This window comes from Stomoxys calcitrans, chromosome 4 (assembly GCF_963082655.1).
Source record: "Stomoxys calcitrans chromosome 4, idStoCalc2.1, whole genome shotgun sequence".
Lineage (NCBI taxonomy): Eukaryota > Metazoa > Arthropoda > Insecta > Diptera > Muscidae > Stomoxys > Stomoxys calcitrans.
The window spans coordinates 18427280-18571458 of NC_081555.1; the positions used below are offsets into that span (position 1 = coordinate 18427280).

At 36.3% G+C, this 144179-nt stretch overlaps 5 protein-coding genes across 8 annotated transcripts; 3 read left to right on the plus strand and 2 right to left on the minus strand.

Moving 5' to 3' along the window:
* The first annotated feature begins 19168 nt into the window (after positions 1–19168).
* On the plus strand, positions 19169–21704 carry LOC131997113 (E3 SUMO-protein ligase ZBED1-like). Of its 3 annotated transcripts, XM_059367465.1 has the most exons (3): positions 19169–19506; positions 19568–20488; positions 20561–21703. In XM_059367465.1, the coding sequence occupies exons 2-3, from the start codon at positions 19568–19570 to the stop codon at positions 21443–21445; spliced, it is 1806 nt and encodes a 601-aa protein (XP_059223448.1). In that variant the 5' UTR covers positions 19169–19506; the 3' UTR covers positions 21446–21703. The 3 variants fall into 3 exon arrangements, with proteins under 3 accessions (XP_059223448.1, XP_059223447.1, XP_059223446.1); XM_059367464.1 differs by having other exon boundaries at positions 19565–21704; XM_059367463.1 differs by having other exon boundaries at positions 19568–21703.
* A 14474-nt stretch (positions 21705–36178) lies between these two features.
* On the plus strand, positions 36179–85133 carry LOC106093119 (vinculin). The gene is made up of 7 exons (XM_013260113.2): positions 36179–36240; positions 58168–58411; positions 77536–79605; positions 82686–82803; positions 82904–83034; positions 83101–83499; positions 84410–85133. The coding sequence occupies exons 2-7, from the start codon at positions 58355–58357 to the stop codon at positions 84512–84514; spliced, it is 2880 nt and encodes a 959-aa protein (XP_013115567.1). The 5' UTR covers positions 36179–36240; positions 58168–58354; the 3' UTR covers positions 84515–85133.
* A 1269-nt stretch (positions 85134–86402) lies between these two features.
* Positions 86403–87658, minus strand: LOC106093116 (serine/threonine-protein phosphatase Pgam5, mitochondrial). Of its 2 annotated transcripts, none has more exons than XM_013260109.2 (2): positions 86995–87658; positions 86403–86918 (listed from the first exon to the last, which is right to left on the minus strand). In XM_013260109.2, exons 1-2 carry the CDS (start codon positions 87568–87570, stop codon positions 86610–86612), a joined length of 885 nt encoding a protein of 294 aa, XP_013115563.2. In that variant the 5' UTR covers positions 87571–87658; the 3' UTR covers positions 86403–86609. The 2 variants fall into 2 exon arrangements, with proteins under 2 accessions (XP_013115563.2, XP_013115561.2); XM_013260107.2 differs by having other exon boundaries at positions 86403–86921.
* A 755-nt stretch (positions 87659–88413) lies between these two features.
* On the plus strand, positions 88414–117279 carry LOC106093117 (myb-binding protein 1A). The gene is made up of 4 exons (XM_013260110.2): positions 88414–88759; positions 88821–89198; positions 113808–115404; positions 115464–117279. The coding sequence occupies exons 1-4, from the start codon at positions 88454–88456 to the stop codon at positions 117068–117070; spliced, it is 3888 nt and encodes a 1295-aa protein (XP_013115564.2). The 5' UTR covers positions 88414–88453; the 3' UTR covers positions 117071–117279.
* LOC106093118 (putative glycerol kinase 5) lies at positions 93635–100824 on the minus strand. The gene is made up of 6 exons (XM_013260111.2): positions 98946–100824; positions 98722–98815; positions 98112–98611; positions 94335–94772; positions 94105–94268; positions 93635–94034 (listed from the first exon to the last, which is right to left on the minus strand). The coding sequence occupies exons 1-6, from the start codon at positions 99039–99041 to the stop codon at positions 93758–93760; spliced, it is 1569 nt and encodes a 522-aa protein (XP_013115565.2). The 5' UTR covers positions 99042–100824; the 3' UTR covers positions 93635–93757.
* Positions 117280–144179: the final 26900 nt, after the last annotated feature.

The window sequence follows — 144179 nt, forward strand, 5'->3', positions numbered from 1 at the left end:
ACCGATCTGGGATCTTGATTTCTTGAGCCTCTAGAAGGCGCAATTCTTATCTGATTTGGCACAAATTTTGTACAAAGGCTTCTCTCATGACCTTCAACATAGGTGTATCATATGGTCTGAATCGATCAATAGCTTGATACAGCTCCCATATAAACCGAACTCCCGATTTTGCTTATTGATCCCCTACAAGGCGCAATTCTTATCCGAATGGACTGCAATATTACACAATGACTTCTGTAATGTTCAGCATTAAATTTCTTTATGATCCAAATTAGACTATAACTTGATATAGCTCCACCAACATAACAGTTCTTATTCATTATTCTTTGTTTGCCTTAAAAGAGTTACCGCGCAAAGAACTCGACAAATGCGATCCATGGTGGAGGGTATATAAGATTCGGCCCGGCCGAACTTAGCACGCTTTTTTTTATATTGATATAACCTAATGTCTCAGGGCGTTGGATGCTCATTTGACTGCCCTGTAGATACCGCTTAGATATCAAAGATGCAGGGGCAGCATTTTGTCTGCGGAATATTAAGTGGTCCACAAGTGAACTCAGAGCATATCACTAATTGTACACTAGCATTCTGGCAGATCTGAATCTTACTCACTATGTGTTTATCATGTCTTGATATCACATCATGTCATATTTACTAGTAATTGTACTAATACATATACTTACTCTTACTTATGTATAAGTCAGTATATGTATGTGTACACACTGTGTGCAATTTACGTGCCCATATAACTAGGATTTGTGGCTTTGAATATTTAGATCCTTGACACCGATTGTGTGGGAAATGCAATAAAAATACGCGTGTATTATAACACCATTACTACCACCATTACCACTACCATCACAATGAAAACACAAGTTCTTTTTCATACCCACCCTCGAAGGATAAAAGAGATATATTCATTTTGTCATTCCTTTTGTAACATATCGAAATAACCATTTTCGACCCTACAATGTGTATATATATATTAGGTTGCCCAAAAAGTACTTGCGGATTTTTCATATAGTCGGCGTTAACAAATTTTTTCACAGCTTGTGACTCTGTAATTGCATTCTTTCTTCTGTCAGTTATCAGCTGTTACTTGCTTTAGAAAAAAAGTGTAAAAAATTATATTTGATTAAACTTCATTCTAAGTTTTATTAAAAATGCATTAACTTTCTTTTAAAAAATCCGCAATTAATTTTTGGGCAACCCAATACATTGTTATACCCTTCACCATAGGATGGGGGTATAGTAATTTCGTCATTCTGTTTGTAACACCTCGAAATATGCGTCTAAGACCCCATAAAGTATAGATGTACTTGATCGTCATGTAATTTTAAGTCGATCTAGCCATATCCGTCCGACTGTCCGTCCGTCCGTCTGTTTGTCGAAAGCACGCTAACTTTCGAAGGAGTAAAGCTACCCGCTTGAAATGCGCAACCCAATATATATATTGTTGATCATCGTAAAATTCTAAGACGATCTAGCTATGTCCGTCTGTCTATAGTAATCACGCTACAGTCTTTAAAATTAAATTTATGGATGTGAAACTTTACACAGATAATCTCTGATGGTAACATAGGCAGTTTAAATTCGAAGATAGGCTATACCTTTATTTAGCCCCCATATGGAACTATTGTATGTCCTGATTTAAGTTCTGCGGCCTATAGATAACACATTCATTATCCGATTTCGCTGAAATTTTGAGAAGTAAGTTTTTCTAGGATCCTTAATATTCGTGTCAAATAAGGCCTAGATTGTACTTTACTTGGATATGCAAATTTGCCAATGAACATTCAATCGAGGAACAGTGGCAAACTCTCACATATCCATGAGTGCTGTTCGATTCAAATTTAACTTAAGGCCTTTTTACTTGTTTTCAAGTTTCATCATCAAATTTGCCAATGAACATTCAATCGAGGAACAGTGGCAAACTCTCACATATCCATAAGTGCTGTTCGATTCAAATTTAACTTAAGGCCTTTTTAATTGTTTTCAAGTTTCATCATCAAGTTTTCAAATCCAATTTAAAATTGAAAAAAAAAAAAACTTAAAATTCCTTTTACAATAATGGCGCCATCCATTGGAGTGTAAAGGTGAACAATATTAACAATTCTTACCTCTTTTGGGATTTACCTTTTTATTGAAATTAAAGAAAAATTGGTCAAATTTGTAATATTTTCATGATTCATGTCGCATTTCCCTCAAATGTACAGTTAAAAAAAAAAACAGGAGGAAAATATATGCCTGCTGTTTATTTCAACCACTGCACTATGGGCTCAAATCGTAAAACAGTGTCAAAAAGTCAATTTTTCAAAATGAGATTTTCTCTATTACTATTTTCTAATTCAATTTGCTTTAGAACACCCTGGAGAGTAAGAATCACAAATAATTAGAAAATTTGGCAACCCTGATTAGTAACAAACAGCTGATAATGTTTACAAAATCTAAACAAACGGTAAGCAGCAAACAGAGCTGAAATGTCAAGTATTTCGTTGCTTATATATTCTTTTAAGGAGTTTGAATTTCAAAAATTTTTTATATGAACTCTAATGGTAGAGGTGAGTACTTTGAATACGTGCTATACATTCTCAATATATTGGGTTGCCCAAAAAGTAATTGCCGATTTTTCATATAGTCGGCGTTTATAAATTTTTTCACAGCTTGTGACTCTGTAATTGCATTCTTTCTTCTGTCAGTTATCAGCTGTTACTTTTAGCAAGAAAGTGTAAAAAAAGTATATTTGATTAAAGTTCATTCAAAGTTTTATTAAAAATGCATTTACTTTCTTTTAAAAAATCCGCAATTACTTTTTGGGCAACCCAATATGTTTAGATAGTTGTGTTTGGGGTTTATACTGTGATGTTTTTTGATGAAAATTTTAACATTTTTTCCATTTTATTTGGAGTAAAACTAGAAATGTTAACATTTGTTACCGATAATTCCCACTGTTTATTGTGGTGTCAAATTTGCCGTCACATATTTGCATATTTTTAAATTACTTTATGTTATCTAATGGCCAAAAAGGGGCATATTGGAGGAAAGATATATATGGGAGCTATATCATAATCTGAACCGATTTTTATAAAATTTGACACACGTATCAAAAAAAATGTCATCGTAGCAAAGTTTGTAATGATCGGACCAAAATTGTGGCTACCACAGCCAAAAAAGTGCAAACCGGACAAAAGACAAATATGTGGCAGCTATATCTAAATCTGATCCGATTTGGATGAAATTTTGCACAAGTTTTTCGCTATTAAATAGAATATCTTGTGCAAAATTTGCAACAGATCTGAGCAAAATTATGGCTTCTAGAGCCATAATAGTAAATATGGGGTAAAAAACATATATGGGAGCTATATCTAAATCTGATCCGATTTGGATGAAATTTTGAACAGTTGTTTCGTTATCAAAAGGGATATCTCGTAAAAAATGTGTAACAGATTGGAAAAAAATTTTATGGCTTTTAGAGCCATAATAATAAATATCGGGTGAAAGATATATGTGGAAGCTATATCTAAATCTGATCCGATTTGGATGAAATTTTGCACAAGTGTTTCGTTTTTATATACAATATCTCGTGCAAAATTTGCAACAGATCGCAGAAAAATTATGGCTTCTACAGTCATAATAGTAAATATCTGGTAGAAGATATATATGGGAGCTATATCTAAACCTAAACCGATTTTTTCCAAAATTATTTGTAACCCTTTTTTTTTGATAAAAAGAAACTAGTTTACAAAGTTTGGAAACGCAAACTTGATTGTATATAATTTTTGCCGCAAATTTTGGATTTTAGCCCATAGTGCATCGCGGCAAGTTGTAGTATTGATATCATCAGTATTTGAAATTTTCAAAAATAATGGCCGAAGAAAGGTAAATTCCCTTTATTTCAATGCGACAATAAAAAACTAAAAATCAAAGGCTAAAGGCAGGCGGTGCCAACTTTGTTATACACTGCACCTACCCCATAAGTACAAAGTGGGAGCTAATTCTAATTCTGAACCAATTATGATGGACCTCGGCGGATGTTTTCAGATGGGTTTCGAGCAATTTCGAGCAAATATGCTCAAACTGTAATAAATACCGTTGACAAATGACAACATTATTGCAAATTACCCAAAATCTGACAAAACTATATATATATATAGAAGCTATATCTAAATCTGAACTGATTTCGACTAAAATCTATAGACATTGTGGTAGTCATCGAAGAAAGCGTTGTACAAAATGTTGACAAGATTGGTCAATAAATACGATTGCAATAGCTCTAGAAGTGAAAATCGAGGCGATATACATATATGGCAGCTATATCTAAAACTGAACCGATTTCTATGAAATTCCCCATAATAAGAGTCATTAAAAAATCATTTCTGCCAAATTTCGAGAGAATCGGTTAACAAATGAGCACATTTATTGCAATATTCCACAAAATCGCACCTGTGGTATCACAATGGACGAAAACGTCTAAGTGAGTGTGATGGCAGACTGCCACTTAAACCTAACCTTACCTAAATATAGTTCCCATACATATATATCGTCCGATTTTCACCTCCAGAGCCACTGCAAGCGCATTTATTAACCAATCATCCAAAAATTTTGTACAACACTTTCCTTGACGACTACCACAATATCTAAGAAGTGTGCTCGAAATCAGGTTAATTTTGAACTCTTCAGCCATCTCGTTGAAAGATTTGCGACAGTCGATGACGGTTTTTGTGTTCAGAAATACGTTCTCCAGAGATTTAATATCTCCCGTCGTAATGACATTATATCTTAGTCATTTCGCCACTTCCTTAATTGCAAGGATCTCCGCTTGATACACACTGCAGTGGTCGGTTACAGTTTTCGATATGACCAGTTCTAGATCTTTAGAGTACACCTCAAGGCCCAACGGATCGTCAAGTTTGGAACCATCTGTATAGAAGTCTATGCAACTTCTGTTACCAGGGATATCGTAGTTCCAATCGGTTCTATCAGGAATAGTGGTACAGTACTTTTTATCAAAATGCGGCTCAGGTAGGGTGTAATCCACACCGCCTGGAATATGGGATAATGTACCAAGGATAACACAGTGTCCGTAGCTGCCACATGAAAAAGAAAGCTCCCTTAACCTCACGGCAGTGGTGGCTTCTATTTGTCTAGCCACAATGTCCAGAGGTATTAGATGTAGCATTAAATTCAGTGCATCAGATGGTGTCGTCCTCAGTGCGGCAAAAAAGACATACTTTGGATCCGGTTAAGTATTGAGAAGTAGGTGGTCTTTTGAAGCACTGTCCACCAGACCACAACAACATATAGCATTATGGGTCTGACAACTGCAGTATATACCCAATGCATGACACTCGGTATAGACCCCAACTCTTGCCAATGGCTCTCTTGCAGGTATATAGGTCAAGAGTTGCCTCTCTTGCCCTTTCCAAAATGTTGGATTTGAAATTAAATTTCCTGTCCAGCAAAATACCCAGGTATTTTGTGCTTTCTGTAAATGGAATATTCTCTATTTGGAGAAGGAGACAGGTGCCATTGTAGGCAACTTGTACCTCCTGCTAAAATGAACTACTTCTTTCTTGCACGGATTTATACTAAGACCACTTTCGGTAGTCCCCTTCGCTGTTGCACGTAGAGCTTTCTGGAGTGTATCTCTTAGAGTGCTGGGAAACTTTCCTCTAAACGCAATTGCCACGTCATCAGCATACACGACCAATTTTACACCTTTTTCTTGTTAATGCCTATATTCCGAAGTAGAGGAGGAGACACCTCCTTGCGGTGTTCCTGCCGTAATGCATATTTTAGTAAGTAAGTTATTAATAAACTTTCTTACGGTAGAGTTGATGGCTAGAAACTCCAACTCCTTCATGATTGAAAGCAACTCCAATGTTAAGAAATGCCTACCATTGTATATTCCTTGAACCCTCTATGTAGCCGATTAGGTCGTGAAGGGCAGTTTCAGTGGATTTGCCTTTACTACATGCATGCTGCTGCCACAACGGGCGATCTCCAGGGATCATTGCACAAAGGTATATTTCTATCAACCTCTTAGGAATATTCAGCATATATCTAAATCTGAACCGATTTCTAGAAAATCCTTCCTGCCAAATTCCAAGGGAATCGCTTAACCAATGAGCATTTTATTGCAATATCTCAAAAATCGGACGAACATATACATGGGAGCTATATCTAAATCTGAACCGATTTCGACGAAACTTTTAAGATGTTGTGGTAGTCTTCTAGGAAAGCATATTGGCAAGAATGGAGGAGGTGTAGCAACTCGCCAGACATTTCCATTGCATCCCCTAATCTTCTGAGTGACGCATTCTGGCAAGCACTCATTTCTTTGGGACGCGCCAGACGTCTATTAATCAGAAAAAGGCCGATTGGGCTGGCTTCAGAAAGTACAACAATCGCCGCTTCAGTGAACTGACACCCCCCTCGATTGTGTTGAGAGGAAATTTTAAGAGAAAATTTCGAGACATCATTAATGCAGCAGCCGCTCGCTTTATACCAGGCGGTCGAATATCCCAAATGCGGCCCAATTTCCCGGCAAAGGCAGTGGCGTGATGGAATTTGTTGTACGAACCCTACTAACCCCAGAATCAGCGAGCTGAATCTGCAAATAAACAGGGTAGTCAACGAACATAAGCGGAATTTTTGGCTGGAACACCTGAAGCAATGTTACTTAGGCAACGGTTTAGGCAAGCTATGGTCTACTGTTAAGTCACTCTCGAACTCCGGCAGACGGGATGACAGGACCTTGGTCACTTTTAGCGACGTAACCGTGACTGTTATGCATCCCGAGAGTGACAAGACAAGCAGGGGATCCATTTGTCGCATCCATGGTCTCCGAGCCGATGGACAGCGATCACAAGTTGCCATGGGCGAAGTTATGAATGTCATCCGTGGCGCCAAATCGTACAAGGCGATGGGCCCTAACGCAATCTCTACACTGATGCTGAAGAATCTGGATCTATCTGGAGTTGAATATCTTACTACTGTCCTCAACCTGTCTTTGAACACTCTTTTGGTTCCCGATGTCTGGAAAATGGGCAGAGTGATCCCGCTTTCCGGAAGCCTGGAAAGGACCCGAGTTTGGGGGAGTCATACAGACCGATCTTCTTTCTCTCACCAGTAGCCAAGATGCTTGAGGCATTACTCTTCCCGAGCCTCGTAGATTTCGAAGACTGCATAGCACAACAACTGCCTTGCAAGCCAACACCACACACATTTCCCGTGGTTTCAATCAGCCCAGGCCATGTGATAGGGCTGTCCTCGTGGCACTGGACCTATCGAAGGCATTTGACACGGTAAGCCATGCCAAACTTTTTGAGAACATTGGACACGTCCCTTCGGCCAGGCCTAAAACGCTGGGTCGCGAATTATCTGTGTGGTCGCCAGTCAGTTGTGGAGTTTTGGGATAAGAAGTCGAAGCACCGTAGAGTGAAGCAGGAAGTTCCCCAAGGAGGAGTGATATCTCCGGCACTATTTAACCTCTTTATATCCTCCATGCGCAGAGTTCCTGGATCTGGACACTCAACAGAATTAAGCAGACGAAAGATAGAACACAACAACAAAGTTGAATAATTTATATCATTGGTACTTGCAATTTTCTAAAACTAAGGCCTGAAGAAAGGTAAATTCCCTTTATTTGAATGTCGAAAATCGATATGTGACAAACCACCTCATAAGGTGGTGGGTATAAACAATCAAAAGCAAGTTAGTAATAAGGTAATGTCATACCGTATGATTATCAAAAAAAAATTGATGACTAAAAGTGAACATAACACCAGCCTTTAAAACGTAAAAAAACCCTCAGCACGGGTTTTGTTAATAAAACAGGCGACATGATACGTAAAACAAGTTAAAACGTACTAAATTCCATTCCAGGCCGAACTTACCACCACTAGGGTTTCTGCGTAAAATTATTTGAAAGGCATAATTTTACTCTACGTACCAAATTTCGGCCAAACTAGGCAAAATTGAAAGCTTCTAGAAACCGAATAAGGATAACCGAGAGATCGGTTTATATGGGAGATACATGAGGTTAAAGACCGATTTGGACTGTACTTGGCACCCTTTTTGGATGTCGTAACAGAACACCACGTGCAAAATTTTAGCCAAATCGAAAATAAATTACGGCTTCTAAGGTCTTAAGATCTATATATGGTCCGATCTGAACCATACTCATGCCGGCTAACGGGAGGGTTAAAGTAACTCACATTTTCAAATTTCGGCGAAATCGGTCCACAAATGCGTCTTTTACGGTCTTAAGACCTTAACTCTGAAGATCGGTCTATATGACACCATTATCTAAATATAGTCCGATCTGAATCATATTCATGTCGGATGTTGGGAGGCTTAAAGCAACTCACTGTTTCAAATTTCGGCGAAATCGGAAAACAAATGCGGTTTTTGTGGGCTCAAGACCCTTACTCGACAGATCGGTCTGTATGGCAGCTATATTTAAATATGTTCCGATCTGCATCATGTTAAGGTCGAATGACAGTAGGTTTCAATCAACTCACTGTTTCAAATTTCAGTAAAGTCGGGAAATAAATACAGTTTTTGTGGGCTCAAGACCCTAAATTGACATATCAGTCTATATGGCAGCTATATCCAAATATGACCCAATTCAAAAACTTAAGTTGCATATGAACAAAAATAATGTGACAAATTTCAACTCTTAGAATTTTTCGACGATAAATTATACACCTGTGAAAATGTGACAAACCTTATAACTCGAGTTATCATATTGCCACAAATACACCTAAAATAGCATACAAAACTTTTTGTTTATAAATTTAGCTGTTTGTTCAAAGGAAATTAGTAATCTTATCTCTCTATATTATTTTGCCTAAATTTGTAAACAAAAAGTTTTGTAGGCCACTTTTAAGTGTTCTTGTGGAAATATGACAACTCGAGTTATGGGCTTTTGTCATACAAACACAGATATATAATTTGTGGTTTCGCAAATGGATATTTCGTTGTGTTGCAAACGCAATGGCTAAATGAATATACCCACTATCCTATGGTGGTGGGAATGAGAATATCTATATCAAAATATTATTATGTCTGTCCGTCCCGCCGCCCGTCCGTCTGTGGAAATAATGATAGCGGTCGAACTCATAAAGCTAGCCCTTCTTTAAGGAGCCCTATAGGTTCAAATCTGTATATACATATATATCGCCCGATTTTCACTTCTAGAGCCATTGCAAGCACATTTGTTGACCAATCTTGTCATAATTTAGCACAGCGCTTCCTCGACAATTATCGCAATATCTAAAAAATTGCTCGAAATCGGTTGGGATTTAGATGTAACTTCCACATATATATTCTTCCGATTTTTAGAAAAATTGCTAGAATGTGCCCATTTGATTCTATTCGAAATTAGGCAGAAAGAATTTTTTCTTGACTCTTGACATTACTCGTGAATTTCATAGAAATCGGTTCAGATAAAAATATAGCTTCCATATATATGTTCATCCTATTGGCAGTAATAATGCAGTAAAGTGCTCATTTATTAACCAATTCTCTCGAAATATGGCAGGAAGGATTTTCTCTAGACTATCGACATTACTGGGAAGTTTGATAAAAATCGGTGCAGATTTAGATATAGCTGCTATATAAATATTGGATTGCCCAAAAAGTAATTGCGGATTTTTTAAAAGAAAGTAAATGCATTTTTAATAAAACTTAGAATGAACTTTAATCAAATATACTTTTTTTACACTTTATTTCTAAAGCAAGCTAAAAGTAACAGCTGATAACTGACAGAAGAAAGAATGCAATTACAGAGTCACAAGCTGTGAAAAAATTTGTCAACGCCGACTATATGAAAAATCCGCAATTACTTTTTGGGCAACCCAATATTTTTCACATCAAGAGCCACTGCAAGCGCATTTATTAACCAACATTGCCAACATTTTCGGCAAATCGGTTCAGATTTAGATATAGCTCCCATATATATATGGTCGTCAGATTTCGGGTAATTTTCAATAAAGTTGCCATTTGTCAAAAGTTATTATTATAATTTGAACATATTTGCTTTGCTCGAAATTGTATACGGCTTGTTTAAAAACCCATCTGAAAACATACGGCTAGATCCATCAACATTGGTTCAGAATAGGATATAGCTCCCACTTTGTACTTATAGGGTGGGTGTAGGGTATTATACAGTCGGCACCGCCTGACTTTTGCCTCTCCTTACTGGTTTTAACATAGTTTATTTCCCCTTATAGCAGTTCCTTTTGTTTGAAAACTCTCGTTATATTTAAGCCACAAGTTGTGAAAGACAAGGCAATGTTCATGAGGGAGTGGCCATAAAGAAATGCGAGAGTTTTATACAGAGTTTACAAAAAAACCAAGTGAAAACCTCAAGGAAGTAAAAGGAAAAGAATTTCGAATGCTTTTCTGTTAAAATATATAGCAAAAAGGAACAACGGAAATGTGTATAAGGAAACTCTAAGACATAACTCAAAAGCGGAACTCAAACCTTGGCCAAGGGATCGCATAACTAATTTAAATTAATTAATGTAACGTATACGCATTGTTGGAAAACTAATGAACCTGGTTGTTATTCCCTCATGACCTATGCATGAGGGAGGCCACCGTAGCGCAGAGATTAGCATGTTCGCCCATGTCGCTGAACGTCTGGGTTCGAATCCTGGCGAGACCATCAGAAAATTATTCAGCGGTGATTTTCTCCACCTAATGCTGGCAACATTTGTGAGATACTATATCATGTAAAACTTCTCTCCACGGAGGTGTCGCACTGCAACACGCCGTTTGGACTCGGCTAAAAAAGGAGGCCCCTTATCATTGAGCTTAAACTTGAATCGGACAGCACTCATTGATATATGAGAAGTTTGCCCCTGTTCCTTAGTGGAATGTTCATGGCCAAAATTTTCAATAGGGATGGGGGTATACTTAGAAGCACATCGTCATTCCGTCTTTAAATCATCAAAATAAAAATCTGAGACCCTACAAAGTATCGCCTTGATTCCAAGTCAATTTAGTCTTGCCGAAGGAGTCAACCAAGCCGCTTGAGATTTTGCACAAATACTTCCTATTAGTGTAGGTCGATTTAAGAAACCTAAAGTCAATGATTTGGCTGAAATTTTGTACAACAACTCTAATGACCCTCAATATACATGCCAAATATAGTCCTAATCGAAGCCTCTTGAAGAAAATGTCCTTAATCGGTTCATAACCTGATATAGCTCCCATATAAACCAAAATTGTTTATGAAGAAATTCCAACTAAACTGTCGCATTCATCTTTAACCTAAGAAACATGAAAATTGCAGTAAAAGTAACTTCTACGTTCTTGAAAGGAATAATGCATTTGTGTTTAATGTACATACATATGTTATGATGTGTATGTGTACCAAGATATGTGCGAAATGTTTGAAAATATGATAACCTTATACATTAGGGCTGAATTTCAGTTTTCCAATAGGAAAACCTTCAATTCAGCCTGGCTGAATATGGTTTTTTATAGGAAACCTTCAATTCGGCCTGGCTGAATATGGTTTTTTATAGGAAACCTTCAATTCGGCCTGGCTGAATAAGGTTTTCTATAGGAAACCTTCAATTCGGCCTGGCTGAATAAGGCTGAATAAGGTTTTCTGTAGGAAACCTTCAATTCAGCCAGGCTGAATAAGGTTTTCTATAGGAAACCTTCAATTCAGCCTGGCTGAATAAGGTTTTCTATAGGAAACCTTCAATTCAGCCTGGCTGAATAAGGTTTTCTATAGGAAACCTTCAATTCAGCCTGGCTGAATAAGGTTTTTTATAGGAAACCTTCAATTCAGCCTGGCTGAATAAGGTTTTCTATAGGAAACCTTCAATTCAGCCTGGCTGAATAACGTTTTCTATAGGAAACCTTCAATTCAGCCTGGCTGAATAAGGTTTTCTATAGGAAACCTTCAATTCAGCCTGGCTGAATAAGGTTTTCTATAGGAAACCTTCAATTCAGCCTGGCTGAATAAGGTTTTCTATAGGAAACCTTCAATTCAGCCTGGCTGAATAAGGTTTTCTATAGGAAACCTTCAATTCAGCCTGGCTGAATAAGGTTTTCTATAAGAAACCTTCAATTCAGCCTGGCTGAATAAGGTTTTCTATAGGAAACCTTCAATTCAGCCTGGCTGAATAAGGTTTTCTATAGGAAACCTTCAATTCAGCCTGGCTGAATAAGGTTTTCTATAGGAAACCTCCAATTCAGCCTGGCTGAATAAGGTAGGAAACCTTCAATTGGCTATACAAAGTTTTTTTAATCTTTTTTATCCACCCTTATGTCTACATTCCATTTCTTTCTTCTAAATGTCTAAAATCCCTTCTTGGTTATGTTTCTTTATGCTGCTAGCATTGTCATCGGGATTAGGTTTGTGGGCGAGTGTGCATGTATGCATGTGCGTATAAATGAATAAATATATTTGGATGCTTGGCTATGTACGTATGTTTGCATAGAGGGGATGCGTATGCGTGTGTTGTGTATGGCAATGTTTCTCGTTTACCCCGCAGTCACTGTGTTGTAAGCACAATTGAGAACGCCTGTGTATTGTGGCTAAAATGCATTTCCAATTGCGCATCCTGTGTGGGTGTGTATTATGTAGGTATGCATTTATCTACAAATGTTTACATTTCATGGTATGTGTATTTGTATGTTTGTGGTGAAAGTGTAGGTGTGTGTGTGTGTTGTTGCTGTCATACTAGCATGCCATATGTATTCATTTTATGTGGCACTTTAAAGCTTTGCCATCTATACGGGCTTAGTGGATTAGAATCTTTGAAGGTGGCAGCTTGCATGTGGTTGGCAGTTTGTATGTGGCATCCGCTTTATGTGCTGACTTTATTGAAGAAATCTATAAAAGTAAGTTAGAATTATTAAATAGAAAGTTTAGAAGGACAGGAAAGTAGAAAAAATATTAAAAAAAAAGACTGCAAAACTCAAAATGAAAGGCCACTTATAAATGAACCATACGTCAGCACTATTCTTACCTAATACAAAATCCTTCATTTATTGAAAATTTCTTGACTTTGAATATTTATTAAGAATTGTCACAGCATTCTTAATAAATAATTCATAGAAAATCTCTTAAAAGGGAACTTAAGCTTTTGACAACTTTTGCTGGCAATTTTGTAATAGTTGCCAATTTTCCAATACTTTATGGACACCTTTTGCAGATTTTCTATTCATTGCATTTTAAAGAGTTCTTAAACTTCAAAGAGAACAAAAACAAACTTTTCGAACATTGAGGGAAAAAGTACATCAAGGTAGCTCAATAGCCAGAGGGAAAAGTGACCTCTACTACATCCCACCTAGGAAAAACCCTTTCCCTAGGTTCGTCTTTGACTTTACTTTTTCTTTTCTTTACACCAGAGCATTACAGTCCCCACTACAAAGATTCGCCTTTGCTTTAAGGCAGTCTCAGTGTTCGTCCGCTCTTTTCAATCAAAAGTGTTTTGCAAAAGAAATGTTTAAGGTTTATGTAGTTCTCGCTGTTGTTGATTGTTGTAAAAGGAAATTGGATTCCAAGCAACAACAAAAGTGGCATCCTTGCATATTTGAAAAATTATTTCATGGCTTCTTTGTGGAAGTTGAGGTAAACAACAGACAAGCGTTTGGAGATTTTGCAAATTAAAATTTTTCAAAGTTTTCCCCTGTTGTGTGTTGTAATGCAATGAAAATTTTGGGGAAGAAAACAGTCCAAGGATAACTGAGGTAATATAGCAATTAAAATAAAAAAAATGAAAAGAAACACTTAATACAGCAATTATAATGGCTATTTCATATTGACCGATATAGACCACACTCGGTACCATACCATGCCAAAGGAAAAGGGTATTTTTATTACCCTTACCAATGGGAAAGGGTAGTATTATAAACCTTGCCAAAGGGAAAGGGTAGTTTTATTATCCTTATTTAAGGGAATGGGCAGTTTTATTATCCTTACTCAAGGGAAAGGGCAGTTTTATTACCTTTTTCTCAAGGGAAGTATTATTACCCTTTCTCAAGGGATAGGGTGGTTTTATTACCCTTTCTCTAGGGAAAGGGTAATGTTATTACCCTTTCTCGAGGGAAAAGGTAGTTTTATTAACCTTATTCAACGGAAAGGACAGTTTTATTACCCTTGCCCAAGCGAAAGGGTAGTTTTATTACCCTTTTTCAAGGGAAAGGCTAGTTTTATCACCCTTTCACAAGGGAAAGGGTGGTTCTATCACATTTTTTAAGGGAAGGGGTAGTTTTATTACCCTTTATCAAGGGAAAGGGTAGTTTCATTACACTTGTTCAGGGGAAAGGATAGTTTCATTAATTTTCACAAGGGAAAGAATGGTTTTATTACATTTCTCAAGAGAAAGGGTATTTTTATTAACCTTTTCAAGAAAAGGGTAGTTTTGTTACCCTTTCTCAAGAGAAAGGGTTGATTTATAACCTTATATCTAGAAAAGGGTAATGTCATTTCCCTTTCTCAAGGTAAAGGGTAGTTTAATTACTCTTTCTCAAGGGAAAGAGTAGTCTCATTTACCCGTTCTCAAGGGGAAGTGTGGTTTTGTTACCCTTTCTCAAGGAAAAGAGTAGTTTCATTACACTTTCTCAAGCAAAAAGGTGGTTTGATTACCCTTACTCAAGGGAAGGGGTAGTTTTATTACCTTTCTCGAGGGAAAGGGTAGTATAATTACCCTTTCTCAAGAGAAAAGTTAGTTTTATTACCCTTTCTTAAGTGAAACGGTAGTTTTATTACCCTTTCTCAAGGGAAACGGTATTTTTATTACACTTTCTCAAGGGAAACAGTATCTGTATTACCCTTTTACAAGGAAAAGTGTAGTTTTTTACCCTTTCTCTAGTGAAAGATAAGATTTATTATTTTAGTTTTATTGCCATTTTTCGTTTCTCTACCCTTCTCAAAGAAAATGGTAGTTTTATTACCCTTTCTCAAGGGAAAGGGTAGCCTAATTACCCTTTCTCAAGGGAAAGGGTAGTTTTTTACTCATTCTCAAGGGAAAGGGTTGTTTTATTACCCTTTCTCAAGTGAATGGGTGGTTTTGTTACCCTATCTCAAAGAAAAGGGTATTTTTTTTAACCTTTCTCAAGAAAAACGGTAGTTTTTTTACCCCTTATCAAGGGAACTGGTAGATTTATAACCCTTTCTCTAGAAAAAGGGTAATGTAATTTCCCTTTCTCAAGGTACAGGGAAGTTTTATTACCCTTTTCAATGAATAGGGTAGCTTTATTACCCTTTCTCTTTTCTCGACCTCTCTCAAGGGAAAGGGTAGATCTATTACACTTTCTCAAGGGAAAGGGTGGTTTTATTACTCTTTCTCAAGGGAAAGGGTGGTTTTATTACTCTTTCTCAAAGAAAAGAGTAGTTTTATTGCACTTTACCCTTTGTCAAGGGAAAGGGTAGTTTTATTACCCTGCCCCCTTGGAAAAGCGTAGTTTTATTATCCTTCCCCTTGGGAAAGTTAGTTTTATTAACCTATCCCTTGGGAAAGAGTATTTTTATTGCCCTGTCCCTGGGGAAAGGGTAGTTTTATTACCCTGTCCCTTGGAAAAGGGTAGTTTTATTATCCAGCCCCCTTGGGAAAGGGTTGTTTTACTTACTTTTCCACCTTTGTTTATTACCTATTTCCCGTGGAAAAGTGTGTATACTATGCACACTGTATAAGCTTTGTTCTGGTCTAGCGAAAGGTGTTTTCACTTGTTACTTTTATGATATTTTAAACACCAACCCCATTTATGAGTTGCGTTTAAACTTTTTTAAACGCAAATGGTTCCTTAAAAATTTCCTTAATATTACCCACTGCATTTCTTATGCCTTGAGGTATTTGTAAAATGCACGTCATTTGAAAATTATTTACTTTTTTGTACAGCTTGACGCAAAATTCTACTGCCAACTCAACTTAATTTTAAAGTTGGATAGTCATCTCAATGTTTTGTTGTGTGTGTTTGGCTGGCTGGCTAACCAAAGTTACTATCTCCTTTATGAAGCAAAAGGCTTGGTACATGTAAAGTAGTTTAGGGGTAGGTTGATGTAAATTTTAGTTGGTTTTATCTGTCTTGTCTGTATGAAGAACAAAAGACAAATAATAACAATTCTTGGTTTTGTTTATTTGAAAGCATAAGATGTGGAAAAGTTCAACATTTACCAAAGAATAATTAAATTTTAGAATGCAACTGTATGCTGTATGTATATGCTTGGCTAGCGTTAAATTGTGGCAACAAAGCAAAGGTTTGGGTTATCATAATTTCTAACCCTGAATGATAGTGGTATAAATATAGCGGTGTCTCTGTTTGAGTTTGAAAAATTATAAGGCTAATAGATGCCTTACAATCTTATAAATGGCTTGGTTCTTGGAGGAAAGCACAACAATTATGTCTTTTAGGTTTTGTATGGGAGGCCTTACTCACATAAAAACCATTACGATTATTTGAAACTTCCGAAGACCTACAGCAATATGAGCAACTGTGCAAAATTTCAAGCATATAGCTTTGAATTTATTGTCGGCTACCTTTCATTAACCTCTAATCTCATTTACTTGTTAGCGTATCCATTTCATCTTTCATACAAATGTTAATTTCCAATCCACATTCCTTTCATTTATTGTACTTACTACCACTTTGCCCCCTGTACCAAGTAAATTTCTTTTAAGCATTACCTTGCCAGTTACTTTGTAGACGATTTTAATTCACAGAGAATTATATAAAAAACCTACTGCTCCCTTTTGTAGCTTCGTTTTATCCAATTTGAATAACAAATTTTTAGTAGCTAACGTTAAATTAAATTATACTTTATATTCAGAGAAGTTGCCAGTAAGGCCAAGCACTAACTTTGCACATTGCCAACGATTGCCCTCAATCCTTACAACGTTCAAGAATTGAGAATATTTTCGGTATCTATTTCAGCAGTGCTTGGCAATACAACACCAACGAATTTTTAATTTATGCAACAACAGAATGTAACATGAGAAGGGACATGATCGGGAGAAAACAAGTTTGTAATAAAACAAATAAATGTTTTTTATACGATACTTTAAAATGCTAAAAATTTACAATAATTCGTCAGTCCTTAAATGTACAACAATTTTAAGAAAATGTGGTCTTAAACCAAAACTTTTGATGAAATACCAATAAAAACTCTAAAATTTTACCCAAAACTTTTATATGGGAGCTATACCATATTTTAACATGTTTAAAAATCATATGGAAACAGTACCTGCAAAATTTTATCAAAATCGTGTTATAATAGCGCCCTCTATAGGCTCGAGAAACCAAACTAGGATATAGGTTTGTATGGAAATTGTATCAGGTGATGGCCGAAATAAAACCATATTCGACATGCTTGTTAAAGTTCTTATAGAATAACCACCTGCATAATTTCATCCAAATCGGATAATAATTGCACCTTCTAGACACTCAAGAAATCAAAATTGGGAGATCGATTTATATGACAGCTACATCAGCTCATGATCCTATTTAGATAATACTTACCAGGATTGTTTGAAGTTGTAACAAAACAAAACGTGCGAAATTTCATTCAAATCGAACAATAAATGCGCCCTCTAGAGGCTCGAGAAGTCAAACTGGGTGTTAGGTTTAAAAGGCACCTGAGATCATATATAACAGGTTTGTTAGAAACACTACAATCCGGGAATAAATGCGCCCTGTAGAGGCCCAAAAAGTCAAACTGGGGGATCGGTTTATTTAGGAGTTGTATCTGGTGATGGTTTTTATTTACTCTGGAGACTCAAGTAATCAAGCTGGGAGATTGGTTTATATGGCAGATACACCAGGTTATGGTCCTTATTGGATCGTATTGACAAGAATCGTTGGAAATTGTAACGAAACAAAACATGCGAAATTTAAATCAAATCGGGTAATAAACACGCCCTCTAAAGGCTCAAGAAGTCAAACTGGAAGATCGGTTTATATGGGGGCTATATCAGGTGATGTACCGATCTGAACCATATTCGACACACTTGTTGGAGGTCATACAGAAACACCACCTACGAAATTTCATGCAAGACGAATAATAAATGCGCCCTCTAGAGGCTCAAGAAGTATATTCGGTTTATTGGTTTATATGGGACCCATATTTAAGGCTGGACCGATTTCACTCATTTAGAATCTCTCAACGAACTACGCTGATAAAAAGTATTTATGGAAAATTTTGAGCGGCTAGCTTTACACGTTCGTAGGTTAGCGTGCTTTCGACAGAAGGACGGACGGACATGGCTAGATCGTACAATGTCATGACGATCAAGAATTCATTTACTTTATGGTATCTTAGGTGGACGCGATGAAGGGGAATTAACTCCCAAAATAAATTGATCTCCCATTTTTACTTCTTAAGCTAAGATAGGGTCCTATTTATATCTAATTTGGCTGAAATTTTGTAATTTTTGAAAATTAAACCGCTAAATCTGGTTAAACACAAACTTGAATAGAGCGATCCATAGTGGAGGGTATATAAGATTTGACCTTGCCCAACATAAGACACCTTTGATTGTTTCATGTAAAACTTGTATATATATTGTATTTCAATAAATAAGAATTAAATGAGTTCGTATTAATACCAACCATATTGTTTGCAGCGTTCGCAATCATCGATGGTTATGAGCAATATGCCTAAAAGTATGCTATGGTTCTCAACATGTGTGTACCATAAGTTGATTATTAAGGGAGTATTGCAATGGCACGAAATAGAAACAAAAACAACCATAATCCAAAAAAAAAAAATAAAACAATTATAAATGTATTAAGTTCGGCCGTGCCGAATCCAAGTTCAAAACAATTGCACGATTTGACGCAAAACAATGTTTTCGAGTAGTTAAAATCCCTGTTGGAACCTCAGAAAAAAATTGTTTGTACTGGATTTCCCTACATTCAGAAGTGGGTTTTCTCTCATAAGTGTTGTATTCAGCAATTTAAGACAAGGTGTCGTTAAACAACATACCGTTCGGACTCAGTAAAAAGTGGTCCCTGATCATTAACTAAAACTTTAACCGGGCTGCACTCATCGATTTGAGAGAAGTCTCCCCCATTTCTTACTGATATGTTATGGAAAGTTTATGCTTAATACAACAGGCTAGTACGCATAATATTTCCAATGACAAAAATCGAAAGCAGAAATCTCAACTGTACAAAAAGGGTAAAAAGTAGTCTTGTGTCGTTCCGGTCCGAACTAGTACCAATGAACGACTCACAACATGGAACGACCGGTACTAGTTCCATCTCTTTCGCTCTCATAGTTCCATAGTTCCATTTCTATTTTCATTTCATTTCCAATTTGGTTCCATCGGTTCTACTCAACTCTTTCATTTCAACATTAGTATATCGACAGCTGTTCGATAGCGATGATTTTTATTTTCTTGTCAGTCATTCGGTTAAACTTGTCTTCGTAAGTCGTGTTGGTCTTGGTAATGAAAGAAGAAAAAAAAACGAAAAAACGGCTTTCTTCAAAGAAAATAAAGTGAAAATTCAAAATTCGTGAAAGAATTCCAAAAAGTGAGTTCAAGAAGTGATTTTAAGTATTTTTTAAATTAATTTTTGTTTTTGTTCCTAGCAGATGGCTGAAAAAAGAAAATCCAGTGCTATTTGGGCTCATTTTGAAGAAATTGCCACGGAAAAGGCAAAATGCAAATATTGCAAAAACATTCTCAGCATTGCCTCGGGTTCAATTGGGAACCTTAGTCGGCATATGAAAAGGAAACATCCTCTAATACCAATAAAAGTGGAAAGGCAAACCCAATCTATTATCCACGATTTGGAGAGTAACATTATAGACCAGCAACAATCAACTAATATTGCCAAAACTGCGTCAAGTGTTGATATCGTTGATATTACTAACAATTCTGGCAGCATAGCTTCAAATGCAAGAACTCAATCAAACATAACTCAATTCCTCCAAAAGCCACCGCCAGCTCGCAAAGTGGAGAAGATAGACCTACAACTTCTAAAAATGATAGTTAAAGGGCACCACGCATTCAGACTTGTTGAAGAGCCTGAATTCAAAATCCTTTTGGAATTGGTTTCCCGTTGTCCAAATTATACATTGCCGTCTAGAAAAAAAGTTTCGAATGTGTTGTTGTTAAGCACCTACAATGATGTCTTAGATGATGTTAAAATTCAAATTCAATCTGCGTCTGCTGTATGCCTCACTACTGATGGATGGACATCCAGATCCCATTGTAGCTACTTGGCTGTAACAGCACATTATATTAACAACAATACCGAAATGAGAGCACATTTGCTATCGTGTGTAGAATTCAATGAAAGGCATACTGCTGAGAATCTGGCTGCTTGCATAAAGGAACTTTGTATAGAGTTCGGTATTTTGAATAAAGTGTCTGCAGTTGTGACTGACAATGCATCAAATATAGTGGCTGCAATCCGAGCAGGAAATTGGCGTTGGGTTGGGTGTTTTGCACATTCACTTAATTTGGTAGTTCAAAACTCATTACATCCAATAGACAGCATATTGAAAAAAGTAAGAAAAATTGTTACTTTTTTTCATAAAAGTTCCAATGCACTAAAAAAGTTATATGAAAATCAACGACAGGGCACACAAACACCACTCAAGTTAAAACATGATGTTGAAACCAGGTGGAACTCCACATACGAAATGCTGCAAAGGATTTTTAATCTAAAAGATGCAGTAATTACAACGCTATCATTGATTAGACCTGATCTCTTGTTTCCACTGGAAGAATGGGACTTAATAGAGGAAATTTTGCCCATACTGAAACCTTTCTATCAAATGACAATGGACATTTCAGCAGAAAAAAGTGTTACTTTGTCAAAAGTTTTGGTATTATGTAACATTTTGGAGCAGACCATTTCAAAAATTACTTCTACTAATTCTATTATTTCTAACATGTTGACAATACTGAGGAATGACTTAAACACAAGATTTGGAAGCTATGAGAGAAACTACCTCTATGCTGAGAGCGCGCTACTTGATCCCCGCTTCAAGCGCAGAGCATTTAAAAGCGAAGGTTCTTACGATTTTGCTGTACAACAATTGAGGGAAAGGATAATCCGCATAAGATTGCCAGACGTTGATATAAATAACAATTCTGAAAGCGCAAAGCTTTCACCTCAAAACGATGACCTTGATGAGCCGGATTACTGGAAATTCTTTGACGAACAATATAAAAACAATACTAAGACTGAAAACAACACGGCAGCGGCCATAAAAGAATTGGATAAATACTTAAAGGAGGACTATATAGGACGAAAATTGGATCCTTTAAAATGGTGGAACTTGATGAAAAATGTGTATCCACGACTATATATCCATGTCTTGAAAAGATTATGCATTACTGCAACATCGGTACCATGTGAGCGAATCTTTTCCGCAACGGGACAGATAATTAGTGAAAGAAGAACCCATCTAAAACCATCGAAGGTAGAAAAAGTTGTATTTCTACATAACAATATGTAAAAAAATTATCGAAAATTGTTTTTTTTTTTTCATTTAGTCTACATGTGTAAAGACATATTTTATACTTTGCAAAGTATTTACAAGATCTCAATTATTTTTACTAAAAATTGTCTAAGAGGCTAAAGTGCTGATTAAAAATTGGACACAAGACTGTATAGCTTTTGAAAAATGTTTACTGGCATTAAAAATGAAATATTAAACTTAAAAATACATAAAAGATATGAATATGCAATTTAATTTCTAAAATTTAAGTCTTAAAATGTTTTATGTATAAGTGTATAATATATACGTATATTATATATACAAAGAAATGTACAAAATGCTATGTTTAACAAATAAAACCATTTAAACCATAAGACAATTCTTATTAATGTTAGATCATAGTTAATATCCAGATGGTTCACTGATAAATCTCCGGCGCTCAAAGGTTATGAGGTCGGTCGGTTGATCGATGGTGAGTATTTATGGGAGGTGGTCTAATCCCAAAGAAATTACGGCTTGACAGTGTACGCCACTCAGGAGATCAGGGAATGCAATGTAAATGTCTGACGAGCAGCTGGACCTCCTTCCAAACCTAGTGGGGGCATCCTCCCTGCAGTTCGTGGAGTCTTCAATATGCTCTGCCAAAGTTATGCCCGGCTGGTCATTACCTAGCAGAGATTGCGATGGAGTGATATGCATTAAACGCCCCTAGAACCAGGCGATTGTGGCCTAATGTCGGGCCTGCAAATTTGGCCATTGACGGGGTCACAACCACCAATCTGCGGTATGCAAACGTTGTATAGCCATATCTCGGCAGTACCGGACATGTCTGACATCCCAATGCTTTCCATGTAGAGATCACTACCGCCAGGCGCAGGGGAGATGGGTCTATACTGTACGGAATGGTGTATCACCAAGGCCAATCCCCCAATTCTATTCCATTCTACTATATCGTCTATTTTAATACGGAGACGATTGCAATTCAGTTGCAAAAAAGATACACTTCATGGCAATATAGGGACTGGGATGCTGCTGTTGCGTATACTGCCGCACAAGGGATGTCGGAAGGGTCACATAGTCCGACGACGACGACGCCTGTGACCCACTGCTGCCTATGTTCGTACAGCACCTTGCAACATATTCGGTGTGACTATACTCCCGTAGTGAAGTAAGGCCAGAGCAAGATCGGAAATGTAGCCACTCCATGCGCCGGTTACACCTCACCGACCGATGTTGCAGACGTACAACATCGGTACGTATAACCGGCTGCCATGGGATATCATATTCGTACTTTTGATACCCATATTGCCCATATTATTCGCCACCCATATTATTCTAAAGCGATTGGCCGACCGAACTAAAGGTTGAGAAAGAGTCTGTTAAGTCGGCCCAAAACTTTGAACCTTTAGACCCAAAAAATACAGACAATCAATGACAAGTGGCACATATAGCTAATAGTTTTTTGTGGAGCAAAACGATATCGAAAATGATGAAATCATAAACTGATTTCACAGGCTATTAGTTTTTATTTTTATTATTTCCATTTCAAATTCAACTAAATTAGTGATCATTGCAAGATATGTTAATATGCACACAGCTAAATTAAAAGCCTTGTATTTAAAAGGCAGTCTGTAAAGCATAACTTAAAACAAATTATTATTGACATTTTCAAAATAAATCATAATCTCCTTTTTTGCCGAAAACAATTTGATAAATTTAAATGTTTTTCTAGATTGGGTTTGTGATTATGATTTGCTTTGATTCTAATTATTGATTTTTTTGTTTTTAAATTAAAATATAATCATACAGTACAATTTAAGTTAACAAAATTACTGGCAGCTTTTTGTGTTTCAAGCAGTAAACGAGTTTCCTTTAACCAATCGCTAGCTATTTTCCGAGGATCGCCTTGCTGAAGGTTTATCTATTTCAACGCCTTCATTAAATCTAATATAATTTCCTAAAGTCAAATATCTTATTTTGTATTTCATCCTGTGAAATAGTATCGTCAGCGGTAAGGATAAAGAAGGATTGTAAATAGCACAAAAAGTACTAAGTGCGTGCCACACGTTCCACATTCAAGAAGCGTTCGCGCAAAGCATTTCCGGGGAAAACACCGCTTTCCTGGGCTTCTACTCGTAGATATTTGATAACTACAGCCACCAACTAGTCGCCCTCCTAAAAGTTAAAAAAAAACACATTAAAAACTTTTTATCAAACATCTAAGTAAATCTTACCTGCTACTTTAGTAACCGCCTTGATTTCCTTTTTCAATGGGCGCAACTTGGACTTCAAATCTTTCTCATGTTCTCCAGTCCTCACGGTAGGCCACAAAGCTTGACAAGTTGCCCACAATGCTGAGACAACTAAATAACTAAATGTTCTTGTTGTCAATTGTGTTGTGTGGACTTTTTTTGCATGCCTGGCTTCTTTGGCATAGGAACTAAATGGAACGATGGAACGATAAATTGGTACTAGTTCCTTTATCGGAACGGACCGAAAAGGATCGATCACTTTGATGAACGATTTTGCCCAAGACTAGTAAAAAGCAATAACTAGAAATGCAAAAAGCGTCCACTTAGTGTTTTTTCGGCACTAGGTGGTACCTTTTCGCATTTTTGGGGACCTAAAAAGCACTAAATCTAGTGCTAAAAGCTCTAAGTTGGCATCCCGGACTCACTATATTTGTAGCGTTTGCAATCATACTCGTTGATTATAAGCAATATGCCTAAAAGTTTGCTATGATTAAAGTAGGTATGTATTTAAGAATTTACAAATCCAATGGCAAAGTTTTCGTACATACATACTCGTTGATTATTAGTAATATGCCTAAATTCTCATATGATTTAACAGGCGAACATTGGTTGGTCTAATACTCAGCATTTATCTCTCTTGGGAAATATTAACGAGCCTGAGTCGGGAATATTCACTTTTTACGAGAAGGCACTACCGTGGCCGTACCTCCGGCACCCAACGTGGGTAGCTACATCCTAACCAACTTTTTTAATTTTTATTGTTTTTTTTATTAGTTATTTACTCTGGAGGCTCAAGTAACCATTTATGCTAAAGGAAGGTGCTGAAATAACTTTCTATGTTTGTTTAGCCGAGAAATTAGAGAAACGACCGTGTTGATTGGTGTCTTGAACAGAACTACTCTTTATTTCTTACAAAAACTATCTTAACACCTAATACATACTTAAACTTCTGTAAACTGTACAATCTTAAATATCTAAGGACAACAAATACAACACACATTGATCCTATTTCCATCCACAGGATATTTACATAGTGAACTAGCTACCTGCCTTAGTTGAAACACATGTACTCTTAATGATTAGAAAATCACTTACTGATAAACGATACACTTAATGATAAACAATACAAATGCTTACTTCTACATAAGTGTTCCAACATGTGCTCATTTTATGATCTAAGGTTTTATCATAGAAATTCCCTATCTCTGGGTATATATACTATGCACACATGTCTGTTATTTGTTGGCCTATCCTCAACCAAACATACTGAACTGTACATTCTCCCCGCCTTAAAAGATCCTAGTCTTTTTATGAGTATTATATCTATTGAACATTGAATTGTTACATACAGAAAAATTACTTATAATTACAGTCTAAGTTGAATAAAGTTGAGCAAAGTAATATATATCTGTACATTTATATAGCAATTATTTTGTTTTATCTTAAACGAGGTAGTACAATGGATGCTGGCAGGTATCTTGATGACATGTTGCATACCTTCTTCAAAATCCATATCACGGCAATAATGATGACAATGATGATAATGCATGTAGTAACGCTGAAGCCATAATGTGCCAGATGATGAATATTTAAATGCGTGGGCCAGCCAAGAATTGAAGTTGCCTTAGGGATGTCTGAGAGTTTATAAATTGCAATCTCGTTATCCAACTTCAAATGTGACAATGGAGGTAAAAATGACGTCAAATTGATGTTTGGAATCATAAAATCAGCATCGCTGCTGTACCTGTCGTACGCCCATAAAGTGGTCTCTTCAGTTTCGAGATGACAATTTGGCTGTAGTTTTATCAGCCCTTGACCTTCTATAATAACAGCATGCCTTTTGTTGTCGCAAACAGCTTCAGCTCCCATTTGTGTCGAAATCGAAAATATCCAAGTATTTGGCGCTTGAACTTGTTTCCAATAATTTGCCCAAGCCTTGATCTCAACCTTGCAACTAGTTGGTACTCGTCTAGTCTTCAGAAACAATTGCACCTCGCAACTTTGCGTATTTCGTGTGTTGTATAAGGGATGAGTTTGAGGACAGATCATCATATCCTCAGTCTTCTGACAATGTGCCCAATTCTCTTCGCTGATGTAATAAAACATTGTTTTCCTCTCGTCAATTAACATATAACTGTTACTAGGTTGTATTCGTACAGATAAACCATCATGCATCTCCGGATATGCATGAATTGCATATGAAGTAAACAAATCAGCATTAATTAGCGGTAATCGTACGTTGAACAGAATAAACCCAATTGTTGTTCTTGTTGTAACATGTGCCAGTTTTGAAAGCTCCATTGGCCTCTCAGTAGGCAATCGCAACCTCTTGTTGACTGTGGACCTTATCCGCAGAATTTCGTCCTTCAATTTCTTAACAGAAATTAATTCATGCAGTAAGCTTCCTTTCGTGTTCGTCATCACAGTGATTAAATTCTTCTGAATTTCTCCAAACGCTTCTAATGTTGCTAATAGGCTTGTTGCTTTCCTCACAATAGCTTCTCGGTCGGCTAGATTATTCACCCGTGCATTCAAGGAATCGAAAGAGCCTTTGAACTTCTGGATGTTGTCGAATATTACCTCATTTTGCTTTTTAATGACTTCAGAGGTAATGTCTTGAATAGAAGTATAATTCCTCTCCAAACTCAATAGATACTCTTGATTTTCCGCAGCATTCCGTATCTTCTCAGAAAGAACTTCAGCGTGTTCTTCGTCCATCAATCCAAACAGTGAATGAAAAATACCTCCAACAAACGCAAGTGCCGCTCGTTTCGACCTTCTATCAGGCATTGATGACATTATAAGCTCGTTCCTATTTTGCACTTGATGATATGCTTCTTCCAGCTCGTTCCGCAGAAAGACTTGCTGCTTTTCCAACACCTTATCCACAAAAACTCCATAATCCGACATCGCATTATTTATAGTTGTCATTGAAGCTGCATATTTTGATATGTTGATATGCACCACAATATCCCACGATGATTTCGTTAGCCCCACTGTACTAACCTCTTCGAAGAATATGCTAGATTTCTCCGTGAATTTAATAATATCAATTTTAGCTCTAATTGGGCTTATTAGACACAATAAATTTATAATACAAACTATGAAATTCTTATTTTTTATCCTCTCTCTTCTTAAGGTCGGTGAGACCGAACCTTTTCGTTTGCATATAGTCGGCTTTTTGTTTTCATTGTAAGCTGCATTCAATATCGTAGCTTCATCTTCTCCGACTATTTCCTCATTGTTCTCAGTGGGAAAAGGACAAACATTTTGGATCGATCTTTTTGTTTCTCCCGTGCTGGTCCTTACGTCCACCATTCTACACAACCCATCCGAACCTATGATCGTTCGGATGACCCTGCCCCGCCTCCAGCTCAGAGGTGGCAGATTATCCTCTTTCAAAAGAACCAAAGTACCCGGTTGCATATTCGATTGAGGTTTATTCCACTTGTACCTCTTATTTAATTCGGACAGATATTCCATCGACCAACGTTCCCAAAACGCATTTGCATTTTCTTGTACTGCCCTCCAATGGTCTCGCAGCCCTTTATAGCATTTGTTCTCCGACGAATCAACTATTGTCGTAAAGGCCTCTCCTATTAGAAAATGCCCCGGAGTCAATACACTATTGTCATTTGGATCTTCAGACAATGGTGTTAACGGCCTGGAATTTAAAACGGCCTCAATTTGAGCGATTAATGTACATAACTCTTCGTATGTCATTATTCCCTCTACCGCCTTATGAAAATGCTTCTTCACTGATTTCACGCATGCCTCCCATAGTCCTCCAACATGCGGTGATCGTGCAGGAATATTAATCCACTCTATGTCCCGTTGCAGACAAAACTCATCAATCTTCTCCTTATGTTGTTTTTCTGCAAACAATTTGTAGATTTCGTGCAAACTGTTTGAGGCCCCTACAAAGTTAGTCCCATTATCACAATAAATCCTAGTTGGACATCCGCGCCTTGCTACAAACCTTTTTAATGCACCAATAAACGCCGCTGACGTCAAATCTGATGCCACTTCCAAATGCGCTGCTTTCGTGGCAAAACAGACAAAAACGCACACATACGATTTGTCTATTCTCTTTCCTCTAACTTTATGGTGTATTTCTATTGGACCAAGATAATCAATGCCCACATTCAAGAACGGGCGAGTTCTTATAACTCTGTCTCCTGGCAAATTCCCCATCATTTGATGAATTTTCCTTGGCTCTACCCTGAAGCATCTATAACACCTATTTACTATCTTTTTCGCCAATAATCTTCCACGAAGAGGCCAAAATTGCTGTCTTACTATTGCTAACAACCCTTGCGGACCGACATGCAAATGCTCCCTATGTAATTGTTCCACTATCATCTCTGTAACTTTGCATTTGTATGGCAACAACATAGGATGCTTTGCCTCATACAGCAATGCGCTATTTTCCAACCGGCCTCCTACTCTTAAAATTCCCGAACTGTCCAGTATAGGACATAATGTGCGAATATGAGATGCTTCATGTACCTTACCTTTTGCCAGCATCTTCTCCAATTCGGCCGAAAAATATTCCTGTTGAACATCCCGTATTATTAGCCTGAGTGCTTCCTTTCTGTAATGTACAATAGACTTATGACCATTTTTCTTCGCAATATTAACAAATTTCAAGACCATCGCCACTACGTTTTGCAGCACAGAAAACTTGTTTCTGTGATTAATGGTCTTCCACCAAACAATTCCTTCTTGAATAACGAGAATCTTCGCCGCTTTCTTAACATCAGGTACGTCCACAATCTGCTCAAACGTTGTCTCTTTCTCAACCAATTCCTTCAAAAAAACCGGACCTTCAAACCATAGTTCATTTTCCACGATCTGTCGTCCCAACAGCCCTCGAGATAACAAGTCCGCAGGATTTTCTTGAGACTTTACATGCCTCCATTGTGACAATTCTGTCATAGACTGTATAAAAGACACCCTATTTGATACAAATATTTGCAATACTGCCGGATCCAATCTTAGCCAGTTCAAAACAATTGTCGAATCTGTGTAATAATAAACATCAGCAGATCCCACCATTACCTTTAAACTTTCCAGCACCGCCTTCATGAGCTCAACTAATAACACACCAGCACACAATTCCAAACGTGGCAGTGTTATCACCTTTATTGGTGCTACTCTTGACTTCGATGTCGCCAACTTACTACTTACATTGCCCTCGCTATCAATAGTTCGGACGTAGATAGCTGCACCATACGCTTTCATTGACGCATCGCTAAACCCGCATAGTTGAATTTTCATTGGTTTCACACAACATACATGCCTCGGCACCCTTACTTCATTAAGACATATCAAATTCTCCTTTATCCTTACCCATCTTGCACATACATCGTTATCAATCACATCATCCCAATCGACTTTCAATTTCCACAAATCCTGCAGCAGTATTTTTGTCAACACCACAACAGGACCAATCAGCCCCAATGGATCAAACAATCTTGAAATTTCACCCAAAATCGTCCTTTTCGTTACAGTTGTCATTTCTTCACGGTGATAGTTGAAGCTAAATACATCTCTTGATGGGCTCCAACTTATACCTAAAGCCTTTACACAATTAACCAGGCCCGATTCAAGTTTAAATGTTTTTTCCACATCCTTTTCATCGACACTTTCCAATATTAGCTCGTGATTTGCGCACCACTTCCTCAAAGGCATTCCATACCGTTGTAAAATGAGTGCAATGTTGTCTCGAAATGCCTTAACAGACTCAAGACAGTCTCCTCCTGTCATCAAGTCGTCTACATAAAAATCACATCCAATTGCTTCAGACTCCATCGGATATTCATCCTTATTCCACTTGGCAATTGTCTCCAAACATTTTACTGCCAAATATGGAGCTGCCGCAGTGCCATACGTAACCGTCTTGAGGACATATGTTCCAATAGGCTCGTTATCGTTCCAACGCCAAAATATCCGCTGAAACTTTGTATCACAGCCTTCTACCCAAATCTGTCGATACATTTTCTCAATATCAGCAGAGAACACATACCTATGCCTCCTAAATCTGAGCAAAATATTAAATAAATTCTCCTGCACCTTCGGACCTGTGTATAATACGTCATTCAGCGACACATTTGAAGTGGTTTTGCACGACGCATCAAATACCACTCTCAACTTTGTAGTCGAACTTTCCGGGCGTAATACACAATGATGTGGCAAATAATATCCATCCTCCAATCTGGGCACCTCTGTCAACTTTTTCATATGTCCCATGTCTAGATATGTCCGAAGAAACTCGTGGTACTGCGCTTTCAACGATTCTTGTTTCTCAAGCTTTCTCTCGAGAGCAAAAAATCGTCGCCTTGCAATTCCCGCCGAGCTTCCTAATTCACTACATCCCTTTTTCAATGGCAACTTCACTTGAAATTTTCCATCCGCTGCCAATTTAACGCTGTTGTCAAAAATTTCCTCACACTCCTTCTCGTCCACTGTTAACCTCCTCATTTGTGGAACCTCTTCTATCTCCCAAAACCTCCTCAGCACTTCATCACCTTTGTGAATCGTTGCCACAATTTTAGGGCTTGAATCTGAATGGTCCATTATTGCAGGGCCACTTACTACCCATCCTAACAAAGTTTCCTGCACTCTTATCCCACGCTTTTCACTGCGCAATTGACCACTTGCCAAAACATCAAAAAATATTTCCGCCCCTACTAACATATCAACACCCCTTGGAACATTATACTGGGGATCTGCCAGTAACACTTTCTGCGAAAATCTCTCCGTCCTAACCCTCGACTCCGGAACATTTGATAAAATATTCTTTATTACTAACGCATCCACACTAGCGCTATAATCTGACGTTCGCGATCGAAGATTGACTCCTACCTTTTCATCAATCACGGATTTATGACTCGCCAACCCTTCTATTTCCTTTCTGGTGCTTTCACCAGATAACTTCAATTTGTTCCTAAATTCTTTGGTCATAAGACACACTTGTGACCCACTATCCAGCAGGATACGACAGTCTATCCACTGTCCATCTCCATTCTTCACCTGAACAACCGCCGTGGCCAATAATACACATGTATCATCTTTAACAATCTTGTCACTTACCACTGCGCTTTTCTGTCCAGTCTTCGCCCTATGAAGAAGTGAATGATGCTCACCGTTGCAACTTTTGCAATTGAACTTGGTGGTACATAACCTTTTGGTATGACCACTGCCCAAACATCTGGAACAAGCACCACTATCCATTACCCTGTCCCATCTCTCCTTGATTTCAAGGTTCCTAAATCTCGAGCATCTGTAGAGTGGATGCCACGTCAGACAACCAAGAACACATTTGTGTCCTTTAGTCGTCTGCTCCTTAGCATTCGGTATCTCTTCCCCTTGGAAATCACCCTTCCTCTGGGCACCATCCGATACCTTTATTCCCGAAGGATTTACCAACCCTTCTTCATTCCTTTGAATGAATTGTTGGCTTGCCTCCAAGGAATACTGCATCTGATTCAAAAATTCCATGAGACTATCCACTTTTGGAATCTCACGGGATTTTCCTAAGTGCTGCTCAAACTGGATCCTCAAATTCTCATCCAGTTTTCTCTGCAACACATAACACAAGAAAGCTTGATACATCTCTTGTGCATCAAGCTTTAGTGCGTTTAAACCCTGTAAACTTTCGTTTACAACCTCTACAAATCTCCTCACACTTTGTGAGTTAAAAAATACGCCAGGAGCATCCAATATGGACTTAAAATAGAGTGATGTCGTCGCTCTATTATTTGAGTAGTGTTCACTCAACAAATTCCATGCCGTCTCAAAATTCTCATCCCTAACCGGCAATTTCGCAATTTTCCGCGCCGCTTCTCCCTTTATCTTCGACTTCAATACACACATCTTCTGTGTATTGGAGATCGGTTGCTCCATCACCAATTGTTCGAACAACTCCCTAAACGTCTCCCACTCTACAAACTTTCCGGTAAATACAGGAATTTCTATAGAGGGCAACGTAAATGGAAGAGTTGTAGCCTTATTCTCTATTCCAGGAATGTCCGAGTAGGAATCCCTCAAGCCATAGAAAACTTCCGTCAAGTCATCGTCCGGAAACTCTTCCATGTATTGCAAAAATACAGTCTCAGCTAGCCTGTACTTCTCCTTCACCACATCAGCAGAAACCCTTTTACTTTTCAACCCCTCAATCTTGGCCTCTAGCTCGTCCAAGACATATTGGAATTTCCGAATAAGACCAGTGCTCTTCCTTACATCAGCAGGCCGTCCTAGTCGCATTTGGCTGATATGCCCAAATATATCATCCCGCCTTTCCTGGGTCTGTCTAGCACCCACGCCAAATGTGGGCAAGGAGAACGCTCCAGCACCATCTGAGTCTTTCCTGGGTTCCATCATTCGAGTTTGCTCAGATGTGGGACTCAGGGACGCATCTTCTCCAACTTCCACCCCCTTCTGGCCCTTAGAATTGGATGGTTTACCGTCTCCTACCGCTTTCGGAGCGTTTGTCGCAAGCCTATTATCGATTCCCATGCCATCTCTGACCTGATAATATAAAACCTCAAATTTCTTCATCGAATCCCGCACTCCGTCTACGAAATTTCCTGTGAAGTATGCGTCATTTTGCATCGTATGCGACGGCGGCCTGATTTCGTCATCAGTGTTCTCAAACTCTTCGACTAACTGTTTGAAACACGCCCACATCGCCACCAACTCCGATTCTCTTATACCTGCACCCGCCTGACTCAATTTCGTGTACAAGCCAGCAATATTTTGCCCTACAACACCCTGTCGCTCTATTCTGGCGCTAACACTCATCTTATGTTTTCTTCTTTTTCTTTTGAATATTTCTCTTTGAAATATTTTTTTTATTATTATCACTCTTGCTTTTTTTTCACTAAGTACCAACACAAAAAAAAATTTTCACGCTCCAAAACAAAACACTAAGATTTTTTTTTTTTTTTTTTAAGAATTTTTCATTTAAAAGCACTTTCTTTTTTTTCCGCGCGTTCGTAAAACTTGGGGTCACCAAATGTTTAGCCGAGAAATTAGAGAAACGACCGTGTTGATTGGTGTCTTGAACAGAACTACTCTTTATTTCTTACAAAAACTATCTTAACACCTAATACATACTTAAACTTCTGTAAACTGTACAATCTTAAATATCTAAGGACAACAAATACAACACACATTGATCCTATTTCCATCCACAGGATATTTACATAGTGAACTAGCTACCTGCCTTAGTTGAAACACATGTACTCTTAATGATTAGAAAATCACTTACTGATAAACGATACACTTAATGATAAACAATACAAATGCTTACTTCTACATAAGTGTTCCAACATGTGCTCATTTTATGATCTAAGGTTTTATCATAGAAATTCCCTATCTCTGGGTATATATACTATGCACACATGTCTGTTATTTGTTGGCCTATCCTCAACCAAACATACTGAACTGTACAATGTTATTACGATAAGTCATAAGTTTTCTTTGTAGTGTTTCTAATGTTCCTTCATTGTTATAAAGATCAATAAATGTAAACTTTCCTTAAGTATAGTAATATGCCTTAAAATATGCTATGATTTTCTATATGCTATGATTTTGATACATATTAAGGAGTGCTGCAACGATGTGAAATAAATACAGGAAAAACTCGGCAAGTAAATACTAGAAAAATATTAAAAATATATTAAAATTAAACCACAAAATAAATATTAAATTTAATCAAAATTAAGTAAGAATGTAATCATTTAAAAGTTTTTACAAATCCAATGGCAACATTTTTATACATTCCATCCATTAAGATTCCAAACACAGTGGCAAATAACTAACTCGTCAGATTCTCACCAACACACAATTTGCAGGATAAAGTTTTCATTGCAATTTAATAAGAATTATTTCTTATTCAAAATTAATAAGTAATCCTTTATAGAATTATATAGAAAATTGTTGTGTGTTTAATAAAACATCTAACTTTTTAATTTTCCTCTAAGGCCACGCTATCCTTTGCAGTTCCCACACATTGTCAACATCTGGTGAAGCCACAGCTACATTGTAATTTAAAGTTTGTAGCAACAATGAATTATATCCTTTTTTTGGTTGATTACAAAGTTGCTAACATTTGCATGCACTTCTGTAATCAGTGGTAGGTTGATGGTGGCTCCAATAGGGATGGGAAACATGGAAATCAACCTTCATGAATATAAATCAAATATTGGGTTGCCCAAAAAGTAATTGCGGATTTTTCATATAGTCGGCATTGACAAATTTTTTCACAGCTTTTGACTCTGTAATTGCATTCTTTCTTCTGTCAGTTATCAGCTGTTACTTTTAGCTTGCTTTACAAAAAAAGTGTAAAAAAAGTGTATTTGATTAAAGTTCATTCTAAGTTTTATTAAAAATGCATTTACTTTCTTTTAAAAAATCCGCAATTACTTTTTGGGCAACCCAATACTATGAAAATAGAAGTAAACTAAACAAACCTTTGACTTGTTCAGCCATGTAGCTCACTTGTATGCGGGTAAACAAAGAAGTGCTAACAAAGGTTAATACATTAAAAATTTAACTCTATGTAAAATTAAAAAATTTATTAATTTTTATACCATTCCCTTTGTAACACCCGAAATATTGGCCTAAAGCCACATAAGTATATATATTCTTAATCATCTTGACATGCTGAGGCGATCTAGCTGTGTCCGTCTGTTCAAATCGCGATAGCTCTAAAACGAATGAAGATATCCACCTGCATTTTTTCAAAGATAGACATTATTGATATAGGTCGTTGGGGATTGCAAATTGGTCAGAGTTGGATATAGCCCACCCATAAACCGATCCCGAAATTTGACTTCTCCAGACCCTAGAAGACGCAATTCTTATTCAAATTGACTGAAATTTCGCACGTTGTGTTCGGTTGCGACTTCCTACAATCGTGCTTAGTACGGTTTAAATTAGTCTGCTTCCTGATATAGCTCCAATATTAACCGATCTCCCGATTCGACGTTTTTAACCCCTGGAAGTCAAAACTGTTATCCGAATTGGATGAAATTTTACACGTTGTGGTCTGTGGTCAATTTCCGACAATTATGCTTAGTACGGCCCAAATCTGTCTACTACTTGGTGTAACTCCTATATTAACTGATCTCTCGATATGACATCGTTTTACTCCATAAAGCCGAAATTGTTACCCGATTTTTTGAAATTTTACGCGTAGTGTTTTATTATAGCTTTCAACTTCTACGATTAGTATTATTGAAATTGGGCTATAACTTCATGTAGTTCACAGTAACATATCAAAATATCCATTTCCGACCCAACTTAGTATACATTTTCTTGGTCATTCTAAGACTATCGGGCCACGCCCGTTCGTTCGTCTGTCTGTGGTAATAATGCTAGTTTTTAAATATGAAGATATTGTTAAGTTAAGTTCGAAGAAGGACCTTCATATAGACCGATCTCTCAATTTAAGATCTAAGGCTCATAGCCAGATTAATTACCTGATTTCGCTTAAATTTGGGGCAGTGTCTTGAAACCTCCGTATCGAATATGCTCCAGATCAGAGAATTTCTTAATATAACCCCCTTAAAGACCCATCTCCTAATTTAATTTATTGCTTAATTTCACTGAAATAGGTACCATATATAACAGTCTCCCTTATTACGGTACTTCATACATAAATTGCTTATTTAGTACCCGATTCCGTAAAATATTGGAACAGTTAGCTGCGTTAGACCCTCGGCTAGATAGGACCATATATAAATATAACTGTAATAGGTTCAAAATAGTGCATTGTGGCATTTCAATAGGTGCTTAGTTTTTTTTTTATTCTATATTATTTCATTTCATGTTTTATGATATGTTATGTTATGCTATAAAATCATCCACGGTTGTCAACTTATAAATAAGTTGGTAGTTTGGTAGTTACTCCTTCCACCCTTAAATTACTGATCTTGAACTCATAGGCATCAAAAATAAATATTTTATTTTATTTTATATTATACTTATTATTTTTTTTTTCACTTTTTTGTACTAACATACTATGTGCACATGGAAATGGTGTAACAAGCAACAGGTTAATGTACTTTTTAATCTCAACCATAGAAATATATAATTATCCTTTGCTGCTCAATTCTTTCAATTTACTCTTGACTAAAATAAACAGTTTTATTTTTATACCACATATGTATGTACCTACCTACTACACTTCAGAGAGAATTTAATTCCTACAACGGCAACAACAACAACAAAAATAATTGTTGATCTTTAGGTGGAAACATTTAGTTAAATAACAACAACAACAACAACGAGATAGATAATCTTTATTTGTAAGAGAGCATTTCAAAAACGATATTTAACGAATTCATATGAGAGAAGAGGCACAATAAAAATAATCCCATACCGCATACAGCTAAACTCCCTTGTGGGGTGAACGAGTGGCGTAAGCTCCAAGCAAACACACACACATTGGTATTGTGTAGGGGAAGGGGGCCTACATTTGCTGAGCTGCCGTTATGGGCAAAAGCCAAAATGTTCATTTACTCATTTAGTTGGCAAAGAATTCTCGGGCGAGTAAGTTGTATTAAGAAACAGGCGGTGAAATAAATTTAAAAATTTTTTTGTATTGTGGTTGTTGTTATTGGTGATGTTGTTGTTGCTGCAATAATATTTCATGTGATTGTTTAAATAAAAAGCAATGAAAGCACAAAAAATATAGAAAATATTACGAAAACAAAAAAAATATTGACAAAAAAATAAATTATGTATATTTAAAATTGTTGACATTTCTGTACTACTAGCTTGGCGTTTAAAATTAAAAGTCATTCTCATCAATCAATAAGAAATCATATTTAATTAAAATCAATTAAATCCTTAACCAAAAAAACACCGTGTGCTAAATTTGGAAACCCAATTAAAATGTGAACCAATTTCTTTAACAAAAATTGTAAAACACACTGTGAGTGAGTGAGTGTTCTGTGTTGTATCGAAATGAAATGAAGCGAAAATTGTGTCTATACATATCTAAATAATGGTATTTAAAACGAAAAGAATACCCCAAAAAGATTCTACAAGAAAAAACCAAAAAGTAAAAAGTAGCAGCAGTAGCAAAAACAAAAAGAACAAGAAGAAACGATTTTCTCTATGTATGTCAAAATTTGATCTTGCCCAACGGGAGGGGGCCAACAACACCACATAGAAAGAAGTAGCAAGAAACCAAGCAATAGTGTTGTTGTTATTATTGCTGTGGCTGCTATGGTGATCAGTCTGGCCAGCCAGCCAGCCAGTGTACAAAATTATATGACTCACTGCTAAAAAGAATCGAAAATATACTCCCGCTCTCTTTTTCAATGAATTTAAGGGGGCTGAGTATTACTCTCTTGCCCTCCTTAGCTATGCTCACCAAACAAATGTTTGTGCTGGAATCTTTTCTTTACAATGGTGTTTTAGTGAAGGGGGGTTTTTAAAGGGAGTGGGCGAAAAGCAATGACAACAAAGTTAAAAAAAAAATTGTATGTGTGCGTGTATGCAAGCCTGGGGAAACTTGTTGATACGTAGCATGGAATATTCCCCAAATGAAATGAAATTAAATGAAAAAAAAAAAAACAACGGTGCGGGGAACATTTATGAATTTTATATAGGCTTCCTTTTCAGTAGCGTCTTCTCTTCATTGTCTGCGAAAAAAAAAAATACAAAACAAGGGAGAAGAGTACATCAAATACAAAATTATCAATTAAAACTGGCAACACATTCTTGTTCATTGTCTTTAGCAGTTGTTTTGTGGTTTTTGTATTTTTTTTTTCGCCCATGCACTTCTATAGCTTCCCTCAAAAAAACAAAAACAACGGCCTCATAATTTTATTGCGGTTAATGGGTTTTTACCATTGTTGTTGGAATTGTTATTATTCTATTTATCATTGCCACATGTGATGCTAGGCTTTGGCGGTTGGTTATTTACTTGATTATTCCAAATCTTTCACCTCCCTTGGGTTTGCTATACTGGTGGTGATAGCATTTCAAATGCTGAGATATTTATGGTGATCATGAATGACGTTGGCAGAGAGACCAGTAGCAATGAAACCAGCATCAGCAGTAGCTACGTCCTCTATCTTCTCTTGATGAAATTTAATTGATTATTCCCATAATGTTTGTGTTGTTGCTCAATTAAAAATTCTGTTGTCGTTTCTGACTGACGGTAACTTTATTGTGCTAATTTTGAATTTATCTGTTGAAATCTGTTTCTCAATTGATTTAATTACACAAAAAAAATTATCAAACTGAAAAGGATGGTAAATGTGAGCATGCGCTTACGTGTTTGTTGCGAAGCAATAAAAAACAAACAGTACAATTCGAAATGGGTGAAGCAATTGACGCAAAGCCTCATAACTTTTATGGCATTTTAGATAATAAATTAATTGATATACACTGAGAGAAAACTACTCTGTTGATATTTCGATGTCTAAATTATACCTTGCAGGTCATAGGAGAAATAATAGTGAAAAATTTCAACCAAATCGAACACAAATTGCACTCTTTAGAGGCTCAGGAGAAGAAGATTGAGGGATCGGTTCATATAGGAGATAAATCAGGCTATAAAATAATTTGTACCATACTTGAAAAAATTGTTGGAGGTTACAGGAGAAATCATCGTGCAAAATTTCAGAGAAATCGTAAAGAAATTGTGCTCTGTGGAGGCTTAAGATGTATAAACGGGAGTTCGGCTTGTATACGAGCTACTTATCAGGTTATGGAACGATTCGGAATATACTTGAGACAGCCGTTGAATGCCATAGGAAAAATCATGTCGCAAAATGTCAGCCAAATGGAATCAGAATTGTGCTCTCTAGAATTTTGCTGGCAAAATATCGATGGGGCTATCGATATTTTATTTTCTATTGTATATGAATATCGATTGATATTTTTCTATCGATACTATCGAAAGGTTTAATATTTTGTAAAATTGAACACAAATAAGCGATCTGGAACTGAATATATCCTATAAGATCCGATTGGGCTTAAATTTTGTACAATGATTTCTCTAATGAATTCGAACTAAATTTGGTTTTATTCGGTCTGTGCATTGATATTGCTTCTTTAAAATCGATCTCCTTATATTTACTTTTAATTTTCGTTTGAAATATAGGTGATTGAAAATTAACAATAGTATCGATACTGTCCATATTTATCATTAGAAATATCGAATGTTGCGAATATCGATAGTTTGCCAGCTCAACTCTAGAGACAAAATGTACGAGAGGCTTGTATGGGAGCTATGTCAGACTTTGGACCAATTCGGACCAAACTTGGTATAGCTGTTTGATATGACACGAAATAATAATCTCGCAAAATATCAGCCGAATGGGATGAAAATTACGCCCCCTAGAATCTCCAGAATAATAATCGGTCGTTTGGTTTATATAGGAGCCATATCAGGTTATAAACCGATTCGGAATAAACTTGAGGCAGCTGTTGGTGGTTATAGAAGAAACCATTAACAAAATTTCAGCCAATTTGAATACTATTTGCGCTCTCTAGAGTATTAACAAGTATAATAGGTAGATCGGTTTATATGGGAGCTATATCAGGTTGTACACCGATTCGAACCGTACTTGGAATAATTGTTGGAGGTCGTAGGAGAAATCATTGCGTCCTCTAGGGGCTATATCCTGTGGGAGCTATATCTAGTTTTGGACCGATTCGGTCATGAGACAGCTGTTGAAGGTCATAGGAGAAATCATCCCTCAAAATTTTAACCGAATGGGATAAGAATCGCACCCTCTACGGGTTCGAGAAGTACAATCGGCAGATACGTTTATATGGGAGCTATATCTAAATAAGGACCGATTTGCATCAGCAGATCGGTGTATATGGCAGCTATAACTAAATATGGTCCGATCTGGACCATATTCGAAACAGATGACGGGAGGCTTAAAACAACTCGCTATTTCTAATTTCATCGAAATCGAGTAAAAAATACGACAATTAGGGACTTAATACCATAAATCGGCAGATCGGTCCATTTGAGAGCTATATCCAAATATGGTCCGATCCATATTCATATTCGAAATAGATGACGGTAGGCTTAAAACAACTCATTGTGGCTTAAAACAACTCACGATTTGGGCCGTTTAAGAACTTTGTATTAAGGTGTTAACAAAGTTGAAGTTCACTACCTCGAAGGCCACCATGGGGCACAGTTGGCTAACTTCCAGTCCGCCTATAAAGCAGAATGCTTGAGTTCGAATCCTAGAGATTCCATTAAAAAAAAACTTTCATTTGTGGTTATACCCTCATTACTACTGCCGACATTTATAATGTTGTAAGAACACAAGGAATCGATTTATCTCTTATCAATAAAAGCTGTTTGATTGAAATGTGTAGGGATAACCAAAACTAAAAGTTATTCTGTTGTTTTTATCGAGACTGCTAACCCAATTTATAAAAATTAAAACTTAAAATGCTTGTAACTCCCAACAGATCCACTTCTTAGTCGGTTGATAAGAGGTCACCTCTTCTTTATCGAACTGTGATGTACTTAACTACTTAAATAGCTTTAGGTCCCTTAAATGCCACCAGCATAAGTGCGGGAATGATCATCGCCGAAAATTCTTATTTTTTCGCCAGGCAGGAAACAAAATTAATGAAATTATAACTTAAAATGATTGTAACTCCCACCAGTTTCTAAAAAAAACATAGCTGGTTGTACGTAATGATTTTTGTAGTATCTGGTTCTTCAAAAAACAGTACTTTCTCCGACATTTGCGGTATGTGGTCCAAATAGTCTTAGTTGAATTGATTGCAAACCTGAATATCCTGCAGATATGGTGTCTATTTACTCTTAATGGCTTTAAGCAGCTTCCGCCATTGTGTATTCTTTGAAATTTTTTCTGTAGATTTTATGGGCCTTATTTTCTGTGGTATATTCTGGTTTACACTTAATATAATTTCTTTACAATGTATATCTTGAAATCTTTCTGCAAATTCTTTTGTATTCAACTTTTAAGACTAAATATTTACATTTCCCACCAAAAATCTTACAAACACCACATAAATTCAAAGTAAATCCATTGTGTAGCTGTATAAGACAATTCTTATCGCAGAATCTTTTAATCTAACCAAAACCACAAAACAATTTCCGACGATTAGGCTACAGTTTATTACATCTTACCCGCCCAAAACGAAGCAGTACAGCATTAAATTTATTAGCCCGAATAAATTTGTTTGTCTTCCCACACTTCTGTTCACCTTGGCTAGGCTAGTTGTGTAGTAAAAACCATTTTGGTTATAACTTACATTTTAATCTAGTTAAAGACGAAAATAACTTGCCTGTTATCTGAAAAGATAAACAGGGCAAACACTCACATACCTCTTAAATGGATGTTTGAAAAAAGTTCCACAAATCTGGTGGGAAAAAAACAACGTAATAATGGTATTTTAGAGAGTGGAATGTAGGCAACACAGTATAAATTACCTGGTTATAAGAAGTGAGACGTCACAAGAATGACTGAGGCATCGAAATAGTTGTACATAAACAGGGAATTCTTTTTATCATCTTTAAAGCCCACTTGTATATTCATTCTGTATGGCTAAGGTTTAGATTCCATTTAAAGGAAAAATGGTGATATATGGTCGTACTGGCTCAGCTGGCTTAGATAAGAGTGATCAAATGTTAGTATGCAGACTAATATGTGACATAGTTATACGTAAAACCATTATGTAAGCAAAATCTAGATGAAAGCAATTATTTGGTTAGACAAGAAACAAGTTAATGCTTAGAAATTAGATAAGAAAAATGGTCTTAAATTTTCCTTTAACAATTTTCGTTCATAGCTGTCTCCCAAATGTTTCTAAGCTGAATTTCCAACGTAATACTGGCGATTGACAACATGACCTATACCTCTGTTTCAGAAACTACAAAAAAAAATCTATGAAATGATAACTTAAAATGCTTATAACTCCCTAATGTATACACTTCAAAATGATCTAAACTAAGTTCTGCCTCAAATTTTCTTATCCAATTTTTTTCGAAGGAACTTTTCACTAAGGAAGAAGGATTAAAGAGTTTTAAAATTTTCTTCAGATACTTTTCTATATGGAATTTATTCTACTCTAGTATCTGCTGCAGAGATATATTGCTCGGATATTGGAAATGGCCAGATCATATACAATAAAAAAGCTTTTTACTTGAACTGATGACTGAATATTTGTTCCACTAGCCAAGCTCAGAATATATTTCCATGCGCTTCGATTTTCTGCTCTTCTTCTCCATTTTCTGACAAATAAAAACCCAACAAATCTTAATTTCAGTTCACGCCCTTGAACGCTAGAGAAACCCCCAAACTAATAAGATAAGGCCCAGCCAAACTTCCCAATTCTAAATTTATAAAATGGAACACCCAAAAGTGGCATGGCATAACAAAGACATCAATTTTAATGAAGAAATACCAATCCAATCAAAATATTTGTAAAAAAAAGATTGCGACATGGTTAAGCCTTTGTTAACCCTCGTTCCCCCAATAAGGAGCGTAAACGAAGGGATTGAGATAAGATTGTACCCTCGTAAACAATCAATGTTACTCGTGCTGTCTCGCATAAATATTAATAACTAGTTTTTTTTTTGCTTACATTTGTGTTTTGTTGTTTCTATCCAATTTTGGTTTTGTTTTTCTATTTCTCACCACTCCCATAAATGCTTTTACTTTCTTCTACTACGAGTTAGGGGGTTCCTACATTGCTTTGTAGCAGTCATCCATTGTCGCTTTTTCTAGACTTTGTATTTTACTCGTATCTTTTTATGGGTTTTCTTAGATTTTTCATTTGTTTTGTAAACAAACAATGAAAAGTGAATCTTTACTTGGCTGAAAAAGGAAATTCTAATGTTACCCACTTCGGGGGACTGGACTGACACTGGTCGCCGCCATGGCCTAAATTGTAAAATGGAATTCATTCATAAATCAATGTGCCCACAGCACAGTGGTTTAAAGGCAAAGATTTAAAAATGCATTACAAACATCAAAAAAAATCTATACAACCTCGTAACACACCAACAGCATAATAATTTTAAATAGTGTTTTAGAAAAGAATATAAAATATGGCGAAATATTAACTTAAAATGCTTGTAGCTCGCCAGTGGTTTTAAGAGAAATATTCCAATTTTTCCACAATATAATGATCTTTTCGTAGTTCATGCTACACGAATGGATCAAAGTCAGAGGACAGATTGGGTCAGGGGGGTCTACATTGGGTCAGGAGGTCTTAACTGGGGAGAGAGTGAAATCTGCTTCAGATTAAATGCAAATTTGCGCATGAACATTCCATTAGGGGACAGGGGGAATCTTCTGTCATATCAATGTGTGCTGTCCGACATAAGTTTAAGTCCAATGATAAGGGATCCCTTTTTTTCGTCCGAAAAGGGTTTGCCGCAAAGCGACACCACTTTAATAGAGAAGTTTACAAGGCTATTTGACTATGTTAAATACCTCACAAAAGTCGCCAGACCTAGGAGCAGGAAATCACCGCTGAACAATTTTTTTTAAGTTTCCCGCCACGATTTGAGCCCTTGCTTTCAGTGTCAAAGGCGGGCATGCAAATCTCTGAGCTACGGTGGTCCATGTGTTTCCAACTGCCTGATATGATACTGCCGGCGGAAATCCGGGCGATCATGGAATGCGTGTCGATTTTACGTCATTTCCACCATTTTTAGACCAAAATTTGGCGCTTTGACGCTTGAAGATTTTGGACCTTTTTACTTTGAAGGTCCCATAGTTATTAATGTCAAATTACAAAATTTCCCACGAATATTACATTAAGGAGCAGGTGGCAAACTTCTAACATATCAATGATTGCAGTCTGATACAAGTTTGAGCTCAATGATAAAGGATCTCCTTATTATAGCCGAGTCTTAACGCCGCTTATCGTTCAGATAAAAAACAGCCAAAAAATCTAAATTGCAATATAATTTTATATTTAAAGTTTTGTTAACCTACCATTCTGAAAGCTTGCATGAAGTCAACATTTTATTGAAATTTTGTCTAACTAACAATCTAAGTTAGGAATTCGGTGCTACTTACAAAATCCTTAATTGTTTTCCTTGCACGCCCCTAAGTTGGTTCATATCTGGTATTATGTCCCCACCTAAGTACTGGTGACTTTTAGCCGCGAAAGCCCGACAATGACAAAGGAAATGATCCAACGTTGCATCATCTCCCCCACATGCCATAACTTGCCGCACCGATTTTGCATGAGTGGGCTTGAAGTCCTTTGTGTTCTGTTATGATACCAAAAGCTATACTGACCTCCTTCTTACTTATTTCCCATAATAGCCTCGTCCTCTCACGATTTGAATCTCCCCATAGGATTTTCGCCGTCCTAGCGACTGTTTCGCTGTTCCACAGTGTTGCATGCGTTCGTCGCCCACGCCCTTAATTCGAACTGCGTCCTCCCGAAAGGCTTCGGGTTACCCAAGTTTATTGGGCAAATCGTCTGCCCTTTCTTTACCCCTTACTCCGTTATGGCCCGGCACCCAAACGATGCGGGTTGTGCTATCCTCAGAGACGGCGTTAATATCCTTCTTACACTCCAAGATTGTTCGTGATCTTACCGTCCTGGCTGTTATTGCCATTTTACCACACCACCTTATATGGTCAGGCAGTCTAAAATAGATCTCAGTCCCTATGTTCTCAATGTAGACCCCCAGGCAAGGCTGAAAGGAATTTTAATGAGGTTATAAAGAATAGGTGCGGGCATTTGAGAAAGATGACGCCACGTTAGAAAATTTCCTTTGTTAAAGCTCGGCTTTCGATGCTAACAGACTCAGGTACATTGAGGCTAATATGATATCAGACTTAAATCATCCTAGGGGCATAGAATGGAGGGCGATTAAAGATTTTGTTAGCCGGACGGAATTCCTGAGATTGAGTTTTTGGGGTTAATTTTCGAATTTAAACCGCAGAAGCCAATCGGATTCAAAAGGCAGGAACCGATTACCTTGGCATGGGAGATATCAAAACCCGCCTTTTCGTCCTAACCTTACCCAGCGTCATCTCATGTTGGGGACCGAACTAGATGTCATTGTGCAAAATTTCAACCAAATCGGATAAGAATTGAACACTATAGGAACTCAAGAAGTAAAATCTGGAGATCTGTTTAAAAGCGAGATATATCAGATTATGATCCAATTCAGACCATATTTGACACGTGTAAGGTCATGGTAGAAGTATCAAATCATACAAGAACTGCGCCCTATTGAGGCTCAAGAAATATAATCGGGCGATCAATTTATCTGAGAGCTATATCAGGCTTTAAACCGATGCAAGCCATACTTGGCACGCATGTTAGAAGTCATAAGGAAGCCATTGTGCAGAATTTCAACCAAATCGGATAAGAATTACGTCCTCTAGAGGCTCAAGAAGTCGAGAGATCGGTTTATGTGGGTGCTATATCTAAATATAATACGATATAGCCTATTTACAATCCAACAGACCTATACTAATAGGAAATATTTGTGTAAAATTTCAAGCACCTAGCTATGTTCATTCGAATTTTAGCATGCTTTCCACAGACAGGCGGACGGACATAGCTAGATCGACTTAAAATGTCAGGCGTTCAAGAATACATATTTTTTATGGGGTCTAAGACCATACCAAGACTATACCCCCATCCTATAGTGGAGAATACAATAATTTAAAATGCTTATAAACCCTTAAAACAGCACAGTGATTTTAAGGAATTTATTAAAATTTGCATATCTTTGCAGGATAATAAATCATTGCAAATGTAACTTAAAATGCTTGTAGCTCCTAAAGTTTTTTAAACGGTCTAGAAATTTTCCCAGAACAAGAAAAGCTGAACTTACAAGTTAAAATGCTGTAACTCCTAAAAAATCCCGAAGCACTTTGTACCACTGTGTGTTAGCCGTAAGCACCAGAATACAAGCATACCACACCATTTACAAATAAATACCTCCAACAACAAACCATATAAGGCTATGAATTGTGCCATCACTCGATTGCCCTTAAATGGTGTCTCAACACATAGTGGAATGACAAAGAATAGGCTCTAGTCGTCATTGGTGTTAACATAAGCATATGAGTAACTGTTCAATTTGTAGTCTTCCAAGAAAACAAAATACTAATAACATTTTTCCCATCACGTGAGACCCCACCGGCTATTGTAGTTTAAAAGGAATGGCGTTTTGCGTGAGAGTTTGAGTGGGATCTTTCCGTGTGATTCATAATCTTCAGACATTAGACTTTGTTGGTATATTGCATTTTGTTTTGTTTTTTTTTTTTTTTTTTGTTTTCAATGTCAAAAAAAGGAAGGAGAATACAAGATTTTCACTTTTCATAATGAATTTTTCTGGGTTGCATGCAGCACGGAATTTATTAATAGTCATTTGTCTTGAAAAACAAGCAAAAGTTGATGCAACAGTCATTTACATGACAAACTGAGAAGAAAAAGAACAATAACTTATGGTATCTTCATTCGTTGTAACCATGGCTTTAGTAATTCAAGGCGTATAGAATATCATCTCTCGGTTCATAGATTCTTAGAATGATAGAAAACTACCTCATGAAAATGTCTGTTGTAGACATTTTTATATGGAGGAGCCATAAGACTTTGCGATATATTATATCACACAGAGTTTGAATGTAGTTTATGTATGCAGAGGCACAAAACTTATATAGCGACGCCCAAAGATTCATTTTAAAGGGTGATTTTTTTGAGGTTAGGATTTTCATGCATTAGTATTTGAGAGATCACGTGGGATTTCAGACATGGTGTCAAAGAGAAAGATGCTCAGTATGCTTTGACATTTCATCATGAATAGACTTACTAACGAGCAACGCTTGCAAATCATTGAATTTTATTACCAAAATCAGTGTTCGGTTCGAAATGTGTTCAAATTTTGACAAATTTTGTTCAGCGATGAGGCTCATTTCTGGTTAAATGGCTACGTAAATAAGCAAAATTGCCGCATTTGGAGTGAAGAGCAACCAGAAGCCGTTCAAGAACTGCCCATGCATCCCGAAAAATGCACTGTTTGGTGTGGTTTGTACGCTGGTGGAATCATTGGACCGTATTTTTTCAAAGATGCTGTTGGACGCAACGTTACGGTGAATGAACACATTTCGAACCGAACACTGATTTTGGTAATAAAATTCAATGATTTGCAAGCGTTGCTCGTTAGTAAGTCTATTCATGATGAAATGTCAAAGCATACTGAGCATCTTTCTCTTTGACACCATGTCTGAAATCCCACGTGATCTGTCAAATACTAATGCATGAAAATCCTAACCTCAAAAAAATCACCCTTTATAAGTGCGACTGAAATCAAAATAGAGACTTTAGTTAACTATTCCTCTACCAAAATCCTGCTTAAGCATAACATACTGGTCTCATCTTTACTTTCCAGCTCTATAGGAACCATGAATCGTTATTTTTAAGCAAGTTAGGGTTCTTTATTCCATTAGCCTGAAATTAACAGATTTTTTATAAGAATCTTCCTTTACTGATGTGTATTGTAAAAAAGAAGCAGGCAATTTTTAAATATTTTAGGGATGTGCGAGTTGTTGAACAAATTAGAGGTGTTTCCAATTGCTGTTTGAAATTTTTCACCTTAACCCTAGTACTTCATTCACTGCGAAAATGCCTATAAAATTATTGCGAAATCTGACGGACTCTTTTCTTTATCAGAACACAAACAAAAATCAAAGAACAACACACAACAAAGACAACAATATTTAACCAGAGTTGATTCGACCCATTTCGTGAGCATTTAATTACATTTCCAATTAAAATTATGCGAAATTTGTCCTGATGCAGCGACATGTCGCTACTATTTTGCTCATAAAACCACCATTCACCGTCACCATTTTTTTTTGTAATGCGTTTTGAAACTTATTCGTGGGAAAAGTCGAAGTCAGTACTAGGCTTCAAGCGTAATAGGTAGTAATACCAGTACCATCTGCACTAAATGTATTCATTGCTGGCGTCTACTCTGCAGAAGTGACAAATTCCCGTAATAGGTAGTTATTACAAACTACCGGTAGTTACCAATAGCGTCTGACACATTGTGTTTGTTTTCTGCGTCTACCCTACAATATTCAAGAAAAAAGAAAAATTAATTTCGAAGACCCAAAAAAAGCTGGTGATTTATTTATTACTGTCCGAAATATGTTTTCCAATAAGGATACTTTAACTAAGGGGCAGGTTTTGGAAATTTAATTGAAATAACTTAAAATTATTGCATCTCCCTAAAAATTAGTTCGAATTTAGTTAATATGGTTGGCCATTATAAAGTTTCAACTCACTTGAGATTGGTTTTAGTTTTCCTTGTAATAGTGTTCTCATGTATCTTGACATTTACCAAGACAACATCAGCCACTATGAATCGTCTTCCAATCTTTCTTCATCGAATTCCAGCAGATATTTTGAATGAAACCTTTTTATAAGACTTGACCCTATTCAGACAGATAGGACACCCTCCACCGGTGTCCGACATTTATATGATCCAAAATTTTTGCAAAAATAAAGTTGGAAAAGCAGTACATATTCAAGAAAATAAAAAATTACCAATTACGAATTTGGAAACTAAATTTTAATGATTCCATCTCCCTAAAAACATGTTAGTAAAGTCGAATAGACTTAATTGAACTAGGGTCGACTTTCGACTTATCGATCAATCGACTTTTTGTGTAAAAAAAGTCGAAATCGACTTTCAATGATCGAAAATTCGAAGAATCGACTTTGAAGTTGAATAGTCGAAACGAAAGCTGCACAGAGATACGAGTTTTGCTTTGCTTATGTTACTACTAAGTAAGAATTGTTTCCAAATTTTACTATTTTCTCTAGTACTATGATTCATTGATCTTTGGGTTATTCTTGTTGCCATAAATATTTTTTAAATTGAATAGCTGTTTAAACATTTAAATAATACCATTACATGGTTGAATCGATTTGATGATCTTCAGCAGCGGTATTCAGGTGGTAATAAAAATATGTGCCATATCCAAGCAAAATTGTAGGGATAATGTCCTTATAAGTGTATATTTCAGCGTAATAGTTTTGTGGAATATGGAATTTTGGCCAAAATGTATATTTTATCTATTAGGCGTTTATGATCGAGGATGGGCTGTATAGGACTATATATTTTCATTGCAACCGTAAAGACTGGACTTCAGATTTAAAATCTTAAGCCTGTTAAATGCGAATGTGGTCCATATTGGTCCAACATAACGTGTAGGTCCCATACTATCGCACTCACAATTTTCGGTATTTTGGCTCTGAAAACCACATTTTTGTTCTAATTTGTCTAAAATTAAACAAGCGACACTTTCTTGGCAAAAGTATATTTCAATCCATAAACGAATCAAACAATATTTTATAAACGTCTACAAAGGCTTATAGGAAATAGAAAATTATTTGGAACATTTTGGAAATTTTTGACAAAAAGTCTAAACGTCTATTTTTGTAAAAGTCGACTTTGATAAAATTCGAAAGGTCGAATTTTCGTCCCAACTTGGGATCCTTTAATTGAAAAATTCGGTTAAATGAAAAAAATCTCTTAAACTAATTGATGTTAAGGAATTATCAACATGAAATGTGTTAATTGAATCCGCTTAAATGAAATACAAATTTATGCCCAAAAGTCACAAATAAAAGATATCAACTCCGCTTAATTGAGAACATAAATTATACAATTTTTGCGTTTGGTCAATGTTACGATTTAACTGATTGCACTAGTTACTAACTAGCTCCCAGCATCTATTCTTCATAATTTTTACAATTCCAGATCTTCTCATTACAAAGCCTAAACTTACTGAAATTCTGCTAAATTCTTTTAATGGAAACGTATTTCAACTATCCGAACTTCGCATAATTGAAACAAATTTTATGTATTTTATCAGGCGGATACGACTGCATATAGCTCATTTGACGGCAGTCATAAATAGTCAGCTTACTCAGGTTTCAAAGAAGATGTTTCTTGTACAACCTTTTTCTTAAAAATATTCCAACAAGCAAAAAGTTGGCCGGGCCGAACTTTGGGTACCCACCACCTCGGCAATATATGTAAACTGCCTTTCGTCACAATCCAGTGAAAATTGTATAACTTATGAACCCAAATACGGAACGGACATTGAGTGGTCTAATAAATAAAATGGTTTTTTTGGAAGCTATATCAAAATATAAACCGATCTGAACCATATAAGACACGGATACCGAGAAGCCTAACATAAGTCATTGCGTCAAATTTCATTGAAATTGGATAATAAATGCGCTTTTTATATTGCTAAGATTTTAAATCGAGTGTCGTTCTATGTGGCACCTATAACCAAATCTGGACCAAATTAAACAAGGATATAATAATCATCCTATTTTATTACGACTTCACTACTATATCCGTAGACATATCTTAATAGGGACTGATCTCGATCATATTTTATTCAGGTCCCAAAAACTCATACAAGTAACATTTTCAGACAATTTATCGACTTTTCAAATTTCAGCGAATTCGGGTAAAAAATAAAGCTTTTATAAGCATCAGACCCTTTATCGGGAGATCAGTCTACATGGCAGTTATATCCAAATATAATTCGATCTAAACCATATTTATGTCAGATGTCGGGAGGCTTAAAATAACTCACTGTTTCAACGAAATCGGGTAATAAATAAGTTTTTATGGGCTTTAGACCCTTTATCGGCAGATCGGTCTATAAAGCTGCTATATACAAATGTGGTCCTATTTGGCCCGTTCAAGAACTTAACCAGCGTGCATCAAAAAGACGTACCTGTCGCAAATTTCAGCTCAATATATCAATTTTTAAAGGCTGTAGTGTTATTACAACAGACGGACGGACACCTTAAATCGTCTTAGAATTTTACGACGATCCGAAATACTTTGTAGGGTCGGAAATTGATATTTCGATGTGTTGCAAACGGAATAACCAAATAAATATACCCCCTATCCTACGGTGGTGGGTATAAAAAGCAGGTAGCATTGGAAAGATTAAACAAATATTTTATATTAAACTTAAAAACTTAACTTAAAATGATTGCATCTCCTTAAAAATACATATGGATCTACTTACTATGGTTGAATACTCATATAAAAGCCAAGTAGAATGGCGAATTAACAAATCTCCCAATTTTTCTTGTAAAAAAAGAATTTTAAAATGTAAGCATTAAAATCGCATATATTTTGTTCGTTCTCTTAAGTTCAACATTTTGTTTCAGCTATTTGAAAGAATAGTTTGCGCACTATGCCAGCTGTTTTATTTTGAAATATTCCAGTAATGCTTTTTAGATATGATTCCGAAAAAAAAGAGTGAGTCATTCTACTTCACAGAAAAATATGCTCATATGTTTCTAATACCCCCCATAGCGATCATAAATTGAATAAATTGTAGACATCAGTCAGTCAAAGCAGAGTTCGAATTGCTCATTGGTATGCATTGCACAAACATTCTCAAAAAATTTAATTACCATAAGTCTCTTTTGTTCAAGCTTATTTCGTATGCGGCTTTAACTATATGTATGTGACGTCAATGATGATTTGTCATTAAACATTTCCAATTATTATCTCTATTTGCGGACTAAACACCCGGACAAAATGAATTATTTGAAATTATGAATGGACATATTTAAAGTGAATTTGTGTGTGTGGGAGAAAAGAATGGTTTACGATAGTATGATATGTTAGTTGAAAATAGTAAACAACCAAATTCTTATAAATGGGCAATGAAAATATATATTAAGTCAATATGAGAGAAATACAGAACCAGCTATTAAAGTTTTATTTAAAAGTTGCTGTGAAGAACACTATTACCCAGTAGGACTTGTTTAATTTGAAATACCTTAATGGTAAGACCTTTTTGAAAAGAAGAAAGTAATCATCGTATACTTGCAATCTTACATCAACTTTGTCGTCCACACTTCTTTGTTTTCGTATGGTCTTTGATGCTTATAATTATTCACTTTCTCCAAGTTGATATTACCATTAATTCTTGATATTTTGCACCATTTCCGAATGTCTTATTTCTGCTGTTTTAATCTGTTACTCATTTTGAAGAATGGTCCATATTGAAGAATGGTCCATATTGAAGAATGGTCCATTGATAAGTCTGTTTTCTTTCCTGTTCATCAAAAATGTTATTACAGATGTATTGTCTATGTTGGGTGCCCTGGTAGCCGAGTTGGTAGCGTGCTTGGATTACCAGTGCAGGGGTCGTGGGTTCGATTCCCGCCAGAAGCCTTGGTCTGTCGCAACTGTGATACACTATGGACTTAAAATTGTCTAAGTGAGTCTGTAAAGGACTGCCACTCTTACCTAACCTAACCTAACCTGTATTGTCTGCTGGCCAATACTACATTATCTACGAATAATAGTTATATTATCAGGGCCCCGAAATTCCCATATGGTATAGCACAGATAGTATTCTCCACCATGTAGAAACACTAGAATTGACAATCAAATCGTAAAATGCTTAGGAATTATTTTAAATGATATTATTTAAATGATAGATATGGCACACTAATTACAAGAGAACACATGCTACTCGCCTATGCCGACGACATGGACATCGGTCGATGTCGGAAGTAGTAACTGCAGCCTTTGAAGGAATCGAAAGAGAGTCAGTGAAAATGGGTCTGGCAGTAAATGGAGATAAGACGAAATGGATGGTTTCAACTTCCAAAACGCCTTGTACAACCGATCAAATACAGAAATTTGAGAGAGTTGGGAATCACTTTATCTACCTCGGCACCGCCGTAACCGAAACGTATGATACCAGTTTTGAGATAAAGCGCAGAATAATACTGGCAAACAGATGCTACTTTGGACTAAGTAAGCAGTTTAGAAACAAGGCCACGTCTCTACAAACGAAGATTACACTATACAAGACAATAATACTACCCGTGTTGTAATATGGTTGTTGTTGTAGCAGTGTGTTGTACACCAAGGCGGCAGCCCTTGCCGATGAAAGATTCCATCGGATCAATCCGGTACGTATAACCGGCTGCCATGGGATTGTTATATGGTTCTGAGGCATGGGTACTTATGAAAGCAGATGAGGCAGTGCTTGGAGTATTTGAGAGAAAGATTCTTTGTAAAATATATGGACCAGTTTGCGTTAATGGAGAATATAGGTGACGTATAAACCACGAACTGTATGAGCTGCATGACGAAAATAGCATAATTACACGCATCAAAATACAACGGATGACCTAGCCAATCATGTTGTCAGAATGGGTGAAGAAGCACCAGCAAATAAGTCATTTGAAGGCAAACACGGTGGTACACGCAAACCGGGAAGACCAAAAGCCCGATGGAAAGATCAAGTTGTGGGAGACACCTCAAAACTTGGTGTCAGAGATTTTAGAATGAGCGCAGAATATCGAGGCGCTTGGAATGTTACTCTACGTTTTGAACAAATGTTCTGTCATAGCCAATTAAAGTAAAGTAAAGTAATTATTTTAAGGAACAGGGGCAAACTTCTCACATATCAATGAGTGCAGTCCGATTCAAGTTTAAACTCAATAATAAGGGGGCTCCTTTTTATAGCCGAGTCCGAACGGCGTGCCCCAGTGCGACACCTCTTTGGAGAGAAGTTTTTACATGGCATAGTACCTCACAAATGTTGCCAAAAACTACCGCTGAAAAATCTTTTTTCTGATGGTCTCGCCAGAATTCGAACCCGGGCGTTCAGCGTCATAGGCGGATATGCTAACATCTGTGCTACGGTGGCCTCCTGTTCCTTAGTGGAATGTTCATGGGCAAAATTTGCATTTGCAAAGTAATTATTTTAAATGTCTTAAACTGCAAGGATATTATTAAATATTGGCAGATGACAAAGATGTAATTGACTATTAGTCGTTGCCAATTGGAAAGCTTTCTGAAGAAGCACAGGATTACACAGATTACAGAATACGCTTATAGCATCACGGGTGAAGCAAAATGTCTTAAACTGCAAGGATATTATTTAATATTGGCAGATGACAAAGATGTAATTGACTATCAGTCGTTGCCAATTGGAAAGCTTTCTGAAGAAGCACAGGATTACACAGATTACAGAATACGCTTATAGCATCACGGGTGAAGCAAAATGAGGACCTATACAACATTTTGGCAGCATCTTCCGATCCACTTATTTCTTCAAAACGGCATGTGAAGTCACGAAAAAACATTTGAATTTAGAAATGATTAGTCTTTTAGACATAGATTCATATACGAATTCTGATGAAAATTTAACGGAAAGTTGAAAATTTTTTTTTATTTTTTAATCCACTGCCATTTTTCCACAAATTCTGACTTGAATGAGCTGTAACTACGCACTTACATGGCGTAGTATACCTTTCAAGCATTCATTTTAAAGCCTGAACAGTTATCTTTATTGGTTCAAAAGATATTTGCCACGAAAAATCTCAAATTGTGCCACTATGCGTTTGCTACTTCCATGTCTTTAGTGATAAGTCATCAAAGACGACTCTACCATTGCCTATGGACAAAAAAAAATTATTGTTGCTCATCTCAAGTATCCACCGTCTAGACACAATTGGTCATTGCAAATGCCTTAGATAAACAAAATTAATTTAAACTCAACGATCATGGTGACCATTTATAAACTAAAAGGGTACTGTGATGTGCGTTGAGTAAAGGAGCTATTATTATGGGGAAGAGATGTTTACTTAAAATGTTTGCATCTACCCAAAAACAGAATTAATTATATTAATTTGTTAGTCTTCTTAAAGGTCAAGCTTAATTAGTTGCCTAAAAATTAAATGAATTAAATGTTGTTATTATAAAGCTAAATTTGAAGAATTAAGTGCAAAAATATATAGAATTGTATTTAAATAACTTAAAATTATAGATTTCCCCAAGAATTGGTATAATTTGGTTTATCCAACAGCTGTCGTTAAGGTCTACCACACACCCGTTTTCATCCCATACTTTCTGGTAGAGTAATACTTGCATTGTATATATCAACGGCCTCATTCACAAAACTTTATGAAGCCTTAAAATAGTTTTATTTGACAGTTCTATAAAGGAAATCTGTCAAATGAACCTATTTCAAATCCACATTAGCTTATGTGAGTACCGGTCAAGTGTTTTGGTGATTTCTCCAAATATTGTCAAAATTAAGTTGTGAATATTTTCCCCATCTTTAATCCAGAGACATGTTTTGCCAGTCTCAACGTTTGATGACCTAATTATACACCTTTCAGATCAAGTGTTTTGGTGATTTCTCCAAATATTGTCAAAATTAAGTTGTAAATATTTTCAGCATCTTTAATCCAGAGAATGTTTTGCCAGTCCCAACGTCTGATGACCTAATTATTCTCCTTTCAGACCTACCTATGGCACGTTTCTCTTCACATAACATTTACAATTTTCCATATTAAGCTATTAAAATTAAGAGTGTGATAAAAATTGAATAGCTAATAACGAAACGTTCTGCACTAGTTAAATTTCTTTCGCTTAAATGCATTTTAAGACTACACCCTCCACAACTACTTACATCACACTAAGGCCCAGCCCATTCAAATGCATATGCACTGCTCACATGCCATCAAATCCGATTTCGAACGTTGACGTGTGCCATTGCATTGAAAAATATCAATTTAAGAAATGCCCATATTTAGAATTTCATCATAAATAAACAATTTCTAGAAAAAAAACTATTATTCGAGCCTCTTTGTGGTTTGTTATTAAAGTGAGAAAATAAATTGTATGAATGGAAGTGTCGCATTTCAGTAATAATATGCATAAGTGTATATTGAGATGTACAAGTACAAATTAACATGAATTATAATAATAATCAACGATATTAAATGGAATACTTGGGTAAACTGGAGGGGAAACCATGGGTTCTGCTAAATATTGGGTTGCCCAAAAAGTAATTGCGGATTTTACATATAGTCGGCGTTGACAAATTTTTTCACAGCTTGTGACTCTGTAATTGCATTCTTTCTTCTGTCAGTTATCAGCTGTTACTTTTAGCTTGCTTTAGAAAAAAGTGTAAAAAAAGTATATTTGATTAAAGTTCATTCTAAGCTTTATTAAAAATGCATTTACTTTCTTTTAAAAAATCCGCAATTACTTTTTGGGCAACCCATTATGTATACCAATTAAATTTAGTTGAAAGGCATAATTTTACTCTACTTACCAAACTTTTTTAAACCAGCAAAGATTAAAACTTCTACGAACCGAACAAGGATGATCGAGAGATCGGTTTACATGGGAGTTAAATCAGGTTATAGACTGATTTGGATCGTACTTGGTACAGTTGTTAAAAGTCATAACAAAACATCGCATGCAAAGTTTAGGCAAAATCGGACAAAAATTGCGGGTTGTAAGGACTTAAGAAGTCAAATCAGCAGATCAGTTTATATGGGACTTATATCAGCTTATTGAACGACAGCACTTGGTACAGTTCTTGAAAGCCATTACAGAACACTACATGCACTACATTTCAGCCAAGTCGGACAAAAATTGCTGCTTGCAGGGGATCAAGAAGACAAATCGGGAGATCGGTTAGTATGGGAGCTATGGGACCGGTTAGTATGGGACCGATTTGGACCGTACATAGCACAGTTGTTGTGAGTCATAACAGAACACCGCAAGCAAAGTTTCAGCCAAATCGGACAAAAATTATAATGTGAGATGGGCCTTAAGACGTCCATACAAGATGAACCCAATTCAACTTCTTTTGGGGAAATACAATCATTTTAAATTATTTAAATAAATACAATATGTAATAGTCTTGAAGTTTTAAAATCAAAAATCATCTCTAGTAATATTTTAATTTCACCCATTCAATGTTTTATAGTCCCATTTTTATAGCCACCACCATAGGATGGGGGTATACTAATCTAGTCATTCCGTTTGTAACATCTGGAAATATTCGCCTAAGACGATCTAGCGTCTAAGACGATGTCCGTCCGTCTGTTGAAGTCACGACACAGGTCGAACGCGTAAAGCTTGGCGCTTGAAATTTTGCACTGATACTAAATATTGATGTAGGTCGTTGAGGATTGCAAATGGGCCATATCGGTTCAGATTTAGATATAGCTCCTATATAAACCGATCTTCCGATTTGACTTTTTGAGCCACTGGAAGCCTCAGTTTTCATCCGATTTGGATATGACTTCCAACAACTGTGCGAAGTACAATCTAAATCGGTCTATAACCAGAAAAGCTCCCATATTTTTGGAGAATCCATGGTGGCGGGTTCCCAAGATTCATCCCGGCCAAATTTAGCACGGTTTTATTTTTGCTTTTTATATAAATAACAATTTTCAGCAAATAAAGCTCTTTCACTTTTATTTTACGTGATAACACTAAGCAACAAACACAATTTACCAAAATAATGCTCGTGATAAAACATATGATGGGAGTGTTGCCTATATGACGTCTTATTAAAAAAAAGCTTTTTGAGGATTTCTACAATGAGGAAACAATGTTTTGTGAAAACTTTTCACAGTGAACGATCTTAATAACTACCTTAACGAATAAACCATGTTAACACAAACTGTGGCATAAGCTTCAAACATTCGTATGGTCATAATTGCATAACAGTCTCAAACTCAGTGTGGTGAATAGCTGAACTATTTCTAAATAAATTCTCTAAATAAACAATTCCCATACTATGGCAAAGATCGCTCCTAAAATGCATTATTTGTGTGTTATACAAAAAATTTAAAAAAAAAACCGTCATAATGAAATTTTCAAACAAAATCAATCGGACGTAGAATCAGCCACATCCAGCTGACATAATTTTTAAATTTATAAACATGCACTGCTTCATACAACGAACGGGCAATGGAAACTGACAGCAATAATGAATAAACATATGGGAGAATAATTACGGGCGGAGAGTGAGAGAAAGAGAGGGAGAGAGACAAAAAACAAAATACTCACAATAACTAACTGATATATATTTACACATTATCTCAAACGTTGGGGTGTCATTAACTTGTACACGTACAGACATACAAACACAACATATGTGAAATTCTAGACTAAGGCCTACACATAGCAAGAGCGAGTGCGAGTGAGAGAAAGTAAAATAAAATGTGAGATAAATATTGAAGCAAGAAAAAAAAAACAAATTATAGTTAACAACAATAAATAAGAAAACAAGATATCTAGAAAAAATATAGCTCTAACGATGATGCAACAATAACAGTCAATAGCAACAACAATTAAAATTGTTTAAAAAATACATAATTCACCGCATAAATTTAAATTGTTGTTTTGATTTTATTTGGCAAGTTGAAATATACATTAATTATAGTGAAATGGTTTTCTGTCTCTAATTCAACATTTCTACAATAAACAGCTGTTGCATTCTTAAAGAAAACTTGGCAGCACTTTCAGAAAATATAAAAAAAACATACCTGCAATAAATTTAAGTGTGCCAAATAAAATTTGCCGAAATGTCAAATTTGTCTTAGCAAAATAAATAAATAAAATATAATTCTTGATAATTTATTTTTCTTTAGGTAATTTTTGTTTCGGTTTTTTGTGTTTACTTGGAAATCTGCAGATTAACTTAAGCCCCACCCCAACCCAACAATAAAAGTAAAGTAAAACAAACAAAAATTGTACTGTGAGCTAAACCGAACCGAAATTTGAAGAAAAAAACTTTATTATAACATAAATTAAGGTTGTGTTCCTGCTCCAAGGAAAATGCCGGTGTTTCATACGAAAACTATAGAAAGCATTTTAGATCCTGTAGCACAACAGGTAAGTTAAAGAACATATTTTTATTGATTTAATATTTTGTGGAATTAATCTAATTGAAAAAATCATTAAAAGTTTTTTCCAAAGTTTTCCTCTATAAAAGCGGCTCATATCAGTAAATTTGCGAACAATTATTTGGTTTTGACAGTTATTATGATATACATTATTGTTCTTTCGTGTTGTGGCCCTTCAACGTTTTTGCGAAATAATAATCCCGAAGGGTGAGATAATAATATACTCTTACTCAAGAAAAATGTCTTATAAATACCCATACCCAAGGAGAAGGGCAATGAAAGTGTCCTACCTCAAGATTAAGGCTAATAACAGTAGCCTTTCCCACCAGAAAGGGATATGAAAGTGTCCTTCATCTTAATAAAGGGTAATAATAGTGCTTTCCCCACCAGAAAGGGTAATACAAATGCCCTATCCCCAAGGCTTGGGTTATTGAAAGTTCCCTTCCCCAAGGGTAAGTGTATTGAAAATGGCCTTCCACAAGGGTAAGGATAATGAAAGTGTTCTTCTCCAAGGATGAAATTTTCGTACCTCATGGAAACAGGTAACGAAAGTGTCATTTCCCAATGGAAAGGGTAATGAAAGTGACCTTCCCCTACGAAAAAGGTAATAAAGTTACCATTTTCCAAAGAAAAGGGAAAAAATTAGAACATTTCACAAGGAAAAGGGTGTAATTATTACCCCCTCTCAATGGAAAGGGTGAAAATAGCACACTTTCCCATGGCAAATGGTGAAAATAGTACCGTTTCCCTAGGGAAAGGGTGAAAATAGTACACGTTTCCAAGGGAAAGGGTAAAAATAGTACCCTTCCCTAAATAAAATAACAAAACTTGTACCCTTTCCCAAGGAGAAGGATAAAAATTATAACCCTTCCCAAGGAAAATGGTAAATATAATACTCTTTCCCAAGGAAAGGGGCAAAATTAGTAACATGTTTAAGTAGTACCCTTCTCCGAGGGAAAGGGTTAAACGAGCACCCTTCCCCAACTAACAAGGCAAAACTAGTAACTTCTCCAGAGGAAAGAGTAAAAAAGTACCCTTTCCAAAGAAAGGGTAAAAATAGTAAACTTCTCCAAGGGAAAGCGTAAAATTAGTAACATTATTCAAAGAAAAGGGCAAAGATAGTACTTTTTCCCAAAGAAAGGGGTAAAAATAATATTTCCCAAGGAAAAGGGTAAAATAAGTACCCTTTCACAATAGCCCCCAAATTAAAGGGCAAAACTAGTAACCTTCTCCCAAGGGAAAGTGTAAAAAGAACCCTACTCCAAAGAAAAGGATAAATATAGCAAACTTCACAAAGTAAAAGGGTAAAATATTTAACATTATTCAAGGGAAAGGGCAAAGATAGTAATCTTTTCCAAAGAAAAGGTTAAAAGTAATACCATTCTCAGAAGGAAAGGGTAAAAAGTAAACTTTCCTAGGGGAAAGGGTACAAAAATATCTAAGGAAAAGCGTACATATAGCCGCCTTTCCCTAGGAAAAGCGTGCAAATAGTAAAAGCCTTGAAGAAAAAACTATCTTCTCTATCTCTTATCCACACAAAAGAAAATTGCAAGTCTCCAAGACAGGGCCCGATCAGGCCTATATGAAAGGTTTATACGGTTGGTTGTGGTTCTAAATTAGCTGCAATATTGGAAATGTAGAAGGTACATCGATAGCAGCAGCTGCAAAAGCTTCAATTGAAGAATCATCCACACCACTAGTCTCCAGCTACTACTCTCTCGATTTGGCCGGGACGCATAAGAAAACTTGTATTGATAAGATCATATACATTTGTTTAATGTTTCACAGCAGCGGCTTCAACACTTGAAATATGCGATAGTTTGTAAGTAGACAACCTAAGTTAAAAAGAAATTTATCTCCATTTTGATATTTCGCCTTTATGTGGTACTCTTACTTATGCTCATAAATTATGCAAATTTATTGGTTTAGCAAAATGATTCTATTAGCTTTGTCTAATGATTTATACACGCCCGTTTTTTTTGTCTTTTCTCTGCTCGAAAATCAAGTTGCTGAGAAATTTATTGAAATTTTTAAACATCTTCATTACAATTTGACACGAGCTCTAATTTTTCATATTTCCGGCGCCCCATAACAATTAGATCGTACATCATTTTCAAATGGGGCACTTCTCTTTCCTTCAAGGCATTGCCTTTGCAACAGAGGTTTGTGATTAATGATGATGATTGAATCATAATTGGGATAATGGCTAATCTGCTACAAGATGGAAGCCGTGTATGCTTGTCTGTCCCTATAACATGTTGCCAACATAATTCATTCGGATGCGGCCAAAATAAAAATAAGAACAACAATGTTGCGATCATTTATAAAACAGTGTTCCTATAGAAATACGAAATTGCTGTTTTTGGGCGTTTGATAAGATATGGATCTACTTTGCAATTTGTAGAATTTTTATGACTGCCCATTATCCCTCCTTCAAAAAAGAAAAAAAAAACGCTTTACCTGTTGTATTTTGTCTTGTGTACAAAAATAACATTTAATACTAAGGATGTCAATGTTATCTCCATGATTTTGAATGTCACGATGAGATCATTAACTTGTTCTTGAGATTAATAGTCCCAGTGTATATGTATTGTTATATTAGCTATTTGTTTTGCTCACCTATTTTTCAGCAAAATAATGGCACTTCAAGCGGTAATGTGTGAGTTTTAGAATGTTGGACATTTTTTAACAATGCTAAAGAAATCGACCTTTAATGGTGTCTAATAACCTGGGTATTTCGTTTTTCTCTGCACAAAGGAGTAAAACATTCTCGGGATGCTGTTGGGTATCAATCTCTAAACGATAATTAGCAATTAATATATGTTTCAAACTAAAATCTGTATTATTAACTGAGAATTATCGCACTGAGCCACATAACTACCCTTCCCTAAGGAAAAGAGTTATAAAACTGCCCTTTCTCGAGGGAACAGTTATAAACTACGCTTTCCGAAGGAAAAAGTAATTATACTATGATTTCCTGAGGAAAAAGTCATTATACTACTATTTCCCGAGGGAACTAAAACTACCCTTTCCCGGGAGAGTGAAAGAAAACTACCCTCTTTCAGGGAAAATAGTAATAAAACTACCATTTCCCGAGGAATGGAATAGCAAGCCACCTTTCCCCGAGGGAAAGTGTAAGAAACCTTTTTCCCCGAGGGAAAGAGTATGATATTATCCTTTCCCAAGCGAAAGAGTAACAATACTACCCCTTCCTAAGAGAAAGAGTAGTAAAAATACCATTTCCCGAGAGAAAGATTAAAAAACTACTCGGGAAAGGGTAATAAATCTACCCTTTCACGGCGGACGGAATAACAAAACTACATTTCTCCGAGAGAAAGAGTAAGAAAGTATCCTTTCCCTAGGAAAAGAGTACAAAACTACCTGTTCCTAAGAGGAAGAGTTATAAAACAGCCCTTTCCCAAGCGAAATAGTTATAAAACTCCCCTTTTCCAAAGGGAAACAGGTATAAAACTACCACTTTGCGAGGGAAAGCCTAATGAAAATACCCCTTCACAAGGGTTTGTTGAGGGAAAGAAAAATTAAACTACCCTTGCAGAGGGAAAGAGTAATAAAACAACCCTTTGCCAAGGGAAAAGTAAAAGGAAAAGGATACTTAAACTACACTTTCCCATAGGGAAGGGTACTTAAACTAGCCTTTCCCTTGGAGAAGGGACCTGAAACTACCCTTTCCCATAAGGAAGGGAAATAAAAATACCATTGCCATTAGGAAAGGGTACTAAAACAACTACCCTCTCACTTGGGGAATTGTACTAAAACTACCCTCTCCCTTGGTGAAGGGTACTAAAACTACACTCTCCCTTGGGAAAGGGTACTAAAACTACCCTTTCTCGTGGAGAAGGGAACTTAAACTAGCCATTCCCTTGTGGAAGGGTACTAAAATTACCCCATCTCTTGGGGAAGGGTTACTAAAACTACACTTTCCCTTGGTAAAGTGTAAAACTATCCTTCCCTTGGGAAAGGGTACTAAAACTAGCCTTTCCCTTGGTAAAGGGTACCAAAACTACCCTTTCCCTTGGAGAAGGATACTAAAACGACTCATTCCCTTGGGGAATGGTAGCAAAAATACCCTTTCCCTTGGGGAAGGGTACCTAAACTACCCTTTTCCTTGGGGAAGAATACTAAAACTACCCTTTCCCTTGGAGAAGGATACTAAAACTACCCTTTCCCTTGGGGAAGGGTACTAAAAATCGCCTTTTTCCTAAGGGAAAGGTATTAAAACTAGCCTTTCCCACGGAGAAGGGTACTAAAGCCAGCCTTTCCTTTGGAGAAGGGTAATAAAGCTATCATTTCCCTAGGAGAAGGGTAATAAAACTACCCTCTCCCTTGGGCAACGGTAATAATACTACGCTCTCCCTTGAGGAGGGGTAATTAAACTACCCTTCCCCTTGGTGAAGGGTACTAAAACTACACTTTCCCTTGAGGGAGGGTAATAAAAGTACCCTCTCCCTTGAGGAAGTGCAATAAAACTACCATATCCCTTATGGCAGAATAATAAAACTACCCTTTTCCTTGGGGAGAAGTAATAAATCCATTCTTTCCAAGGGGAAGGGGTAATGAAACTACCCTTTCCTTTGGGGAAGCATAATAAAACTATGCTTACTCATGGGAAAGGGTAATTAAACCACCCTTTCGCTTGGGGAAGGGTTATTAAACTACACTCTCCCTTGGGGAAGGGCTATGAAACTACTCGTTTTTTGGGGAAGGGTAAAAAAACTACACATACCCTTGAGGAAGGGTGATAAAACCACCCCTTCCCTTGGTGAAGGGTAATAAAACTACCTCATCCCTTGGTGAAGGGTACTAAAACTACCGCTTCCCTTGAGGAAGGGTAATAAAACTACCCTTTTTATTGGGAAAGGATAATAAAACTTTCCTTTTACTTGCGGAAGGAAGATAAAACTACCATTTTCTTTGGGAGAGTATAATAAAACTATCCCTTACCTTGGGGAAAAGGCAATGAAAATACCCTCTTTCGAGGAAAGAGTACGAAAGATACCCTTTCCCGAGATAAATGGGAAAGAGTAATTAAACTACCCTTACCCATGGGAAACAGTAATTAAACAACCTTACCCATGGGAAAGGGTTAATAAAACTACCCTCTTTCCTGTGAAAGGTAATAAAACTAGCCTTGCCCTTGGGGAAGAGTAATTAAAACTATCCCTTACCTTGGGGAAAAGGCAATGAAAATACCCTCTTTCGAGGAAAGAGTACGAAAGATACCCTTTCCCGAGGTAAAATGTAAAAAAAATATTCCTTGGCTAGTGAACGAGTAATAAAATTGCATTTTTCCCAGGAAAGAGTATTTAATTCCAAAGAGAAAGGGTAACTAAACTACTAATAAAATTATGCTTTCCGAAGGGAAAGAGTAATTAAACTACCCTTATCCATGGGAAAGAGTAATTAAACTACCCTTACCCATGGAAAAGAGTAATTAAACTACCCTTACCCATGGGAAAGGGCTAATAAAACTACCCTATTTCCTCTGAAAGGTAATAAAACTAGCCTTGCCCTTGGGGAAGGGTAATAAATCGACCCTTCCCAATGAGAAAGGGTAATCAAACTACCCTTCCACATGGGTATCTTCTATTAGTGTTAGGTAACGATATTTTCCTAATTTACCTTCGCTTTGACACATCAGCTGTTCTGATTGACGTTCAACAAAACATTCATCATAGGATAATATCCCGAGGCATGTTATTTCCCTTGAACGTGAATTATAACCAAATCAAAAAATTATAACATACTTGTGCTTTGTAATTCGCTTTATTGAATGTTTAGTCACCTTAACCTAATAAAGTAATCAACGTTTGAACAAAAATTCTGTTATTGCAAAATTCATTTTACTTGCCACTCATGCATAACTATTGTTTTTACAATGTGTCGATAAATTTCCATGAAAATGAATTTATTTCATTATTGAATGCTGCTATTAATAGAAATGTTCATTCATACTTTGGCTATTTTATTAAGTTTTTGTAGCACATCTGTTTCATTAATTAAAAAAATCAAAAACACTCACAATAACAAAACACCTTCTGGTATTATCCAAAATAGGAAGCCACCATTAGAAGCTGTACACCCCACGAAAAACAAACTCTTTGGAACATTTCGAGATAATTTTAACAACCGGTAAAAAACTCATAACAAGTGTACAAACGCCATAGGACCAACAAAATCACACATTTCATTTGATTTTCGAAAAAAAATGAACCGTAAAAACACTATTCTCCATACAAAAACCTCCTACACAAAACTCAGACCTGAATGAATGTCATTACCATAACCTGCGTTGTTGTGATAGTAATGGAGTGTGACTGGCTGTCGCTAGCTCGCTGACTGGCTGTATGGCTGGCTTGATTTGCCATTCTTTCTCTTCTGAATGGGGAGCACCAAAAACAACCTCTTGGAGTTGTGCTTGTAGAAACAGTGGCTGATGATCTCGAAAAAAACGCGTAGGTCAATTTGACATTGATCTTGCCATATCATTAACACCTGCTCATGTGGGGTATATTAAAAAAAAGAAAACACCAAATAATTGATGTAAAGCACAACAATAGGAAAAACGTTTCATTTTTTAATCGTTAAATGTTGCCGCCACGATGTGGGCTACTCCGATTTTTTTAATTGCGGGGGCTTTAAATGCTGGTATTTTATGTGACAGTAGGCAGTGAGTGACACAAGAAAGTTAGAGGTCGTTCACACTTAAAGATTTATAAAGTAGACGACTCTCACCAACTAGTTTCATGCCAGTTGGTTCCCGGCACGGTATAGCGGTGACCACCACGCAGGCTGGAACATTGAGGTCCAATCTGTGTGGTGTTCATTGCTGTCACTAAAACTTAACTGCGAGCTACCGGGCGCGTCCACAGGTTGCGGATAGTGGAATGCTCCATACGGAGTAGCTACAACAGCGTTTGGGGACAATCAGTGGTATCGGAGAGACTCATTGAGAGGCCGGTCGGCACCGGCTCTTGTACAAATACAGAGTGCCTATGATGTTCGATTTGACAAGGCGAGTTATTGGCGCCTTTAAATAACCAATGGCCACCCTGTTCTCACGGCGATCGGTCCTTTGGGCCGCAACGAGTTTGTTCATCTACAGTAGCTTGACGAGGATGGCCACCTCCACATGAAAATGTGGCTACAACAACAACATGCAAGTCGGATAAACTCGATGGAAATCTACATCGGTCAGGGGATGTCGCCTTTGTGTTAGGTTAGGTTGGAGGACAAGTGACTAGCAACCTTGGTTACCCGAAGATCTAAGGTACATTGTGTTCTACCTAGAAGAATGTAAAAGCGAAAAAGAAGACACGGCAATAAAACTTAGTCAAGGGTTGGAAACCTGGCAGACCGGAAAGAAATTCGCATCGGTAAGAGTATGGCCCAGTCAATTCAGGCATCTACTCCAGATTATGAAGGGGACTAAGTGATTGGGGGGAATTTTTCATTCCTTGCATATATACAGGAATAGAATTAGGTGTTCACCCATTATCCTGTGTCTACTTCTCAAAATTGCTGGGGAGTGACACAAAATTGCTCGACCATCTTCCACTTCTCCACGTCATCGCTTAAGCCTGTCTTTCCCGGCATACAACGCGGCGTTAAAGACCTGACGTTGCAGTAATTAGTCAGGGTTCCTATTAGCAGTCTGAAGTCATGCTTCATCAAATTGCAAATTTGCCCACGAACAGAAGCAAATTTTTCACATAAATGAGTGCTGTCCGATTCAAGTTAAGCTCAATGTTAAGGGACTTCCTTTTATAGTCCGACACCTCTTTAGGGAGAAGTTTTTACATGGCATAATACCTCACCAATGTCGCCAGCATTAGGAGGTGATAATCACCAGTAAACTTTTTTTTCTGATATTCTCGCAGGGATTCGTGCTCAAACGTTTGGCGCCATAGACGGACATGCTACCCTCTACGCTAGGGTGTCCTCCAAAGTCATGCTTCTTCAATCCTAGGCGACATAATGTTCAGTGAAATACTCGGCCAGAGGGCGTTTGCCACCATGCAAGCCACATCACCATCTTACGCTTTAATCGCTCGGTCATCGTAGAAGACGTCCACCCTTCCAAGTAACTTGGACGGAGAAGAGCTCCCTGATTCCGTAGCACGGTCTGCCCCAACCGACGTTCCATTAATGGCCAGCTAATCGGCCACTTCGTCCCACGCCACCTTGATGGTCCGGGGCCCAGTATGGTCTGACAGCCCTTCTCATGGTTCGAAGAAGCTCTTTGCTTCTTCTAACCAGTCTTGACCTCACATGAACCGAAGCCAGAGCATTCAGTGCCGCCTGGCTGTCCACGAACATCGTGGAAAACCAATCTGGCCCCCACTCCAGCATCAACATCATCTCCAGTGCCTTCAGGACCACGATGATGCCCTAATTCCAAGGAATTTAATCAAAAGTCTCGACCTCACATGACCCGACGCCAGAGCCTTCAGCGCCGTGTATGTCGTCTCCAGTGCTTTCAGGACCTCGAAAACCTTCGAATGAAAGACCCTACATATGTCCAAAAACCTCCAGCCCAGATATTCCTTTTTATGAAAATGACGTCAAACTCGTACAAAAACTGCCCTGGTGTGTATATAATCAATGACTTTACCCCTCCTCATGAAATTTACCAGATCAGTCTTTCATGGATTTATGCCAAGCCCGTTGGCCTTCGACAATCCAGATAACTTCTTCAACGTGCATGAACGAGGGCCGTAATGGTAGTGAGGAAACGGCCACCCACCATGATGACATCATCTACATACATAGCCAAAGGCGTTCACCCTCTCATTCTTGAAAGGCCTCAGAATGACACTGATAAATAAAAATTTGTTCCTTATGTTCTCGCCTTCAACGTGAAAAGAAAACGTGCAAAGAAAATCTCCGATCATTGAGCTCGTCTCGAAAGGCAAACAAACAAAAATTTTAGAATTAAATTATCTTCGCTCTAACTGACAAAAACTTGAAATGAAAAAGTTCGGCAGGGCCTGGCCGGGATTCGAGGCGTTCGAGGCCATCAATGCAACTGTTAGAAATAGCAAAGTCTATTCGGCATTCACTACTATAAAATACAACAATGAATTATTATCTAGTTTGCTTTTAATGACATTTGTCATTAATGTACAATTTGCTCTCATTTCTTTATCTATATATCTAATGTATATATGTAACCATACCCACATGAATTTTAAAACATTTAGTCTGAAATAAAACTCCACTGAAAGCAGAACATAAAGCATCCGACTTTTTCTACAGGTTATGGGCCCAGGTCCCATGTATTTCAGTAACTCACGTGTTTAATTGTCAAACGAATAAGACAAAAAGGTTAAGTAGTCATGTCCAACAACGCTGTTAGGATTGAGCCCCTGAATGCTCATAATTATGATACGTGGAAACTTCAAATGAAAGCCATTTTAATAAAAGCAGATTTGTGGAATTATGTTGAAACAGAAAAGGCGCCTGCAACCGAGAATGAAGCCAAATGGATTTCAAAAGATCAAAAGGCCTGTGCGGAAATTATGCTGTCTATTGCTCCGTCAGAATTGGGATTAATTTCTAAATGTGCCACGTCCAACGAAATGTGGAATAAATTGAAATCGACGTTTCAATCGAAAGGCCCTGCAAGAAAAGCAACTTTATTAAAACGAGTTGCCTTAGCTAGGATGAAAGAGGGAGACAACACTCGTGATCACCTAAACGATTTCTTTGAAGCTGTCGGTCAATTAAAAGAAATTAATGTGGAGATTGGTGACGATTTACTGGCCATACTACTCTTATACAGTTTACCTGACTCTTTTGAAACATTTAGATGTGCTCTTGAAACAAGAGACGAACTGCCATCACCTGAAATCTTAAGAGTAAAAATCTTGGAAGAAGATGAGTCAAGAAAGGTAAAATCGGAGAGAGATAGTCAAACTGCACTTTATGCGGGAGGTAATGTAAACAAAAACTACAATAAAAACTCAAGAGAACAAAGGGAATCAAAATGGAACAACAAAAGAAAGAACAACAAAAAGCAAAGCCAGGGCTGTTTTAAGTGCGGTAAGCATGGTCATTTTGCTGTCAATTGCAGATCAAAGCAATACAGCAATTATCATAAGGAGACAGATGTAAACAAAGAGAAATCATTATTCAACTGCTCCGATGCTGCCTTTAGCTGCGCTGACGTCACTAACAGCTGGTGCTTAGATAGTGGGTGCACGTCACACATGAGCTCCAATCTAGAAGAATTTGAGAACATAGAGGAAATAAAGAAAACATTGTGTTTGGCTAACGGACAGACAAGTGAGATTTCAGGAGTAGGAGATGTAAAACTAAATGTCATAGACAACAAGCATGAAAATAAATTCAAAGTAAAAAATGTAATGTACGTAAAAGACCTTCGTACAAATTTAATGTCCATATCAAAATTAGCTGATAAAGGTTATGAAATATGTTTTAAAAAAAGTGAGGCCCTTATTATTGAAAATAATAAAATAATTTGCAGAGCAAATAGAATAGGAAATTTATATTTTTTGAAAAACTCTACAGATGTGGCGAATGTGGCAGAGGACAAGGAGATGAACAATTTGGATATGTGGCATAGGCGATTAGGCCATTTGAACGAGAACGATTTAAGAGCTCTAGCAACATCACAAAAAGTTCATGGATTCGATGTTAAAAGCGGCACCAAACTGTCACCATGTACAATCTGCCTGAGCGAAAAGCAGACCAAAACTGGATTTGAGAAAAATAAAGGTATATATGCAAATAATATTTTGGAGATTGTACATAGTGACGTTTGTGGACCCATGCCAGTAGCTTCTCATTCCAAATACCGATATTTCGTCACATTCATCGACGATTTTTCCCGGTATTGTGAGGTTCATTTTTTAAAGCACAAATCGGACGTTTTTGATGCGTTTAAAACTTTTAAAAATTCAGCCGAAAATTTCACAGGGATGAAAATCAAATTTTTACAAACCGATAATGGTAGGGAATATCTAAATGGACCATTCAATCAATTTTTAATGGAAGCTGGTATAAAACGGAGGCTGACCGCTCCCCATACCCCACAACAAAATGGGATTGCGGAACGCAAAAACCGCACATTGCTGGAGATGGCGAGATGTTTATTAAAGCAAGGCGGTGTGCCTAAAATTTTTTGGGCCGAAGCCATAAATATGGCTTGTTATATACGAAACCGATGCCCTACAAGTTCTTTAGCCGGAGATTTGCCCTTGACTTTATGGACTGGTAAGAAACCATCACTAAAACATATGAGGCCATTCGGAATAAAGGGCTATGTCTTAATTAAAGATAAATCGAATGGTAAGCTAGACTCTCGTTCAGAAGAAGGCATTCTTGTAGGATATGCTGACAAAGCAAAGGCGTATAGAATATGGTCAGAAAAAAGACGCAAGGTAATAATAAGCCGAGACGTAAGGTTTATAAACGAAAATGTTTACGATAGACTCATTACACCGTCAAATGAGGAAGATTCAGAATTGGAAGAAGAAACAGAAGACGAAGAAAGTGTTGAAAAGACACAAAAAGAATCTGACATTTTAGAAACCAAAGAAAAAGAAAATCTCGAAAACGTGCCAAAAGAAACACCGAAAGCAGGCAAAGGAAGACCTAGAATAGTGAGAACAGGCGCAAGGGGTCGCCCAAAGAAAATGAATGCCCAATCAAATTTACTAAACAAAAAAGATGAAAACGAGAAAGACCTGGATGAATACGAAAATGAAAATGAAAACGAAGAAGAATTTGAAGATTGTGAGTATGCTAACGTTGCCTTAACCGGAGACCCACTAACATTTAAAGAAGCTATGAGCTGTGATGAGAGCAAACAATGGCAGGCTGCCATCGAAGATGAATATTTAGCTCAATTGATAAATGGCACTTGGAATATCGTTGAGAGACCAACAGAGAAGCAAGTTATAGGCAATAGGCTAGTATTTCGCACCAAAGATCATAACAAGAAGAAGGTGAGATTGGTTGCGAAGGGCTATTCTCAGCGGCCAGGGGAGGACTTTACACAAACATATTCGCCTGTGGTTCGCTCGTCTACAATACGACTAATATCAGCCATAGCCGCACAACAATCGTTGGAAATTCACCAAATGGACTTCGTTACGGCATATTTAAACGGCGAACTTGACGAAGACATTTATACAGAAATTCCTGATTTTTTACTTAAATTTTTAGAAAAAATTGAGACTGGTTGTGAAATGGGTACAAACCCTGCAAAGTGGCGAGAAGCTAAGAATTTAGCTAAGAAGTGGATAAATGCGTTAAATAAAACTAAACGGCCTGTGTGCAAGTTAATAAAAGCACTGTATGGTTTACGCCAATCCGGACTGCAGTGGTATAAAAAATTGACAGAAAAAATGTTTCAATTAGGTCTTAAAGCATCACAACAAGACCCTTGTTTGTTTTTTAACCAAAAAGGTGACAAAATTATGTTTGTAACAATCTATGTGGATGATTTGCTTATTGCAACCAATGACGAAAATTGGCGAAAGGAAATAAAGCAATCTCTTGCAAAATCTTTCGAAATGAAAGACCTTGGAAAAGTCAAGAAAATTTTAGGAATTGAATTCTTCCAAAGCATTGAAAACAACTTCATATTTTTAAGCCAAAAAAGCTACACAGAATCAATCCTAGTGCGATTCAAAATGGAAAATTCAAAAGCAGTAAAAACACCATTGGATCAAAATTGTAAGCTGGATAAACCATCAAAACCTGACTACAACCTAATGAAGAAATACCCATATCAAAGCTTGATCGGTGCAATGATGTACTTAGCCGTTTCAACTCGACCCGACGTAGCCTACGCAGTGAACTTTCTAAGCCAGTTTAACAGCAACTATGGCACTAAACATTGGCAAGCTGCAAAGAGAGTTTTACGTTACCTCAATGGAACCGCAGATTATGGCCTTCTTTATAGAAAAACATCTTCAAGTATTTATGGTGTAGTCGATGCGGACTGGGGAAACAATTTAGCCGATCGAAAATCATATTCTGGATACGGATTTATACTTAACGGAAGTGTAATATCTTGGGAAGCACGAAAGCAGCGCACGGTGGCCTTATCAAGCACTGAGGCCGAATTTCTTGCCATTACCGAAGCTACCAAAGAAGCTATTTACCTTAAGCACATAATGAGCGAAATTGGAGTCAACGTAAGCAACTTAAAACTTTTTAATGACAGCCAAAGCGCACAAAAATTAATTCAGTCAGTTGGCTACCATTCTCGAACAAAGCACATTGATGTGCGACATCAGTTTTTACATCAAACTCAACAACGTGGAGATATCCAGCTGGAATATAAACCAACCGATGAAATGGAGGCTGATGTTTTCACGAAAGGTTTGGGAGCGATCAAACACACCAAGCATATTCACAACCTTGGTTTGATCAGCAGAAGTATCTTGCCTGCCTCATGACTTTGAGGGGAGGTGTTAGAAATAGCAAAGTCTATTCGGCATTCACTACTATAAAATACAACAATGAATTATTATCTAGTTTGCTTTTAATGACATTTGTCATTAATGTACAATTTGCTCTCATTTCTTTATCTATATATCTAATGTATATATGTAACCATACCCACATGAATTTTAAAACATTTAGTCTGAAATAAAACTCCACTGAAAGCAGAACATAAAGCATCCGACTTTTTCTACAGCAACTTCCAACAGATGCACAGAATCATGTGTATACCATGGGAATAGTGTAATTGTGTTGACAAAAAATTTGCAATTATACAAAAACACATGCATTAGGAAAAGTACAGCTAACAGGCAGGGTTGTCGAGCATGGTTAATGTGGTATTTACATCGTAGAGGCGTTCTCGCAAGGAATTCGGTATAAGTACAACATACCAATGTACGGTCCTTGAAGCCTTCACACCTAATATGGCTGAAAAGTTTTCTACTGAAACGCGTTCAATTATGGTTGGTGTGTGTTGCGATCTCTGGCTTTCCTTTTCCATTTGCTAAGAAGATCTCCGATCATTGGGCACGTCTCGAAGGAGAAACAGTGAAAAGCCTGGTACTGACTTCATTCGCCTATTAAATTATTGCGAAATCCTGCGATAGTCACACACAACAAAGACAACAGCATTGAAACTGAGTTTCTTGTGACCCAGTTCGCGAACAATTAACTACCGTTGCAGTTAATTGAAGTGAAATTTGTGTTGTCGCAGCGACCTGTCACTGGTATTTTGTTCAAAGAACACAGTTCCATTTCTACGGAATGTGTTCGCATTTTGTAAATCACAATTTTTTTTTTTACAGAGTGTTTTGACAGCTGTTCGGGCGAAAAGTGGAAGTCAGTATTAGACCTAAAGGGGGAAACCCAATCAAATAGTCAAAAGTCTGCGTCACTTTGTTTCCATAAATTGCATAAGAGAAACAAAAAAATCGTTGACACTAGCGTCAGAAGCCAGCCGCATGAACGACCCATATGAAATGCTTGTAAAACAACTTGACGCTGCTTCTTGACTCTCTGACTTGTCGGAATATCGATACATATTTTTACTAACGGCAATGTTCATTTTTTTGGACAAAAAGAAGAGCTTTGACACTGAATGTATCCTTTAAGATACATACCGCCTATAGAGGGCATAATTTTCATCCAATTGGCCACAATTTGGTTACAGTGATTTCTCTCGTGACTTCCAACTAATTTTATTAAATTTGGATTTATTCGGTCTGTGCATTGGCTTCTATATAAATCGATTGCCTGATTTTTACTTTTCATTTTCGTTTGAAATATATGTGGTGGGATATTAACGATAATATCCATAATATCGATATTTATTGTTAGGAATATCGAATGTTGCTATTATCGATAGTTTTTCCAGCTCTACTGTATGCGTTCCTCACCAAGTTTTCCCATGATATGTATTGTAATACAAATTCTAACATTCAATCTAAATATACACTTTACTTTTCTGTGAAAACAAAATATCTTATTCATATATGGAAAAACAAGTTTTAGTTTTATTTATCATTATGTTTTTTTACATTTCAAATAAAAAAATTATTAATATTTCATGGCAGCGGTTCAATTTCAAAGGCCACCACCAGCCCCACAAATGCCATAACTAACGTTGAAAACTTTTGTAATTTTGCACAGACCAATTATATTCGGTGTCTTTTTTCCTTCTATACTTTTCAATCATATTGTTCAAAAAAAAAAAATATATGTATATATATATATAAACATCACAATAACACATTGAAATTATTATATTTTTTTGTGTTCTTTATTTTGGTTTCTTTTTAATGTTCCTGCTCGATGAGTAATGCCTTCATTCATCTGATTTACTAGAACAATTTCTAAACTGTTCCGAAAGAAAGGCGAAAAAATGAAAAGAAATCAGTGGCAGCATCATCATCGAACCAAGAGTAAGATTAAAACACGGCCGCCCACCTTTCGTTGATGAAATGAAATGAGCTAAAAAATCCCATATGCGTGCCATGATGATTTCTGTTGTTGATCTTTATGACAGAGCATTTAAATATGCCTTAATGCTAGAAATGCTATACTATGGCCTTAGTACATTGTAGGTGTAGGCACAGTGGGATGGATTTCAAAAATTACGGAATTTTATCTAACGCTTATTTTCCTCTAAAATGCATAAAAAAATCTAAAATGTTTACTTTAAACTTAAAATGCATGTAACTCCTTCATTGTATGTCTTATCTAGAAATTCCGTGAAAAATTCCACTAACGGATATGGATAAAAATGAAAAAGTATAGAAGTGGATTATGAGGAGTCCACGGCCATCAGAAACTTTTTTACCATCGATGAACGATGAAGGAAATATCCGAAAAGAACGCGGAACTTTTGTAGGGAAGGTTTTTCCAGGTTCTTACTGGAAGGTTTTTTCTGGACTTATAGAAATTACCGAATCCGATACTTATAGGCAAGGATTCACTGAATAAGGTTAACCCAAGCGACCAGCCGAAATACATTTTTTTTAGTTTTTGGCAGTACTTGGCATTGAGGATGTCAACTTGTAAAACATCCCCTGTGCGTGCATCTTGGTAGAGTTAACGCTTTCTACAATGATCCCGTGGATTGCAACTGCCCTGTGGCAGTGTATTTTACGAGATAGGACTACATTTATTCTGTGGTTAAGGAAGCATGACATCGGACTACTGATAGGAGTCCTGAAGACTGGTCATTGCAATGTCTGGCCTTTAATGTCGAGTTAGACACAGGGAGAGGTAAAGTCGAGCACTTTTTGTGTCAAAGCCCCGCGATTGCAAGGAGAGGACACCGGAAAATGGGTGAACCCATATTTCCGTGCCTGGATTCATTCCCCACAAGCACTTAGTCCTATCGTCATTCCTGAACGAGTTAACTGGACGATGCTCTCTCCGGTGAAAGTTGCTCCCTGGCTCCATAATTTCCTACTTTTTCAGCATCTACGCAGTGGTCCCTTTGAGACCGAACATATGCAATGCCAGCTTTTAGGCTGCACTGAGAACAGAAATTAGCGACTTAATAGAATAAATAATGATAAGAGCAACTGGCAATGACCAAGATAGAGTTGGTCCTTTTGGCCAGAAGCCAAATTCCAGAAATAGCGAACATGTCTGTGTGCCGACGAGTATAAATGATGGCAGACAAGTAAAGCTGAAAAGCTATTAGAAAATTGGTCAAAACCATGCTTCGACTCTAGAACAAAGATCTCGACCAGACAATGATGCCGCAACAGGTGAATGAGTTGGAGGATGTGGTTTGGACAAAGACATACTTCGACTAAGAAAAAATACATCCACCTGGCGATGATGTCACCAGAGGCGAATAAGAGAACAAGAGGTTTGGTTGTAGATCTTGTTTTAATCCTCCGAAACGGACTTTAACTTTGTCTCAAAAACCTCTGCTTTTGAGACAAAGCAGTTTTTACAATGGCGAGTAATGGGATGACTACCTCTAGTTAGATACGTAAAGAATTCTACCACCTATACTAAAGAAATAGTTATATATCATTGACCTACCCACGTTATTTGTCGATTTCGAACAAGGTCACACCTTTAATGGCGAATATACAAAAAAAAATTTAACAATCCTGGGAAAAATTGAAGGATTATCCTATAATATAGAGGACACCGTGAGTCAGTCACAGGTTTACATGTCCTGGGTTTGAAACCTGGCGACTATGTCAACAAATTTTTTGCAGTGGTTGTTCCGTGACTGATGCAGGCGACATTTGTGATTTGTCCGCCGTGTAAAACTTCGCTACATAGTGGTCTCGCTCTAAGTCGCGCCTTTCGGAATCCTCAATAAAATGGAGTTGCCATACCAATGGGTTTAAAACTTGAATCGGACAGCACTATTTGACATAGAGAAGCATTTCCACTGTTCCTTAATGTAATCAGCATGGGCTAATTTTAAATCCTATTATATGTATAAACCATATAACAATTTTTAAAATCATCCCCACTGTAACTGCTTCTTCTTCTTCCTTCATTTATGTTTTCATCTCTTATGATTTGATCGTATGCCAAATGCTACGTCGTATCCAAAAATACATCTCACTTGTTCCGTTGCTTATTCTAATTTTATGGATTTTTGTTTACATGCCACCCGATGTTTGCTGTGGTTTCTTGGCGTTATTGATGTGTATGGGATAACTCAAAATGCCAATATGACATTTATCATCAAGGGACTTGAATCCCTTTTTCATTCATGCCAGACACTTTTATTTGACAAGTAAAAGACATCACCGCGAAATTTATTTCCTTAATTCCGTAATGTTTAATAAAATGCATGTTTTGTGTACTCTTAGCATCGTCAGGGGTTGAAAGATCAACTACATTTCCCAAAATGCTATAAAATTCAAGTTCCATTCTATACAGTTCACCGACTATTTTTACTTCTCCATAAATAACTCCCACATGCGTTCTTTGTTATCACCGTTCAACTATATCACGATTCACATTTAGAACAATTCCCGTATTCTGGAAGAGAGAGAAAGAGATAAGGGAACAATTTCCCTTGCGTTTCTGTCCCACAAACAGAGAATTGCCGCAAATCATCAACAAAAGGTTGGGGAAAGCAATCAGCCGACTTAAGGCCTAAACAGCTCATTCTGTCTAGAACCGTCGCGTTGAAAAATGCAACTCTGCATACAAATGTCAAATAATCACCTTGCAAAAGTTAAACAATTTTTAACTCGACGCTCGCTTCAAGCTTCAAAGTTGAACATTTTTTAACTTTTCCCCCCTTTGTTTTTGTGTGATTTGTGTGCAGAGTTGCATTTTTGAAACGCGAAGCTCTAAGACTAAACCTAACGCTCACATTCTGTTTCGGCCTTTTCAATTTTGTGAGAGCATTCGCCTTTAACTTTTATCTGTTTTTAGCTTACATTCATTTTTTGTTTATTCTTTCTCTTATTTGATGACATTTCAAACGGCCTATTATGACAATTACAACAAGCATGGGGGTCTTTTCACTTTTTGTTTTGTGACACCACCTTCTAATATTGTTTCCAAGTATGTCTTCGCTATTGAAGATATCAACTTCTTTTTGGTTAAATGGTTTACATTCATTGTTTGTTAACGTTTTCTCTTGTTTCATAACATTTTAATCGGCTTATTTTGACAATGTTCATGGATTTTGTTCACTTTTGTTCTTCAACTACAGTCGAACTTAAGAACCGGAATCGATCCAGACAACCACCTGGCTTAAGACTGCTTCCCCGCGCAAATCTGCGGTTACAACAGTTTTATTCTCTTTTAATCCGGATTTAATGGCTCGATCATCTGTTTTTCCTTTATAAAATCAGCTGACGAGAGCCTTAAATCCGGATTTAATTAGCAGTGTAAACGGGATTTTATTTGACATTTGCAAAGTTCTTGGGGCCTTTCCACTTTGTTTTCGGCAAGTTATGTTCGCCTTCCGTAATAGTATTCTGAAGCTAATAAAAGTATTGTCGACAAAATCGAATTTATGATATCGGTTTCTTAATGGTAGCCATCACTATGTTTAGGATCACCCTCTATTTTAGAAAAGCTCCCTTACATCGTTTATTTTTATCTCTTGCATTCAACTTAGTAACATTTTCTTATCTCTTCTACTCCTTATAGGTATCACGCTTGGTCATCCTTCATGAAGAAGCCGAAGATGGCAATGCCATGCCCGATCTTAGCCGACCCGTACAAGTGGTCTCGGCTGCCGTCACTAATCTCGTGAAAGTCGGCCGTGACACCATTAACAGTTCCGATGATAACATACTCCGCCAAGATATGCCCTCAGCATTGAATCGCGTTGAGACTGCCTCGCAGTTGCTGGAAGAAGCTTCCGATATGTTGCGGGCCGATCCATATTCGGGACCGGCGCGCAAAAAACTAATTGAGGGAAGCCGCGGTATACTGCAAGGCACCTCTTCGCTATTGCTCTGCTTTGATGAATCGGAAGTACGTAAAATCATACAGGAATGTAAGCGGGTGCTGGACTATCTGGCCGTGGCCGAGGTTATAAATACCATGGAGGATTTGGTGCAGTTCCTTAAGGATCTTTCGCCTTGTCTGAGCAAAGTTTCGCGTGAGGTTAGCGCCCGTGAAAAGGAGCTGACCCATCAGGTGCACAGTGAAATTTTGGTGCGTTGTTTGGAACAGGTGAAAATTCTGGCCCCCATACTAATTTGCAGCATGAAAGTCTACATCCACATAGTCGAGCAACAGGGTAAGGGTGTAGAGGAGGCTGCAGAAAATCGCAACTATTTAGCCTCACGCATGAGTGATGAAATTCAGGAAATCATACGCGTTCTCCAGTTGACCACCTATGATGAAGACACCAGTGAGCTGGATAATTTGACGGTGCTTAAGAAGCTGAATAATGCCATCAATACCAAGGCTGAGTTGGCCAATGATTGGTTAAATAATCCCTACGCATTACGCGGTGGAGTTGGTGAGAAGGCCTTGCGTCAAATCATAGAAAATGCCAATGAAATCTCAGAGCGTTGCTTGCCGCAAGATTCATATCCCATTAGACGCACCGCTGATGAAATCTCAGCCATGGCCAATAGTTTGTGTGAATTGCGTCAGGATGGCAAAGGTACCTCTCCGCAAGCCGAATCTCTGGCTCGTAGCATACGTGAGAAACTTGGCGATTTGCAATCCCAAATTCAGCATGCCGTTATTGGTGTGAACAAAGCTGGCGTGCAGCAAACTGCACATACCATACAGGGACGTTTAGAACAAGCTGTCAAATGGCTGCAACATCCCGAAATCAATGATGGTGGTTTGGGAGAACGTGCCGTAAACTTGATTGTCGAGGAGGGTAGAAAAGTCGCCGAGGGCTGCCCTGGCCACCAGAAAGCCGAGATCATGCAGTTGTGTGATGAAGTGGAACGTTTGAAACGCCAAGCAGCTGGTAATACCCCCGCGGCAAAAGAAGCCGCCAAGAAACTAACCCATAAACTGCATGAACTAAAGGCTGCAGTGCAAAATGCTCTTGTCAATCGCATAGTGCAAGATTTCATGGATGTCAGCACCCCATTGAAACAATTCACCGAAGCCGTTATGTTGCCCGAAGGCACCCAAGGGCGTGAGCAGAATTTCAATCAGAAATCTAATAACTTGCAAGCTTTTTCGGATCGTGCCTCCAAGACCTCCCGCATGGTTGCTGCCGGTGGTGCTTGTGGTAATAAGAAAATTGCCGAAATTTTACTTTCCTCCGCCTCCCAAGTGGACTCTTTGACCCCTCAGTTGGTGAATGCGGGACGCATTCGTATGAACTATCCCGCCAGCAAGGCAGCAGATGAGCACTTGCAAAATCTGAAGCAACAATATGCCGATACTGTTTTGCGCATGCGCACCGTTTGTGATCAAGCCACTGATCCGGCTGATTTCATTAAGACCTCCGAGGAACATATGCAAATGTATGCGAAACTTTGTGAGGATGCCATTCATGCCAAACAGCCACAAAAAATGGTTGATAATACATCGAATATTGCTCGCCTTATCAATCGTGTACTACTGGTGGCCAAACAGGAGGCTGATAACTCTGAAGATCCTCACTACACAGCTAAATTAAATGCTGCTGCTAATCGTTTGGAGAGTTCACTGCCAGCCATGGTTGGTGATGCCAAGAGGGTGGCAACCAACATAAATGATCCAGCAGCTGCACATGCATGGAAGGGTTCATTCCAAAGAGTAAGTATTGAATTTTATTTTCGATTTAGCCACACAGAATGTAAAAAAAGCCAGGAAGCACTTAAAGTACAGTAGTGCAGAGAAAAGTAGTGTACAGTACAGTGGGGTAGAGTAAACTAAAGAGTACAGTACAGTATTGCGCAATAGAGTAGAGAACTGAGTAATGTGCAATAAGTAGTTTACAGTACTGTGGTGTATAGTGCTGCAGAGTACAGTACTGTAGACTACAGTACTCTGCAGTAGATTATAGCACAGTAAGTAAAAAGATCAACCCATGGCATAATTACCAGGTAATGTACCGTAAACAGCTGAGTACAATTTTTTCTCGCGAAGTCCACTATCTGTCAATGAGTTTTGGTTGTGTGTGTATTATTGTTAAGAACCATAACACACACAAACAACAAAAAATGTCGCGAACAAGTAACATACACAAAATCAGAGTTGCACTAATCAGTGATTTTGACAGATAGTGTACTCAAATATTTTGTTGTATATGTTTATAATCAACAAAATTTTACAACTAACAGCGAGAACAGCTGATTTCTTTATGTTTTTGCCAGAGGGAATAGAGCACGCTCTAAATCAAAAACCTATATTTGCTATTTTGAAAAGTGATTTTCAAATTTTAGTTTGATTTGTATCACACTACATATACAACGCTACATGTGCTCAATTTGACATGTCATAAGACACCTACATACATACCATGTGATAGAGCCTTAGGGAAAGCAACCCCAAATTATACTGTAATATAATTTGTTTTGGCCCTTTACGTTAAGATTTAGGATCCCTATCAGCTTATCTCCCTAATTCCTTCATTTGAGTTGCCAAGTTTCTTTAGTTTGGAATTCCAAAGAATAAACATTGCTCAATAACCTCCACATAGAAATGTGTCACAACAACAACAACTTCCCATGTTTTTCAACATCATCGCGGCCAAACGTTCTAGATCAATAGTGGTAAAACTCATGTCGACTTTAATATTCAAAAGTATATTGTTACTCCGCGGCTTAAGGATACTGGAAACTCGCTAAAGCTTTCGGCTTCTTTGATCTATGTCTCGCAATTCTCGTCGAACTGTCTGCAAATTGTTTGCCCATGAACATTTCACTAAGGAACGGGAGCAAACTTCTCATATATCAATGAGTGCAGTCCGATTCAAGTTTAAGCTCAATGATTTTTGCATGGTCTATAGTTTGCTCGAACTCTCTGCTGCTCTTCCAGAGGATATAAGAATATCCCGGGCGGGACATCTGTGATCTATCAAGGCCTGATATATGTGGTGTTCATCGCTGTCACGAGAAGCTTAGCTGCGAGCTACCGGGCGTGTCCACATGTTGCACGGCAGTCGTGGACAATCAGCGGTATCGAGCGGAGAATCTCAGTGAGAGGCCGGGCGGCATCGATTTCTGCAAAAATACCGAGTGGCTATGGTGCTCGGTATGATAAGGCGAGTTATTGGCGTCTTTAAATAACCAATGGCCACCCTGTTCCAACGGCGATCGGTCCTTTAGACGGAAACGAGCTTGTTTATCTAAAGGAGCTGGACGGAGATCGTTTTAGTACCCTTGTCCTTGGGAAAGGATAGTTTTGGTACCCTTGTCCTTAGGAAAGAGTAGTTTTGGTACCCTTTTCCTTGGCAAAGGGTAATTTTAGTACCCTTGTCCTTAGTAAAGGGTAGTTTTGGTACCCTTGTCCTTGGTAAAGGGTAATTTTAGTACCCTTTTCCTGGGGAAAGGTTAGTTTTAGTCCCCATTCCATTGGAAAAGGATAGTTTTAGTATCCTTTCCTTTGGAAAATGGTAGTTTTAGTACCCTTGTTTTTGGGAAAGGGTAGTTTTAGTACCCTTGTTCATAGGAAAGTGTAGTTTTAGTCCCCATTCCTTTGGAAAAGTTTAGTTTTAGTACCACTTCCTTGGAAAATTGTAGTTTTAGTACCCTTGTCCTTGGAAAGGGTAGTTTTAGTACCCTTGTTCATAGGAATGGATAGTTTTAGTACCCATGCTCATGGAAAAGGGTAGTTTTAGTACCCTTTCCCTTGGAAAAGGATAGTTGTAGTACCCTTTCTCTTGGAAAAGTGTAGTTTTAGTACCCTTTCCCTTGGAAAATGGTAGTTTTAGTACCCTTTTCCTTTGAAAGGATAGTTTTAGTACCCTATTTCTTGGAAAAGGGTAGTTTTAGCACCTTTTCCCTTGATTAATTGTAGTTTTAATACCAATAGTTTTAGTACTAATAGTTTTGTTACCAATAGTTTTAGAACCAATACCAATAAAGTCCCTTTGACGCAATTTTTCCCACAAAACATAGCTACAATCCCGTGGAAACTCAGAATCTTAATCCTTCCCTGAGAAAGTTGGTTTGAATTTAAAAAACATGACACAAAAACTTTCCTTTTGAGAATACATATTTCTAAAGAACGGAAAGTTTTCTTCTGAAAAAATTACCAGCTAGCACTGCAGGGTTGGGCTCACCGAATCCACTGCCTGAACTATGTGCTCTATACCATGAAGCAAAGGCTTACAACTTTACCCAGGATCTGAATTGGATTTCATGACAAACCTAGCGGAAGGCTGACAATCTAAGTTCCCAAATTTGACTAGATCAAAAAAAAAAACCGTGGGTTTCACCTGTCTCTCCATGTCGGTCGTGACCATCTGACAAGGAAGCAACTCCTCCCTCGAAATCGTAACCAGAACCTGTAAAATGGCTAAATCTCTGCAAGAAAAAGTTGCACCCTTCAAGTCATTTATAAGACTCCTCAATTTCCTTAAATCTAAGAATCCAATAAAGTACCCTGCCCATGTGTTCTAGTGTTCTTTTTCGGGGAAGGAATCTTAAACAAGGAACTAAATGTCGAACACGAATCTATTTCCCCTTCTCTCTCTCTCTCTCTCTCTTCTTCTTCCTTTCCCCCTGTAAACTAGATATTTGTTTTAAAAGTGCTTTGTTTGGTTTCTCCAGAAATTGTGTGGTGTTGCTTAAAAAATAGAATAGAAAAAATTTATATGTTAAATCGATTGAAGAGAATGAGAGAATAGAATCTACATACCAATTAACTTTTTTGTCTTTTCTATTCCTTAGCTTTTGGGTGATGTGAGAGATGTTCGCAATGCTATTGCTCCACCAGCACCACCATTGCCTAACGTCCCACCACCACCAATTCCAGAATTTAGTGCTATGCACTTGTCAAATCAAAATGGTGAGTACATCAAACTTTTTCCATGATTCCGAGAGAGAAATCAGGGTTTTCCCCCAAAATTTTTTCAATTCATTTGGCAATTATTTTGACTTTTTTTTAGCCGAACGTGCCCCACCAAGGCCACCATTGCCTAGAGAAGGATTGGCTCCTCAACGACCACCACCACCAGAAACCGATGATGAAGACGAAGGTGTCTTCCGCACCATGCCACATGCAAATCAACCTATTTTGGTAAGTTTTTGAATTTGCCTTACTGATAAAGTTATTCTATCTTTTCTTCCTTCATTCTTTCCATAGATTGCCGCCCGCGGTCTTCACCAAGAAGTTCGTCAATGGTCCTCCAAAGACAATGAAATTATTGCTGCTGCCAAACGCATGGCCATACTGATGGCTCGCCTCTCCGATTTGGTGCAATCGGATTCACGTGGCAGCAAACGTGAATTGATTGCCACTGCCAAACAAATTGCCGAAGCTTCCGAGGAGGTTACCCGATTGGCTAAGGAATTGGCTCGCCAATGTACCGATCGCCGTATACGTACCAATTTGTTGCAAGTTTGCGAACGTATACCCACTATTGGTACACAATTGAAGATACTCTCCACTGTCAAGGCTACTATGTTGGGTGCTCAAGGATCAGATGAAGATCGTGAGGCCACCGAGATGTTGGTGGGCAATGCACAAAATCTGATGCAAAGTGTAAGTAGAAAAAAATTTACGTGATAAATTTGATGGGGTGGTCACCATGATGGAGATGTTAGAATGTCCGCCTACTATATGGTATTGTGGCTGCTCGGCAACACGTTTGAACTCGGCAACAAAGAGGATAGTCCTTATCATTACTACGAGATAAATGTCCCCTGTTCCGTAATGGCCGTGGTTTTCTGCTACTGTGGTATTACAATCGGTACAACATAGCCAACGAATTGCTTGTAGATCAAACCCGCTATAGGGATTACATTGGGGTAAAGCGTTGTATCGTTGATTTCATTATTGTTGGGGCAGTGACTTAACCTTCTTAATTGAACCATTAAAGCAAACAGAAAATGCCTATTTATCATTATATAATGACCAGGAAGCATACAGCAAACAGCTGAGCACATTTTTTTCTCGCCAAGTGCACTATCTATCAACGAGTTTTGGTTGTGTGTGTGCAATCTAGTTAAAAACCATAACACACACTAATAACGACAAATGACACGAACTATACACAAAGACAGAGTTGCACTAATCACTGATTTTGACGGATAGGGCACGCAATATTTTGTTATTGGACAACTGCTTCTATTTGTGAATGAATATATATTACTATTTATGCAGTTCCTCTGAGTAACTTGCATTAGAGAACGTTTACCCTTCGTAAATGTCGATCTATCCATATGCATCCGTCCGTTTGTAAGGATCGCTAGTGGGTATAAAAAATTATATTCAGTTGATCGCATAAAACTACCTTAAGAATTATATACCTTGCATACCTTCGTATGATCATTTGACAGGCATCTACACAGAAAATACCAAATTAGGGTGTCACCCTTAGCAACTTAAGAACATTTACACATTTTGAATTTCCTAGGGAGTGTTTACATATGGTGTCATATTTGTCTTTTAGGTCAAGGAAACTGTGCGTGCTGCCGAAGGTGCCAGTATCAAAATACGCTCGGATCACACTAATCGCTTGCAATGGGTGCGTCGCCAACCTTGGTATCAATACTAAGACGATGCTACAAAGGAATTTGTATATTTTTTACAATATTTTTTTTTTAATTTTTTACTTAAAACAAACAAAACCTCTAACATAAGTGCCTTAAACGTTAACAATGATATTTATTATATATTTGTGCTCGCTCCTTATTGTGTGTGTGTCTTCAAAGTTGTTTGGAATATTTTTCTATAATTTTTTTATAATTTTTTTGTCCTAATGTTAAGATTATACAACGAAACCTAAACCACTTGATGTAAATCCCAAATAATAAAACCTAAACTTTGGCAGTTCTTTTTTTAATAATGCAATACCAAGTATTCAAGTGCAATATAATGAATTGTTTTCACCTCATCAGCTAAGGTAATGCATTTAATTTGAAAATCCCTTAAAGATTAAGAATGTCCCTTTATAATCATCTACAATACAAACAAATTGTTGCCAAATTTTATGGCTTTAGTTTTTTCTTTGATTAGATAAATTTTTATTATTTTTTGGCAGATAGAAGAAAATCACAACTAATGATAATTTGTATTACTAACAAAACAAAATCCTTTTGAATTGGAATTCAAGTTGCATTCGAGCATTTAAAGTGTGTCTAGAAGAAGCAAATAAATAAAAATACAAAAAACAATTCTGTAAATGAATATTAATTTACATGTAAGCGGGAGTTAAAAAATTTCATAGACAGGAAACCTTATTCAGCCAGGCTGAATTGCAGTTTTCCTTTAGTAAACCTTATTCAGCCAGGCTGAGTTGCAGTTTTCCTTTAGAAAACCTTATTCAGCCAGGCTGAGTTGCAGTTTTCCTTAAGAAAACCTTATTCAGCTAGGCTGAATCGTAGTTTTCCTCTAGTAAACCTTATTCAGCCAGGCCGAATTGCAGTTTTCCTTTAGAAAACCTTATTCAGCCAGGCTGAATTGCAGTTTTCCTTTAAAAAACCTTATTCAGCCAGGCTGAATTGCAGTTTTCCTTTAGAAAACCTTATTCAGCCAGGCTGAATTGCAGTTTTCCTTTAGAAAACCTTATTCAGCCAGGCTGAATTGCAGTTTTCATTTAGAAAACCTTATTCAGCCAGGCTGAATTGCAGTTTTCCTTTAGAAAACCTTATTCAGCCAGGCTGAATTGCAGTTTTCCTTTAGAAAACCTTATTCAGCCAGGCTGAATTGCAGTTTTCCTTTAGAAAACCTTATTCAGCCAGGCTGAATTGCAGTTTTCCTATAGAAAGCCTTATTCAGCCAGGTTGAATTGCAGTTTCCTTTAGAAAACCTTATTCAGCCAGGCTGAATTGCAGTCTTCCTTTAGAAAACTCTTTTTACCCAGGCTGAGTTGCAGTTTTCCTTCAAAAAATCTTATTCAGCCAGGCTGAATTGCAGTTTTCCTTTAGAAAACCTTATTCAGTCCGGCTGATTTGCAGTTTTCCTTTAGAAAACGTTATTTAGCCAGGCTGAATTGCAGTTTTCCTATAGAAAACCTTATTCAGTCAGGTTGAATTGCAGTTTTCCTTTAGAAAACCTTATTCAGCCAGGCTGAATCGCAGTTTTCCTGTAGTAAACATTATTCAGCTAGGCGGAATTGCAGTTTTCTTGTAGAAAACCTTATTCAGCCAAGCTGTGTTACAGTTTTGTACTTACAAAAATTCATTGACCATTACCTCGCACCACTTTTCTGTGTTTTGGTTTTCTGAGGAGGAAAATATGTAAAAAAATAGTTCTTATTAAAAACGTTTTGATAAAAATTTATTATATTAATGGTGTTTAGGTATAGTGAATGAAAAGTGTTTTTTATTATTGTATTGTTGTTCTCTTATAGTTATTACATTATTAAGTACTTGGTGGTTTGCAAAACTGTCTACACTACATTGAATTAAAACAATATTAAACTTTGGAATAAATGTTAAACATTATGTGGCAACAAGTTTTAGAATATTTTTATTTCAAACGGCATAGCGGCAGTTCTCTTTTTTTGTGGGAGGATGTTTATAATTGACGTAATACTATAACGTTTTAGATACAATGAGACGTTATCACTTAGATTCTTACTCCTGCCCCAATGCTAGCAAAAGTTAATAACTTTCCAATCTCTTAAGTTTTTTTTTTCTTAAGTAAATCTATACCACATTCTTGGCTTCCCGTGGAATGCGATTAGTTAGGAATTTGGCAGGAATATACCCGGTATCTCCCAAATATTTAATAGAAACATTACCCGAAGGCTGTATAGTAAGCCATGTGATGGAGGCATGATTGACATTGATTCTCAGCCAAGCTTCTGGGGGAAATTGTAAAGCTCTGCACACGAAATAACGTATGACATTGCCATGCCCTACTATTAGAGTATAGGTATCATGTTTGTCGGTGGGCAAAGCGCGATGAAAATAACGTCTGAAGCCAGCTTCAATACGAGCGCCATCACGGAAAAACTGCTGCAGTTTTATTTAAATAACAAAAAAAAGAGATGAGTAAATGTCTCTTAAAGTTTTCAAATTTAAAACTCACCGATTCCTCCGGCCTCCAATGGCCCACAGGGGGTTGTGGAGGTATGGGAGCACCTTCGCGTATGTATGGACAATGTTTCACATCCTTTGGATTGAAATCAATTTCCTTCAGTATAATTTCGGCAGTCTCCTGAGCCCGTGTCATTGTAGATGCTATCACCTTATCCCATTTGATACCCATCTCATGTAATCTTTTTCCCGTATATTCCGCTTGCAGACGACCTCTACTTGTTAGGCGATGAGTCTCGTCGCTATCACCTAAATCCAAATATTCTCCATGTCTGATGAGTATGATGTGTCGGGCAAATTTTGGGCAAGCCTTTTCTAACTCGCTGTTATAATGATTTTGTTCTTGTGGTGAATCATTTTTTGGTGGCTTAACCAAACTCTTTGGATTGCGGCAATCCCAATTGGAGTCCCAAAGAGCACAAGGGCTAACAGGCTTCTCACTGTTAGTCCATGACATGTGTGCAATAGTATGTGGTTCGCGTATTTTCTGATAGAAGTATACGCTAAGGCCAGCACCGGTGCCTAAGGCCACAGCTCCAATTTTACGTGCACTTGTCCACAGAACCATATTTATGCAAAACGAAGGAATAAAGTTCAGAGATCCTACTTAATTTATGTGAATGAAGTTGTGAACTGTGACTCTAATAAAATGAATCTCATTGTGAATATATCTATTGTGAATGCATGTACAATAGAGACACCGAAAAGTAAAGTTTACTTAAATTACGACGTACGAATTATGCCAGCTGTCTAACGTCTGTTTGTATTAAAAAAAAGTGTATTGTTCAGAGCAAGAGTCAAAGCCGATATAAAAAGGTGGTTTCACGCGAACTCCTGAAAACAGTCAGCCAGTTTGACAGTATTAAGATGTCAAGATGTCACTTCTTTGTTTACATTCGCAGCAAACCACACCATTTTTTTGCCCAAGTGCAGTTCACTGACCCCTCACCGAAAAGAAAAATCTAGCAGTCTGGTATTAGAATTGCGACTGCTAGGGGCTCAAGAAGTCAAATTTGGGGATCGGTTTATGGGTGGGCTATATACAGATCTGAACCTATATGGTCTATTTGCAATCCCCGTCCCCGTCGTTTTCTCTGGTTGTGTTGAGAAAAATTGTTGCGTTTGATTTTAGTTCTATATAGTGCAAACCGTGATAATCGTTTATTTAATGTTATCAACTGCAACTATGCTATTTTATGCAGAACATCTGACTAGCACTGGATGACACGCAGCAACTATTACAATGATCACGGACTATGATGTGCCATGTAAAGTCCCCAATTAATAAAGCTGGCACAAATACTCCAAAGTGCCAAGACAAACTTTTTGCCGATATTCGATAACCATCCTGTTATCGCTAATCGCTTATCTTTCATAATATATTAATTCACAATAGTTTATGTTTTGAAAGTAAAAAGGTAACACGTGCCACAGACAAATTTAATAAATTAATGAATTTATCAAACAAAATGAAAGTTAAAAAGGATAAAAAGGTCGAAAAACGCCCCAAGGAAGATGTTAATAAGGATGATGCTGCCGTCAACAAGAAAATCAACAAAAAACCAAAGTTAAACAAAGATGAAGCTGTTGACGACGGCTCGCCCAACATGCAATCAAAAACAAGAGTAGGTATCAAATCGGTGGATACAAACATCTTTAAGTATTTCAAGGAACTAACCAATGAGGAGGAGAAATTGCGTCTCGAAGCGGCCATACAGTTGTTGCAGCAATTGAATCGCACAAAAGATGAGGATAAGGTAAGTTCTTCGATGATTTTTTTTAAGTATATGAGCAACATGTGTTTCTCTTTTCTTTTAGAGACAAAAGGAGCTGCAATATAGTCTTAAACGTTTGATACGTGGTTGTGGCTCTTCTACCAATGTCTCCAGATCTGGTTTTTACATTGGTCTTGTTGGCGCCTTGAAATCGTTGAGCCCCGAAGAGTTTTCACTGCAACAGGTTTTGGATTTTATGAATAAAGAATTGCATGTTGGCTCTGCTGTCATAAATAAGGAAGATGCTGATGCTGTAGTGGGCAAAATACTAGTTGTAGGAGCTTTATTGCATTCAGGACGTTTATCGGAAGCCAATGCGGAATATTTGGAACAAGTAACAAATATTTTGCTGCAAGCAACTCATCATAAATCCTACCATGCTTCGTTGGGTTATTCCTTTGTGTGTGAACTTATAGAGACGGTAAGTGAATTATGGCAACATTATATACATTTTCTTTTAACTTGATCAGATGTTGTCTTTATTAGCTTTAACACTTTTAAAGTTTGTTAGCTCTGAAGACACCGCAGGGATGTCACTAAGCCATTACTTTGTATCCAAGTCCTTCTAAATCAGTTTTGCAACCTCAATATAGTCTATACTAGCAATTTGCATAAAATTGCATTTATCCAGGAAACATATCGTAAAGTTGAACAATGTGTCTCATACAAGCAACTGATTTTGTATTTGGCCCATGATCATTCCATTAAGGAACAGCGGATATATTTCTCTCATATCAATGAGAGCTGTCCGATACAAGTATATTCTCATTGATAAGAAACCTCCTTTTTATTGCCGAATCCAAACCGCTTGCCCCAAAGCGATATCACTAAGTAAAGAGTTTTACACGTCTGATTACCAAAGTTGATTGTCGCCAGCACTGGTAGGAAAGAACCGCCGCTGAAAATTTTTTCTGAAGTTCTCGGCGCAAATTTTAAACTTTTCTACCAAAAGGCTTTTCTTTATGGGTTTTCTGTAGAGACACATCTATAAAATGACTTATAGATGAACAAACTCGTTCCGGTCCATATGGCTATTAGTTATTTAAAGGATTCAATAACTCTCCTTGTTGTTGTAGGTGAGCAAGCTCGTTTCGGTCCAAAGAACTGGTCGCGTCGGGAACAGGGTGGCCTTTGGTTATTTAAAGGCGCCAATAACCCGCCTTGTCATATCGACCATCATAGGTACTCAATATTTGCGCAAGAGGCGGTGCCGCCCGGCCACTCGCGGAGACTCTCCACTCGATATCGCAGATTGTCTGCGACTGCCATTGCAGCAACTCCGTATGGAGCATTCCATTATCTGCAACCTGTGGATACCATACAGATCGACCCTCATTGTTCCAGCCTGTGTGGTGCTCACAGCTATCCCGTGCCGGGGAACTCGCTTTGTCATATTAAGCATCATAGGCACTCAGTTTTTAAGGAGAAGCCGGTGCCGCCCGGCCTCTCCCTGAGGCTCTCCTCTCTATACCGCAGATAGTCCGCGATTGCAGTTGCAGCTACTTCGCATGGAGCATTCCACTATCCGCCTGGTAGGTCTTAACTGAGCTTTTCTTGATGACGACAAACACCACACAGATAGTAGCTCAAAGTAAAAGACTGTGTGATGTTCATAGTCACTCTGGGCCGGGATGCACAGCACTTTTTAATATAAAAAATGTTCCTGTTTGCATGTTTGCTCTAAAAATGATAATTTTTTTTTATATATGTCGCATCTAAACATACTTTGGGCTTCCCTGTATTAGGAATATGTGATAAAGTATTACCTTCGCTGCACATACATTTCTTTGCTGGATGACTTTAGATAATCTATTTTTAATTCGTTAGGGTTGTATTGGTGTAAGATGATAGCACCTTTATCAGATTTTAGTGAAATACTTGAAGATATGACCAGGTTGCAGAGTTAGTATGATAATAATATTAACGATAATAATAAATTCCAATATTTGCTTTAAATGTATGTATGAGCTTCTATGGCATAGCATTTAATTGATAGAATTTATTGAGGGGTTCTTAAATAGTCAAGGAATCGTATTAAAGCGTTCCCATTGGGATATGTAATGGCCATGCACGCAAAGCGGTGGGCACGCAAGCATTTTAGTCGTACGTCATGAATGTACCGAACAAGAATCTGCAACGTCACATACAGCACGTGTAAACCAAGAATGCCTAAAAAATCATGTATCGCACTAAAAAATCATGTATCGACAGACAGACAGACGGACATAGCTAAATCGAATTGGAAAGTGATTCTGAGTCTATCGGTATACTTATCAATGGGTCTATCTCTCTTCCTTCTTGGTTTTACAAACAAATTCACTAAATTATAATACCCTGAACCACAGTAGTGGTGTTGTGTATAAAAAGCGTGGCCGTTTGTATTGTTAGCACTTCGTGTCTACCCTGTATTTTTTTTTTTGTAATTGTCCATATTTCTTTCTTTCATGGATCATGGCAACCAATGCAAGTTTAAGGCATGCTGCCTTCCAACTTAGGTAGCTGTCGCCGTCGTTGGCTGTATGCGTATCCTCACGACATGTCGCATTCGAACTCAGTCAATGTATTTTTAGGCATTATATGCAATGGTGGTCACCTGCCACCAACTTTTAAGCATATCATGACAATTTGACTCTCTTCACTCGGTTTGTTGTTCTAACATACGTCTGCTTGGTTCTGCTGAATATAACATATGGTAATCTGCATGAATGCTGTCTCGAGTGCGGTATCGAGTGTAGGAGACTCTGTGAGAGTCCGGCCGGCACCGCATCTTTCTTAAATACTTAGTGCCTGTTATACTCAATATGACAAAACGAGTTATTGGCTCTTTAAATAAACAATGGTCATAACGTTCCCGCGGCAATCCATCCTATGGACAGGAACAGACTTTCTTACCTATGAAGCTTGACTAGGATCGCCACATCCACATACAAATGTGGCAGGTTTAGATCAGGTATCATTGAATGTATCATCCTGAAAGCTGCATCACATTTCATGGCATTCTCCCCTAGGTAACGACCAGAGTAGCATGGCGTTGACAGAGCAGATTGAAGGCTCCACGTTTTGCACGGTGAATAATACTAGGATTACGAGGAGATGCAGCGGCCCGCAAGACATTTTCACTGCATCCCCTGATCTTCTGAGTGACGTATCCTGGCAAGACTCCACTGATTTTCCACTAATTTTCCCTTTTATCCAAATTTCAATAGTCTCAAGATTATTATGTTCCCTACCATAAGATGGGTGTATACAAACTTCGTCATTTTGTTTGTAACACCTTGAAATATTCGTCCGAGACCTCAGAAAGTATACATATTCTTGATCGTCATGACATTTTAAATCGATCTAGCCGTGTCTGTCCGTTTGTCGAAAACACACTAACTTTAGAAGGAGTTAAGCTATGCACTGGCAATTTTCTATAAATACTTCTTATTAGTGTAGGTTGTTGTTGTAGCCAAATTTTCATGTGAGGTGGCTAAATAAACTTGCTCTTGTAGGTGAGCAAGCTCATTTCGGTCGAAAGAATCGATCGTCGCGGAAAAGGGTGGCCATTGGTTATTTAAAGGCGCCTTGTTATATCGAGCATCATAGGCACTCAGTATTTGCACAAGAGGTGGTGCCGCCCGGCTTCTCACTGGGACTCTCTGCTCGATACCGCTGACTCCGCGACTGCCATTGCAGCTACTCCGTATTGAGAATTTCACTTTCCGCAATCTGTGGACGCGCTAGGAAGCTCGCAGCTAAGCATCTTTTTCATGTGGAGGTGGCGATCCTCGTCAAGCTCCTGTAGGTGAGCAAGCTCGTTTCGGTCGAAAGAATCGATCGTCGCGGAAAGAGGGTGGTCATTGGTTATTTAAAGGCGCCAATATCTCGCCTTGTCGTATCGAGCATCATAGGCACTCAGTATTTGTACAAGAGCCGGTGCCGCCAGGCTTCTCACCGAGACTCTCCGCTCGATACCGCTGATTGTCTGCGACTGCCATTGCAGCTACTCCGTATGGAGCATTCCACTATTTGCAACCTGTGGACCACACAGATCGGACCTCAATGTTGCAGCCTGTGTGGTGCTTACAGCTATCCCCGGGATCAGTGTAGGTTGCTTGGGATTGTAAATGGGCCAAATCGGTCCATATTTTTATATAGCTGCCATATAAACCGATCTTAGGTCTTGACTTCTTGTTGCTTCTTGAGCCTCTGCAGGGCACAATACTTATCCAATTTGGCTGAAATTTCGAACATATCATTTTGGTGTGACTTCCAATAACTGTGCCAAGTATGGCCAAAATCAGTCCATAACCTAATATAGCTGCCATATAAGCCAATCTTTTGATTAGACTTCTTGAGCCCCTGCAGGGCGCAATTCTTATCCGATTTGGCTAAAATTTTGCACATATCGTTTTTGTATGACTTCCAACATCTGTGCCAAGTATGGCCTATATCAATCCATAACCTTATATGGCCGCCATATAAATCGATTTTCTGATTTGCCTTCTTGAGCTTATAGAGGGCGCATTTCTTATCCAGTTTGGCAGAAATTTTGCGTATGTACTTTTGGTATGACTTCCATGTATGGCCTTAATCAATCCATAACCTTATATGACCACTATATAAATCGATCTCCCGATTTGACTTCTTGAGCCTCTGAGATTTCGCATATGTTTTTTTGGTATGACTTGCAATAACTGTGCCTGGTATGGTCAAGTCCGGACATTACCATATATAGGTGCTATTTAACTGGGGCCGAATTACCGCATATGTGAACGCGTAAAATCGTTGGAAATCTCTCTATTGTGAATTATGTACTTCTTTAGCACGCCTTTACTTGTTTTTATCTTCTTATATTAAAAGCCATAATTTTTTAATTTTTAATTTTATTTATAAAATTTCTTTGGTAAAAACATCCTAACTCCTTAATTTCAATATATTCCATGAATATATTTATTTTTATACATGATTTGGTCTAGTTTTCAATAATCACAACCTTCAATACCAATGACTAAAACGTTCGACTGCCTTTAGCCAAACTTTAAGGCGCTCGCGTATTGGACTATGCTTTTTAATGTTAGGCACAAAGCAACGATCAATGGTACGAAATTGAGCAACATCTTGATGACTCTGCCATAGTCCAAAATTAATGCCAGCTGCATAGGAGGCACCCATTATGCTGCTTTCAGCATTGCTGGAACGTTCAACATAAATACCAGTGGCATCAGCTAAAAATTGGCAGACAAAATCATTTCGGGAAACGCCTCCATCAACTCTGGAAAGAGGAAAAAAAACACAAAGAAAGAAAATAATTTTAAATGATTTTTTAAGTGTATCTATTTTACCTTAAAATCTTTAGTTTTGTTTGAGTTTCCGCTTCTGCCGTTTCCACAAGTTGTACCAAACGAAAAACTATACTTTCCAACAAAGCCCTTACCATATGGGCCTTTTGGGTAGATGGTGTAATGCCTATGAAGCCCGAAGCAGCTTTATGATCATTAATGGGGGCCTGAAAAATATAAAAATTTATTGAAATTGTGTTTTTTTTTTTTTAATTTTCTCTCTTTGGCCTTACCCCTAAACCACTAAAGGCTGGCACAAAATACACTCCATTGGTATCACTAATAGATTCGGCTATGGCTGATGTCTCTGCTGGGTTGCTATATAAACCACAATTCTGGCCCCAGGTTATAATGGTGCCCATATCGTGTGCCGCTCCCTCTACACAAAATGTTGTGTTCTTGCCATATTGCCAAGCCACCAAAGGATACATGCCCTTTATCGAAGCATGACAACTGCTGCCAGTAATTAAATCCAAAAATGCCCCCGTTCCCATGGTTATTTTAACATCGCCTTTACTAAAACATTGAGATCCAAATATGGCAGCGCATTGGTCACTTATTGAGGCAGTTATGGGTATTTGACAATTTTGCCATTCTGGGCCAAAATCCACCGGGTTGATATGACCAAAATCTGTATAGGAATTATTTACGATTTTCGGTAGTAGAGAAATCTGAAAAAGAGCAGAAAAAATTAATATTAATGCAAATGCTTTGAAAGTTACATATATCAATTTTTTTTATCCTCCACCATTGGATGGGGGTACACTGATTTTGTCATTCTGTTTGTAACAACTCGAAATATGCGTCTGAGAGCCCATAAAGTATGTATGTTCTTGATCGTCATGACATTTTAAGTCGATCTAGCCATGTCCGCTTGTCTGTTTTTCGAAAGCACGTTAACTTTCGAAGGAGTAAAGCTAGGCGCTTAAAACTTTCCACAAATACTTCTTATTAGTGTAGGTCGGTTGGATTGTAAATGGGCTAAATCGGCCTATGTTTTGATATAGCAGCAATTTAAACCGATCTTGGGTCTTGACTTCTTGAGCCTCTGGAGGGCGCAATTCTTATCCGATTTCACTGAAATTTTGTATGAGGTGTTTTGTTATGACTAACAAATGTGCTAAGTATGGCGCAAATCGAAACATAACCTGATATAGTTGCCATATAAATCGATCTTGGGTCTTGACTTCTTGAGCCTCTAAAGGGCGCTATTCTCGTTCGATTTGACTAAAATTTTGCACGTGGTATTTTGGTATCACTTCTAATAACTGTGCTAAGTATGGTTCAAATTGGTTCATAACCTGATATAGCTGCCATATAAACCGATATTGGATCTTGACTTCTTGTGCTGCTAGATGGCGCAATTCTCATCCGATTTGGCTGAAATTTTGCATGAGGTGTTTTGTTATGACTAACAAATGTACCAAGTATGGTGTAAATCGGTACATATCCAGATATAGCTGCCATATAAACCGATCTGGAATATTGATTTCTTGAGCCTCCGCCAAATCGGATTAGTATTACCCCCTCAATTCTCATCCGATTTGGCAGAAATTTTGTACAACGGCTTCTCCTATGACCTTCAACATACGTGCTCAATATGGTCTGAATCGATCTATAGCTTCATACAGCTCCCATGTAAACCGATCTCCCGATTTTGCTTCATGTGCCTTTACAAGGCGCAATTCTTATCCGAATAGACTGAAATATTACACAATGACTTCTACAATGTTCAATTCATTTATGGTTCGAATCGGATATAGCTCCAGTAGCACAACAGTTCTTATTCATTATTCTTTGTTTGCCTAAAAATAGAATGGATCTTTGTCCATTCACAATTATCCTGTTGCTCAAATTTTTTCGTTTATTTCTATTTGTTGCAACTGGCAGCTTTGCAAAGAGTCGGATGATGAAGTAGATCATCAAGAGTCGATTGAGGCTGCCACAATTTTACATTTTTTGTTCACAACGCCCATGCAAGTTTATCAACCTGTCAAAGCACTTCGAAGTAAAAAGAGAAACTTGCAAAACATACTTGACTTACACTGTACTATGCCATTCACAATAGATATATTTCTTCAATTGGCAAGATTTGAAAAAGATTTGGATTTATTATTGTTGTTGTTGTAGCCACATTTTCCTGTGAAGGTGGCGATCCCCTTCAAGCTCCTGCGTGAGCAAGCTCGTTCCGGTCCAAATGACCGATCGCCGCAGCAACAAGGTTACTATTGGTTATTTAAAAGCGTCAACATCTCGCCTTGTCATAACGAGCATCATAGGCACTCAGTATTTGTGCAAGAGCCGGTGCCACCCGGCCTCTCACTGAGACTCTACGCTCGATACCGCTGATAATCCGCGACTGCTGTAGCAGCTACTTCGTATAGAGCATTGGTCTATTCGCAACCTGTGGACGCGCCCCGTTGCTCGCAGCAAGCTTCTCGTGGCAGCAATGAACACCACACAGATCGGACCTCATTGTCCAGCCTGTTTGGTTCTTACAGCTATTCCTTGCCGGGATTTGGATTAGTTGTTAAGTGTTGTTTAAATTTGAGTTTTAGTGACTTTTTTGTGTACTTTAAATCGAGAGTTGCCATATGGCAACAACAGAGGCCGAATTGTTTTATACGTGGTCGAGTGCTCTTTTGTATCGAATAAAATGTTATCTCTTATTAAATGGAAGGATTTGGATACCACTTTTATACATATTTTTTATTTTATTTTTTTATAAATTATCCATTTAAACATTTGCTCGTATATTTCAAAAATTCTCGTTCAATTCGAAAGAAATATATAATTCACAATAGATACACTCGAACAAATTTACTCATTCACGTATCCGGTAATATGCTCCAGGCTTGTTAGAGTACAGTATTTTTATACCTTTCACCAAAGACAGTTTCTCTGACCAAAATCATGCTAACTTTCGAATGAATAAAGTTATCTTCTCGAAATTTTTCGCAGGTACTACTCATTAATGTATGTAGGTCAGTTGGAATTGTAAATGGGCCATATACGTCAATGTTAGCATATAACTCCCATATATTGGGTTGCCCAAAAAGTAATTGCGGATTTTTTAAAAACAAGTAAATCATTTTTAATAAAACTTAGAATGAACTGTAATCAAATATACTTTTTTTCTAAAGCAAGCTAAAAGTAACAGCTGATAACTGACAGAAGAAAGAATGCAATTACAGAGTCACAAGCTGTGAAAAAATTTGTCAACGCCGACTATATGAAAAATCCGCAATTACTTTTTGGGCAACCCAATATATCCTTAGAGACACAATTCTTGTCCGATAAGCCTCAAATTTTGCACACTGACTCTCTTCGTATATGATACATTTGCTTCAAGTCGGTGTGTATATAGCTCCCATTGGAATCCTTCCCGTCCAAATAATAAATCGGTTTTTTTTTTAAATACTGAACTCCATAGAGGTTCAGCAAGACATTGACCAACAAGTTTTAAAGGTAAACTTTTGTGCTGAATCAACTATAGCTCTAAGTTAAGGGTCCCCATTTGCATGTGTTTGGTCTCAAACGCTCATAATACGATATGTTGCGTTCAGAGCCATGGTACCATTTTGAAAGTGTCCAAAAACTTAGCAAGTTTTTAATGAAAGCATTACCGGTCTTGGTCTTAATGCCATGAACACATTTTATGTTCCCAAATTGTCTAAACACATTTTATATTCCCAAATTATTTAATCATTTTCTAGTGGTGTTTGTATATGAGTTCCAAGAAATTATAGGAGTTCCATTTAGCGATTACGTAGTCTTGCGGACCAACCTATAAAAGCTCTATCAAGCAACAACAAACCTCTTGCAAAAATTATGCGAGAAAGTTACACATTTTCTATTGTTTTTTTCGCTTAATATTTGTTTTATAAATGATTTAGCCGGTTTGTTATGTAAATTCATATACCGAATGTTTATACGAAAAGCAAATATGTTAATCAATACGATATGGTGTAGATTATTTCATTCTTTCTTCATTGACAAGCACTACTTACCTCAATACCAGATATCATTTTGATCATCGGCGACCAATCCAGGATAAATGGATCAAATAAACCAGTTGCTGTGCAGGCGGTTACATCCGATATATGGTCCACATTGGGATTTTTGCCATTTCCTGATCTTAATTTATATAAGATCCAGGAATCCAGTAATTCAATTCTTACACATTTTCTTTTAAGGCCCTCTCTGAGGCGCTTATTGTTTTGCATTTCATAAACCAACCTCAAGGTCACTTGGCCATTCATCATTTTTAATACACTGCCGGCTAAAAAACGACTGCTACGCGTCAATAAATATAAGGTGTACGAAACGCCATTGATGGTCTTCAATGTAAGGCCATTATTAAATTCATCAACCAGAGCATCTGAGCGTAAATCTTTCCAGGTTATAAAATTATGAAAATATTCTTGTGTTTTATGATTCCAGGTTAGAAAAGTGCAGCGTTGAGTACTTATGCCAAGGCAAGCTATTTGCGAGGGCTGTAGTTGAGCATCTGAAGGTAAAATAAAAAAGGGCTCACAATCAAATAACTCATATGTCTATTACTCAAATACATGCGCATTACAAAAGACCTCTTGTACTTTGAATGCCAGCTCTACTTACTTGTTACTGCATTTTGCATGACACGTACTATTTGGTCCCACAGGCCTTCGGGCTCTATTTCGAAAAATCCTGGTTGTGGATTAAGCAATTCCACCTAGCCGTTGGTGAGGGGAGATATAGGTGGAATAAGAAAGAAAATTAGAGAATACCACTCATGAGCATGGTTTTTCATTCATAAAACGAAATTGGCGCATTTCATTCATCATACTCTTCCTTATGCTTACCCCTTCTACAGCGGAACCTATTATTTCACATTTTTCATTTAGCACAAAGCAACGAACCGATGTGGTTCCCACATCCAATGCGGCTATATATCGCATTTTCTTTAGTACATGTAACTCCAATGGCAAACAAACTCTCTTTGCAGTTGCTGGTTAATGTCAATCAAGCGAATCGGCAAGTTGCTTCTTTCCTCCGCCAATCAATGTTAATAAATGATTGTTTTATTGGCCCAATACATGTTTCGTGTTTTTTTCTATTTCTTTCACATTTAACTAGTTTTAATTCGGACTTCGCAATGCTTCGGGTGTTTTTCTACTTTTAATTATCGTAAAATTGATAGCAGAGTTCAATTAAATGGTGCTGACTGACAGACACACTGCCTTCGAGTCGATTGTACCGCGTTGTTTGGTTTGTTATGAGTTTAAAAATATGTGTTTTTGGATTTATGGTTGGATTATCACATCGTTCTATAATTTGTTGTTGAGTTTTGTGAATGAATGAGTGGTTTCTTTAGTTTGTATTCCACCCGGCAGTGCGTGCAAACTATCTGTCACTAGATTAAGCAGTTGAAACCCACAGCACCCCTATCAGCAGGCAACATATGAGTATGGCTGGCTGTTTATCATTCTTAAGAGCTGAGTGAAAAGTTTATTTTGAGTGAGCTTTGATAATAAATGTCAAAAAAAAGACAGCCTCTCCGGGAGAGCTATTTAAAATTAGCTCTCATAGTTGTGTGCTCTTGCCCATTTAGGGAACACACATACATACATACATTCATATAAAACACACTTCATAGATTAAGTTGTTGTTGCTGCAGAACATGTGTTTAAGTGGGTTAGAATTTGTTTTAAAATTACAAAACGTGTACATTTTATCAAATTGGATTTATAGATAGATGTGTATTAACGTGGAAATTGACTTGTACAATGACATATTTAGCTTCTAAATTATCATTATTTTGAAAAATATCGTCCTTTTACCCTTACCGCCAAAAAGATGTAAGTCCCAAATATTGGGATTTTCAGTTTTTAATATGAATCGATAACTGATGATTGTTTCCAATTTCTCTGGAAATTTTGTGTCGATGATCCAAGTCGTTATAATTTACAACAAAAACAATTTTAATGTAAGTGCCATTTGAACTTATTTACCAAAGTTCTGTGACAGCGAAGGGCACTTACATTATTTTCGCCAGACACTAGTACCTCAAACAAATTAAGCAATAATTACAAAAAATAAGTAAGGGCCTGGTTAGGCTCTCGTAAACATACCGTAAATGTAGAAAAATGTGCCAGCGGTTTTGTTTTGCTTTATGAAAACTCATGCAAACGATTACCGAACGTCTGTCAACCGTAACCAGAAATTAGAATTCAGTAAAAACAAAATTTTACGTTCCGTTTGCGTATCAGTTGATAAAATTTGAAGTTTGAGAAATTTCAAAATCAAAAATGTATGTTTAGAAAACTGTTTGCTATTTTCCTATTCTTTGATTTATTTATGGAATTTATTACAATTTATTGCTAATAATAAGGTTGAATGATGGTCAATCTGACCTGTTGCGAAAAGTTAATGAAAAAGTGAGACATGTGTGAACAATAAATAACAAGAAAAGAGTAGGGTGTAAGCGCCAATACGGTGCTGTTGTATCCGAAAATCCATGTTAGCACTATGTCGTGACAGGGTCTTATCAGGGATTCCACACACTCCGCCATGCACTTTGCCCACGGTTTTGAGGGCCGCCATATACACATACTGATTTCGACCCGGCACGGGATGATTATAAGCACCACATCAGTTGAAACTCGGAGATCCAATTGGCTTGGGGTTCATCTTCATAACGAGAAGCTCAGCTGAGAGCTACCGGGCGTGTCCACAGGTTGCGGTTAGTGGAATGCTTTGTATATGGAATAGCTGCAATTGCAGTCGCGGACAATGGGCGGCATCGAAGTGAGAGGCCGGGCGGCAACAGCTCATGCTTAAATACTGAGTGCCTCGGATACTCGATGTGACAAGGCGATCTATTTGCGTCTTTTAATAACCAATTGCCATAACGTTTCCGCGGAACGAGCTTGACGAGAATCGCTACCTCCCCATACAAATGTGACTAAAACATCAACAAAATCAACTGATTTCGAAAACTGTAAATCCCTTCCCAGAATTTCTTTTGCGTCTGTTGTTATGGTACATAGCTCTCCCTGAAATGTTGTGCGTGTCGCAGTATAATCCCAATCCAGTCCTTGTATCTATAAGCCATCCTCAGTCTGCCCACCGCTTCCATAGTGTCTGCAGTCTCCCCGCGCGGCGCATGGCGGTGACAGTCGGCCCATCTCCTCGTTGTTTAATGCCCTCTCAATATTCGATATGACCGCCATCGCGTACTACTTCAGTTGGAGAGACGTCTCAACTTCTCACATTGCTGAGTGGAGGGCCATCTTCTTCCACCTGCCCTTGAGTTATGACTGAAGTTCTTCGACGTCAGACCTTATCTTACCTATCTTTTTTGTTAAAAAAATTGCTTTGTTTGAAATGTCAAATGCTACGTTTTGTAATAGGCATAATTGCCTCTTTACATTTACGATACATTTGTTCTACATTTACGAGAGCATAACCAGGCCTTAAGTTATCATAATGAGTCGTTTTATTTTTGGAAATAGAGTTCGAATCGGTTGTTTAAATGTAGCGCTAAGTATCTGAGGGGTGCCACACCCTCGAGCAAACCGCCAATGGGAAATATTGGCCGACAGCGACAATATTGAACCCAAATTTGAAGTCTTTGGAAGTACAGTAGTCACCAATAAACCCATATTGGCCAACCGGGACAATAGTGGAAGCAAATAAAAAGCGTTTTGAAGCAAAGTACGAAGGTCATATCCAAATTTGGAGACACCCAAAGAAACTTCCCAAGACGGAATTATGGGTCTATTAGGATATATAAAATTTAAATCAAATGACTTTGGGAGAATATTACAGATTTGATATATTTCGGACGTAGGGAGAGGAGTGGCTCAGTTTCGGCCACTTTAGTCCGCTCCAAAGCCCTGAAACACGTTAAGATCGACCAGACTTAAATTTGATAAAAAAAAACAATATTTATAACGCAAGAATTTTTTTCGAGAAATCATTATACATTTATACATCTTACATTTACATAAGACGCAAAATGCCGGGTGTTTTGCTGGACAGGAAATTGAACTTCAAATCCTGCAAGAGAGCCATTGTCAAAAGTTGGGGGGTTAAACCGCGTGTCATGCATTGGGTATATACTCCAGTTGTCAGACCTATAATTCTATATGGTGTTGTGGTCTGTTGGACGGCGCTTTAAAAGTCCACCTACTGCTCAATACTTAACCGGATCCAAAGGATGGCTTGTTTGTACAACACAGCCGCACTGAGGATGACACCATCTGATGCACTGAATTTAATGCTACATCTTATGCATATGGAATTGTGGCTTCCCAAATTGCAGCGACCACTGCCGTGAAGTTAAGAGAGATTTCTCATTGGTCATGTGGCGGCTACGGACACTGTGTTATCCTTGATACAATATCCCGATGTTCCAGGCAGTGTGGATTACACCCTACCTGAGCCGCTTTTTTATAAAAAATACTGTACCACTATTCCTGATAGAACCGATTGGAACTACGATATCCTTGGCAACAGTAGTTACATAGGCTTCTATACGGATTGGAATAAATATCTCCTCAAGACAGTTCTCTAAAGATCTAGAACTGGTCATATCGAAAAGGTTACCCGACCACTGCAGTGTGTATCAATGCTTGCAATTAAGAAGTGGTGGAAAGGCTAACATATAATGTCATTACGACGATTGGAAGAAATATTGGGTTGCCCAAAAAGTAATTGCGGATTTTTCATATAGTCGGCGTTGACAAATTTTTTCACAGCTTGTGACTCTGTAATTGCATTCTTTCTTCTGTCAGTTATCAGCTGTTACTTTTAGCTTGCTTTAGAAAAAAAGTGTAAAAAAAAGTATATTTGATTAAAGTTCATTCTAAGTTTTATTAAAAATGCATTTACTTTCATTTAAAAAATCCGCAATTACTTTTTGGGCAACCCAATATCTCCTCAAGACAGCCATTAAATCCCTGAAGAACGTATTTCTGAACATAAAAACCGCCCTCGACTGTCTCAGATCTGAAATGTTCAAAATTCACCTGTTCTGGGTGCCGGGCCACAGAGATATCTCAGGGAATTGTAACGTGGAAGAGTTTCCGAGAGTAGGAACTACCCCACACATTCCAGGGATACTATAATCTATGGGTATGCCTCTAGCGACATGTAAGCTAAGTTTTCAGGACCAGGCCAGAAGGACAACGAATGATAGATGGTCACAAAGAGGAGGCTGTGAGCATTCCAAAACTATGTGGCCTAATATAGACTTGAAGTGGTCTACTGCTTTGCTGTCATTGGCTAGAACAGACGTCTCAGTCATTGTGTCCGTCATGACAGGTCACTGTCTAATCGGAAAACATGCCGACAGACTGAAGGTTGTCAGCAACGACTTTTGCAGAAGCTGTGATAACAACGAAGAAGTAGAGACTATAGAACACCTTCTGTTTATGTGTCCCGCACTAGCAGTCAGAAAGAGTTCCACTTTAGGTTTTCATTTCTTTGAGAACCTGTCTGATTTAGCGGATGTGAACATTCGCAAGTTATTGAGCTTTTTAAAGCGATCTGGATGGTCCATCGGTAGGAAGTAGAAGGCATCTCCTTTTTCTGTTCCTGTGGTATCACATTGGACGAGAACATCTAACTCAGTCTGATGGCAGACTGCCACTTAAAACTAACCTTACATACATTTATATGATATTACGTTCCGATCTAACTATATCGGGCAAGGGTTTTGAGGTGTTAAAAACAACTCACAGTTCAAAATTTCGTTGATATCGGGTATTAAGTACAATTTGGGCCCATTCTTTCTACTTTTAATCACAGATCGCTCTTTATGGCAGTTATATAAAAAAGTACCTAAACAAATCTCTGATCTAAATTTCAGCAAAATCGGATAACAAATGCGCACATTATGGGCCCAAGCCAATACATTGGGAGAGCGGTCTATAGGGCAGCTATATCCAAATATGGTACCATATGACCATATTCGGTCCGGATGTTCACTATAAGCATCACACAGGCTGAAGCTGTGAGCTCCAATCTGTGTGGTGTTCTTCGTTATCACGATAAGCTTAGCTGGGAGCTACCGGGAGTACCCACAGGATGCGGATAATGAAATGCTCTATACTGAGTAGCTGCAACTGCAGTCGCGGACAATTAGCGGTATCGAGTGGAGAGTCTCAATGAGAGGCCAGGTGGCACCGCCTTTTGCTTAAATACTGATTGCCTATGATGCTCAATATGACAAGGCGAGTTATTGGCGCCTTTAAATAACCAATGGCCATCATGTTCCCTTGGCGATCGGTTAGATTACATCAATGGATTTGTAAAGGAAATCTCATTTCATAATGATATTGCACTCATTTGGCTACTCAAACTTATTTTCGCCTTCTTTGCCTTATAACTAGCAAGCTTACGATTTTCAACGTTTTTCATAGGGTACCCCTTATTAAATTTTCAAAAATTCGTTCTTAATCCAAAATGCTTTGGTCTCCGCAGTAAAAAGTCGAAAGTCGAGTAAATTTTCACAAAATACTAAAAATGCTATCAAACTTTAAAATTTTTCCCATCTTACCTCAAATGAACTTCAAGTTGCTCTAAGTTAGGCTGAATAGAGGGTGCGGATATTAATCCGCTCCATGCCACTATAGACATACACCTAGGCCAGCAATCGGATTGTTGTGCGCTCTTAATATTAAACAGTAACCTTGAAAAAAAAATCCAATTGCGTGTAACTTACAAAATCCCTAATTGTTTTCCGTACCACTCCCCTAATTTGGTTCATGTCTGGTATTGCAGACCTAAGTACCGGTCTCTTATCAGCGAAAGCTGGGTAATGACATAGGAAATGCTCCAATGTCTCATCATCTTCCCCACATGCCCTACACCAGCTATCACTTACCGCTCCGATTTTGCATAAGTAAGCTCGTAGTACTATGTGTTCTGTTATAATACCGAATGCTATACTGACCTTCTGCTTACTTCCTTTCTGTAATAGCCTCGTCTTCTCACAATCTGGATCCCGCCATAGGATTTTCGTCGTCCTACCGAACGTTTCGCTGTTTTACAGTGTTAAATGCGCGTTCCTATCCCACGCCCTTTACTCTGTGTCGACCCGAAAGGCTTCGGTTTTATCAAGTTCATTAAAGGCATTTCTTCAGTTTTCACTGCTAAATCGTCTGTTTTTTTCGTTTCCCCTTGCGCCGCTATGGCCCGACATCCAAACTATGTGGATCGTGCGTTTATCTCCTCCAAGACGTCCTCGCGTTAACACCATATCACCTCACGCATTCCGTGATCGACCGACTCTCGGGCTGCAGGGCCTTATTATGGTCAGGCAGTCGAAAACAGATCTCAGTTACTGGGTTCTCAATGTAGACACCCTGGCCCGCTCTCTATACTCTATACTTTTGACCCATCTGCGTAGCATGATCTTGCAGATAGCAATACAAGAGTTCCGTCAATCTAAGATTGTGACGCTGGCAGCAGTGACTCGCTCTCGACCTCAAGTTTCATCTCTGGTATCCGATCGGATATTGGGTAAATACCCAATAAATACCTTTTTGGGTATTTATATATAGACCGATCTCCCGAAATAGAGTATAGAGCCCATAAATCGAGCATTTTTCATCCGATTTTGATGAAACAGTGAGTTTTGGCACCCCTCTAAACCTTTTTGATGAATATCATACCGATTGGGCCATATGGGGAATGTGGACCAGATACTCTATACAATATTTTATACAATACTCCATATTGAGAGATCATTGTATGTGGCAGCTATATTCAAATATGGTCCGATCTGGATGATATTCAACAAACAAGTGTAGAGGTCTATCAAATCTCACTGTTTCAAATTTCATCCAAATCGGATGAAAAATGCACATATTATGGGATCAATACTTTATATCGGGCGATCGGTCTATATGGCAGCTATATCCAGATATAGTGCGATCTGGACAATATTCGACAAAAAGGTTTAGAGGAACTCGCTACGCCAAATTTCATCGAAATAGGATGAAAAACGTTTCTTTTATAAGCTCATTACACAATATCTGGGGATTGGCATATATGACAGCTATATCCAAATATAGTCCGATCTGTACCACATTTTATAGGAATGGGTAGGGGTCTACCAGAACACACTGTGCCAACTTTCATCGAATTCGGGAAATAAATGGATCTGTTATGGCCTTAATACCCTATATCGGGAGATCGGGTGGTCGGTCTATAGGGCAGCTATATCCACATATAATCCGATCTGAACTACACTTCACAGAAATGAATAGGGGTCTACCAGAACTCACTGTGGCAAATTTCATCGAAATCGGATGAAAAATTAACTATTTATTACCTCAAGACTAAGTCTGGCGATCGGTCTATATAGCGGCTATATAAAACTAAAATCCGTCTTTATGAGATCAGAAGGTCAGGTTTATATACAAAGAAAACATAATCATCAAAAATTGTTTGGAAGTTTTTTTTTATACCCAAGATATCTGCAAAACTATAAACACCCAGCTTTTGGGTATTAATGGGTAAATACCCGGGTATTTACCCAATTTACCGGGTAAATACCTTTTGGGTATTTACCCATCGTCCATCTCTATATACAATAGACAAAACCGCATTACAATACTATCATATAAACAAATTGACTGCACCACTACATAATACCTTGACCTGGAGATCGCTTTTGCAAAAGCAGTTGAATGATTTAATAGTGCCGTTGCAATCCATATAAAGCTAATCAAGTAAGAAATGCTCAAACAATAAAAATCTATAGATTTAGTGTTTAGCATTGAAGCTACCATTTGAGTGGAGAGAAGCTAATAAAACTAGAACTCAAAACCCAAGCTTAAGTAGATGTGCTCACTCAAGAGTATGCAAGCACTCAGAAGACAATGCAAGCTCCCTCCACCCCACCTAGATTAATAAGGCTTTCTGGTTTGGTATTTCATGGAAGGCTATGTGCTTTGATATCGTAGACTGCATATGACCAAAGCTACAAACTATTCATCAAATATTTAAAATAGAATTATTGTGGCTTGTTTGCTCGGCTACAATAATAAAACAGGGCATCTCTAGGCAAGCCAGATGATTTAACTGCCACTCTAATTCAAGTTTGCCAAACTACTCTATAGAGTTAGATTTGAGTGATGTGAAGGCAATTAACAATATTTGCTTTCAATGTTTATATTTCTAGCCAACCATTTTAGTTATACAACAGAGGAAATGCAAGTATTTACAATCAAGGCTTTTAACATTCCTTCAAAGATTGTTGCAACAACTTTCAGTTCCATGGTGTTTTATTTATCATCTGTTTTTTTTTCTTGTTTGGCTGTTAGGTTAGTTTTAAGTGGCAGTCTGCCATCAGACTCACTTAGACGTTTTCGTCCATTGTGATACCACAGGAACAGAAGAAGCTAGATGCCTTCTAGTTCCAATGAACCATCCAGATCGCTTTAAAATGCCCAATAACTTGCGAATGTTCACATCCGCTAAATCAGACAGGTTCTCAAAGAAATAAGAACCTATAGTGGAACTCCATCTGACTGCTAGTGCGGGACAAACACATAGAAGTTGTTCTATAGTCCCTTCTTCTTCGATGTTCTCACAGCTTCTGCAAAAGTCGTTGCTGGCAACCTTCAGTCTGTCAGCATGTGTTCCGATTAGACAGTGACCTGTCATGACGGACACAATAACTGAGACGTCTGTTCTAGGCAAAGCAGTAGACCTCTTCAAGTCTATATAAGGCCACATAGTTTTAGAATGCTCACAGTCCCTTCTTTGTGACCGTCTATCATTCGTTGTCCTTCGGACCAGGTCCTGAAAACTTAGCTTACATGTCGCTAGAGGCATACCCATAGATTCTAGTATCCCTGGAATGTGTAGGGTAGTTTCTAGTCTCGCAAGCTTGTCCGCTTGTCTGAGAACATATTTATGCCAATCGTCGTTTTGACATTATATCTTAGCCATTCCACCACTTCCTTAATTGCAAGGATCTCCGTTTGATACACACTGCAGTGGTCGGTTAACCCTTTTCAATATGACCAGTTCTAGATCTTTAGAGTACACCCCGAAGCCCTGGTCGTTTAGCTCGGAACCATCCGTATAGAAGTCTATGTAACTTCTGTTACCAGGGATATCGTAGTTCCAATCGGTTCTATCAGGATTAGTGGTACAGTAATTGTTATCAAAAAGCGGCTCAGGTAGGGTGTAATCCACACTGCCTGGAACATCGGTATATTGTATCAAGGATAACACAGTGTCCGTAGCCACCACATGACCAATGAGAAAGCTCTCTTAACCTCACGGCAGTGGTCGCTGCAATTTGGGTAGCCACAATTTCAGATGCATAAGATGTAGCATTAAATTCAGTGCATCAGATGGTGGCGTCCTCAGTGCGGCTGTGATGCACATACAAGCCATCCTTTGGGTCCGGTTAAGTATTGAGCAGTAGTTGGATTTTTGAAGCGCCGTCCACCAGACCACAATACCATATAGCATCAATCCCATGGCAGCCGGTTGTAGGTGCCGGATTGACCCGATGAAGTCCTTCATCGGCAAGGGCTGCCACCTCAGTGTACAGCATACTGCTACAACAACCATATAGCATTATAGATCTGACAACTGCAGTATATACCCAATGCATGACACGAGCTCTAAAACCCCAACTTTTGCCAATGGCTCTTTTGCAGGTGTATTGGGCAAGAGTTGCCTTTATAGGGCAAGAGTTGTCATTTATTTCTGTAAATGAAACATTCTCTCCACCCAAGGAGACAGGTTCCACGGTAGGCAACTTTCCCCTAACCGCAATTGCCACGTCATCAGCATACGTGACCACTTTTACACCTTTTTCTTCCAGAGACAATAATATATTGTTAATGGCTATATTCCAAAGTAGAGGAGACAGTACAACTCCTTGAGGAGTTCCTCTGCTGACCCATCTTTTTAGATCCACAGATCACAAGCCTGCGGTAATGCATCTATTGGTTGCCCAAAAAGTAATTGCGGATTTTTCATATAGTCGGCGTTGACAAATTTTTCATAGCTTGTGACTCTGTAATTGCATTCTTTCTTCTGTCAGTTATCAGCTGTTACTTTTAGCGTGCTTTAGAAAAAAGTGTAAAAAAAGTATATTCGATTAAAGTTCATTCTAAGTTTTATTAAAAATGCATTTACTTTCTTTTAAAAAATCCGCAATTACTTTTTGGGCAACCCAATACTAGTAAGTTATTAATAAACTTTCTTATGTTAGAGTTGATCCCTAGAAATTCCAATTCCTTCATGATTGACGTCGGTTTTACATTATTGAAAGCTCCTCCAATATCAAGAAATGCTACCATTGTATATTCCTTGACAGCGAGAGAATCCTCTATGTAGCCGACTAGGTCAAGAAGGGCTGTTTCAATGGATTTACCTTTACTATATGGATGCTGCTGCCGCGACAGGCGATCTCCAGGGATGTTTGCCCTAAGATATGTTTCAATCAACCTCTCAAGAGTCTTCAGCATAAATGATGACAGACTAATGGGACGAAATTATTTCGCCTTCTGTGGTAGGGTTTTCCTGCTTTCGGAATGAAAAGGACCTTTGTGTCCCTCCATCTCACAGGTATATATGACATTCTGATACAAGCAAATTATGGCTGTTACACTCAACTCAATATATGCTTTTTTTGTGATAATTACTCTCAAAATGTTTGAAAGAGCTTTAAAGCCATGATTATGTTACTTAGATTATGTTACTTAAACATTTCTAAGAGAGAATGTATCTAAGATTTTTAAATACTCTTATCCATTTTTATTCAATCTTCTTTCCTTGGTTTCTCGCTCGAATGATTTTTAAGCCTTATATGTGTGGAGTTATATATAGGGTTGCCCAAAAAGTAATTGCGGATTTTTTTTAAAGAAAGTAAATGCATTTTTAATTAAACTTAGAATGAACTTTAATCAAATATACTTTTTTTACACTTTTTTTCTAAAGCAAGCTAAAAGTAGCAGCTGATAGCTGACATAAGAAAGAATGCAATTACAGAGTCACAAGCTGTGAAAAAATTTGTCAACGCCGACTATATGAAAAATCCGCAATTACTTTTTGGGCAACCCAATATTTTTGCACTCAGGAACTATTTAAACCAAATCGTGGATTCAATGATTGTTAACTCTCATACTGTCTGTACGTTGTGGTAATTCCCATGAAACTCAAACAATTTTTATTTGTACATCACAGGTTGCCATATAAAAGTCACGTGTTTTGTAGGCAATTTAATCGATGCAATTATAGGGCTCTTAACATATAATTGCCGTAAAACTGTAGTATATTATTTGTAGAGAGTGGAATTGTATACCAATATTATATATTTGCACATGTGTAGATATACATATGAATATTAGAGGCATATAATTCCACAATATATCGAGAAAAATCGCTGGTTATAAGAAAATTTCCCTTATTTATGCGTTGTATTGAAGAATGAGTTAAAATATATGAAATTCATTGGAAACAGATTATCTGGATATTGATCCATAGATGGCTTTTGTCAATTTGGATGAGAATTATACCGTTTGCAAATTTTGCCCATGAACATTCCACTAAGGAACAGGGGCAAACTTCTCACATATCAATGAGTGCAGTCCGATTCAAGTTTAAGCTCAATGATGAGGGGCCTCCCTTTTATAGCCGAGTCCGAACGGCGTGCCGCAGTGCGACACCTCTTTGGAGAGAAGTTTTACATGGCATAGTACCTCACAAATGTTGCCAGCATTAGGAGGAGAAAACCACCACTGAAAGTTTTCTGATGGTCTCGCCAGGATTCGAACCTAGGCGTTCAGCGTCATAAGCGGACATGCTAACCTCTGCGCTACGGTGGCCTCCGTTTACCGGCCTATTAAGCTAATAATAGGCTATTGACCAATTTGAATATCTTTGTATATTGGACAAAGGTCTTTACAATAGCAAGTACAGCCGAGATCGTATTGGCTATAGGTGCCGGCAGAAGGAAGATCATGATACCTTGGTTGGAGCTATTCCTATGTCATTGTTCGGCGTTCTTGGCTAACAGACACTGGCACTTAATTGAAGCATTTCCTATGTCATTGCTCGGCGTTCCTGGCTAATAGACACCGGCACTTAAGTGGGGACAAGATACCGAACATGAAACATGCCAAAATTTTCTATACAAATAAAATTTGGGTATTTTTATACCACTGTGGTACAGGGTATTAAAACTTTGTGCATTTGTATGCAATGCTAAACAGGAAAAGAGCTACCCCCCATCGATCAGCTTAAAATCACTTCCTGATTCGATTTAGCTATGTCCGTCTGTCTGTCTGTCCATGTATTCCTGTGATCAAGGTGCAGGTCACATTTGTTATCCGATTTCCATAAAATTTTGCACAAGTCACTTTTTTGGTTCAAGGACAAACGCTATTGATTTTGAAAAAAAAAACGGTTCAGATTTAGATATAACTGGACAGGACAAGGAACTCAGGAACCCTAAGTATGCTCTCCCACACTTTCCCAACTTTCCCTTACTAAAAGTTATAGCGGAAGGTGAAGAGTGTGTACAGACAAGTTGGGATCAGAGAAGATCGAGAGATGGCAAGAACCAAACTGACTACTTTAATTGACGATCATTTGCGAAAAGCGAGAATGAGCAATGGAGACAAATATGCAGCAGACACAGTGGTGCAGGCAAGAAAATATTGGGTTGCCCAAAAAGTAATTGCGGATTTTTTATATAGTCGGCGTTGACAAATTTTTTCACAGCTTGTGACTCTGTAATTGCATTCTTTCCTCTGTCAGTTATCAGCTGTTACTTTTAGCTTGCTTTAGAAAAAAAGTGTAAAAAAAGTATATTTGATCAAAGTTCTATTAAAAATGTATTTACTTTCTTTTAAAAAATCCGCAATTACTTTTTGGGCAACCCAATATTTCGTAAAGAGAATAAGGACATATTAACTTAAGTGCTGACAAAGGAGGAAAGACTGTAGCGATGGGCAAACTTGTCTACGAAACAAAAATGAAGGATATTCTACACGATATATGTACATATAAAATATTAAAAATTGAACCGACTTTGAAATTTCAAACAAAAAAAGAAAAACAAATTAGTTGAAAGACTCTTCAACTTAAATCTCATAAATATATGCAAGAGAAGAATAAACTGCAAGCTGACATCATTGGCCCCAAAGATGTACGGATTGCCTAAAATTCATATAGAGGGTACACCATTGAGGCCAGTATGTTCATATGTTAATCCCCCTTCTTATAACATATGTGAATACATGGTAAATATTTTGGAACATACAACCGCGAATTCTAAATAAAACACAAAGGACGCAGTTGACTTCAAGACAAAAATTGGAAACTTCAAAATAGATGACAACGATATTTTAATTTCATTTGATGTGGTCTCATTATTTCCGAGCATCCCAGTGAATTTGGCTATACAAACGATTGAGAGAAAATGGGGAGAAATTGAAAAACATTCATGTATACCATGAAACAGTTTTAAGAAAATAACTTCATTTTGTATCAAGGTCACAAGATACTTCAAATGTGAGGATACAGTTTACGAGCAGCTCAAGGGCATGCCTATGGGACTTTTCCTGTAAAGGAAAAGTCGATTGTTTTGTTTCAAAATTTCAAACACTGATGAAGATCACCGGCGGTTGTCGAAATATTGGTAAACAATTACAAATAAAACAATTAAATAAAACACCATCACCAGTTTTTGTAACTTGTTCGATGACCTCGAGCCAAACCAAGAAGACAATAAAATAAAATGTTGACAAAATTTTCAGCAGAAATAAAACTTATATATAGAAATAAATAAAAAATTCGTTTCAATTATTCTATTTACTTCCAGTTTAGACCAACGTCTAAATATAAATTTCGAATATATTGGGCAGGCTACGATAATCGAGATTTTGGCCTTACCAAGGGTCTCATCATATCGTTTTGCCACTAAAAGATTAATGCTTCCACCTACTCACTATGAGAGCAGTGCAATTGTAAAAGCATGCATTTCGAATGAAACGTTGAGGGTTGTAAGTCAACTTTTTCGTAACAAGACCCAACATCAACTTTTGCATAACAATCTGATGAGGCCCTGGCAAGGCCGAAATCGCGATCATTGTAGCCTGCCTAGTACATTGGAATATAACTTTTGCAGAGACTCTTTAAAGAATTTTTGTTGTTTTACTTTTGTCACTTCGGGTGTTCCTGTATCAAAACCATCGTTCGATGTTGGATTATTTGGTAAAGTTTCCGGACTTCATTCTGACTACTGCACATCTCGATTCGTTCACACTCTTATTTCTCCTACTTTCTGAGGAACAGGCGTTTTCCCTCTTGCCTTTTCTTTTGATAACCCTCCCTTACCTGGCGCATTGTTACTGATTGCAGGGTTGCTGTGTATGCTGCATTCTTGGCTTCTTGAGGGTGGCTTGTGGTACCCAATCACGGATTTGGTGACATTTTCCATAGAAAATTTGTTCTTTCTGAAATTAGAGAAAACAAAATTTTCAAACAATTTTTAATTAATAAATGTTCGATGTCACATTTTGTGGTAAATTGCCTTAGGTTGAAAAGAGGGTGCGGATATTAATCCGCCCCATGCCACTATGGACATACACCTAGGCCAGATCTCAGCTTAGGTGTATGTACACAGTTAATTGCCTTACTTTTCTTCCTATTTAATCACCTCTACTTCTTTTCTATTTCAGTTATCCCCAAAACAATTTGAATCTTCGGTTTGGCCTCTGCTGCAAAAAGAATTAGCCAAGCCATGGCCCAAACAGAATCTACAGACTGTTTACTGTATTATAGCACTACAAAAGAAATTCCCCAATATTATGAATGGAAAATTCATTAAGGCACATTTTGGTGGTACTGAATTGCTAAATCCCGAGAGTTATCAGTCGCTGCACAAAATCTTCTGGATGCATAGTAATACCGATATACTAACACATCCAGCATTCGAATATTTTGGCAGTTATGTGGCAACATCCAAGAATTTATCTACATTTTGGAGTGAAACAGTCGATAAGGGTCTCGAAAATCCCACCAAGCTAATGGAGATTGTAACATTGAAAATTCTCACAGATATTTTTGACCATTTAGATGTGGAAAAGACCAATGTCCATGAGTTGCTGGGTGACAATTTCATGCGTATGTTTATAGAGGGATTGAAAAATCTCAAGCAAAAGAAAGATGAAACTCTAAAGGCTTTCTATGGCGATTTCTTGGAATCATTGGTTAAATGTTGCAGTCGACTTACCAAAGATGTGGCCAAAGTGGCTGTTATACAACGTTTGATTTTACCACCTGGCATATTTAACATTGAAAAATTCACCAGCAATCGTATAGTACATCAACTGATTAATGCTTTGGGAGAAGAGGGTGTTAAGGAGATATTCAAGCTGTACAAAAACATATTCATGGGCATTTTTGTAAAAAATCCTGAAAATTCCACGGAAACTTGGTTGAATTTTGAACGCTTAAATGCCGGTTATATGCTGCAACATCTACTCCAACACAAGGCGGTGCATAATGCCTACAAATGGCGTGAGGAACAATTAAAGTTCTTAATGACCTGTGGCATCTTCCATGTCAATGATTCGGCAGAGATGTGCAAAAAGGAATCTGCAGGAGCTTTTAGTAAAGATTTTGCCGAACAGTGTAAAAATATGTTTTACACTTGTTTGCAAATTAAGTTGAGCGACATTGATAAGGAGCAAAAATTGCTTTATTCCTTGGCCAAATTTTGCCAAGAGGGTTTTACCAAAAAACATGCAGCAAAATATGTGCGCATACAAAAATTCGATGAGGCTTTGCAAAAGTCTTGGAAAAACATGTTTGAAGCAGTTATTGAAGGCGAGGATAAAGTCAACAAGAAGAAAAAGTCACCTGATAACAAACTGCAAAATGTCTTCAACATACTTTTGCTGAATATGGGTCTACAGCTATTTAGGGAACCTGAAATGGCTGCTCCAGCTATAGAGGATTTACTGAAATGTATGTCCAAGACAAAGGGTAATGCCAAGAAGCTCAAGAAGTCATCAAAGCAACAAGGCAAGGCTACTACTAGTAATGGAGAAGAGGTGCTAGAGGAGGAGGAACCTGAATGGATTGAAGTTGTGGTGGATTTATTCTTGCATCTGTTGTCGCAAAATAACAGTGCTTTGCGAAACATAGTCAATGCTCTGTTTCCACATTTGTGTGATAATTTATCATTGACAGCAGTGCATCAAATATTGGCCATGTTGGATATGAAGGATGGACAAAATCCTTTGAGCAGCAAAAACGAAGAGGACGAAGAAGGTGAGTGTTTAGAAGCAATAGCTAATGTGTAGAAAAATTAAACCATTTGTTTTTTGTAGAAGATGATGGAGAAGGAGAGGAAGAAGGGGTGAAGGAGGAAAATAGCGATGAAGATGAAATGAATGAAGAAGAAGTTGATGATGATGAAGAAGATGAAGACGAAGATGACGAAGAAGAGGAGGATGATGATGATGAGGAGGAGGAGGAGGACGAGGACGATGAAGAAGGCATCACCGAAACCGATAAACTACGCAATGCCATTTCCCAAGCCCTCATTTCCAGTGGCTCCCAGGCTGGTCCAGATGATGACATGGAATCTGTCGATCTAAATGATATGACCGAAGAAGAAGGTCGTAAGCTGGATGAAGCCTTGGCCAATGCCTTTAAGGCCATGAAAAAAACCGGCTCTGCTGGCTCACAAGTCAAGAAATCCAAAAGCTATCGCATAAAAACCACCACTGTTATGCATTTCCGTATACGAGTTCTAGATCTATTGGAAATCTATCTACAGCACAAACCTTCCTTGTTGATTTCCATTGAAATTATGCTGGCCCTCTACAATATGTTGGAGTATTGTGTGGGCGATGAGCTAAAGCCTTTGCAAGCTAAAGTGGAAAAAACTTTGCTAAAATTAACCTCCATTAAAAATTATGCCATGGTTACTGCAGAGCTTAAGGAGCAAAACATTGTCGACTTTCTAAGACTTGTCATAGAAAAGAAGGCCCCTGCTCCCGTTTTTGAAATCATCAATAGAATGCGTAACAAATGTTGTTGTTTCCTTATAGTCAATGCCTCAAAAATCAATGCAGATGAAAGCACTCACAAGATTTTGTCTTTGTGTCAGGAATACACACAAGAATTTATAAAATCCCGCAATCCCCTTATAAACATAACCCTGTTATCGGAGATATTCAAATTACGTTGGCGCCACATCTGGGATTTGGCCGATAATCTTACACAGCAAGGCATTAGTCTGGAAGCTCGAACTTTCCGCAGAATACAGATTTATGAGATACTTTCCATTCTATATAAGAACAATGAATTGCAAAAACTCAATGAAGAGGAGACCCGAAAACATTTAAAGAAAATTGAAAAGACCCTTAAAGCGCATATTAATTCCCTGCATCAAAATAAATCGCTAAAGCAATCACCCAAGGAATTTCAAACGCTATTGGAATTGGTTATAAATGCACAGAGAGCTCATCAACGCTTGAATTTGACATCGGTATTAACTTCCGCAGAAACTCTAGATGCTATACAAAATTTAAGAAAATTAATACGTTTGGAAAATACCCACATATATCAGAGATTTTGTGGTGCTTTTAAATTGACTGTTATACGCAATACGCAAGTAGTTCAACAAAATGGCCAAATGCAAGCAGAACAACAAAGTGAAACAGAATCGCAGAGTGAGCATGAACAGGAAGGGGAGAGTGCCGAGGAGGAGAAGAAGACAAATACAAAGAAATCACTTAAGGCAAAAGTAGCTGACGATTCAGAATCAGTTCAAAAACGAAAAGCCAATTCTAAGGATTTGCGAAAAATCAAAAAGCAAAAGAAATTGCAACGACTAGAGGCAGCCTCACGTGGTCTTAATGGTGGCATAGGATTTACCCAGCGCAATGGTACAGCCCATAATGATGATTCAGATGCTGATTCAACGTAATTGTAAGAAAGCAATGCTTCACTAGTTCTATTCATTTTATTTATGTAATTTTACATATTTCCTATATTTTTCGTCGTTATGATCCGAGTTTGTAAAAACGTACTACGCCCTTTTATTTTTATATACATAGCAGATATTTCAATAAAAAACAATAACTAAAAATTCAAATTTGACAGAATCGCGAAAGAATGTGGACATTTTAAGAATCATTTGCTGTGTTTTATTATACCACAAGCCGTGAAGGACAAAAATAAAACGCAAAAAATGTTTCCAGTGCAACAGTAATACCTCGATATATTAATCTAGGACCCCATAACGTATACATATTCTTGATCGTCTCGACATTCTGAGTCGATCTAGCCATGCCCGTCCGTCCCTACGTCTGTCGAAATCACGATAGCGATCGAATGCGTGGAGCTAGCCGCTTGAAATTTTGCACAAATACTTAATATTGTTGTAGATCGTTGGGGACTGCAAATGAGTGGGATAAAACTGAAGAATACCGCTTATGCAAGTGGTTGCTAGTTTAACACTTATTTATTTATAACAAATAGGTCTATTTTCACTGCCTTTATTAAAAAAATCAAAAAAAAAAAATAAAATGTGAAATTTTACGTAATTTTGTTTATTGTACGAATCTTTATCGAATTTCGAACTGCGGAATGCTGGAAAATGATTGAAATTCGAAAAAATGAAGGAGTTACAGCGTTTTCGACCTTAAAAATGACCTTGAATTTTTACGCCAAAAAAGATTTGGTTTTGGTGATGTTTTTCATAGAAGACTTTACATTATTGCTTCATCCAGCACCATTACGGCAAGAGATTTTCTTCACGAATCCAACGGTGTGCTCAAAATTTCGAAGTTCGCAAAACTAAAAATGCAACAGCAATTTCAAACTCACGTTGATTTTTTTTTTTGCATTTTTCTGTCATTGATTATGCGATTTTGAGCTTATTTTTTGAAGAAAAAACATAGGAGTTGCACTAATCCGATTTTTTTGTCATAATCTTCAATACTGTATACTCAACTCGAAAATTTTTTTCGCATCAAAAATTGAAAATTTTCAAAAGGGGTTAGCCTTTGTTAAAAAAATCAAAAAATAAAATGTGAAATTTTACGTAATTTTGTTTATTGTACGAATCTTTTTCGAATTTCGAACTGCGGAATGGTGGAAAATGATCGAAATTCGAAAAAATGAAGGAGTTACAGCGTTTTCGACCTCAAAAATGACCTTGAATTTTTACGCCAAAAAAGATTTGGTTTTGGTGATGTTTTTCATAGAAGACTTTACATTATTGCTTCATCCAGCACCATTACGGAAAGAGATTTTCTTCACGAATCGAACGGTGTGCTCAAAATTTCGAAGTTCGCAAAACTAAAGATGCAACAGCAATTTCAAACTCACGTTGATTTTTTTTGCATTTTTCTGTCATTGATTATGCGATTTTGAGCTTATTTTTTGAAGAAAAAACATAGGAGTTGCACTAATCCGATTTTTTTGTCATAATCTTCAATACTGTATACTCAACTCGAAAATTTTTTTCGCATCAAAAATTGAAAATTTTCATAAGGGGTTAGCCTTTGTTAAAAAAATCAAAAAAAAAAAAATAAAATGTGAAATTTTACGTAATTTTGTTTATTGTACGAATCTTTTTCGAATTTCGAACTGCGGAATGGTGGAAAATGATCGAAATTCGAAAAAATGAAGGAGTTACAGCGTTTTCGACCTTAAAAATTACCTTGAATTTTTACGCCAAAAAAGATTTGGTTTTGGTGATGTTTTTCATAGAAGACTTTACATTATTGCTTCATCCAGCACCATTACGGAAAGAGATTTTCTTCACGAATCCAACGGTGTGCTCAAAATTTCGAAGTTCGCAAAACTAAAGATGCAACAGCAATTCCAAACTCACGTTGATTTTTTTTTGCATTTTTCTGTCATTGATTATGCGATTTTGAGCTTATTTTTTGAAGAAAAAACATAGGAGTTGCACTAATCCGATTTTTTTGTCATAATATTCAATACTGTATACTCAACTCGAAAATTTTTTTCGCATCAAAAATTGAAAATTTTCATAAGGGGTTAGCCTTTGTTAAAAAAATCCAAAAAAAACAAAAAGTGAGATTTTACGTAATTTTGTTTATTGTACGAATCTTTATCGAATTTCGAACTGCGGAATGGTAGAAAATGATCGAAATTCGAAAAAATGAAGGAGTTACAGCGTTTTCGACCTTAAAAATTACCTTGAATTTTTACGCCAAAAAAGATTTGGTTTTGGTGATGTTTTTCATAGAAGACTTTACATTATTGCTTCATCCAGCACCATTACGGAAAGAGATTTTCTTCACGAATCCAACGGTGTGCTCAAAATTTCGAAGTTCGCAAAACTAAAGATGCAACAGCAATTTCAAACTCACGTTGATTTTTTTTGCATTTTTCTGTCATTGATTATGCGATTTTGAGCTTATTTTTTGAAGAAAAAACATAGGAGTTGCACTAATCCGATTTTTTTGTCATAATCTTCAATACTGTATACTCAACTCGAAAATTTTTTTCGCATCAAAAATTGAAAATTTTCATAAGGGGTTAGCCTTTGTTAAAAAAATCCAAAAAAAATAAAATGTGAAATTTTACGTAATTTTGTTTATTGTACGAATCTTTATCGAATTTCGAACTGCGGAATGCTGGAAAATGATTGAAATTCGAAAAAATGAAGGAGTTACAGCGTTCTCGACCTTAAAAATGACCTTGAATTTTTACGCCAAAAAAGATTTGGTTTTGGTGATGTTTTTCATAGAAGACTTTACATTATTGCTTCATCCAGCAGCATTACGGAAAGAGATTTTCTTCACGAATCCAACGGTGTGCTCAAAATTTCGAAGTTCGCAAAACTAAAGATGCAACAGCAATTTCAAACTCACGTTGATTTTTTTTGCATTTTTCTGTCATTGATTATGCGATTTTGAGCTTATTTTTTGAAGAAAAAACATAGGAGTTGCACTAATCCGATTTTTTTGTCATAATCTTCAATACTGTATACTCAACTCGAAAATTTTTTTCGCATCAAAAATTGAAAATTTTCATAAGGGGTTAGCCTTTGTTAAAAAAATCCAAAAAAAATAAAATGTGAAATTTTACGTAATTTTGTTTATTGTACGAATCTTTTTCGAATTTCGAACTGCGGAATGCTGGAAAATGATCGAAATTCGAAAAATGAAGGAGTTACAGCGTTTTCGACCTTAAAACTGACCTTGAATTTTTACGCCAAAAAAGATTTGGTTTTGGTGATGTTTTTCATAGAAGACTTTACATTATTGCTTCATCCAGCACCATTACGGAAAGAGATTTTCTTCACGAATCCAACGGTGTGCTCAAAATTTCGAAGTTCGCAAAACTAAAGATGCAACAGCAATTTCAAACTCACGTTGATTTTTTTTTTGCATTTTTCTGTCATTGATTATGCGATTTTGAGCTTATTTTTTGAAGAAAAAACATAGGAGTTGCACTAATCCGATTTTTTTTGTCATAATCTTCAATACTGTATACTCAACTCGAAAATTTTTTTCGCATCAAAAATTGAAAATTTTCATAAGGGGTTAGCCTTTGTTAAAAAAATCCAAAAAAAATAAAATGTGAAATTTTACGTAATTTTGTTTATTGTACGAATCTTTTTCGAATTTCGAACTGCGGAATGGTGGAAAATGATCGAAATTCGAAAAAATGAAGGAGTTACAGCGTTTTCGACCTTAAAAATGACCTTGAATTTTTACGCCAAAAAAGATTTGGTTTTGGTGATGTTTTTCATAGAAGACTTTACATTATTGCTTCATCCAGCACCATTACGGAAAGAGATTTTCTCCATGAATCCAACGGTGTGCTCAAAATTTCGAAGTTCGCAAAACTAAAGATGCAACAGCAATTTCAAACTCACGTTGATTTTTTTTTTGCATTTTTCTGTCATTGATTATGCGATTTTGAGCTTATTTTTTGAAGAAAAAACATAGGAGTTGCACTAATCCGATTTTTTTGTCATAATCTTCAATACTGTATACTCAACTCGAAAATTTTTTGAATTTGAATTTTTACGCCAAAAAAGATTTGGTTTTTGTGACGTTTTTCATAGAAGACTTTACATTATTGCTTCATCCAGCACCATTACGGAAAGAGATTTTCTTCACGAATCCAACGGTGTGCTCAAAATTTCGAAGTTCGCAAAACTAAAGATGCAACAGCAATTTCAAACTCACGTTGATTTTTTTTGCATTTTTCTGTCATTGATTATGCGATTTTGAGCTTATTTTTTGAAGAAAAAACATAGGAGTTGCACTAATCCGATTTTTTTGTCATATTCTTCAATACTGTATACTTAACTCGAAAATTTTTTTCGCATCAAAAATTGAAAATTTTCATAAGGGGTTAGCCTTTGTTAAAAAAATCAAAAAAAAATATAAAATGTGAAATTTTACGTAATTTTGTTTATTGTACGAATCTTTTTCGAATTTCGAACTGCGGAATGGTGGAAAATGATCGAAATTCGAAAAAATGAAGGAGTTACAGCGTTTTCGACCTTAAAAATGACCTTGAATTTTTACGCCAAAAAAGATTTGGTTTTGGTGATGTTTTTCATAGAAGACTTTACATTATTGCTTCATCCAGCACCATTACGGAAAGAGATTTTTTTCACGAATCCAACGGTGTGCTCAAAATTTCGAAGTTCGCAAAACTAAAGATGCAACAGCAATTCCAAACTCACGTTGATTTTTTTTGCATTTTTCTGTCATTGATTATGCGATTTTGAGCTTATTTTTTGAAGAAAAAACATAGGAGTTGCACTAATCCGATTTTTTTGTCATAATCTTCAATACTGTATACTCAACTCGAAAATTTTTTTCGCATCAAAAATTGAAAATTTTCATAAGGGGTTAGCCTTTGTTAAAAAAATCCAAAAAAAAATAAAATGTGAAATTTTACGTAATTTTGTTTATTGTACGAATCTTTTTCGAATTTCGAACTGCGGAATGGTGGAAAATGATCGAAATTCGAAAAAATGAAGGAGTTACAGCGTTTTCGACCTTAAAAATTACCTTGAATTTTTACGCCAAAAAAGATTTGGTTTTGGTGATGTTTTTCATAGAAGACTTTACATTATTGCTTCATCCAGCACCATTACGGCAAGAGATTTTCTTCACGAATCCAACGGTGTGCTCAAAATTTCGAAGTTCGCAAAACTAAAGATGCAACAGCAATTTCAAACTCACGTTGATTTTTTTTTGCATTTTTCTGTCATTGATTATGCGATTTTGAGCTTATTTTTTGAAGAAAAAACATAGGAGTTGCACTAATCCGATTTTTTTGTCATAATCTTCAATACTGTATACTCAACTCGAAAATTTTTTTCGCATCAAAAATTGAAAATTTTCATAAGGGGTTAGCCTTTGTTAAAAAAATCCAAAAAAAATAAAATGTGAAATTTTACGTAATTTTGTTTATTGTACGAATCTTTATCGAATTTCGAACTGCGGAATGCTGGAAAATGATTGAAATTCGAAAAAATGAAGGAGTTACAGCGTTCTCGACCTTAAAAATGACCTTGAATTTTTACGCCAAAAAAGATTTGGTTTTGGTGATGTTTTTCATAGAAGACTTTACATTATTGCTTCATCCAGCACCATTACGGAAAGAGATTTTCTTCACGAATCCAACGGTGTGCTCAAAATTTCGAAGTTCGCAAAACTAAAGATGCAACAGCAATTTCAAACTCACGTTGATTTTTTTTGCATTTTTCTGTCATTGATTATGCGATTTTGAGCTTATTTTTTGAAGAAAAAACATAGGAGTTGCACTAATCCGATTTTTTTGTCATAATCTTCAATACTGTATACTCAACTCGAAAATTTTTTTCGCATCAAAAATTGAAAATTTTCATAAGGGGTTAGCCTTTGTTAAAAAAATCCAAAAAAAAATAAAATGTGAAATTTTACGTAATTTTGTTTATTGTACGAATCTTTTTCGAATTTCGAACTGCGGAATGGTGGAAAATGATCGAAATTCGAAAAAATGAAGGAGTTACAGCGTTTTCGACCTTAAAAATTACCTTGAATTTTTACGCCAAAAAAGATTTGGTTTTGGTGATGTTTTTCATAGAAGACTTTACATTATTGCTTCATCCAGCACCATTACGGCAAGAGATTTTCTTCACGAATCCAACGGTGTGCTCAAAATTTCGAAGTTCGCAAAACTAAAGATGCAACAGCAATTTCAAACTCACGTTGATTTTTTTTTGCATTTTTCTGTCATTGATTATGCGATTTTGAGCTTATTTTTTGAAGAAAAAACATAGGAGTTGCACTAATCCGATTTTTTTGTCATAATCTTCAATACTGTATACTCAACTCGAAAATTTTTTTCGCATCAAAAATTGAAAATTTTCATAAGGGGTTAGCCTTTGTTAAAAAAATCCAAAAAAAATAAAATGTGAAATTTTACGTAATTTTGTTTATTGTACGAATCTTTATCGAATTTCGAACTGCGGAATGCTGGAAAATGATTGAAATTCGAAAAAATGAAGGAGTTACAGCGTTCTCGACCTTAAAAATGACCTTGAATTTTTACGCCAAAAAAGATTTGGTTTTGGTGATGTTTTTCATAGAAGACTTTACATTATTGCTTCATCCAGCACCATTACGGAAAGAGATTTTCTTCACGAATCCAACGGTGTGCTCAAAATTTCGAAGTTCGCAAAACTAAAGATGCAACAGCAATTTCAAACTCACGTTGATTTTTTTTGCATTTTTCTGTCATTGATTATGCGATTTTGAGCTTATTTTTTGAAGAAAAAACATAGGAGTTGCACTAATCCGATTTTTTTGTCATAATCTTCAATACTGTATACTCAACTCGAAAATTTTTTTCGCATCAAAAATTGAAAATTTTCATAAGGGGTTAGCCTTTGTTAAAAAAATCCAAAAAAAAATAAAATGTGAAATTTTACGTAATTTTGTTTATTGTACGAATCTTTTTCGAATTTCGAACTGCGGAATGGTGGAAAATGATCGAAATTCGAAAAATGAAGGAGTTACAGCGTTTTCGACCTTAAAACTGACCTTGAATTTTTACGCCAAAAAAGATTTGGTTTTGGTGATGTTTTTCATAGAAGACTTTACATTATTGCTTCATCCAGCACCATTACGGAAAGAGATTTTCTTCACGAATCCAACGGTGTGCTCAAAATTTCGAAGTTCGCAAAACTAAAGATGCAACAGCAATTTCAAACTCACGTTGATTTTTTTTGAATTTTTCTGTCATTGATTATGCGATTTTGAGCTTTTTTTTTGAAGAAAAAACATAGGAGTTGCACTAATCCGATTTTTTTGTCATAATCTTCAATACTGTATACTCAACTCGAAAATTTTTTTCGCATCAAAAATTGAAAATTTTCATAAGGGGTTAGCCTTTGTTAAAAAAATCCAAAAAAAACAAAAAGTGAGATTTTACGTAATGAAGGAGTTACAGCGTTTTCGACCTTAAAACTGACCTTGAATTTTTACGCCAAAAAAGATTTGGTTTTGGTGATGTTTTTCATAGAAGACTTTACATTATTGCTTCATCCAGCACCATTACGGAAAGAGATTTTCTTCACGAATCCAACGGTGTGCTCAAAATTTCGAAGTTCGCAAAACTAAAGATGCAACAGCAATTTCAAACTCACGTTGATTTTTTTTGCATTTTTCTGTCATTGATTATGCGATTTTGAGCTTATTTTTTGAAGAAAAAACATAGGAGTTGCACTAATCCGATTTTTTTGTCATAATCTTCAATACTGTATACTCAACTCGAAAATTTTTTTCGCATCAAAAATTGAAAATTTTCATAAGGGGTTAGCCTTTGTTAAAAAAATCCAAAAAAAATAAAATGTGAAATTTTACGTAATTTTGTTTATTGTACGAATCTTTATCGAATTTCGAACTGTGGAATGCTGGAAAATGATTGAAATTCGAAAAAATTAAGAAGTTACAGCGTTTTCGACCTTAAAAATGACCTTGAATTTTTACGCCAAAAAAGATTTGGTTTTGGTGATGTTTTTCATAGAAGACTTTACATTATTGCTTCATCCAGCACCATTACGGAAAGAGATTTTCTTCACGAATCCAACGGTGTGCTCAAAATTTCGAAGTTCGCAAAACTAAAGATGCAACAGCAATTCCAAACTCACGTTGATTTTTTTTGCATTTTTCTGTCATTGATTATGCGATTTTGAGCTTATTTTTTGAAGAAAAAACATAGGAGTTGCACTAATCCGATTTTTTTTGTCATAATCTTCAATACTGTATACTCAACTCGAAAATTTTTTTCGCATCAAAAATTGAAAATTTTCATAAGGGGTTAGCCTTTGTTAAAAAAATCCAAAAAAAAATAAAATGTGAAATTTTACGTAATTTTGTTTATTGTACGAATCTTTATCGAATTTCGAACTGCGGAATGCTGGAAAATGATCGAAATTCGAAAAAATTAAGAAGTTACAGCGTTTTCGACCTTAAAAATGACCTTGAATTTTTACGCCAAAAAAGATTTGGTTTTGGTGATGTTTTTCATAGAAGACTTTACATTATTGCTTCATCCAGCACCATTACGGAAAGAGATTTTCTTCACGAATCCAACGGTGTGCTCAAAATTTCGAAGTTCGCAAAACTAAAGATGCAACAGCAATTTCAAACTCACGTTGATTTTTTTTGCATTTTTCTGTCATTGATTATGCGATTTTGAGCTTATTTTTTGAAGAAAAAACATAGGAGTTGCACTAATCCGATTTTTTTGTCATAATCTTCAATACTGTACACTCAACTCGAAAATTTTTTTCGCATCAAAAATTGAAAATTTTCATAAGGGGTTAGCCTTTGTTAAAAAAAATCCAAAAAAAACAAAAAGTGAGATTTTACGTAATTTTGTTTATTGTACGAATCTTTTTCGAACTGCGGAATGGTGGAAAATGATCGAAATTCGAAAAAATGAAGGAGTTACAGCGTTTTCGACCTTAAAAATTACCTTGAATTTTTACGCCAAAAAAGATTTGGTTTTGGTGATGTTTTTCATAGAAGACTTTACATTATTGCTTCATCCAGCACCATTACGGAAAGAGATTTTCTTCACGAATCCAACGGTGTGCTCAAAATTTCGAAGTTCGCAAAACTAAAGATGCAACAGCAATTTCAAACTCACGTTGATTTTTTTGCATTTTTCTGTCATTGATTATGCGATTTTGAGCTTATTTTTTGAAGAAAAAACATAGGAGTTGCACTAATCCGATTTTTTTGTCATAATCTTCAATACTGTATACTCAACTCGAAAATTTTTTTCGCATCAAAAATTGAAAATTTTCATAAGGGGTTAGCCTTTGTTAAAAAAATCAAAAAAAATAAAATGTGAAATTTTACGTAATTTTGTTTATTGTACGAATTTTTATCGAATTTCGAACTGCGGAATGCTAGAAAATGATCGAAATTCGAAAAAATGAAGGAGTTACAGCGTTTTCGATCTTAAAAATGACCTTGAATTTTTACGCCAAAAAAGATTTGGTTTTGGTGATGTTTTTCATAGAAGACTTCACATTATTGCTTCATCCAGCACCATTACGGAAAGAGATTTTCTTCACGAATCCAACGGTGTGCTCAAAATTTCGAAGTTCGCAAAACTGAAGATGCAACAGCAATTTCAAACTCACGTTGATTTTTTTTGCATTTTTCTGTCATTGATTATGCGATTTTGAGCTTATTTTTTGAAGAATAAACATAGGAGTTGCACTAATCCGATTTTTTTGTCATAATCTTCAATACTGTATACTCAACTCGAAAATTTTTTTCGCATCAAAAATTGAAAATTTTCATAAGGGGTTAGCCTTTGTTAAAAAAATCCAAAAAAAATAAAATGTGAAATTTTACGTAATTTTGTTTATTGTACGAATCTTTTTCGAATTTCGAACTGCGGAATGCTGGAAAATGATCGAAATTCGAAAAATGAAGGAGTTACAGCGTTTTCGACCTTAAAACTGACCTTGAATTTTTACGCCAAAAAAGATTTGGTTTTGGTGATGTTTTTCATAGAAGACTTTACATTATTGCTTCATCCAGCACCATTACGGAAAGAGATTTTCTTCACGAATCCAACGGTGTGCTCAAAATTTCGAAGTTCGCAAAACTAAAGATGCAACAGCAATTTCAAACTCACGTTGATTTTTTTTGCATTTTTCTGTCATTGATTATGCGATTTTGAGCTTATTTTTTGAAGAAAAAACATAGGAGTTGCACTAATCCGATTTTTTTGTCATAATCTTCAATACTGTATACTCAACTCGAAAATTTTTTTCGCATCAAAAATTGAAAATTTTCATAAGGGGTTAGCCTTTGTTAAAAAAATCCAAAAAAAAATAAAATGTGAAATTTTACGTAATTTTGTTTATTGTACGAATCTTTTTCGAATTTCGAACTGCGGAATGCTGGAAAATGATCGAAATTCGAAAAATGAAGGAGTTACAGCGTTTTCGACCTTAAAACTGACCTTGAATTTTTACGCCAAAAAAGATTTGGTTTTGGTGATGTTTTTCATAGAAGACTTTACATTATTGCTTCATCCAGCACCATTACGGAAAGAGATTTTCTTCACGAATCCAACGGTGTGCTCAAAATTTCGAAGTTCGCAAAACTAAAGATGCAACAGCAATTTCAAACTCACGTTGATTTTTTTTGCATTTTTCTGTCATTGATTATGCGATTTTGAGCTTATTTTTTGAAGAAAAAACATAGGAGTTGCACTAATCCGATTTTTTTGTCATAATCTTCAATACTGTATACTCAACTCGAAAATTTTTTTCGCATCAAAAATTGAAAATTTTCATAAGGGGTTAGCCTTTGTTAAAAAAATCCAAAAAAAATAAAATGTGAAATTTTACGTAATTTTGTTTATTGTACGAATCTTTATCGAATTTCGAACTGTGGAATGCTGGAAAATGATTGAAATTCGAAAAAATTAAGAAGTTACAGCGTTTTCGACCTTAAAAATGACCTTGAATTTTTACGCCAAAAAAGATTTGGTTTTGGTGATGTTTTTCATAGAAGACTTTACATTATTGCTTCATCCAGCACCATTACGGAAAGAGATTTTCTCCATGAATCCAACGGTGTGCTCAAAATTTCGAAGTTCGCAAAACTAAAGATGCAACAGCAATTTCAAACTCACGTTGATTTTTTTTGCATTTTTTTGTCATTGATTATGCGATTTTGAGCTTATTTTTTTGGAGAAAAACATAGGAGTTGCACTAATCCGATTTTTTTGTCATAATCTTCAATACTGTATACTCAACTCGAAAATTTTTTTCGCATCAAAAATTGAAAATTTTCATAAGGGGTTAGCCTTTGTTAAAAAAATCAAAAAAAAAAAAATAAAATGTGAAATTTTACGTAATTTTGTTTATTGTACGAATCTTTTTCGAATTTCGAACTGCGGAATGGTGGAAAATGATCGAAATTCGAAAAAATGAAGGAGTTACAGCGTTTTCGACCTTAAAAATGACCTTGAATTTTTACGCCAAAAAAGATTTGGTTTTGGTGATGTTTTTCATAGAAGACTTTACATTATTGCTTCATCCAGCACCATTACGGAAAGAGATTTTCTTCACGAATCCAACGGTGTGCTCAAAATTTCGAAGTTCGCAAAACTAAAGATGCAACAGCAATTCCAAACTCACGTTGATTTTTTTTGCATTTTTCTGTCATTGATTATGCGATTTTGAGCTTATTTTTTGAAGAAAAAACATAGGAGTTGCACTAATCCGATTTTTTTTGTCATAATCTTCAATACTGTATACTCAACTCGAAAATTTTTTTCGCATCAAAAATTGAAAATTTTCATAAGGGGTTAGCCTTTGTTAAAAAAATCCAAAAAAAATAAAATGTGAAATTTTACGTAATTTTGTTTATTGTACGAATCTTTATCGAATTTCGAACTGCGGAATGCTGGAAAATGATTGAAATTCGAAAAAATTAAGAAGTTACAGCGTTTTCGACCTTAAAAATGACCTTGAATTTTTACGCCAAAAAAGATTTGGTTTTGGTGATGTTTTTCATAGAAGACTTTACATTATTGCTTCATCCAGCACCATTACGGAAAGAGATTTTCTTCACGAATCCAACGGTGTGCTCAAAATTTCGAAGTTCGCAAAACTAAAGATGCAACAGCAATTTCAAACTCACGTTGATTTTTTTTGCATTTTTCTGTCATTGATTATGCGATTTTGAGCTTTTTTTTTGAAGAAAAAACATAGGAGTTGCACTAATCCGATTTTTTTGTCATAATCTTCAATACTGTACACTCAACTCGAAAATTTTTTTCGCATCAAAAATTGAAAATTTTCATAAGGGGTTAGCCTTTGTTAAAAAAATCCAAAAAAAACAAAAAGTGAGATTTTACGTAATTTTGTTTATTGTACGAATCTTTTTCGAACTGCGGAATGGTGGAAAATGATCGAAATTCGAAAAAATGAAGGAGTTACAGCGTTTTCGACCTTAAAAATTACCTTGAATTTTTACGCCAAAAAAGATTTGGTTTTGGTGATGTTTTTCATAGAAGACTTTACATTATTGCTTCATCCAGCACCATTACGGAAAGAGATTTTCTTCACGAATCCAACGGTGTGCTCAAAATTTCGAAGTTCGCAAAACTAAAGATGCAACAGCAATTTCAAACTCACGTTGATTTTTTTGCATTTTTCTGTCATTGATTATGCGATTTTGAGCTTATTTTTTGAAGAAAAAACATAGGAGTTGCACTAATCCGATTTTTTTGTCATAATCTTCAATACTGTATACTCAACTCGAAAATTTTTTTCGCATCAAAAATTGAAAATTTTCATAAGGGGTTAGCTTTTGTTAAAAAAATCCAAAAAAAAATAAAATGTGAAATTTTACGTAATTTTGTTTATTGTACGAATCTTTTTCGAATTTCGAACTGCGGAATGCTGGAAAATGATCGAAATTCGAAAAATGAAGGAGTTACAGCGTTTTCGACCTTAAAACTGACCTTGAATTTTTACGCCAAAAAAGATTTGGTTTTGGTGATGTTTTTCATAGAAGACTTTACATTATTGCTTCATCCAGCACCATTACGGAAAGAGATTTTCTTCACGAATCCAACGGTGTGCTCAAAATTTCGAAGTTCGCAAAACTAAAGATGCAACAGCAATTTCAAACTCACGTTGATTTTTTTTGCATTTTTCTGTCATTGATTATGCGATTTTGAGCTTATTTTTTGAAGAAAAAACATAGGAGTTGCACTAATCCGATTTTTTTGTCATAATCTTCAATACTGTATACTCAACTCGAAAATTTTTTTCGCATCAAAAATTGAAAATTTTCATAAGGGGTTAGCTTTTGTTAAAAAAATCCAAAAAAAAATAAAATGTGAAATTTTACGTAATTTTGTTTATTGTACGAATCTTTTTCGAATTTCGAACTGAGGATTGCTTGAAAATGATCGAAATTCGAAAAAATGAAGGAGTTACAGCGTTTTCGACCTTAAAAATGACCTTGAATTTTTACGCCAAAAAAGATTTGGTTTTGGTGATGTTTTTCATAGAAGACTTTACATTATTGCTTCATCCAGCACCATTACGGAAAGAGATTTTCTCCATGAATCCAACGGTGTGCTCAAAATTTCGAAGTTCGCAAAACTAAAGATGCAACAGCAATTTCAAACTCACGTTGATTTTTTTTGCATTTTTTTGTCATTGATTATGCGATTTTGAGCTTATTTTTTTGAAGAAAAACATAGGAGTTGCACTAATCCGATTTTTTTGTCATAATCTTCAATACTGTATACTCAACTCGAAAATTTTTTTCGCATCAAAAATTGAAAATTTTCATAAGGGGTTAGCCTTTGTTAAAAAAATCCAAAAAAAAATAAAATGTGAAATTTTACGTAATTTTGTTTATTGTACGAATCTTTTTCGAATTTCGAACTGCGGAATGCTGGAAAATGATCGAAATTCGAAAAATGAAGGAGTTACAGCGTTTTCGACCTTAAAAATGACCTTGAATTTTTACGCCAAAAAAGATTTGGTTTTGGTGATGTTTTTCATAGAAGACTTTACATTATTGCTTCATCCAGCACCATTACGGAAAGAGATTTTCTTCACGAATCCAACGGTGTGCTCAAAATTTCGAAGTTCGCAAAACTAAAGATGCAACAGCAATTTCAAACTCACGTTGATTTTTTTTGCATTTTTCTGTCATTGATTATGCGATTTTGAGCTTTTTTTTTTGAAGAAAAAACATAGGAGTTGCACTAATCCGATTTTTTTGTCATAATCTTCAATACTGTATACTCAACTCGAAAATTTTTTTCGCATCAAAAATTGAAAATTTTCATAAGGGGTTAGCCTTTGTTAAAAAAATCCAAAAAAAATAAAATGTGAAATTTTACGTAATTTTGTTTATTGTACGAATCTTTATCGAATTTCGAACTGCGGAATGCTGGAAAATGATTGAAATTCGAAAAAATTAAGAAGTTACAGCGTTTTCGACCTTAAAAATGACCTTGAATTTTTACGCCAAAAAAGATTTGGTTTTGGTGATGTTTTTCATAGAAGACTTTACATTATTGCTTCATCCAGCACCATTACGGAAAGAGATTTTCTTCACGAATCCAACGGTGTGCTCAAAATTTCGAAGTTCGCAAAACTAAAGATGCAACAGCAATTTCAAACTCACGTTGATTTTTTTTGCATTTTTTTGTCATTGATTATGCGATTTTGAGCTTATTTTTTTGAAGAAAAACATAGGAGTTGCACTAATCCGATTTTTTTGTCATAATCTTCAATACTGTATACTCAACTCGAAAATTTTTTTCGCATCAAAAATTGAACATTTTCATAAGGGGTTAGCCTTTGTTAAAAAAATCCAAAAAAAATAAAATGTGCAATTTTACGTAATTTTGTTTATTGTACGAATCTTTATCGAATTTCGAACTGCGGAATGCTGGAAAATGATTGAAATTCGAAAAAATGAAGGAGTTACAGCGTTCTCGACCTTAAAAATGACCTTGAATTTTTACGCCAAAAAAGATTTGGTTTTGGTGATGTTTTTCATAGAAGACTTTACATTATTGCTTCATCCAGCACCATTACGGAAAGAGATTTTCTTCACGAATCCAACGGTGTGCTCAAAATTTCGAAGTTCGCAAAACTAAAGATGCAACAGCAATTTCAAACTCACGTTGATTTTTTTGCATTTTTCTGTCATTGATTATGCGATTTTGAGCTTATTTTTTGAAGAAGCTTGTTTTTTGAAGAAGCTTGAGCTTATTTTTTGCACTAATCCGATTTTTTTGTCATAATCTTCAATACTGTATACTCAACTCGAAAATTTTTTTCGCATCAAAAATTGAAAATTTTCATAAGGGGTTAGCCTTTGTTAAAAAAATCCAAAAAAAACAAAATGTGAAATTTTACGTAATTTTGTTTATTGTACGAATCTTTTTCGAATTTCGAACTGCGGAATGCTGGAAAATGATTGAAATTCGAAAAATGAAGAAGTTACAGCGTTTTCGACCTTAAAACTGACCTTGAATTTTTACGCCAAAAAAGATTTGGTTTTGGTGATGTTTTTCATAGAAGACTTTACATTATTGCTTCATCCAGCACCATTACGGAAAGAGATTTTCTTCACGAATCCAACGGTGTGCTCAAAATTTCGAAGTTCGCAAAACTAAAGATGCAACAGCAATTTCAAACTCACGTTGATTTTTTTTGCATTTTTCTGTCATTGATTATGCGATTTTGAGCTTTTTTTTTTGAAGAAAAAACATAGGAGTTGCACTAATCCGATTTTTTTGTCATAATCTTCAATACTGTATACTCAACTCGAAAATTTTTTTCGCATCAAAAATTGAAAATTTTCATAAGGGGTTAGCCTTTGTTAAAAAAATCCAAAAAAAATAAAATGTGAAATTTTACGTAATTTTGTTTATTGTACGAATCTTTATCGAATTTCGAACTGCGGAATGCTGGAAAATGATTGAAATTCGAAAAAATTAAGAAGTTACAGCGTTTTCGACCTTAAAAATGACCTTGAATTTTTACGCCAAAAAAGATTTGGTTTTGGTGATGTTTTTCATAGAAGACTTTACATTATTGCTTCATCCAGCACCATTACGGAAAGAGATTTTCTTCACGAATCCAACGGTGTGCTCAAAATTTCGAAGTTCGCAAAACTAAAGATGCAACAGCAATTTCAAACTCACGTTGATTTTTTTTGCATTTTTTTGTCATTGATTATGCGATTTTGAGCTTATTTTTTTGAAGAAAAACATAGGAGTTGCACTAATCCGATTTTTTTGTCATAATCTTCAATACTGTATACTCAACTCGAAAATTTTTTTCGCATCAAAAATTGAACATTTTCATAAGGGGTTAGCCTTTGTTAAAAAAATCCAAAAAAAATAAAATGTGCAATTTTACGTAATTTTGTTTATTGTACGAATCTTTATCGAATTTCGAACTGCGGAATGCTGGAAAATGATTGAAATTCGAAAAAATGAAGGAGTTACAGCGTTCTCGACCTTAAAAATGACCTTGAATTTTTACGCCAAAAAAGATTTGGTTTTGGTGATGTTTTTCATAGAAGACTTTACATTATTGCTTCATCCAGCACCATTACGGAAAGAGATTTTCTTCACGAATCCAACGGTGTGCTCAAAATTTCGAAGTTCGCAAAACTAAAGATGCAACAGCAATTTCAAACTCACGTTGATTTTTTTTGCATTTTTCTGTCATTGATTATGCGATTTTGAGCTTATTTTTTGAAGAAGCTTGTTTTTTGAAGAAGCTTGAGCTTATTTTTTGCACTAATCCGATTTTTTTGTCATAATCTTCAATACTGTATACTCAACTCGAAAATTTTTTTCGCATCAAAAATTGAAAATTTTCATAAGGGGTTAGCCTTTGTTAAAAAAATCCAAAAAAAACAAAATGTGAAATTTTACGTAATTTTGTTTATTGTACGAATCTTTTTCGAATTTCGAACTGCGGAATGCTGGAAAATGATTGAAATTCGAAAAATGAAGAAGTTACAGCGTTTTCGACCTTAAAACTGACCTTGAATTTTTACGCCAAAAAAGATTTGGTTTTGGTGATGTTTTTCATAGAAGACTTTACATTATTGCTTCATCCAGCACCATTACGGAAAGAGATTTTCTTCACGAATCCAACGGTGTGCTCAAAATTTCGAAGTTCGCAAAACTAAAGATGCAACAGCAATTTCAAACTCACGTTGATTTTTTTTGCATTTTTCTGTCATTGATTATGCGATTTTGAGCTTTTTTTTTTGAAGAAAAAACATAGGAGTTGCACTAATCCGATTTTTTTGTCATAATCTTCAATACTGTATACTCAACTCGAAAATTTTTTTCGCATCAAAAATTGAAAATTTTCATAAGGGGTTAGCCTTTGTTAAAAAAATCCAAAAAAAATAAAATGTGAAATTTTACGTAATTTTGTTTATTGTACGAATCTTTATCGAATTTCGAACTGCGGAATGCTGGAAAATGATTGAAATTCGAAAAAATTAAGAAGTTACAGCGTTTTCGACCTTAAAAATGACCTTGAATTTTTACGCCAAAAAAGATTTGGTTTTGGTGATGTTTTTCATAGAAGACTTTACATTATTGCTTCATCCAGCACCATTACGGAAAGAGATTTTCTCCATGAATCCAACGGTGTGCTCAAAATTTCGAAGTTCGCAAAACTAAAGATGCAACAGCAATTCCAAACTCACGTTGATTTTTTTTGCATTTTTCTGTCACTGATTATGCGATTTTGAGCTTATTTTTTGAAGAAAAAACATAGGAGTTGCACTAATCCGATTTTTTTTGTCATAATCTTCAATACTGTATACTCAACTCGAAAATTTTTTTCGCATCAAAAATTGAAAATTTTCATAAGGGGTTAGCCTTTGTTAAAAAAATCCAAAAAAAAATAAAATGTGAAATTTTACGTAATTTTGTTTATTGTACGAATCTTTTTCGAATTTCGAACTGCGGAATGCTGGAAAATGATCGAAATTCGAAAAATGAAGGAGTTACAGCGTTTTCGACCTTAAAACTGACCTTGAATTTTTACGCCAAAAAAGATTTGGTTTTGGTGATGTTTTTCATAGAAGACTTTACATTATTGCTTCATCCAGCACCATTACGGAAAGAGATTTTCTTCACGAATCCAACGGTGTGCTCAAAATTTCGAAGTTCGCAAAACTAAAGATGCAACAGCAATTTCAAACTCACGTTGATTTTTTTTGCATTTTTCTGTCATTGATTATGCGATTTTGAGCTTTTTTTTTGAAGAAAAAACATAGGAATTGCACTAATCCGATTTTTTTTGTCATAATCTTCAATACTGTATACTCAACTCGAAAATTTTTTTCGCATCAAAAATTGAAAATTTTCATAAGGGGTTAGCGTTTGTTAAAAAAATCCAAAAAAAATAAAATGTGAAATTTTACGTAATTTTGTTTATTGTACGAATCTTTTTCGAATTTCGAACTGCGGAATGGTGGAAAATGATCGAAATTCGAAAAAATGAAGGAGTTACAGCGTTTTCGACCTTAAAAATGACCTTGAATTTTTACGCCAAAAAAGATTTGGTTTTGGTGATGTTTTTCATAGAAGACTTTACATTATTGCTTCATCCAGCACCATTACGGAAAGAGATTTTCTTCACGAATCCAACGGTGTGCTCAAAATTTCGAAGTTCGCAAAACTAAAGATGCAACAGCAATTTCAAACTCACGTTGATTTTTTTTGCATTTTTCTGTCATTGATTATGCGATTTTGAGCTTTTTTTTTTGAAGAAAAAACATAGGAATTGCACTAATCCGATTTTTTTTGTCATAATCTTCAATACTGTATACTCAACTCGAAAATTTTTTTCGCATCAAAAATTGAAAATTTTCATAAGGGGTTAGCGTTTGTTAAAAAAATCCAAAAAAAATAAAATGTGAAATTTTACGTAATTTTGTTTATTGTACGAATCTTTTTCGAATTTCGAACTGCGGAATGGTGGAAAATGATCGAAATTCGAAAAAATGAAGGAGTTACAGCGTTTTCGACCTTAAAAATGACCTTGAATTTTTACGCCAAAAAAGATTTGGTTTTGGTGATGTTTTTCATAGAAGACTTTACATTATTGCTTCATCCAGCACCATTACGGAAAGAGATTTTCTTCACGAATCCAACGGTGTGCTCAAAATTTCGAAGTTCGCAAAACTAAAGATGCAACAGCAATTTCAAACTCACGTTGATTTTTTTTGCATTTTTCTGTCATTGATTATGCGATTTTGAGCTTTTTTTTTTGAAGAAAAAACATAGGAATTGCACTAATCCGATTTTTTTTGTCATAATCTTCAATACTGTATACTCAACTCGAAAATTTTTTTCGCATCAAAAATTGAAAATTTTCATAAGGGGTTAGCGTTTGTTAAAAAAATCCAAAAAAAATAAAATGTGAAATTTTACGTAATTTTGTTTATTGTACGAATCTTTTTCGAATTTCGAACTGCGGAATGGTGGAAAATGATCGAAATTCGAAAAAATGAAGGAGTTACAGCGTTTTCGACCTTAAAAATGACCTTGAATTTTTACGCCAAAAAAGATTTGGTTTTGGTGATGTTTTTCATAGAAGACTTTACATTATTGCTTCATCCAGCACCATTACGGAAAGAGATTTTCTCCATGAATCCAACGGTGTGCTCAAAATTTCGAAGTTCGCAAAACTAAAGATGCAACAGCAATTCCAAACTCACGTTGATTTTTTTTGCATTTTTCTGTCACTGATTATGCGATTTTGAGCTTATTTTTTGAAGAAAAAACATAGGAGTTGCACTAATCCGATTTTTTTGTCATAATCTTCAATACTGTATACTCAACTCGAAAATTTTTTTCGCATCAAAAATTGAAAATTTTCATAAGGGGTTAGCCTTTGTTAAAAAAATCCAAAAAAAATAAAATGTGAAATTTTACGTAATTTTGTTTATTGTACGAATCTTTATCGAATTTCGAACTGCGGAATGCTGGAAAATGATTGAAATTCGAAAAAATGAAGGAGTTACAGCGTTCTCGACCTTAAAAATGACCTTGAATTTTTACGCCAAAAAAGATTTGGTTTTGGTGATGTTTTTCATAGAAGACTTTACATTATTGCTTCATCCAGCACCATTACGGAAAGAGATTTTCTTCACGAATCCAACGGTGTGCTCAAAATTACGAAGTTCGCAAAACTAAAGATGCAACAGCAATTTCAAACTCACGTTGATTTTTTTTTTGCATTTTTTTGTCATTGATTATGCGATTTTGAGCTTATTTTTTGAAGAAAAACATAGGAGTTGCACTAATCCGATTTTTTTGTCATAATCTTCAATACTGTATACTCAACTCGAAAATTTTTTTCGCATCAAAAATTGAAAATTTTCATAAGGGGTTAGCCTTTGTTAAAAAAATCCAAAAAAAAAAATAAAATGTGAAATTTTACGTAATTTTGTTTATTGTACGAATCTTTTTCGAATTTCGAACTGCGGAATGGTGGAAAATGATCGAAATTCGAAAAAATGAAGGAGTTACAGCGTTTTCGACCTTAAAAATGACCTTGAATTTTTACTCCAAAAAAGATTTGGTTTTGGTGATGTTTTTCATAGAAGACTTTACATTATTGCTTCATCCAGCACCATTACGGAAAGAGATTTTCTTCACGAATCCAACGGTGTGCTCAAAATTTCGAAGTTCGCAAAACTAAAGATGCAACAGCAATTCCAAACTCACGTTGATTTTTTTTGCATTTTTCTGTCATTGATTATGCGATTTTGAGCTTATTTTTTGAAGAAAAAACATAGGAGTTGCACTAATCCGATTTTTTTGTCATAATCTTCAATACTGTATACTCAACTCGAAAATTTTTTTCGCATCAAAAATTGAAAATTTTCATAAGGGGTTAGCCTTTGATAAAAAATCCAAAAAAAATAAAATGTGAAATTTTACGTAATTTTGTTTATTGTACGAATCTTTTTCGAATTTCGAACTGCGGAATGCTGGAAAATGATCGAAATCGAACTTAAAAATGACCTTGAATTTTTACGCCAAAAAAGATTTGGTTTTGGTGATGTTTTTCATAGAAGACTTTACATTATTGCTTCATCCAGCACCATTACGGAAAGAGATTTTCTTCACGAATCCAACGGTGTGCTCAAAATTTCGAAGTTCGCAAAACTAAAGATGCAACAGCAATTCCAAACTCACGTTGATTTTTTTTGCATTTTTCTGTCATTGATTATGCGATTTTGAGCTTATTTTTTGAAGAAAAAACATAGGAGTTGCACTAATCCGATTTTTTTGTCATAATCTTCAATACTGTATACTCAACTCGAAAATTTTTTTCGCATCAAAAATTGAAAATTTTCATAAGGGGTTAGCCTTTGTTAAAAAAATCCAAAAAAAAAAATAAAATGTGAAATTTTACGTAATTTTGTTTATTGTACGAATCTTTTTCGAATTTCGAACTGCGGAATGGTGGAAAATGATCGAAATTCGAAAAAATTAAGGAGTTACAGCGTTTTCGACCTTAAAAATGACCTTGAATTTTTACTCCAAAAAAGATTTGGTTTTGGTGATGTTTTTCATAGAAGACTTTACATTATTGCTTCATCCAGCACCATTACGGAAAGAGATTTTCTTCACGAATCCAACGGTGTGCTCAAAATTTCGAAGTTCGCAAAACTAAAGATGCAACAGCAATTCCAAACTCACGTTGATTTTTTTTGCATTTTTCTGTCATTGATTATGCGATTTTGAGCTTATTTTTTGAAGAAAAAACATAGGAGTTGCACTAATCCGATTTTTTTGTCATAATCTTCAATACTGTATACTCAACTCGAAAATTTTTTTCGCATCAAAAATTGAAAATTTTCATAAGGGGTTAGCCTTTGATAAAAAATCCAAAAAAAATAAAATGTGAAATTTTACGTAATTTTGTTTATTGTACGAATCTTTTTCGAATTTCGAACTGCGGAATGCTGGAAAATGATCGAAATCGAACTTAAAAATGACCTTGAATTTTTACGCCAAAAAAGATTTGGTTTTGGTGATGTTTTTCATAGAAGACTTTACATTATTGCTTCATCCAGCACCATTACGGAAAGAGATTTTCTTCACGAATCCAACGGTGTGCTCAAAATTTCGAAGTTCGCAAAACTAAAGATGCAACAGCAATTCCAAACTCACGTTGATTTTTTTTGCATTTTTCTGTCATTGATTATGCGATTTTGAGCTTATTTTTTGAAGAAAAAACATAGGAGTTGCACTAATCCGATTTTTTTGTCATAATCTTCAATACTGTATACTCAACTCGAAAATTTTTTTCGCATCAAAAATTTAAAATTTTCATAAGGGGTTAGCCTTTGTTAAAAAAATCCAAAAAAAATAAAATGTGAAATTTTACGTAATTTTGTTTATTGTACGAATCTTTATCGAATTTCGAACTGCGGAATGCTGGAAAATGATTGAAATTCGAAAAAATTAAGAAGTTACAGCGTTTTCGACCTTAAAAATGACCTTGAATTTTTACGCCAAAAAAGATTTGGTTTTGGTGATGTTTTTCATAGAAGACTTTACATTATTGCTTCATCCAGCACCATTACGGAAAGAGATTTTCTTCACGAATCCAACGGTGTGCTCAAAATTTCGAAGTTCGCAAAACTAAAGATGCAACAGCAATTCCAAACTCACGTTGATTTTTTTTGCATTTTTCTGTCATTGATTATGCGATTTTGAGCTTATTTTTTGAAGAAAAAACATAGGAGTTGCACTAATCCGATTTTTTTGTCATAATCTTCAATACTGTATACTCAACTCGAAAATTTTTTTCGCATCAAAAATTGAAAATTTTCATAAGGGGTTAGCCTTTGATAAAAAATCCAAAAAAAATAAAATGTGAAATTTTACGTAATTTTGTTTATTGTACGAATCTTTTTCGAATTTCGAACTGAGGATTGCTTGAAAATGATCGAAATTCGAAAAAATTAAGGAGTTACAGCGTTTTCGACCTTAAAAATGACCTTGAATTTTTACGCCAAAAAAGATTTGGTTTTGGTGATGTTTTTCATAGAAGACTTTACATTATTGCTTCATCCAGCACCATTACGGAAAGAGATTTTCTTCACGAATCCAACGGTGTGCTCAAAATTTCGAAGTTCGCAAAACTAAAGATGCAACAGCAATTTCAAACTCACGTTGATTTTTTTTTGCATTTTTCTGTCATTGACTATGCGATTTTGAGCTTATTTTTTGAAGAAAAAACATAGGAGTTGCACTAATCCGATTTTTTTGTCATAATCTTCAATACTGTATACTCAGCTCGAAAATTTTTTTCGCATCAAAAATTGAAAATTTTCATAAGGGGTTAGCCTTTGTTAAAAAAATCCAAAAAAAAATAAAATGTGAAATTTTACGTAATTTTGTTTATTGTACGAATCTTTTTCGAATTTCGAACTGAGGATTGCTTGAAAATGATCGAAATTCGAAAAAATGAAGGAGTTACAGCGTTTTCGACCTTAAAAATGACCTTGAATTTTTACGCCAAAAAAGATTTGGTTTTGGTGATGTTTTTCATAGAAGACTTTACATTATTGCTTCATCCAGCACCATTACGGAAAGAGATTTTCTTCACGAATCCAACGGTGTGCTCAAAATTTCGAAGTTCGCAAAACTAAAGATGCAACAGCAATTTCAAACTCACGTTGATTTTTTTTTGCATTTTTTTGTCATTGATTATGCGATTTTGAGCTTATTTTTTTGAAGAAAAACATAGGAGTTGCACTAATCCGATTTTTTTTTCATAATCTTCAATACTGTATACTCAACTCGAAAATTTTTTTGCATCAAAAATTTAAAATTTTCATAAGGGGTTAGCCTTTGTTAAAAAAATCCAAAAAAATAAAATGTGAAATTTTACGTAATTTTGTTTATTGTACGAATCTTTATCGAATTTCGAACTGCGGAATGCTGGAAAATGATTGAAATTCGAAAAAATGAAGGAGTTACAGCGTTTTCGACCTTAAAAATGACCTTGAATTTTTACGCCAAAAAAGATTTGGTTTTGGTGATGTTTTTCATAGAAGACTTTACATTATTGCTTCATCCAGCACCATTACGGAAAGAGATTTTCTTCACGAATCCAACGGTGTGCTCAAAATTTCGAAGTTCGCAAAACTAAAGATGCAACTGCAATTTCAAACTCACGTTGATTTTTTTTGCATTTTTTTGTCATTGATTATGCGATTTTGAGCTTATTTTTTGAAGAAAAAACATAGGAGTTGCACTAATCCGATTTTTTTGTCATAATCTTCAATACTGTATACTCAACTCGAAAATTTTTTTCGCATCAAAAATTGAAAATTTTCATAAGGGGTTAGCCTTTGTTAAAAAAATCCAAAAAAAAATAAAATGTGAAATTTTACGTAATTTTGTTTATTGTACGAATCTTTTTCGAATTTCGAACTGCGGAATGCTGGAAAATGATCGAAATTCGAAAAAATGAAGGAGTTACAGCGTTTTCGACCTTAAAAATTACCTTGAATTTTTACGCCAAAAAGATTTGGTTTTGGTGATGTTTTTCATAGAAGACTTTACATTATTGCTTCATCCAGCAACATTACGGAAAGAGATTTTCTTCACGAATCCAACGGTGTGCTCAAAATTTCGAAGTTCGCAAAACTAAAGATGCAACAGCAATTCCAAACTCACGTTGATTTTTTTTGCATTTTCCTGTCATTGATTATGCGATTTTGAGCTTATTTTTTGAAGAAAAAACATAGGAGTTGCACTAATCCGATTTTTTTGTCATAATCTTCAATACTGTATACTCAACTCGAAAATTTTTTTCGCATCAAAAATTGAAAATTTTCATAAGGTTTGTTAAAAAAATCCAAAAAAAATAAAATGTGAAATTTTACGTAATTTTGTTTATTGTACGAATCTTTATCGAATTTCGAACTGCGGAATGGTGGAAAATGATTGAAATTCGAAAAAATGAAGGAGTTACAGCGTTTTCGACCTTAAAAATGACCTTGAATTTTTACGCCAAAAAAGATTTGGTTTTGGTGATGTTTTTCATAGAAGACTTTACATTATTGCTTCATCCAGCACCATTACGGAAAGAGATTTTCTTCACGAATCCAACGGTGTGCTCAAAATTTCGAAGTTCGCAAAACTAAAGATGCAACAGCAATTTCAAACTCACGTTGATTTTTTTTTTGCATTTTTTTGTCATTGATTATGCGATTTTGAGCTTATTTTTTGAAGAAAAACATAGGAGTTGCACTAATCCGATTTTTTTGTCATAATCTTCAATACTGTATACTCAACTCGAAAATTTTTTTCGCATCAAAAATTGAAAATTTTCATAAGGGGTTAGCCTTTGTTAAAAAAATCCAAAAAAAATAAAATGTGAAATTTTACGTAATTTTGTTTATTGTACGAATCTTTTTCGAATTTCGAACTGCGGAATGGTGGAAAATGATCGAAATTCGAAAAAATGAAGGAGTTACAGCGTTTTCGACCTTAAAAATGACCTTGAATTTTTACTCCAAAAAAGATTTGGTTTTGGTGATGTTTTTCATAGAAGACTTTACATTATTGCTTCATCCAGCACCATTACGGAAAGAGATTTTCTTCACGAATCCAACGGTGTGCTCAAAATTTCGAAGTTCGCAAAACTAAAGATGCAACAGCAATTCCAAACTCACGTTGATTTTTTTTGCATTTTTCTGTCATTGATTATGCGATTTTGAGCTTATTTTTTGAAGAAAAAACATAGGAGTTGCACTAATCCGATTTTTTTGTCATAATCTTCAATACTGTATACTCAACTCGAAAATTTTTTTCGCATCAAAAATTGAAAATTTTCATAAGGGGTTAGCCTTTGATAAAAAATCCAAAAAAAATAAAATGTGAAATTTTACGTAATTTTGTTTATTGTACGAATCTTTTTCGAATTTCGAACTGCGGAATGCTGGAAAATGATCGAAATCGAACTTAAAAATGACCTTGAATTTTTACGCCAAAAAAGATTTGGTTTTGGTGATGTTTTTCATAGAAGACTTTACATTATTGCTTCATCCAGCACCATTACGGAAAGAGATTTTCTTCACGAATCCAACGGTGTGCTCAAAATTTCGAAGTTCGCAAAACTAAAGATGCAACAGCAATTCCAAACTCACGTTGATTTTTTTTGCATTTTTCTGTCATTGATTATGCGATTTTGAGCTTATTTTTTGAAGAAAAAACATAGGAGTTGCACTAATCCGATTTTTTTGTCATAATCTTCAATACTGTATACTCAACTCGAAAATTTTTTTCGCATCAAAAATTGAAAATTTTCATAAGGGGTTAGCCTTTGTTAAAAAAATCCAAAAAAAATAAAATGTGAAATTTTACGTAATTTTGTTTATTGTACGAATCTTTATCGAATTTCGAACTGCGGAATGCTGGAAAATGATTGAAATTCGAAAAAATTAAGAAGTTACAGCGTTTTCGACCTTAAAAATGACCTTGAATTTTTACGCCAAAAAAGATTTGGTTTTGGTGATGTTTTTCATAGAAGACTTTACATTATTGCTTCATCCAGCACCATTACGGAAAGAGATTTTCTTCACGAATCCAACGGTGTGCTCAAAATTTCGAAGTTCGCAAAACTAAAGATGCAACAGCAATTCCAAACTCACGTTGATTTTTTTTGCATTTTTCTGTCATTGATTATGCGATTTTGAGCTTATTTTTTGAAGAAAAAACATAGGAGTTGCACTAATCCGATTTTTTTGTCATAATCTTCAATACTGTATACTCAACTCGAAAATTTTTTTCGCATCAAAAATTGAAAATTTTCATAAGGGGTTAGCCTTTGTTAAAAAAATCCAAAAAAAATAAAATGTGAAATTTTACGTAATTTTGTTTATTGTACGAATCTTTATCGAATTTCGAACTGCGGAATGCTGGAAAATGATTGAAATTCGAAAAAATTAAGA

Bases quoted from the DNA above. Each gene is read 5' to 3' on its own strand.
- LOC106093117 (XM_013260110.2), top strand. From the start codon at position 88,454: ATGAATTTATCAAACAAAATGAAAGTTAAAAAGGATAAAAAGGTCGAA. The intron at 88,760-88,820 runs GTAAGTTCTTCG...CTTTTCTTTTAG, and splicing joins GCACAAAAGATGAGGATAAG to AGACAAAAGGAGCTGCAATA. The intron at 89,199-113,807 runs GTAAGTGAATTA...TTTCTATTTCAG, and splicing joins TGTGTGAACTTATAGAGACG to TTATCCCCAAAACAATTTGA.
- LOC106093116 (XM_013260107.2), bottom strand. From the start codon at position 87,570: ATGGTTCTGTGGACAAGTGCACGTAAAATTGGAGCTGTGGCCTTAGGC. The intron at 86,922-86,994 runs GTGAGTTTTAAA...ATAAAACTGCAG, and splicing joins ATTGGAGGCCGGAGGAATCG to CAGTTTTTCCGTGATGGCGC.
- LOC131997113 (XM_059367464.1), top strand. From the start codon at position 19,568: ATGGCTGAAAAAAGAAAATCCAGTGCTATTTGGGCTCATTTTGAAGAA.
- LOC106093118 (XM_013260111.2), bottom strand. From the start codon at position 99,041: ATGCGATATATAGCCGCATTGGATGTGGGAACCACATCGGTTCGTTGC. The intron at 94,269-94,334 runs GTAAGGCCAAAG...TATATTTTTCAG, and splicing joins CAGCCTTTAGTGGTTTAGGG to GCCCCCATTAATGATCATAA. The intron at 94,035-94,104 runs GTAAAATAGATA...TCCTCTTTCCAG, and splicing joins ACAAAACTAAAGATTTTAAG to AGTTGATGGAGGCGTTTCCC.
- LOC106093119 (XM_013260113.2), top strand. From the start codon at position 58,355: ATGCCGGTGTTTCATACGAAAACTATAGAAAGCATTTTAGATCCTGTA. The intron at 82,804-82,903 runs GTGAGTACATCA...ACTTTTTTTTAG, and splicing joins GCACTTGTCAAATCAAAATG to CCGAACGTGCCCCACCAAGG. The intron at 83,500-84,409 runs GTAAGTAGAAAA...TTTGTCTTTTAG, and splicing joins CACAAAATCTGATGCAAAGT to GTCAAGGAAACTGTGCGTGC.